The 144,179-nt window shown below is 42.5% G+C and overlaps 3 protein-coding genes across 4 annotated transcripts; 2 read left to right on the forward strand and 1 right to left on the reverse strand.

Annotated features, from left to right (window-relative positions):
* Positions 1–11,845: 11,845 nt before the first annotated feature.
* On the reverse strand, positions 11,846–50,433 carry SLP1 (Calcineurin-like metallo-phosphoesterase superfamily protein). Of its 2 annotated transcripts, none has more exons than XM_087385257.1 (9): positions 50,094–50,433; positions 49,770–49,870; positions 31,339–31,452; positions 23,926–24,138; positions 23,641–23,770; positions 20,471–20,646; positions 12,883–12,971; positions 12,700–12,769; positions 11,846–12,528 (listed from the first exon to the last, which is right to left on the reverse strand). In XM_087385257.1, the coding sequence occupies exons 1-9, from the start codon at positions 50,374–50,376 to the stop codon at positions 12,409–12,411; spliced, it is 1,296 nt and encodes a 431-aa protein (XP_087241383.1). In that variant the 5' UTR covers positions 50,377–50,433; the 3' UTR covers positions 11,846–12,408. The 2 variants fall into 2 exon arrangements, with proteins under 2 accessions (XP_087241383.1, XP_087241382.1); XM_087385256.1 differs by having other exon boundaries at positions 23,641–23,776.
* Positions 50,434–75,216: 24,783 nt separating this feature from the next.
* On the forward strand, positions 75,217–97,073 carry LOC147894644 (uncharacterized). The gene is made up of 2 exons (XM_087384750.1): positions 75,217–75,953; positions 95,616–97,073. Exons 1-2 carry the CDS (start codon positions 75,352–75,354, stop codon positions 96,118–96,120), a joined length of 1,107 nt encoding a protein of 368 aa, XP_087240876.1. The 5' UTR covers positions 75,217–75,351; the 3' UTR covers positions 96,121–97,073.
* A 24,477-nt stretch (positions 97,074–121,550) lies between these two features.
* Positions 121,551–123,290, forward strand: LOC147894645 (type III polyketide synthase C-like). The gene is made up of 3 exons (XM_087385351.1): positions 121,551–121,791; positions 121,893–122,694; positions 123,122–123,290. The coding sequence occupies exons 1-3, from the start codon at positions 121,551–121,553 to the stop codon at positions 123,288–123,290; spliced, it is 1,212 nt and encodes a 403-aa protein (XP_087241477.1).
* Positions 123,291–144,179: the final 20,889 nt, after the last annotated feature.

The following is a 144,179-nucleotide window of genomic DNA, read 5'->3' on the forward strand; positions in this document are numbered from 1 at the left end:
ATTGCTGAATTTGACCTCGGAACTTTGGCATGTGTTAACCTAGGGACTTTCACCAATTCACCCAGTGCATGTTGACCTAATATGGCTTTATGATTTGTGAGTATGCAGCAAGTCGCCTAACCTAGACACTCACCTAAAGCTACATACTTGTTAACCCTATGGTAACAAGGGCCAGAAGTGCAGTCTAGGATAACTATGAGAACATTGTGTGTGTAGAGTAGCGGCAAAGCTCCTCTTGTAATATCTTCAGCTTGAAAGATGGTATGATGAATCTTAAAGGATGAGGATAGCCAAAATCCTCTCTAGACTAGATCCAATCATACTTGCAAAATCAGGATCTAGAGAGAGAAATACTAAAAGCCTACACTTTTGAGGTCCCTCTAGTTTGTGTAGAGACCCAAATGGTCCCCGTACTTTGCATAGAGACCCAAAGGTCCCCCCCAAAAGTGGAGGGACTCCTATCCAAAAGGTCTCCTACAAAAGAGGTCCCACCACAGAGGTACCTACAGATTGTGTAGAGACCAACATGTATAAATGTCTCTGAATGGAATGAAGCTCCCACTCTTTGGGTTCAGTGTTCAAGCTCACTATTGTGTTCATGTGATTGATGTCCATTGCATCCATGTTCTCTTACACTATCATGTTTTGGCATACCCTTACCCTTGCACTCCCTACCCTTGTACTCCCTCCTCCTCCTCCCTTCTTCTCTGTCTCCTCCTCCCTCCTCCTCCCTCTTGCTCCACCCTCCTTCTCCTCCTCCACCCTTCTCCTCCCTCCTCCTCCTCCCTCCTCCTGCCTCCTCCCTCTTCCTCCACCCTCCACTTCCATCCTCCTCCCTCCTCCTCCATCCTCCTCCTCCTCCCTCCTCCTCCTCCTCCCTCCTCCTCCTCCTCCTCCTCCTCCCTCTTCTCCTCCTTCCTCCTCCCTCCTCCCTCCTCCTCCTCCCTCCTCCTCCTCCTCCTCCTCCCTCCTCCTCCTCCTCCTCCACCCTCTTCCTCCTCCTCTTTCCTTGTCCCTCCCCCTCAACCCTCACCCCTCGAAACTACGAAGGAGACTAGCTCTCCACTCCTCAACCTTGGACTCCTCCTAAACACGGCAACCCCCTCTGAACCTTAGAACTCCTAGATAGCTCTCTCAACCCCATCCTCTTTATGAACCCTAAAATCCCCTTCTAAATGCTTGAACTCCCATGGAGGCGAGAGCCTCCATCAATCGTTATGATCGAGCCCTCTTTCTCACCCATGCGTGCATGAGACCTGCTTTCCACGCTTTAGCCTACACCTCTCACTTGAACACGCCCCAAGGACCTATGCTACACTTGTGAACACCTATGCTACAATGAGCAACAACATGACTATAGGTGACCAACACCCTTGGAACCTGCACTTGGGAGAAATAGTGAACATTTTGGCGCCGTTGCTAGGGAGGTTAGCACCTGAAGCGAAAGCAAAGCACGTGTTTGCATGTGTGAAAAGAACCCCTTTTGAAAAATCATTCAAGATACATCCCTCAAGGCAAAGGAGTGAAAAAATGCTTCCAAATGGTGCAAAAGGATAATGTTGACTTACAAAATCACATTAATATACTAAACACCCAAAATTAACCCTTGATCCCCCCACATTCTATAAAAGCAACACCAACCCCCCTCACTTCTTTCCCCACACTTTTGCAAGCCACTTCCTTCTCCAAATTCCGTCAAGCCTTCATATTTTTCATCTATCTCTATTTGCCATCCTCCAACTTCCATCCACCATTTCCAGCACTACCACCACCACTTTTTCCATCAAACCCCCCTCCACCACCACTTTTTCTATCACTCCCCCCTTCCATCTCCATCTCCACCTCCCATCATCTTCCTCACCTCCATCACCACTTTTTCCCAACTATGCATTCCCTAGACACAAGTTGGAATGTAACGGGATGGGTGACTATTGGTAGTGTTGGGGCCGGAGTTGTTCTACCCTCATATTATAAAAATGGGTATTTACATCATGCCCTGCAACATTGCAAATGGGACACTATAACTGTGGGGGCTAAGCCACTTCTGGTGGGTTTAGTCTGTTCCTCAGGATTGAGCATTCATTGGCTGTATGGTTGGCCATACAGTGTGGGCACCAAATATTTTCTCTCCATGGGTACTGTGGTGATTGAGAGACCCGCAGCTTTGGCTTAATGGTCTGCATCATTTCATATTTTACTCTTAGGGACATGGCTTCCACTCTATCCTCGGTGGTGTGATACTTGTTGTTCCCTTCTTCAAATATTTCTTGTCTCACGATTACTCGATTTATAGCCATCTGTCGACATGGGATTGCAAAACTAACATGGACAAAATAAAGATTATCATGGAACTCCCCCCCCCCCCCCAAATGCCAAGGGAGTCCAAGTCTTCATGGGCCATGCCGGATACTATAGAAGGTTCATACTGAGATATGCCATGATTGCAACACCCCTATATAAGCTCCTAGTCAAATTCATCTGGATAGACGAATATGAACAAGCATTCGAAAAACACAAGTGGAGATTGATCACAGCCCTTGTTCTAATGGCACCAAATTGGGACATAGAATTTCTTGTACATCATGATAGTTTCAATTATGCAGCAGGGAGTTTGTTATGTCAACTTGGCAAACACAACAAAGACTACCCAGTATACTTTGAAAATAGACATCTAAATGATGCGGAGGTGAATTACACTACAATAGAAAGAGAAGCCTTAGCAATGATCTACAACGTGAAGAATTTTCGACACTATCTATTGGCTACTGACTTTATCTTCTACACAGATCATTAAGCCTTATTATATCTTGTAAATCCGCCATGTACCACAAGCCAGATCACTCGATCGAAAGGAATAGAAGATGACCTACCAGATGCCATATTATTTCAAATAGACGTGTCTGATTGTGTGTAGACATCATTGGGTACTTAATGATAGGAAGACCACCTCCTGAAATGAAAACAATGGATGCTAGGAAACTAATTCTAAAAGCTGCACTCTATTAACTAATTGTAGGGCAAGTATACAAGATGGGCAAGGACCATGTTTTAAGGAGATGTGTGATGCCACATGAGATCATGCCAATCCTAAGTGAAGCCCGTGAAGGCATTGCAAGTGGAAATTTCCAAGGGGAAGCAACAACAAGAAAAGTCATCGTAGGATACTGGTGGCCAACACTTTGGTGAGATGCCTATGAATATGTCAAAAGCTATGATGTATGCCAACAAACTACTAAATCACAACACAAAGACTTCAATCCCCTAATAGCAGTCATTGCACAAAAACCCTTTGAAAAATGGGGGATTGATTTTGTGGGTCCCATCCATCTAGCAGCAAAGGGAACATAGGCACGCTACATCATTATAGCCACCGATTACTTTATCAAATGGGCTGAAGCTAAAGCAGTTAGAAAGGCAGATGCCAGAAGAATAGCAAGGTTCTTGTACGAGAATGTGATCACCTGATTTGGATGTCCCATTGAAATTGTGTCAAATGGAGGCACACATTTTGTCAATGAGGTCATCCAAGAACTCATCTGGCTTTATGGTGATCCATAGAAAGAGCACACCTTACTATCCCCAAGAGCAACTCAACAATTTAATAGTCTAAAGCTTGCATACACCTCTACACTAGGTAAGTATAAAGACAAGTGCATGGAGTGGCAAAATCAAAAGGCAATAATTTCCAAGTTCGAAATTCAACTACTAGGTCAAGCCGATGAAGATGCGGAGGGGTCAGCACAAGATCTTCTGCTACAGGGCATCACTATAGTATACCAATAGCTTGTTGCAGTTCTCCAACAAGAGGATCACCTTGAAGGAAGAATACACATACTGTGGAACCACTTGCAAATCAAAATGTTACATGCAGTATCTGGTCTTGATTGGACTAGACCAGTAAGCACAAAGACTCTTTGAGATCACATCCACCACTGCAGATAGTTCAGAAGTCTGCCAGGCTTCCTCCCTCCTTCTCCATCTCCTCCTCCCTCTTGCTCCACCCTCCTCCATCCTCTTCCCTCCTTCTCCACCCTCCTTCTCCCTCCTCCCTCATCCTCCCTCTTCCTCCACCATCCTCCTCCACCCTTCTCCCTCTTCCTCCACCCTAATCCTCCCTCCTCCTCCTCCTCCTCCTTCTCCCTCTCCTCCTCCCTCCTCCCTCCTCCTCCTCCCTCCTCCTTCCTCCTCCCTCCTCCTCCCTCCTCCCTCATCCCTCTTCCTCCTCCTCCTTCCTTGTCCCTCCTCCTCAACTCTTACCCCTCGAAACCGCGAAGGAGACTAGCTCTTTACTCCTCAACCTTAGACTCCTCCTAAACCCTACAACCCCCTCTGAACCCTAGAGATCCTAGATAGCTCTCTCAACCTTGTCCCCTTTCCGAACCCTGAGAGCCTCCATCAATCGTTATGATCGAGCCCTCTTTCGCACCCATGCATGCATGAGACGTGCTTTCCACGCTTTAGCCTACACCTCTCACTAGAGCACGACCCTAGGACCCATGCTACACTTGTGAACACTTATGCTACAACAAAGCAATGACATGACTGTAGGTGACCAACATCCTTGAACCTGCACTTGGGAGAAACAGTGACAACAATACTGATGAGTGAAAGTGAGTGCTTTTGGGGCAGCAAGTCCTTAAGAAAATAAAAGAACGGCATACCTTGTCACCAACCAAGATGAAAAGGGTTTGGTCGAGCGATACTGCCCTTAGTGGGGAAAGTCTTGTAGTAGACGCCTCGAGTATGAATGGTTACTTTTGCCACTCCATTTTGCTCTAGAGTTAGAAAGGTTATGTTCCATTGATTGAACTTCTTAACCGTAGTAGGAGCTTGTGATGCTACCCCCATGATGGGGATAGGTTCTTGTGGGACTGTTCAATTTGGGTGGAAGCTTGTCTTCATGCCCCTCACTTGAAGTTCTTTGGCAAAGATTGGGGTGATTAGGGCAGTGAGGGGATGTTGACGTCGTGGCTAGGACCATTCTTGTAGGTTTGCCTCTTTATGAAAGGCAAGTTCCTATGGCACTACTATAAGTGCCTTTGGAATCTAAGTAGTGATGGGGCATTCTTGCTTGGGCCGCCATGCCAATTGTTGCGATAGGGATGGTTGGGTTAGCCCATGCATGAATGGTACTTATTAAGAGGTTATAAGCATGGGGCTTTGGCAGCCATATTCGTTGGCTACCCTCGTAGTAGTACCCTTGGGTCCGCATTAATGTCTTGGGAACCCAACAAGATTTGTGTTGTCAACTTGGTCATATGTGGTGTGCTTTTTGTTTCCCCTTGGGGTGGGTCTTCGACAAGGTACATTGTGATGTGGCGAACATGATGCTGGCCTCTTGCAATGGTTGTTCTTGGTCCTCCCTCCTCCATACTTTCTTTACTTATGGTTGTTTTGGTGGAAGTGGGGCAGCAGTATCCTTAGGTACCAAGGAAGCCGGTGGAGAGGGTGTTGCAACAACCGTTGCAGTAGGCTTCTTGTTCTAAACTTGTGCCATAGAGGCACCATTGACATGCATCCGCCGTCCTTTTGTGCCAGTCGACACGGGAGCACCATTCTCTGCCCAAAATGACTTGTTCATTGATTGTGCATGTTGACATTACATAAAAGCGGCTCCCTATTCTATGGCTATTCACAGATGCTTCAATTAAAGCATGCCTTAACCATTAATGGCTTGTACTTTAGCAGGACTAGGTTTAAGGGTTACCTCAAATAATTGCTTCCATATTTCCTGTGAGATGAAGTTGGGCTTGCTTTGGAATCCACCAAGGTGCCGACAGAGTGTGTTGTTTGTCTGTAACTCTTTAACTTAATTGGCAACTTAGCGAGGTTGATTGTTAGATTATAAATGTTGTCCACCTGTTTTAAGGTTACCTTGAAAATTTTCATTAGGCCCTTAAGTTTAAGCTTAGCATGATGTGCTTGGGCCTCTTTGATTGCTTGTCTTTTTAGGTGAGCAACCTCCTTTTTAAACTCCTTCTCCGTATGGATAGGTTGAATGGTTTGTTGGGTCAAGGGGCCGTAAGCGTTTGAACTTACTACCATTGATGTATCCATCCATCTTGACCCCATCAATTGTTGCAATTTGGCATGTTCCTTGTGGGGTGATTTCCACAACGCGGTATGGACCCATACTATGATACATTAATTTTCGTTTCGTATTCCTTACAGTATATAATAATGCAAGGTCACCTTTGCTAAGATCCTTGTTTTTAAGGTTGCGGTCAAACCAATGTTTCCTCTATAATTTTCCTACCTTCATGTTGTACAAAGCCCTAAGCCTGGTCTCGTCAAGCTTTTCAAGCTCTATTAACCTTTTTAGAATTGCCTCTACAAATAGTCTTTCTTGAAATGCCACCCTTAGGCTGGCTACAATGAACTCCATGGGCATTACCACCTCTACCTTGAAAGAAATACTAAATGGGGTGTAATTAGTTGCAATATTATACCAAGTACAATACGCCCACAATGCCACAATAAGCTTATGTTTCCTGTCACTCTAGATGGCCTCTACTGTGCATGTCATGGTGCTACATAGGGTCTTATTTGAGCTCTCGACTTGGCTATTTGCTCAGCGTATATGCCAATTTCTCCATATACACCATGTTTGATGTATCAAGGATCGCATATGAGATTAAAAGTATATACTTATAGAGGGAGTTAATTTTCTATGAGCAATCAAGAATTCACTCATACGTCAACAAAGTGAGTCCCTCGACCACCACCACTGACTATTTCCAAGGGGAGGCCAAAGCATGATATGACGTTCTTGTACAAGAATTTAGTTGTTGCCCTAGGGTAATTTCTTGGTTGCCTAGTCTTCTGCCCACTTGGTAAAGTAGTCAGTCGCCATGATAATTTATCAAGCTTGTGTCCCTTTGGCTATTGGACTTATTTGTCCAATGAAGTCTATGCCTTATATCTCAAAGGGTTGTTTTGTAAGAATTCCTATCAAGGACATATACTCCTCTTTTCAAGGGATGGAAGCTCCTTGGCAAGGGTCACAACATTTAGCAAATTTGGCCACATAAGCGAAAAATTTAGGCCACCATAGCCCAGCTTGTAACAACTTGCAGGCCATGATTTCTTTGGCAAAATGTCCTCTTGCTTTGCCCAAGTGGGCTCCTTCCAACAGCAATAGGATATCTTAGCACATGCAAGCTATTGGAAAGGATGCATGTTCCCACCTATGTCTCGTGGGCAAAGGAGCCAAGTCCACGAGAGGTTTAAGTGATTTACGAGGCTACAGTACAAAAGTGTTAAACTAGAGAAGTCATTAAGAGTCAATGAATTTGTTGCAATTATAGATTTAAAATCTACTTTCATCAAGTGGGAGCCATGTGAGCCCTTCATCCATGAAGTCTCATAAAAAACAATGTAATTCTTGTAAACTAAAGAATCCTTGCAATAGAAGTTCTAAAAGAAGAGAGCATCAATGGGTAAGAAGCCTACAATGGCACACTCATAGATACTAGATAGAATGTATGAGGTAATTGATGCTGCCATGACCTTAGTATGTCCATATGTGTTAAGTAGTAGAGTGGGTACATCATTACTACACTAATGATAAGAAGCCCACAATGGCATACTTATAGATACTAAATAATGTATGAGGTAATTGTTGCTCTACCCTGACCATAGCATGTCTATGTATGTCAAGTAGTAGAGTGGTTAGATTTTTATTATCCTATCTAAACCATGCATTCAATAGGAACCAGAGTTAGGAAAAAACTCATTATTAAATGAATGGAGAGGGGGTTGGAAAACAAGGCATTCCTATGCATGGAAGCATATGTGAGGACCCTGAACTTTTGTGATTTCAGTGGAGGCATTGATGATGAGCAACTTGTGCCCATGTGATCGTGCGCCAAGGGCATGATTGGTCCTATGCCCACCTTTAGGTCCTAATGCATCAAAAAAGCTCTCTCCATGCCTAGCCGACTAGCACACTAGTTCAATGGCCAATATGCAACCTTCTTGAGCTGCTCCTTAAGACCAATTCCTAAGTGGATCATCACCCCTACAAGACTCATGCCGTGTCTATCACAAGAGAAAGCTAACTAGAAAGTACCTTTCTATCCATGTGTGACCCATAGTTCCTTCCCCTACCATTCTAGCCACTCCTCCATCATCTTGAACATTTGATCCCCATCTTGAACATTTGAACCTTCATCATCAAGTCAAAGAGCAGGGGGTCCATCACTCCTCCCTTGAATAAACAAAGTGGAAGACCCATAAAGGATAGGCAAATCGTACCAATAGAACCCCCTTATTGGGGTTGCAAGTTCAAGATTGGTAGGTCTAGAGAAATAGGGCAGTCATTTGGAACATCAAGATAGCTCCAAGGCCCTAACTGCTGCTCGAACTCATATAGAAGGGGCTATCCTAGAGGAGGATTTGGTCCCAAATTCTGAAAGAAAGGGGAAGGCTCTTGTCCTAACCTTGAGGGACTCTGCCCCTGAGCCCGCACACAAGGATGAAGGTTGGATAAAGGTGAATTTGCCACACCTTGTCCTAGGGGCCTAGGCAGAGGTGGACACCAGCAATAGTTGGAAAGATGGGGGGAGGGAGAAGAGGAGACTATGGGAGGGGGTGGGGATGAAGAAGCTATGGCAAATAGGAGAGGGGAGCATGGGGAGAGGAATAGCAAGTGGTGAGGGTGATCCCGAGCGTTGTTGCAAAGTGGAGGGCGAGGAAAAGGGTGAGTTGCTGGAGGGAAAGATGAAGAGGAGGGAAGGCAGGTGGAAGAAGCTGGGGACAAAGTGGATCCAAAAGTTAGGAAGGGGTTGAATGATGTGAATGGGAGGCTTGGGTAGGGGCACCTCCCCTGACCTTGGACTTGGGGTGGACTCTTGAGCTAATTGGTACTTGTCAAAAGAATAGGGTTCATAATGAGAATGAAGATGTGTTTGGGCTTGTCTTGCAAGGCTTCCCTCTTCTTGATCTTCTTGAGCTAGGAAAGATGGTGAGGGTCCGCACTTGTTGATGTTGTGCAAACCGATTTCCTTTAATCCACCCAAGTCCAAGCCCTTCAAAAGGCTCAACCCATAGGGTCTACATTTTCGTGCTACTATCTATTTGTGCAAGGTAGTCTACAAATTGTGAAAGGTAGTGTACAGACGATTGGGGCTTCTATAGGAGGGGATCCATCGACATTCTGCCTGGAACAACGATGTTACAGCTGGGACAGCCACAACAAGGGCTCCTCCCAAAAACGGGGTGAGAATTTTGACATGTTTTAGGAGGAGGTTCAACAGGCCATAAACACATTTAGCGACAAGACATCCCTCATCAGATGGGTGGGCTAGTTGGACAATTGATGCCATTCACAAAGCAACACAAAGCTCCAGTATCTAACGTTGCAAAACAAAGGCAAACCCTTAAGAGAGAGAGGGCACTCAAGGAGACCTTGACTCTATCGAGAGAGTGGTTAGTAGATAGATACAAGAGCACCGACTTGACGTACACGTGATGGAGATTTGGCATGCGGAGTACTCCTATCCATCCTTCAGTGCAAGGTGGGTACAACACGAGAGGATGACACGAGTTCTTGACCAGGAGCCTTGAGCCTGCAAGATCACAACTTTTGAGAGATGAGGGAAGGCCACATGCATTCAACCCCACGACATCCTAGAGATGACTACCTTCTCCTATTGGCAGCTCTATCAAGAAAGGAGGAGACCACCCCACAAGTGTTTGCAGCTTAGAAGGAGGTCCAGGCCCACATCCCCTCTATGGTCACCCCCGAGTACTATGGCATGGTTCGAGAGCTCTTAGAAGCCGAGGCTTCCCAATTACAGGTACCCACATGAGGATTGATTGTCCCCGTCGATTGCCTGAGGCTAAATTGGCTTGATCCCAAAAGGAGAGGACCGGGCTGACGATGCCAACTCACATTTTTGGACACTGCCTACCACACCTCCCCTCTATCATCCATGACATCCAGACAAGTTTATTCAAAATTGGCATCTTGGACAACATTTGGGAGGCAATAGATGGACCACCAAAGGAGGCCTAGCTGCTTGCTATCCTCCTACTAGATTATATTGTGGATTTGGCTATCTTGGAGGAGACCATGTACGGAGGCTGGGATTTTCGAAACAGTGGGTGAAAGGGATTTTGGCCCTTCATGCAAGTAGTTCTAGCCAAGTTCTCATTGGGGGCACCCAAGGGAGGCCTCCTCACTCCCCCGCTTAGTACGACAAAGCTTTTCGTGGCAAATGCACTAGGGTATTTCCTCCATCCACAAGCAGTTGGCTTGGTGGGTATGCCCCTCTGGATGCAACAAGAAAAGTTGCTCAACCCAGAGTTTGAGGCTCTTTCGAGAGTCTAAACAAGGTTCCACTATCCTTGGAAGTGTACCGTTTGGCTTGGAATGCCAAGGTCAATTGGAATAGGTGAATTTGTTTTACCTTAGGCTCTGAGGAGATCCAAGAGTTGGGTGCTAACCTGAGCTTTTAATGGATTCCTAGGGGGCAAACACTGACATGGTTGGTTCACGGCCCAATTGTTAGAGAGCATTCGGTCCAAGCACCTCTACTAAAGCTCGACTAGACTCTTTTGACAAGGAGAGCATTTGTTGTGAACTAGATCCTTTTGACAATGGCTTGATATATCGCAACTTGTTGATGCTTTCATAGGGGGTGCATGGGATAGCTGAGGCTTGGTGCACAATTTCTTGTGCACACGCTCAGATGGCACACGGAATACATTGCCTGGAAGACAACGATCATATCCCAAGCAGAGGGAGGCATGGTACATCATTCATCCAGAGATGCAAAATAGAGCCATGTTTGAGAAGCTCATTGTCAAGAGTCTAGCTCCAAGCTCTAAGCCTTGGAAGCTCCTACTACTATGGCACAGGCTTCTAAGGAATATGCCCCACACAAGAAGATAGTGGCAAGTCTTACCAATGGATCTTCAGAGGCCCCTCTCACAGTGAAGGGGTCGTCGTTGATGTGGAGCTTGATGAGATTGTAGCACCATCCCTCAAGCAGGCTTATTCAAACTAGCCCTCAAGGCAGGGGAGTGTTTGAGCAACAACCCCTGATCTGGCACCTAAACATTCGAGAACAAGAGGGTCGAATGCTAGGGCAATGCACGCACGATAGATGGCCATAATGGAGCAGTGGTCCGATGAGATTCCTTGAGAGAGGGAGTCAGCCATCTCAGCAGCCTAAGGACAGGCTGACTGCACTTGCCTGCCTAAGAGGAATTTCAGGAAAGAAAGGAGGTCATGCCATGGTGGGAGGGGCTTCATAAGTCCCCAAATGCCGTTCGGACAGTTCTAAGGAGAGGTTGACGGCACTTGCCTGCCTAAGAGGAATTTCAGGAAAGAAAGGAGGTAATGCCATGGTGGGAGGGGCTTGGTAAGTCCCCAAATGCCACAGACACTGCATGCTGGTTTGGACAGTTCTCCATTGCAAGAGTTCCTCCAAGAATCTTTCTAGCTAGAGCTCCATGTCAAACAACTGCATTTCCTAAAAAATAAAATACTCGGTCACTACATCTTCTTGAAAATAGACTTTGTTCTTTCTTTTTGGACAAAGAGCCAAGATGAAACCATACTCAAGGTACAAGCAAAGAATGAAATAAACCCTGCAGTTTATAAAAGCAGTGACCTGTAAGAAGAAGTAGAACGTTTTAACTTCATTAATACCAAACAGAAGACGCTATCTGGGTTCCAACAGGTTCCAAGATTTCTTCGATAGACCTGTATTTCATTCACTTGCTTTTCAAAATGCTACCAGACGAGAAAGACCGTAAGAAAAGTGCACGTTTATAGCTTCCAACTTCATCAATATCAAACATAACACGCTATTTAAATTTTTTAAATAGACCGGTGTTTCATTTAATTGACCTTCAAGACTTAGCTAGCATGTTTCCATTACTATAATTGAAACTTTATGCTTCTTGAATGTGAAGCATTTGTCACAAGTAATATAAATTTTCAGTATTTGGAGAGGTCAAAATCAAGCTTTCATCCCTCAAAAGGAGGATCAGCCATGATGGTGGAAACAAATAAACTGTTACGTGTGGTGAACGTTGCTAAACCAATTTTACTCGCACCTGTCCATCTCCTGAATCGTATTAATCGCAAGTTGCCAACAAATTAGTTTGAATACAGCTTTCCTACATTCAAAAGTGCAAAAACCCCGTTTACACCATGTGAGCTCAGAAAATTCTGATCATTGAGATATTTTTTGGCCTGGCAGTGTTATCTCTTTGCATTTCTCTATGATGCAGAGGCTTGTCTTACTATTGTGGATGCTACTGTGTAGCACCTATTATACACATGAACCAAGAACCTATCTGGGTAGCACTGGCTTTCTGTACATACCAGATCTAATAAAATTTAATGTACAGCAGGTTGAATGGAAAAATAATAACTATTTCCATCTTGATCTTCTAGATAATGGTGAAATGCCCCATATCTTCTGTGACACCTTGTATGTTCCCATCAACAACATAATCACCGTGTGAAGAAGCACTTAGAATCCTTACTTCATTATTAATAATCTCCAATACCTGTAGAAGAAGTCAAGTACAATAATCTAAAATAAAGATATGTAAAAAAAATACAAGATCACTCAGGATCCCTGGCTTTGATAAGCTTAATCAAAAGATATGCTGATTCTTGCTAATTTGCTATGTCCAGGGAGATCCAGGAAACACAGTTTTGAACACATCAAAGCATACCTCTGGTTTAGCATTCATCATTCCACTAGACATGCCAACATCAATACGCCAGATTGTCCCTTGACACTTACTGCCAGCACAAACATGACATATAATAGAAAATTTGTATTTATGCATGCTTTTAATTTACTGCGGCCTTGATTTCCTGATCATACAAGACAGATTTCCTTGAGTGTAACATACCTGTTGGCACCTATAGTTTGTGGTGTATGACCCACCACCAAGCCCTTTGCTCCAGCAGCTTGTAATGCTGTTTTGAGCACTGCACAAACCTGGCAATACAACATGTACAACCATATCATCTAAGAGATATTTATGTACACACACATGCTTTACAAATCACTCATCCCATAAGATACAAGACACCTCTTCTATTGGCCATATGAATTGAGGGGGAAACAGAATTTTATAATATAGAACCAATTAGCAGACTTTCTAAATCTGACTAAGGCCTGCCAAAAAGGTTTTTCAAAATAATATTTACACTGTAACAACATCTGAGATGAATTTAGTGCACCAGCTAGCAATCGGTTCTTCAGATATTTCCTGTCTCCTCTTGTGAAATGCCTTGTGACACTTGGAGGAGTCAAAACCAATTCCAAGGCTCAGCTGGCATTGCTAAAGATGACAATGTGATGAGTGGGATCTTATTTTAGATGCTTTCTTTTCTGCATTACATTTATAATCCAACACTGTGATATTGGAAATGATTTTTTCTGCATATCTGTCTAGTGCTTTTTAAGCTTCCATGTGTAGTGACCAGAGCCATTTTGATGTCCATCAGGCAAACAGGCCAAAGCGAGACAGGTCACTCAATCTCTCCCACAGAAGGCAGTGCAACTGTCCTCTGACTCTCATAGAGGGGCTGCAAATGGTCTGATAACACGACTTAATTCCTATCCTGCCTATATAGGCTCGTGAACACCATATGCACAGGGTATATTGCTTGCAGAGGTGGTGCCCCCAACTTTGCTTGTTCACTCTGGTATGCAATTGTTTGTTTGTTTTGTAACAGAAAAAGGTTCTTTCTATTAATGCTTGGAAAAATCAACCATACAAGTCAGCTATCCCAGGCGCTGACCATGGGAGATACACAGAAAAACTGGCACATTGCGAGTGGATGAGGTGGCTGCCTTGTTCTACTCAACATAGAAAGGACGGCGGCTCCAGATGGAGGCAATAGCGTGGACTCAAGACAGAGAGAGACACTGGGCTGAGCAGCAGGTGCCCCAAGAGGTCAAATCCAAATTCTGGACACAGCTATGGTTCAGCCTCAGGCCACGGAAGATTTCTTGCTTCTTCTGGTTGGTCACCCACAGGGGTTTATACATTGGCCGGTGGCTGGAGCAGATGCGGTTTGATGGTCGATGCCACTTTTGTCCGGGCAGAGTTTTGGAGACGATCCCAAAGGCCTAGAGGATCTGGTTGGATCTATCAGATTGTGGCTCGGATGCAGACTATGCATCGAGATTTCACTTGGGGCATGGCAGCTGGTTGATAGAGGGGGCCACCCCTTCCACATTGATGAGGTCTCCCGAGCCTACATGATTCACGGCCAAAGCATCAACCAGATCGAGTTACATGACGCGACTCCACCTGTGCAGCATCGCTCCCTTTCTCCTCTAGAGGGCGGAGTGTGGGAGATAGTAGCCAGCATCACGGCTTGGAACATCCGGGTTGTGCGTTGCAGCTTAGTGATGGGAGCGAACCAGGTTTCACCAGTGGCCACCCTGGTCGCCATCTGGCAAGATATCATCTACACTCTGTGGGCCACATGGAAGTGCAGGACATTGGACTCTAGAGTGACCGTCGAAAGGCGGGAGTGGTTTTGCAAGGCTTGGCCTGCAGCCACTTTTTACACTTCTATGCCGCAAGGGACTCTAGAAGTCACGAACCATTCCCTTGGGTCCCACTGAACCTCCCACAAAGGCCGTCCCTCTTCAAGCCATGGATCGAATATGCTAGGAGGGTCTATGGACCACTCCTTGCCCAAACGGCCCACTACCAGGGTCATTTGCTAATGAAGCAAGTCCATGTTCCCATCCATCTCTAGGCCCCTCTTTGCCAATGGATGGAGAAGCAACCCCGACCCTGCAAGCTGGCTCAGTCTTTGCCACGCCCGATCATAATCCTCAAGGGTACACATATCCTGGGAAACTGGAATCTAGCCCAGCCACTACCTCCTGTCTACCCAAGTTTGCAGCCTTGCCCACCACGACTTAGGGATGGTTGAATCGATCTCTCATTCGTTGCCCTACCCCTCGAAGAAGGTGAGAATTGGCTCCCAACCTCGCCTCTACCTCCGAGGGGAGCCTACTAGGAGCTGGCTGGGCCACTGTCCCACTGAGCCCACCTGATGTGAGTACGTTGTCCTAGATTGGGACCATTTTGATCCCAAACCTCTGGATGCCAAAGAAGGGACTAACACTAAAACTCCTCTTTGCAATGAGGGTGAGCTCAAATGAGTCCTCCTACAAGCCTCTGCCAAACCCATTTGTAGGCTTCGCATCAATGGGGAGCCCTTCCCCATTGGAGGGACCTCAGAAGAGATCCAACGGTGGGACTGTTACCACTATTCACGAGTGTGTCAGGTAATCTTGAGAATCCCTTATTGCAAGAGGAGCTTCTAGGGCTCTACGCCAAAAGTGAAACCATGCACCACCAGCTTGCCCAAGAGGGCTCTGCTCTGCATCTTCGGATTGATGACGCTTGGCCCAAGCCTCCACGGGCCTATGGCATGATCATGATTCACTGTGTGCCAAGCAACTCTAGCTCTAGTATTCCTCGTGCCATCTGAACCAGCCCATAAGAAGTAACGTGTCAAGCACCTGAGTTGACCCATGCACCCCCCTGTGAAAGCAACAGCAAAAAGCTATCTACTAGGCTGTGTGGCAAGAAGGACCTAGTTGGTGCCACCACAGCTCTATCTTCTAGAGAGAGTTTGGTTGAGCTCTAGTATAGAAGCTTGCGCCTCACACTCTCCAGCACCGGGGCAATCTGTAGCTCTATTGAAATATCAATACTCACCTACATCCAAGGAACCTTGTTGTCTGTCCCCCCGGAATCCATCGAAAACCAAAACAGGTCTCCCATCCCAAGCCTTCTAGACCTTCAATGTCCCTATGAAGAAGGCGATAGATTTGGTCTAATTGATCCGAGAACCTGAGGCCTCCCAATAACTAGCCAAGGCAACCCTGACTATCTCAGGGCTTGTGGTTGAGGCCTCCACGTATAGGGCCGCGAGCGCACAATACAACAGCTCCTTCTGCCTCATTGAAAGTCTCATCCCGCCGATCAAGCCAGCGGCTTCAGAGAGCAAGAAGTAACCTGGCGTCTCAGTGTGACGAAAAGAAAGAGGAAGGAGGCAAGGGGACCACACTGTCGAACCGATCGGAATAGAGAGAAGGCCTTGCCTGTGTGGCCTCCAATAAGTACCTGACTAGTGTTCCCTTCATAAAGAGCTAAGACCCCCCTGATCCACCTATCTGAGAAGCCCAATCAATGCATAGTTCCCTCTAGGAAGGACCACTCCTGAAACCGGCCTTCAGTCAACTAAAGGGCAGTAAACCGTACCTGGCTTAGCATTCATGTAATTTATAGCCACATTGCATCTCTTTCAGCCACTTCCTTAAACACAAAACCACTTAGAAACAACTTTGAAAAAGAAACTGGATGGAGGCTAGAATGCCCCTGCTCAATGAACCACACACGAAACACCACATTGGCCCCAAATACCTTGGCGCCCCTTTTGGTATTTAGTTAATTCTTCAAAAGTGGAATTCTGTTTTACAACAGTGGTGCACTCTTATATTGTTCTGCTTGTGTTTTTCCACTACCAGAGCCAACACTTGGCCTCTGCCTGCATCCAATTCCAGTGCACTCCTAGTACCCCAATGCCGGGGTCAGAACTAAGGCATATCTCAACAACTATGTCATCTGACTGTGATAAGGCATTAAAGCAAATCCCCAGAAGTGCTCAAATAGCCTCAAAGCATTCAAACTGCAACCAATCTGTTCCTCTGGCACCCACCAAGCATACCCTTTGTGACTGGGTTTCTACCTACAGCATGTAATGCCAAGGAAGAACTCCAAACAATGAAATGCAAAACAACAAGCTTCCAACATAACAAAAGTAAACCAGAAGGAAGTCATAATGTCCATAACCGCTGCCCATGGAAGAGGGGCAAGCTCTTTCCTGCACCTATCCTCTGCCCAGGCCCCCAGGGATGCAGAAATGACTCCCAGCCAAGGGAAAAGAGAGAGAATGAGAGAGATACAGATACTGGGAGCTGAGAACAAAAAGAAGAGCAAGGCTCACAGGTGTAGAGGCCAGGGCAAGAGAAGAAGGGCTAATCTTCCACGGCAAAATCCACCTGCAGCTTGGCCATGCAGCTTCAAATAACAGCCCTACTTTCAAATGGTGCTTCAGAATGCGTGCAACAGCAAATCAGTGACCAAAAGCACCTATGGATGTGGGCAGCTGCCTCGGGGTGAGTGCAGATGTCTCGGGAGGCATGCAAACAGCCAATCAGCATCAAACCAGGTCCATACAACAGCCTTTAGTGCTCGTACAACAGGGAATAGATCCGTACAGCAAGCTTTAATGCCCCCGTACAATTCCTATGGGGGCCTTGAATGCAGCGCCTGCAGTCCATACAGCCGTACGGACTGCCTCGAAATGCGTGGACACCCAAGAATACGGGGAGCGTGGAGCTTTGGAAAACATGCCAAGCCAAAGACTTTGAAAAAACGTAAAAAACAGCATCCCATAACGTTGGAAGAGGAGAAAGAAACGGGGAAGTGGTAGGTAGTGCATGAGGGGCTGCCACATGGCCCCCTCATTAAAGCTCTAACCCTCCTCACCAATGGAACATTTGGTTTGCCCCCCACATTAAAGTCCTAACCCTCCTAACTAATGTGAAACTTTGGCTTCCCTTGGGCCCAACCTTTAGACCCCTCACTTTCCTAGCATTTGGGCCTAGTGGATGCAATGAGAATTGGACTAGGGACTTCTACGAAGTGGGTGCTTCCTCTAGGCCAGCCGCCTCGGCCAAAGTAACCACGGTAGTAGCCACGAGGTTAACTTCATACGAAATTCACGTTCCCGTGATAACTCCACCCTATCATAAGCCTTCTCAAAATCTAGGAGGAGGATGGCAAGAGGCTAAGACTCCTCCCTAGCCCAATCCACCGCCTCCCAAAAAGTGAATAAGTTGTCCAGCATACTACGTTCTTGAACAAAACCAGTCTGTGTGTCATGGATGATGTCTGAGAGGTGAGGTCTCAACCATAGACTCAAGACCTTGGCTAAGATCTTATATACGGTATCCAAAAGGGTGATCAATCACCACTAGTGGACATCTAACTTGTCCACCCCTTTCGGGATCATACAAATCCAGCCCGACTCAAGGACTCATAACACAAGCGCGAGTCAAAAATCTCCTAACAAGCCAGCCGAAGAAGGGTGAGAATATGCTCCCAAAAGGTCCGAAAGAAGGCTAGGGTAAGTTGAGGAAGGAGGACCTTGAGGGCCTCCCAGAGCTCCTCATCAGTCAACGGCGCATCTATTTGTCTACTCAAGCTCGTCGAGACTACTGTCGAAACCTAGTCCCACACTGCCTCTTAGGTTACAAGAACCGAGGGAGATGACTCCTCGGACTGAGAAAGGTGTCAATAAAAGTCTTGAGCATAGGACGCTAATTCAGCTTGGATGAGTACACTTTGTGATGCAAAAGAACCTGATAGCTTTGGGGATGCTCAACGCAATAAGCATTGGATGAGAGCCATGAAGGCAGAGTTGAAAAGACTATTGGAACTAAGTAGACAGCTATAAGGCAAGGTTGATAGAGTATGATGAAACTTTTTCCCTACTTCCAAGATGACCACCATCAGGTGTATTCTTTCATTGGTGCTAGCATCGGTTGGACATTAAAACAGCCTTTCTGAATGGGACTTGCATGCAGAAGTCTATGTGAGTTAACCTATTGGTTTCAACATGCCTGGTCAAGAAAATAAATTGTCCAAGTGTGTAAGGCACTTTATGGGCTCAAATAATCTCCACGGGCTTGGTATGCGAAGACTCATTCTTATTTGACCAGCCAGGGACTAACAACAGTCCAATTGAAAATAACCTATATATCAAGAAGGACAAAGGGGATTATTTGATAGTCATCCTATATGTGGACATGCTGCTCACGGGCACCAACGAAGAGATAATTTCAGAATTCAAGAAAGATCTTGAAGATTCATTTGAAATGCCAGATTTGGGACTGCTGCACTATTATGTGGGAATTCAGTTTATGCAATCACAAGAGGGCATTGCCATGAAAGAGTCCAAGCATATAGGACTGTTACACAGATTTCAAGGTGAAGAAACGTAAGCCAATTTCAACTCTTGTTGAACAAGAGCTTAAACTCTCTTAGTATGATGTTGCTGAGCCATTTGATGTCACTCTACATAGTCAGGCTGCTGGCGACCTGATTTAACTATGCAACACACATCTTGATATTTAGTTTGGGGTATCATCGGTGAGCGGATACATGCACAGCCCAAAGACCACTCACTGGTATGCAATAACACCCATTTTCAGATTTTTGCAAGGCACCCAACATCTAGGATTGTTTTATGCTAAGGGGGGCGACGCTCAATTCCAAGTGTTAACCCCACTAACTTGACATACTTTTCTCCATTACACTATCCTCTCAAAGAAAAACAAATGGTGCAATCCCAAACTCATGACTCTCACCTCACAAAGTTGAAAATCATAAACTCACTTATGCATGGTAACGACTAGCTACTATGACATCCCCATCGACATTTTCTGCACCCACCAATGGGTATAGACCATACAAATAACATATGCTCTTGTATCCACACTTCCATACACACTTGAGCATCCATTTATACAAGGTCTTCATACAAAGTTCCTATTAGCACTCAAAGGTGATGGGTCCCAATAATCAGTACCCGAATATTGTGACAACCATTGAGGACTAAAGCCCAGGGGGATGAAGGATAAGGGGACAGACTGCAAGGAGAAGAGATGTCAGGTCTGGAGATGTCAAGTTTGTGGAACCTCTCAAAACATGTTTGATGTGATGTACTTGTGACCAGGACACAAAGTTCTGTTTCCTATTCAGGGGAATTATGATGTGGACTTGCAATTGCATAAGACCAATAAAAAATGGGTATGTTAGCCTATGACTGGCTTCACTGTAGCTGAATACAACAATGACATCACATTGCAGACTTTCCAGCTTTTTCACACGATCTTTCTAGCTCTAACTTCAATTTATGACGCTTGGGCTTCAATGCAAAAATCATGCAAAAACTGGGAAGGCTAGTAAAAATATGCCCAAACATAGTCCTCAAGGACTAACGAGTAATTACTCACCTTTTCCAATTCCTCTATCAAAACAATTTGCACAAATCCAAACCTTGTGTACAGAATTTACAGGATGTGGACATGTTTGTGCAGTCCTGTACAGGGTTCAACTTTATGCACTTATTTATACAGCCTTAAAAAGTGTGTGTGCGCATGGGTGCGCATGCAGAAATACATACATACACATAATGTAATGTATGCATGATTTATATGTGTATTGTTGTATGCATGTAGAGCAGAGAGAGAGAGAGAGAGAGAGAGAGAGAGAGAGAGAGAGAAGGAAAAAGGTGGAGGGGCTCCCAAACTCTCAATAATCCAGGACCTTCATTTACTCGTGTAATTTTCTCAAGACAATGAGCTAATAATTCTTCATGTCAGCCACATACCTGCAGTGCCTCCTCAGGCTTCTCAAAGGTTTCCCATGAGTATAATCGACTCCAAACAACACTGTCGAATCCTCTTGTTGCAACAAATGGCATTTGCACTGGTTGACCACAGCTATTTTTAGCTCCCATCATCCACTGGCTCACCTCTCTATTGATCCGTTCCAGACCATACTCCACTGTAAAAAGCCATACATATACTCCATTAAAACAAAGCAGAAGACGGCCTTCCCAACACATAGCAATGTGTCAGTTAGACAATGTGTCAGTTAGAGATATAGACAATTTGGACTAGATCCTTATTCATTACAACGGACTTTGACTTTGTGATGCATGAAATATAAAGGCATTCTCTTGCAGAATCTCTCTTACAAAATAAGTCACCGCAGTCACATAAACAACAAAAGCTTATGTTATTCATGATCCAACAAATTGTGTGACACCTCCATAGCTCTGTACAATTTGAGGACAAAATTTCCTAACTGTACACATGTTTTTGTTGTCACTCCAGCAAGGTATTGCCACACTGTACCCTAGATGCATTGTTTTTTCCTCTCTTCTTTTGGTAGCATCAGGTTATTTCAAACTTGCAGATTCTAAATAGTTTTTTTTTCCCATGAAAAACACATCTATTAAGTATAAATAAAACCCCGCAAGAGCAAGCTCAAAGCAGAAATACAACATGCATAGCATGAAACAAGATGCCCAAAAAACAACTCCTCAAAATAAGGTAGGAAAAATTCAAGGCTGAGGCTGAAAATGCCACCGCAACCCTGTATAGCAGACTCCGAGAAGAATGGGGAGCTTCTCCATTCCCTAAGGAACACAGCTCTCCTAGTGGAGGTGGGTCACACCTGATATTAAATAATCAACATGCTGTGTGAGACTGATAATGCTTCGCACAAGATTTTCCTCACACCTGATAGGTCTCTAAAATCCATGATTTATTCCTTACAACTTCACACTGGCTTTGGGGGTGAGCTTTGGTGTGTTGGGCAATGATGCTTGGCTTACTAAAGGTAAATCAAGATCATGTAGTGATTAATTGTGAGGCGAATGTGATCTTCAAAACCCATAATCTTTGAGAGTTAGGACTAGCACCTTGATCACTCACATGCACATCAGTTAGGGCAACTCGAGGTCTAAAAGAAGATGGCTTCAGTCTGGGTCAATCCTGAGTTGTCTAGGTCAAGTGGTGAGCCTAGCAAACCTAGGATTGTATTTGTTCTAGGCCTACTTGTTTAATTGATTGCCTACATGGGGAGAGGGGTCATGAGGCAAGAATTATCAAAAGACCTAATTAAATAATTACTAAATACTATTCTTATCTAGAGTAACTAATTAAAAATTACAATTAGAAACTAACACATTAGAAATGGTTTGTTTTAGCTTTGTACTGCTTTCCTAATCTGCTTTATTGATTTTCTCAGCTTTTAGAAGCTTTTGGTTTTCAATGTTCCCTTGCTCTCTCCTGCTTCCCTTGCTGCACCTTGCTTCCTGGATCTTGGATCCACATCTTTAGGATTCAACTAGGAGCAGTTGGAACTGTTTTCCTGCAATGCATTTTCTACAGCAAGGAGGAGGACTGGAAATCAATTTGCAGCAGCAAGACTACCTCTGGTCAATTGCAACTTTTTTCCTTGACTGTGGCTAGCTCAGCCTAGTTCTGACATTGTGGAGTCACCTCTTCATGCGAATTCAGTACTAAATCTGTTCCTACTTCTCCTAATTTGACGATTTGCTGCGATTCTGTGTCCAGCTTGCTATTTTCCTACTTACACACCCGGGGGCAAGCCATAAGATAAGTGCAATTTACAGATTCAGCCTATACTCAGGCTGTTCTTCTCAATCTCAGATTTCAACTTTCATCTTTGGCCACTTTTGAAAGTGACTTTACTTACTTCAAACTTACTTTCTTTGAATTCTGAGGATTCTGCACATGCTTGGTTTAAACCATTGACTTGTAGGGATTTTCTAACCAGAATTTCTAACTCTCAACTGTTTCTACTCTGAATTCTATGTGTTTCACAGCTTGAGAGGTGATTCTATAGCACTCCGCCTTGATGCTTTGCTGAGATTGGGCTCTTCTTGGAGGAGTTTTGGGCCTTGCTTCTGTTGGAAAGCTCACCTCCCATCTGTAAGCCCCCATATGAGGAGAGCATGGAGTTTCACGCACTCAAACTAGGGCCACAAATAGGTCAAGCATGGTACCCTTGTGTTTTAAGTACTCCATGTGATTCCACACCCCACGCCACACTGTGTGAGCTCCTGGGCTATTCTATCAGTCTTCCGCTGTGTGTACCCTCTCTGTTGGGTCATTTCTAACAGCTTCACCCAGATACCTCCAGGGGCTGTCAATGGTTACTTTCTATTATTTTCTACAGTTTTCTATTACTTGGATTCTTATCTCCCATTTTCTTTCATTGAGGAGATTATTATAATACATCGCACTATATGCTCATGTTCTAGGATTTCTAGGTTTCCTTGGGTTTTGTCTGAGGATCTGAACTGCTATTGTAATTAAATCCTGGTATCATTGTAATAAAGACATATACCTGGGCTCAGCCCAGCTCAGGGGTGTACCTCATTGACACCCCATTGGGTGCCTACTCTTTTCTTTTCTCTACCCTAGCCCTTGTATGGAATTCTGAATGATACGTGTGTGATTGTTAATTTCTAAACAATGGCTATTTGAACAACTGAATATATAACATAATTTAACTGGAAATTGTGCTTTCGCATAAGCACGACTCTTACACCTAACACCTAAAATAACAAAAGAAGCAGCAAAACCACTAACCAATCTGCCATGGAAAAGGTCTAGTTGTGAAGGTGATTTATAATGTGCAGCAATAGATTTGCAGGATGAAAGCATACCAAAAGTTGAAATCTTCAAGATGCACTGCCTATGATGCAAAACCAATCAGACTTTCTGACAGACAAAAAGAACTCTTACTAAAGTAGACATCGGATAATCTGTAAAATTAGAAGCAAAAGCATGGAGTTGTGAAGACTTTTACGTAGGATATAACAGTACTTCATAGTTCCCATATGAGATTTTGAAGAAATACTAGTAAAGAGGGAAAAACCATGAAACACTTAAATTGGTACAATCTTGTCTGCTTTTTCAAATGCAGAATATACGACAAAACACATCTTAACAGATGACTTACCATGATGAGGAAGAATGCCACCATGCGCAAAGAGCCAATCATTCACTCTTAGCACCACCCCATGTCGGGAGAGTTCTCGAGCCAGTGGTCCCCCAGGACTGAACAAAAAATTTCGAGCCGTCATACCTTTCTGCATCTGCCTTGGTAACATCAGTAAACCAATTAATGAGAGAATACGGTCACAAAAGAAAAAAAGACCATGGTACAAGTTGATAACGTGAAAGAGAGCGCCACCATGGATACAAGCATCATCTCAGAATATGCATTTGTGGCTCTCACGCCTACCTTCAACAGATTCCAGGGCATCCAGTTATATGAGAGACCCCTAGAGGCTTTCCTGCTTTCAGAAGCAATCCTCCATTGCGCAAAAGCAGCCTCCCAGTCACCTCTATGCTCCTCCTCACAGTATTCAGCAAAACTCTCCATTTCATAAAAACCACTTGGATCCACATATCGGAAATCCCCTTCCACATTCAAAGTTTCATGGTTCCCATTGACCTGAGACAAATGGAGTGAAAATTTGAGGCATTTCAAAAATGCATTATTCTCTTAAATAATAAAACTTAAAAATTATCAGAAATCGTACAAATCCTGCATTAGTTCTGTACTTTTCAAGTTCATTTAGACATCTTCAAATCTCTCTACAATGACATTATAACATCAATGACATTATAACAATTTGCCACTTCTTTGACAAAGCAATCAACAGAACATCATTTCCACACTGTCTCTGGTCATGCCTGAGACAAAAAAAAACAAAATCATTTTTTTCGCCTAAAATGGTGCAGGACAGGTTTGTTTGTATGGGGGTAGCTCAGAAATTTCGAAAAACATCTAAATCAGACCTCAAAAAGTCAAAAAACAATCACTGGACTGCTCTGATACCAAATGTAGGAACAAAGTGGAGACAAGTTGTGAACACAAGTGAGCAAGAGTGCACACACAAGAAAGCTCCAATAGAAATGTTCAAATGGAACAATACAAGTACTTGGTATATATAGTACCCAAGTACTATTGGTCAACCATAGGGTTGACTTTATCCCTGCAACACCATACTCTCTTACACCCTCTTGTTATGATATGACATTTTTCTCTAGTTTCATCCTAATATCTTTCCTTATACCTTACCCTTTACATGCTACTATGGTTCCTTTACATGCTTAACCCCTTACTTGTTAAGGGGATGAACTTCTTGCCATATTATCAAAGAGAAACCCTGTTAGTGTGCAGGTGCTCTAGGTCTCTCCTCCATGGCTCCCTGCCTATTAATCCCTCTGGCCAACTCTCTGCCTCCTTCCCTACCCACAAGCTCCTTCTTGAGCTGTGTCCTATATGTTGGTTTCCTTGCATTGTCACATGTATCACTACCACAAAGGATGCATAGTCAAAATGCTACATATCTTCTTGTACATGTAGTGCCTTAGTCTATGCATGGTTGTATGTCATTGGCTCATTTTGTAATCTCCATTTTTACCAAAGATGGAAGAGGCCATAGACTAGAGCATGCAGGATGCATTTAGGCTCCATTTTTGGACTCTAGGACATGTCAGAAATCCGGCATGGATATCACAATTTTGCTCACATGGCAGCACAGCTCCACTACCACGGTGGTCAAATAATTGCCAGAAGTCAATTCCAACTACCAAGCCAGGACATTTTACATGGGGCAACCGAGCAAAGATGTCTCGTATCTGTCTATTTGGCCGTCTCACGCTGTGGTGGAGCATGGTCTCCGAGCCCTCCGTATCCTATGGGCCATAGCAATAGTAATACCTCTAGTTGCGCGGTCTCCTCCCAATAGAACTGTCAGAGGCTGAACCTCCATCATGCGTGCTCTAGTCCGTCGCCGCATCGTGGGTGGCTGTACTGTCTCTGGTTGTATCTCCCCTCATCGTCGTCTCAAATCAACTGTGCATACTGCTCTCACGTCATCGATCTCCTCATCCAGTATCCAAACATGTCGAAGGGCAGACTCGAATTCGTAGAAATATGTGACGTGTCGCTGAGCTCGATCCACCGCAGTCCCCTGCTGAGTCACCCTCTCTCCCTCTGTAATCTGATGCAGAAGGGTCTCTCTATGACGTCTCATCTCCATCTAGTAGAGACCAACGCAGACTTGGTCCTGGAAGTGAATCAATCTGGAGAGAGGCCCGAATACAAGCCCCTCCTGAAAAAGGCAATGGTAGCGTCCTTAGATCTCATAGTCAACGAGACTGATATATAAGAAGTGCTCCTCTTTCTCTATCTCACCCAATGTGCATGATTTGCAGATCCATTGCTCCCTAGGTGTACATGCGGCTCTCCCTACCTCAATCCTCAACTGATGGGATGAGACTCGCATTTGCCCAATGGCAATCCTAAGGGCATATGATACTTGCTTGTCCTCCAAATATTGGGGTCTGACGATCATCAGTAGTCTCTCAAAGCGTTGCCACTCAGTCTCATTGTCAGATCACATCCCCAAAAGGGTGCTGCGAACATGGCCGTAGGCCTCACTAATGTGTCAAATAGCCATAGCTTCGTTAGGGCGTCTTGAAAATGCACCTGAAAACACTGTCGCTCCAGTCAGGCCAGAGCTCCTTGCCCTCGCGTAAGGCGTGCTCGCGCTGCATGGATCATCGTAAAGACTAGTCCTATTAAGACTACCCTAGATAACTATATCATCTCCATACAATAGTATCTTTATCATCAGGTCAGCCAGCTAGGATCCTTCACCTCCCAAGCAGTCAATGAAGGTCATGATCTCATCAATATATAGCCCAAATAAAGTTGGTGACAGGGGGCATCCCTGCTTCATCCCTAATGTACTCTCGTTCCAATCTAACAGGCCTCCAAAGGCACGTAATTTCCCTCTGACTGACTCATACAAGCTTATCAGCCCCCATATCATAATGGCTGGGATATGCATCTCATGTAGTCGTCTGATCATACGCGCTCGTGGAATGAAAGTCCACAAAACATGTGTAGCCTTTCTAGGATCGTGAGTGTGCCTCCTCACTAACTGCCTGTAAGGTGAATACATGATCCAAAGTGGAGTACTATCTCCTAAAGCCGGCCTGCCCCAATGCTTGCTGCCCATGCATCTCTATATAGGAGCTGAACTCTCTTTCTAGTACTGACCCATAGATCTTGGCCAGTGTGTGACCAATCATGAGAGTGCGATAATTCCTTGTATCCATGGGATCTCTTGCTTTCTGTATCGGCACGATAGTAGTAGTACTCCAAACAGGAGGGAAACCGTGACATACCCCATGAATGAACATATGTGCTAAGATCGAGGCCAAGACCTGCCCGTGTAAAAAGTGCTCAGTTTGTAAGCCCTCATGGTCCTATGATCTCCGGTTATGGAACTGACATAATGCAGCTCTCTGTTCTATGGGTGAAGAGGATGCACATGGTGGGCCAGGGAAGAGCAGACATATCAAGTGGTGTTTGAGCGGGGACATCATAGAGGATGTCGCATAAGTGTGCCATACCCCTGGATCTGTATAGGTGTAGGTGGTTTCCTCTTAGACAAGAGCCCCCATGCAAAAGTGGGATCCCCTCCACGAAACAATCTGATCATCTCATCCATCTATGAGAGAGGAAAGCTCACCTCTTACGCCGCGTTAAGCGTTGTGAGATCCAGTGTGCCTCAGATCTTGTCAAGTGTCCTAATGCATGCTCTCGTATAAGATGAGATCTCATCTCCTTGCACTCATCATCATACCAAGAATTATGGCATCTTCCCTGCTGAGGAGCGAGCTGTAGATCTGGTCGTGGGGAATGATCTAGTGGCAGCATCATGCATAGCAAAAACCAATGCATCTGAGGCCAGGGCGAGGTCTGCATAATCTCTCACGGGAGTCGCTAGCCTACGAGACAAGTGGCTCGTATAAACTGCATCCAGAGCATGATCAAAGTGCACCCGAACATGGGTGCCACGTGGAAGCAGGTAGATCTCGTGCCATAGCAGGCAATGTAGTCAAAATGGTAAAAGACAGGTATGACTGATCGGTGCCAACGGGGGGAGGCGGAACTATGAAGTCATGTACTCGTGTCACAAAGGTCAAGGAACCCATCAAGCAATCCATAGTGCTGCTGCCCCCTCCATGTGGGAAACATGTAAGTCCTCCAGAGCTCGGCCATTGCTAGAGACCATTATATATGATCAAGCGATGTATAGTCCCATATCTAGTAAATGTCTCCTATATCCTGTCACAAGCGTCACATCCTCTGATTGTCTCTCCATCCCCTCCTCTGCTGAATAAACCTCAGGCACTTGGAGGCGATCTAACTCAAAGTCAAGCAACTGTACCTATCTATTCCCCCTACGCGCATTGGAATCACCAAGGAGGAGTACTCTCTCCTTGCCGGGAAAACTTCATCATAGATTGTCTCATAAGGGCTATGACCATCTGTAGTGACCTCATGCGAGGTTTGCACACACACCTAAAAACCACTTGCTTTAAACCATGCCCGAGACAAGAATCCCGAGAACCGTGATGGAAATTTGGTTTATGAGGATGAAAATCCTGGAATGGGTGAGGATATCCTATGTCTGCTCATGTTCCAAAGCTCCCATTCCCCTGTGCACTTCCTAATGAGATCCAGGTTCACTGGTTGATATGCAAGGTTTCCGGGCATGGGGTTCCCTGGCTGGTGGGGCTCTACGGATATGCTATGTAGCACCCTGACCACTGGTGTATCTCTTGTCTGTCCACCCCTTTGGGAAGGAGGCAAATCACCTTGGTTTTTATTCTCATTCAGAGAGTTGGAAGGGGAAAACAAAGCGTGATCAAGCAAAGGACACTAGCCTTCTTGGAAGAAAGAATGAATTTTTTGCAAGCGGTTCCGGGTGGGATGATGTGTGTGGAGGGAAATAGCACACTGCAATAAAGACTGGCGGTGTGTTAGCTGGCTGGAATCATACCCACATCTGCCATGCATGCTCCTCCTTTCGCACCACAGCTATAAATGGCCTCAAATGTGATCCAAACAGGACTACTACCCCACTAGAGCCTCATATCCCATTGTCCCTTCTCGTCTCCTGCCTAAAGGCTGATTCCCAGGTTATATCCCGTGACTCTAGGTAATCCTCTTTCAGGACTTCATGTGTTGCAGTATAGAATATCATCTCCCTACCATTATAAGTCTCTGAGAACCCCTCTAGAGCCTCGTATCCCATTGTCCCTTCTCGTCTCCTGCTGCCTAAGGGCTGATTCCCAGGTTATATCCTGTGACTGTAGGTAATCCTCTTTCAGTACTTCATGTGTTTCAGTATAGAATATCATCTCCCTACCATTATAAGTCTCTGAGAACCCCCCTGGGTCTGACCAAAGGGTGCCGTTAACAATTCCATACTGCTATTTTCAACTCATGATGTCCTCTCACACCATGGCCTGGGCACCGTCATGCATTACCTCCATTTGCATCCTCTCCTTTGTCTTTCCTTTCACGGATTATAACCTTACCATCCCTAAAGACAGCCCATTTGTCCTCCTCTCTTGCTGCCATAACACGTATCATTCCTTCTTTCTGATGTTCCTGCTGCAATAATGTAAGATCATCATCAAGGTATATCCTAGTCCCTTTCAAGGTGGCTCTCATGCTCATAAAAGTGGATCTATCCATGGCAGTCCTGAGCTTTTTATGAGCGGCCTCGTGGGTACATCATCTATTCCTACTCGGCATGCAGCCTCAAAGGTGAGATTGATGTTCATCTTAATCATGAGCGCCTTCGCATCCACCATCGGGGTATCACCCACTATGAAGCCTCTTACCAGCACATTAAGGGCCTTATTGCCTCGTCTTTTTCCTCTTCTAATGCATCAGAAATGAAAGCCTTTTTCCAGGCTGCTGCAATTTTTTGGCCACTTCCTACCATTCCATAATTTTCTCCTTCCCTTCTATTATTTGCTGCATAAATTCTGCATGCTTGCCTTGCACATTAGCTTGAATTACAGCCATTTCTTTCCTGAAAGTTTCATTTGCAGATTTCAGCTCTTCCAATGCTATCTGTGTTTTCTCCTCTTCTTGTGCCTTGAGGGAGTTGACCTGCTTCTTGATGGTATTCAGCTCCTCATTGAGAGGTGGCTGGAATTCACCCTCCTCTCGTTGCATGCATGCTTTTAGTGCTTCATTCTCAGCTTTGAGTGTAGCAACTTGACCTTCTAAATTCTTTATAAGTGAGGCATATTGGCTAGCTTTTTCTTTAATCATTCAAGAAATATTCTCCTGCATTTGTTTCAGCTGCTGTTTGCATTTCTTCCATCCATTTTTCAATAGATTTCTGTTCTGGCTGTCTTGGTTGAATCAGCTTCACTGTTGTGTTTGCAGGTGATAGAGTCGAAACAGGTGGTCGGGGTGATGAAATGATGTGGTGATAGTAAGGGCGTGGCAGCAGGCTGTAGTCGTGGCGCGGCTGCTAAGAGGATTTATGATGCCATATGCTGCAAGGGGCTTCCACGACGGGGTAGTGAAGGCGGGGGCTAGGGAGTCCCCGTGAGTGCAGGAGGCTGCAAGACGCAGCTGTGAAAGGAGAGGTGGGGGCTGCAGGCTCCTGCGCTGCAAGCTGCAGCTATGCGAGGCAGGGGCGAGGGGGGCCGTGACAGGCTGGGCTGAGGGGCTGGGCACGACTCTATCGTCTTGAGTAGATGCTCTATGTGTGGGACGGCCCCATGGATGAAAGCTGCCGGGCATCTCTAATCAGCTCAACTTAGCTTAGATACCCAAGGTAGATCACCCATGCAGCATGACATATCTTGAGACCAAGATGCAATCATTCTCTCTCTGTAGAACAGACCCATGAATGAAGCCACCGTGCATCTCTAATCAGGTCAACTTCGCTTCAATACGCAAGGTAGATCACCCTTTGCAGCATGACATATCTAGAGACCAAGATGCAATCATAACAGAGAGACACATGGTGACAACATTGGCAAGCTTGTCAATGGTATTGCAAACCCCATGCATAGTTTCTATGAGAGAAAAGCCAAGGTTTTTTCCAGCAACAGAGAAGCAGTAAAAGTTCATTTCAAGAACCTCCGGACAGAGTTTCCTATCTTGACCATGAATCTAGCTGCATTCAGCTGTATTCCCAACTGGACCAGCTATTTGGTAGCTGTTTAATCTTTTTTGCCCAAATCTACCAAACTCTAGTGAACAATAGCTTTAGCTAGCTAGAAGCTTCCCTCAAAGTTCAACTGGAAGCTTCCCAATTCATGCACTCTGACTTCACTCTCAAATTCTGCGAGGCTGTTTCAAGATTACAGCCCAATAGCTTCTCCCAGAGAAAGCAATGTAAAAACAGATTTCTGTCTTGCACCTTTGCTAAGCCTCTCCACCATAGATATCTCTAACTACCCACTTTTAACTTAAATTAGTAAGCCATTCACTAACCTAAGGTAAACTCAAATATTTAAGCCCACAAGTACAAGATAAGATTTCCAACTCATTCCATCACAGTTTATCAGAAATTAAATTACAAAGCGTTGATGCTATTGCATTATGACATATTTTGTAAGACTTTGCTGTGCACAATTTGAGTCTTATTGTGATGATAAGCGATTGTCTAATCTTAAGACTCCTGAGCTAAACCTCCAGCCTATTTTTTCCCATGCACCAACCTTTGCGAAAATATGTTTCACATCAGACTGCCAAAAGTGTCATTATTACTAAAGAGTCTTCGCCAAGGCTAACAGAGATTGAAAATAGAACCTGAAATACAGCCCCGCCCTTGGATTGCGCTTGGAAATTCAACCAACTCAGAAGTGACATGATTGCAATCTCATTGCCCCCACGGTCCAAAATGTCTCCAACCTGCACCAACACCTGCAAACAAAACTTATGTGAGCTTGGCCCGCTATTAATATATGCATTAACCAAGTTTCATGATTGATCAGCAAAAACTTCACTCTCTTGCATATGAATAAATTAAAGCTCACACGTAACCATATCTCAACTGATCCATATACACAAATCTAGAGTAATAGACTAATAACTTAAACGAAAGTTTCCCCAATTCTTATAGAATAACAAGCATATTATCCATCAGAATTTCCTTCGGACGTAACTGGAAGATAGGTCCCAATAGTAACATGTCTATAGAGGTTACTGACTTAACATCTTAATTTGTTCTGGCCCTCCAGGGGCGGCCTAGCTGAGACGATAGATGAGGTGCCTTTCTTTTCCTACACCACACGGATTGGCAGGAGACCTTAGATGGACTCCCTCGAGGGAGAGACATTGGGAGACCCAGAGAGTGCCCCGGGATGTTCGCTCCAGGTTTTGGATGCGGTTATGGTCCAGCTTGCGGCCAAGGAAGATTTCTTACTTCTTCTGGCTGGCAGCCCACGGAGGCTTGCCCATCGGCCCATGGTTGGAACAGATGCGAGTGGAGGGGCAGTGCCATTGCTGCTCAGATGGTGTCCTCGAGACCATCCCACACTGCCTATGGTGATGGGAGAGCACCCGGTTCCACCCTTGGCTACCTTGGTTGCCATTTGGCAGGATATCATTTACACTCTACGGTCCACCTGCAGGGCGACTATTGAGAGGCGTGCTCGTTTCTGCAAGGCTTGGCCTGCAAGTGTTTTGTACATCTTAACTCCGCGAGAGATTCGCTAGCTGTATAGTCCCCCCACTTTAGGCAGTGAGCTGGGCTTCTCTAGAACAGGCCGGTTTTTCTTTCAGCCTTTTCCGGTTTTTTCATACTCGGCACCTTCGGGGCTGTTGTGGAATAAAGGAGAGTGGATGCAATAAAGTTTCCTAGAATTATCTTTTCAAAATATATTGGCTTGTGTGATATATATAATTTCTTGAATAGAAGTGAATGTGAATGACAATTTTTTGTACCTTGAATTCTTTTAAAGATCTTGAATGAGTGTCCTGATATAATTTGTAATGTGTTTTATATGCCCCTATTTGGTTGTTTTTTTCAAATAGATGAAAAATGGAAGACCCTCCTCCATGACAGTCTTCTATAAACTCCAACCCGGTTCCCCATGTTGCTCTCATTCAGGGCATCAATACTCAGCTATCACATGTAGCAGAAAAAATTATGCATGATGTAGATTGGATAAAGTTTAACGTCAAAGTACATGCGCATGGGTGGGGTCCAAAACGATTGCACCAGGAGCGGAATTTTATGAGGGTCACACGAAACAACCTACGGGATCTTTTGTATGAAATCTTTCAAGCATTAATAGAAGGTTCTTTTCTTTGGGGGGGGGGGGGGGGGGGGGGGGGGGGGAACATCTTAATTTGTTTATTCTTAACTCTCAATAGTCTTTGCTTCAGTGAAGGAAGCAATTGCATTGTTCATCATAAACCCTCCCCTTGAGGATGACATTGTGTGATTCGCTTGCTTAAAGACTCAGCTTACATAGCATCAACAGACAATAGATATTGTGAGTATGGACACGAAATCTCAATCAAACTTATCATTGCCATCATGCTTTGCAGTTGCAGTTGTGCTCCAATATTTGAAATCCATCCATTTGTTACCAATTCGTGAGTTTGTGGACTCCATATATTCATCATGTTGTTGTCCACTCATAATCGCAAAATTATCAATAATGAATCAAAATTACATGCTAATAAGGAGTCAAATATTCACATGCTTTTTGGAAATCAGAAATAAAAGGAGAGGCGTAGCACATCAACTAAGACAAGGCACAAATCTTAGTAGCAACAAAAGATGATAATACCTTCCATTGAGAAGATCAAAGCCTCCTAGCTATGGATCTGTTTTTAGCCATTACATGCATTGTCTATAGACATGAATCGTATCACATTAGCACACATTACATATGAGCAAGAAATGTGGGATTAAGAGAGACTATACAGCAGCACATATCCTCCAGCAAAAGGGGGAAGATGCAGAGAGCAACCAAAAAGATCTAGAGTATTTTAAGGGTACCATGCACTAAAGGTTGGTGTATAATAGAGGTAATGATATTAATCTCCATGGTTTTTTAAATACAAACTAGGATGGCTTAGTGAATGAAAGGGGATCTATTACTCGGTATGGGTTCTTTCTGGGGTGAGTGGTCCTAGGCAAGGATTCAATCTTGGTGACTGAGAGAAAGGGGAGGCTGTTAGAAATGACCCAACAGAAGGTACGCACAGCGGAAGACTGATAGAATAGCCCAAGAGCTTACACAGTGTGGTGTGGGGTGTGAAATCACAAACTTCTTACACTTATGTGCATACCATAGGTGTGCAGACTCATCAATAGACAATGAACCAGCCAAATAGAGAAACCACCAAAATAATATATTTCCGTCCAAAGCTATGCACACAATACAAAAGAGAGAGACCCAAAATCCCACCAATGGTGTGGTCCTCTGATCTTACCACAAGGTACACCTCCTTTCTGTCGGCTATCTCTAAACTCGAGCCCCTGTGCTCCACCTCAAGCGTCTGTAGACTTTCCGTCTAGAATGATCTTCTCAACCTTGCTGCCCTGCGTGTCAGCCTAGGTAGGCAGCCCCTTGTCAAGCTTTGTCTGCAGCACACAGGTCCTCCTGGTCCTCCTGAATGTAGGCCCCAAGACAGCTGCTCCACTGCTCCAAACTGCTTGTGAAAGGCTGCTCCAAAAGATATGAAATGAGGCCTGAGGCCTCTCCTTTTATAGGCCCTCAAGGGCCCCTTGTAGTAACCGACTGGTAGCCCCTAAGTGGCCGACCAGTCTGCTCAAAAACCGACCCATTGTGGGGTCCACTGGCCGACCCAGCAGCCCTCCCCATGGGCTCACAAAACTAGGCCCCTTCAGGGCCATTTGCAGGGCCAACTTGCGCCACTGGCCAGGGCCCTACTGCCCTAGATCCAGGGCCTTTTGCAGGCCTCACGCCTGCCCATAGCATTCGCCATCTGTCCCGCATCTTTCTGCATGCAGGCGCCTTTCTGCTGCAGCATCCTTGCCTCCTGCCAGGGCTATACCAGCCCCGTTCAGCCACGTATGCATCCCATACCCTTCCGTACTGAAGCGCCATCTGTCCTTGCTGGAAATCCCTGCTCAATCAGGCTGCTGCAGGTCCCTGATGTCCACGTGTCTGCTCCGTACTGCTTTCACCATCAGGAGCTCCACGACTTGCCAGGTACTCTTCTTGTTAGTGTTGAGACTGACATCTCCAGGGCGCACCCCAGCCCCCACGCAGCAGGGCCAGAGGGGGTAGACTGGCCGACCAGCTCCCACACAGCAGGGGGCCAGAGGGGGTAGACTGGCCGACCAGCCTCTGGCCGACCAGGTCCTGGCCGACCAGCCCCTGGCCGACCAGCTGGTCAGCCCAGTTGGCTGACCGACCAGGCTGGTCGGTCTAGGCCAACTAGACCGACCCTCCTGGCCTTCCCTATATAAGGGCCCTCCCCCTTCCTCATTTTACTCACTCACTCCAGCAGCTCCTCAAGGCTCCAGTCATTGCCTGCTCCTGGCTGTCCCTACCTGAGCCCCTCAGCTCCCCTGTTGGCTGCCCACGCTCCCTCTGCAGATCCCTCCTCTTTCCCAGGCTCCTGCCTCCTCGCTCCAGGCTTCTTCAGTCTCCTTGTTCCCAAGTTCCTGCCTCTTCGCTCCAGGCTCCTTCAGCCTCCTCATTCCTAGGCTCCTGCCTCCTCGGTTCAGGCTCCTCTAGCCTCCTCGCTCCCAGGCTCCTGCCTCCTCGCTTCAGGCTCCTCCAGCCTCCGTGCTCTCAGGCTGCAGCCTCCTTGTGCCCCTTTTCTCTGCTTCAGTTCAGCCCCTTCTGCAGCTCCTGTTTCTCATCCTGTTCAAGACACTTTGTATTTCAGTTGCTGCCCTGGTTTATGGGCTGAGTTACAGCAGATCTGTTTGTGGCACATCTTGTTGGCTCTAGTGTTCTCTGTGTGGTTCTGTAGCTTCAGTTTGTTTGCATCTTCCGCTGCCACTTTTAATATGGTATCAGAGCACCAGAGTACTCTCTGATCTTGGAGCTCCTGTATTGATGAAGTTGAAGAAGCTTGTCCTCGTCGGCAACTCTCTTTCCCGCTGACTACAGAGCTCTCATCTTCCCCTATATATAAAGCCCCGTTCTAGATTTCGATCTGCTCACCAGCCCCGTTCTCTTCAGCCCTTGGTTGCTGTCCACTCCCTGGTTTCAGTCATGGCTGATGAAACAAAGGATTCTGCTCCGGATCTTCGCGTTCCCCCTATGTCCAGCTTCTTTCAAGAGTCTGACAAGCCTGTATGCATCCCCACTCTTCCTACATTTCCAGATGCTCGGCAGTTAGATGGGACCAACTATTCCCTTTGGAAAATTCAGATGGCGTCTGTATTGGAATCTTATGATCTTGCCGAGTTTGTTGATCCCGGGATCCCTCGTCCGTCTCCTGAGAAGGATCCACATGCTTCTCTTATCTGGGACAAATTGAATGCTCGTGTACGCTCGTTCATCTTTCTCAATTGTCAACCAGGGGTTCTCAATCATATCAAGCACCTTACTTCTGCACGTGCTATTTGGGAATTCCTTGATGGCATGTACCTTCGCGTCACTCCCATGAAACGTATCTCCTTGGAAGTTCAGCTTCGTCGCCTCGATCCGGCTACTTCCCCTTCCATACGGGACCACATCAATAAAATGCAGAGCATGCATCAGGACATCCTCCATGCAGGCAAGGCTATCTCCTCCGAAGATATGGCTATTACTCTCTTATCTCATGTTATTACTGACAGTCGATACGCAGCATTCTATTCTTCTCTTATTACCTCTGGCCGCCTCAGCACCATCACTTGGGAGGAACTTGTCCCCATGATGATGGATCAGGAGGAACAGTTCATTAAAACCTCTGATGGTTCTTCTGAGGCTCTTGTGGCCCACCGTCCCAAACCTCGATCCAAGAATGCTCCGTCCTCTGCCACTAACTCATCTTCTTCAGATCCCTCCAGTGACCGTCCTGCTCCCAAAGGTAATTGCAATCACTGTGGCACTCCTGGCCATTATTGGCACAATTGTCCCTACCGCAAACACAAACGAGCTGACGCACCCATGGCCGCTGCGGCTGATGCTTCCCTTACCCCCACCCCTGCATTTGTTCACCTTGAGCTCTTGAATTCGGTACCCCTTCCTGCAGTAGAGTCATTGGCTCTCCATAGTTCCGATGCTCGTGAATGGATCGTTGATAGTGGGGCCTCTCGGCATATGACCCCCTCCTCCTCGCTGCTCCAGGATCTCACCCCTCATTCTGGTCGTGTCTGCATTGACGACAAGCACTCTATTCCTGTTCATTCAGAGGGCTCTCTTGATATTATTCCTGATGGCAAAGGGGGTAAACACTCCTCTCGTGTTCTTTATGTTCCGTCTCTCGGCTTTCATCTCCTTTCGGTTCATCAGATTTGTCAAAACAATATGAAGGTTGAGTTTGAAGCGGCCTCTGTTACCATCCGCGATCGTGCTACCGGACAGCCGGTTTGGACCGGCCATTCTACCAATGGTATCTACAAGCTTGTCGCCCTTCCCTCCCTTACAGGCACCTCTCTTGGCGACCTTTGGCACTATCAGTTTGGTCATCTAACATTGATGCTCTCCATCGTGCTTTCCGTGACCAGCTTGTCCTCGGCCTCCCTAACATCGGCACTCGCCAAGGTCTCTGTCCCTCTTGTATATTGGGCAAACAACATCGCGAGCCGTTCGCCCATCATGCCTCTCGCCGTGCCACCGTTCCGCTTGGTCTTGTTCACCTCGACCTATGTGGCCCTATGCAGGTTATGTCACTGGGGGGAGCCTCGTACTACATGCTCCTTGTTGATGACTTCAGTCGCTATTCTTGGATCTATTTTCTTTCCCACAAGGATCTGGCTTTCAGTCGTTTCCTGGCCCTGGTTGAAAAAGAATCCAACCACTCGCTCAAAATTCTTCGTGCTGATAAGGGTGGTGAGTTCACCTCTCTCGAGTTTGATCGGTTCTTGAGTAGTCATGGTGTCAAACGGGAATTTGCCAACACAGGTACCCCTTCTGATAATGGCGTGGTTGAACGTAAACATCATACCGGCGTTGAAATGGCTCGGACAATGCTGACTCACAGTCAACTCCCTCAGTCCCTCTGGGCCGAGGCCATGATGACAGCGATCCATACTCTTAACCGCTCTCCGACATCAGCGGTTCCAGGCATGACCCCTTATCAGGCTTACTATGGATCTAAGCCCGATGTTTCCCATTTTCGGGTATTTGGCTGTGATGCTTATGTTCATATTCCTAAATCTGATCGTGGAAAGCTTGATCCTAAGTCCCACAAGCTCTTGTTCGTAGGCTACAACTCCGTCTCCACTGGATATCGCCTATATGATCCTCGCCGCCGCATTATCTCCATGAGCAGGGATGTCCTTTTCGACGAGCAGGTCCTTCCGCCATCCTCCGACTCTCCTCCTGTTCTTGGAAATCCGTCCGATGCCCCGGAGCCCTCTATCCCTCCACCTGCCTCGTCCCCCGTTACATCACCTCCTATTCTCTCTCCTCCGCCTCCTTCTCCGGCTCCACCCTCGTCTGCTCCTCCCTTGAAACCCCGCTCGGTACGTGTTCCGCGATGGCTCATTGATACTCTCCGCTCCTCCGGTCTTGAGGATCCCTACTCCGAACCACACCCTGATGATGGGCCTCGTCGCTCTCATTGCCACCCCCCACCGTCCTCTTCTGATCCCCTCCATGTCAATTACGCCCTTATGTCTCGCATCCTCGCCACTCGCGAGCCCACTACCGTTCCTCAGGCTCTGGCCCAGCCTCATTGGAAACAGGCTATGGAAGCGGAAATTCATGCTCTTCTTCGGAACCATACCTGGGACCTTGTTCCTCGTCCCTCACACCGTTCCGTAATCGGTGTCCGGTGGATATTCAAAACAAAGTACGCCTCTGATGGTTCTGTCGACAAGTATAAAGCTCGGCTGGTGGCTAAAGGCTATGCCCAACGACCCGGCATCAACTATGGGGAGACCTTTGCACCTACCGCCCGGATGAGCACCATCCGAACGATCCTTGCTCTTGCGGCCCACCATCAGTGGCCCATTTTTCAAATGGACGTCAAATCTGCGTTTTTGAATGGTGATCTTCAAGAAGAGGTATATGTGGATCAGCCACCCGGCTTCATTGATTCTCGTTCTCCTTCCATGGTCTGTCGCCTTCGCAAGGCCCTCTACGGTCTCAAGCAAGCTCCTAGGGCCTGGAATCAGCATATTGATACCTTCTTCTGCCGCCAAGGGCTTCATCGCTCTCTGGCTGATCCCAATCTATATCTCTTTCATGAAGGACAGCTTCATACCTTCATCATTCTTTATGTGGATGATCTAATACTTACTGGGAGTCATACCAATCATATCCTTGCCATTAAAGTTGCTCTTCAAACTGAATTTGAGATGACGGATATGGGCCTCCTCCATTTTTCTTGGGTCTTGAGATTTGGCAGACCAAGAGGGGGTATTTTGTCTCTCAGCAGTGCTATGTTCACGAGCTCCTCGAAACTTTCCACATGGCTGATTGTCGGCCCATCACTTCTCCCATGGATCCCAACTCTAAACTCTCTGCTTCTGGGTCCACTGCTTATCCTGATGCCTCCCTCTACCGCCAGCTTGTTGGTTCTCTTATCTGGCTACTTAACACTCGACTGGATCTCGGCTTCTCTGTCGGCACCCTCAATACCTTCATGCAAACCCCTTCGCTTTCTCATTGGCAGGCTGCTCGACGTCTCCTCCGCTATCTTCAGGGGACCTCTACTTTCGGGCTCCTATATACTGCCGGTGGTTCCTCTCCTTCCCCGCTCACTCTCCGAGGTTGGAGTGACTCTGATTGGGCTGGCGACCCCGATTCTCGCCGCTCTACCACGGGCTATGTTTTCTCCTTTGGCTCTGCGGCTATCTCCTGGTCCAGTAAACGCCAACCCACGGTCGCCCTATCCTCCACCGAGGCTGAGTATCGTGCTATGTGTAGTGCCACCTGTGAGGCTGTGTGGCTTCGGCGCCTTCTTCTCGATTGTGGTTTTCAGCAACCCGCTCCTACCACACTTTTTTGTGACAATCAAAGCTGTATTGCCCTTGCTCGCAATCCGGTTTTCCATGCTCGGACAAAACACATCGAAATTCAGTACCACTACACGCGAGAGAAGGTTCTTGACGGTACCATTTTGCTCCTCTTCAGCACCACTACCGACAACGTCGCCGACATTTTTACCAAACCTGTTTCCTCTTCCCTTCTCCAGCATCATGCCAGCTCTCTGGGTCTTGTGCCACACCCTGGAGCTGAGAGGGGGTGTTGAGACTGACATCTCCAGGGCGCACCCCAGTCCCCACGCAGCAGGGCCAGAGGGGGTAGACTGGCCGACCAGCTCCCACACAGCAGGGGGCCAGAGGGGGTAGACTGGCCGACCAGCCTCTGGCCGACCAGCCCCTGGCCGACCAGCCCCTGGCCGACCAGCTGGTCAGCCCAGTTGGCTGACCGACCAGGCTGGTCGGTCTAGGCCAACTAGACCGACCCTCCTGGCCTTCCCTATATAAGGGCCCTCCCCCTTCCTCATTTTACTCACTCACTCCAGCAGCTCCTCAAGGCTCCAGTCATTGCCTGCTCCTAGCCGTCCCTACCTGAGCCCCTCAGCTCCCCTGTTGGCTGCCCACGCTCCCTCTGCAGATCCCTCCTCTTTCCCAGGCTCCTGCCTCCTCGCTCCAGGCTTCTTCAGTCTCCTTGTTCCCAGGTTCCTGCCTCTTCGCTCCAGGCTCCTTCAGCCTCCTCATTCCCAGGCTCCTGCCTCCTCGGTTCAGGCTCCTCTAGCCTCCTCGCTCCCAGGCTCCTGCCTCCTCGCTTCAGGCTCCTCCAGCCTCCGTGCTCTCAGGCTGCAGCCTCCTTGTGCCCCTTTTCTCTGCTTCAGTTCAGCCCCTTCTGCAGCTCCTGTTTCTCATCCTGTTCAGGACACTTTGTATTTCAGTTGCTGCCCTGGTTTATGGGCTGAGTTACAGCAGATCTGTTTGTGGCACATCTTGTTGGCTCTAGTGTTCTCTGTGTGGTTCTGTAGCTTCAGTTTGTTTGCATCTTCCGGTGCCACTTTTAATAGTTAGCCCATTGGCCCTGTCTAGATAGTTGCCCACATGGCAGCCTGTGTGCTGCCCATGTGGCAGCCTCTACCTTTTGTTGTGTGCTGCCCACATGGCAGCTCATGTGCTGCCCATGTGGCAGCACCAATATCCCCTGGTCTACCTCCCCCATGCTCTCCTCATATGGGGGCTTACAGATGGGGAGGTGACCTTTCCAACAGAGGCCACCTATGTTGGCTTCGTAGAACCTGAGTCCTGCACTGGTGAGGGCCCAGGCTGGGGCTAGAGGATCAAGTTGAACCTGTGCCCATGCCGGTGGCCTAGGCACATAGACGGTGTGAGGGCACTTGAGAGGCTTGACATGCGGAGGGAGCAGGAGAACCTGTTGTAGCGGGGCTCCAAAGGGGGACAAGGTGTTGGGGTAAAGGCACATTGCCACCCCTTTATTAAAGATAGGACACCTATGACTGTCTTAAGACAGTCATAGGGTAAAACCTAATCCTAATAAAACATAAGAGTTTGTGGTGTGGCTCATCACTTCACACCCGCACATTTGAGTCTCTCTCTCTCACTCTCTCTCTCTTGCTCTTCTTCCTCTTTCCGGCCCTTCAACTGGTATCAGAGCCAGCCCCACTCCGTCTACCCACTCCCCCTACCTCTTTGCCCTAGTGGCCAGCAGGGCTGCAGCGAGGCAGCGCAACAGCAGCGCAGGGCAGCGCAGCAGGCAGCGCGGGTCAGCGGGACAGCAGGGCAGCAGCCAGCGTGCATTGCGGGCCAGCGGGACAGCAGGGCGGCAGCGCATCGCGCAGTGCAGCGCGGGCTGCAGCGGGCAGCGCATCGCGCAGGCGCAGGCGCCATTTCGCGCGCCGTACAATAGTACGGACGTACGTCGTCCGTACATCCGTACGAACAGACGTCGGCTGTACAGCCGTACGGACAGCCTTCTACCGTACAGTACGGATCGCCGTACGGACGGTGACAGGGAGCTGTGTCAGGGAATTTCGACAGGAAGGAATTTTTTTTTCTGGATCTGCGTCATAGGAGTACATTTCTCCTTGGATCTGTACCCTGCACAGGTACAGCAGGTACATTTGTACCCTGCACAGGTACACAGGTACGAAAGTACAGCAGGTACATCTTTTTTTTTTTGGGAAGAAAGAGAAGGAGAAAGAGCACTCTGCTCTTCATTCAGGATCATCTTTCAGTTCTCAAAACTGTGTTTTCTTGAAAGTACAGCAAGTACCTTCATCTCCCTCGTGCTTGAGGTGAACAGAACCACAGTGTGTGGTTGATTGCACAGTTATCTGTTTTCGTGAAGGAAATGCCTTGATTTTGCAGAGGACTTTTATGATTTTACTGGGTTTGAATCTCAGTTTACGGGTGAGCAGATCATAGGGCTTTTGCCCAGCAGTTGATGCTTTGTATGCCTTGAGGTACTGTGGTGCCAGAGTGCACACATTTGTCTCGATTTCCGCAGTGTGGCGGTGACATTTTCTTGCAGGTCACATTTCTTGTGCAACACTCAGAGAACCTCAGTTGAGCCACGCTTGGCCAAGGCGCATCAAGTTTACTCGGTCCCTAACTGTCCAACTGTTAAAGCACTTGTGGAACAGCTGTAGCATTCTGGATTTACTGTTTATGCCTATTTGAGCACGGTACAGTGTGTCAGAAGGTACAGTGACTGCAGGGACATTTACTGTTTTGCTGCAGTTTTTTTTTTTTGACAGTAAAAACAGCACTATTCTGAGTGCTTCTGGCTCTTGATAGAGCAGGTTTTTTCTGAGAAATCAGAATTTTATTCAGTCTTTTTTACTTCCAGGGAATCAGGCACTTTCCTTATCTGATATGGCATCAGGGGGAAGTGAATCATCAATTCTGAACATAAAGAAACTGGAAGGAGCACACAATTATGCATTATGGGCAGAACAGTGTTTGAATGTACTTCTGTTAAAGAAGATTTCTAAGCCCATAAGGGTGAAGGGTGTCAAGCCATCTGACATGGCAGATGATGAATGGGAGGAGCTTGATTTGTCTGCAAGGGCAGCTATCATGCTCACTATTTCTGATACTCTTGTGTTCAATGTTCAGGCTGAAAAGACCTCTTATGGCCTATGGCAGAGGCTAGCAGAGTTGTATGCCCAAAAGAGTTCAGCCAGTAAGGTTTATTGGTTGAAGAAGCTGGTTGATCTTCGCATGAAGGAAGGTACAACTATGACCTCACACTTGAGTGAGTTCAATGCCATCTTTACACAGCTGATTGCACAGGGTTTGAATCTTGATGAGGAGTTCAAGGCTACCTTCTTGTTGTGTACCCTCCCTGAGAGTTGGGACACTTTCAAGACCACCCTGTCAAATTCAAATGTCATTCTTATGTATGCTGATGTGGAGAGCTCTCTCCTTATGGAGGAGATGAGCAGGAAAAATAATATAAGCAGCAAGTCTTCAAATGGTACAGGATAGAGGCAGGACTCAGCAGAAGGGGAGATCTGCTAGTAAGTCCAAATCCCGCAGTCAGTCCCGTGGCAAAAAGGATATTGAATGCTTTTACTGTGGCAAGAAGGGACATGTGAAGTCTAAGTGCTTCAAGTTCATACGGGATCAGAAAGCCAAGAAGGCTGAAACAAAGGATGCAGGCAGTGGAAGTAAAGGCAAAGGCAAAGCCAAGGCAGATGACTTGGATGCAGTGAATGTTGCAGCAGAGGACAGTGACAGTGACATACATGATGTTTTATGCTCTTCTGCTGTAATTGCACATACTTTGGTTATTGATGGCCATGACATGCACACCTGGCTTTTGGATTCAGGTGCTTCTTTTCATGTTACTCCTCATAGGGAGTGGTTTACTTCCTACACAGGTACTCATGGAGTTGTTCATCTTGGGAAAAACTATGCATGTCAGATTGCAGGGATTGGCAGTATACAGATAGTATTTCCTGATGGACGCATATTCATGCTTGATGGTGTCCGCCATGTGCTGCAAATCAAGAAAAATCTGATTAGCACTGGCTTGTTGGATGACAGTGGTTACCACACCACATTTGGGGATTCCAAATGGGTGATTAATGATGGCCAGGTTGTAGTGGCTGAGGGTTAAAAGAGTGATACCTTGTACCCTCTTTATGTTTCCAGTGTGGGTAATCATGTTGTTGCCATAACCGAGCTGCCAAAGGTTTCATTGTGGCATAGCCGGTTGGGACACATGTCTGTTAAAGGAATGCAAGAACTGTCACGTTTGGGTTATCTGCCGTCTCTTTCTTTTTCAGATTTGCCTACTTGTGATCATTGCATATTTGGCAAGCATTCTGTGACTCCTCATAAGAGGAGAACTCCCCAGAATAGAGCACCGCTTGATCTAGTGCACACTGATTTGTGTGAGATGCCACAGTTATCACTAGGGGGTGCAAAGTATTTCATTACTTTTATTGATGATGCCACACGCAGAGTGTGAGTCTATTTCTTGAAGCATAAGGGCGATGCCTTAGATGCTTTCAAGAAGTTTGTCGCTCAGGTTGAGAATCGGACAGGTCGTAGGCTGAAATGCCTCAGATCCGATAATGGGGGTGAGTATGTGTCACATGCTTTTGTACAGTTTTGTGAAGCTAAGGGCATTAAACAGGAACTCACAGCCCCTCATAATGCATCTCAAAATGGTGCAAGTGAGCGGATGAATCAAACTATTCAAGAGAAGGTTCGATGTATGTTGTCTTATGCTGCATTACCCCATGGCTTTTGGGCAGAAGCCGTGCAAACAGCAGTTCACATTATTAACAGGTCGCCAAACAAGGCTTTGGAGTTGAAAGTGCCAGAGGAGGTGTAGTCTGGCAAGCCACCTTCATATAAGCACTTACGTGTATTTGGCTGCGAGTGATTTGCTCATATACGCAAAGAACTGCGCACCAAACTGGAGCCAAAGTCTCTCAGATGCATCTTTATGGGTTATGGTGACGAAGGTGAAATGGGGTACAGGTTATGGGATCCCGTTAAACGGAAGATTATACGCAGCAATGATGTCATCTTTAAAGAGGATAGTGTACACAAGGAACCCGTGCAACCTGTGGAATACAGGAGGGTTATTTATGATGATGTTGGACAGCAAAGAATGCCCATTTATATGCAGCAGCAGGCTGCTGCAGATAACCCTGTTCAAGAGGGTATACAGGCTGAAAATCAGCCAGATAATTTTGCCAATGATGCACCACTGGATATGCCAGCAGATGGGGCTGTGGAACAGCCAGATATGGTGGTACAGCCACCCGTCGTGCATGAAGAACAGGCTGGACAGCAGCCTAATCCGGAACATTTTGTTAGAAGGAGCACCCGTGTACAACGGCCTCCTGCCAGGTTTGTTCCAGGAGCCAATAATGTGGCTGACTTTATCATGCTGACAGATTGTGGTGAGCCTTCCAGCTTCAAGGAAGCTATGGGAAGAACAGAGAAAAAGAAGTGGGAGAAAGCCATGCAGTCAGAAATGGACTCCCTACTTCAAAATGATACATGGGACTTGGTGCAGCTACCTGCAGGCAGAAAGGTTTTGCCATGCAAGTGGGTTTACAAAGTCAAAGTGGATTCAAATGCTTTACCGAGGTATAAAGCCAGATTGGTTGCCAAGGGATTTAAGCAGGAGAAAGGTATTGACTTTGATGAGATCTTTTCCCCTGTAGTCAAGATGACTACTTTGAGAGCAGTGTTAGCTCTTGTTGCTCATGAGGACATGGATTTATGTCAGATGGATGTGAAGACTGCTTTTCTTCACGGAGATCTCCATGATGAGATCTATATGAGTCAGCCAGAGCGATATGCTGTTAAAGGGAAAGAGCAGCTTGTGTGTAAGCTCAAAAGGAGCTTGTATGGACTCAAGCAGGCACCAAGGGAATGGTACAAGAAGTTTGATGCCTTCATGCAGTCCCAAGGGTATCATAGGTGTGAAACCGATCATTGCTTGTACACCAAACGGGCAAAGGATGGCAGTTTGATGCTACTCATTCTATATGTGGATGACATGCTTATTGCCAGTAAATCTCAGCATGAGATTAGTGCTTTGAAGAAACAACTGCATAAGTCTTTTGACATGAAAGACTTGGGTGATGCAAATCATATTCTTGGCATGCGGATTACTCGTGACAGGTCCAAGGGACTTTTGTTTCTGTCACAGAAGGAGTACATTGACAAAGTACTGCAGCGGTTTAAAATGGAGGGGGGGAAGTCTATTAGTACCCCGTTGCCTCCACATTTAAAACTCAGCAGTAAGGACAGCCCCAGATCAGATGATGATAAGGCTGAAATGGCCAAAATTCCGTATGCATCTACAGTTGGTTCTTTGATGTATGCCATGGTTGCCACTCGTCCGGATATTGCTTTTGCGGTGGGAGTCATCAGCAGGTATATGGCAAATCCAGGCAAGCGGCACTGGGAAGCAGTGAAAGGTGTCTTGAGGTATCTCAAAGGTACCAAAGACTTGTGCATATGCTATGGTAGGCAGGATGCATTGGTGCATGGTTTTACAGACTCAGACTATGCAGGGAATGCAGATAACCGGAAGTCTACTACCGGTTATATTTTCACATTTGCAGGAGGTGCTATATCATGGGTGTCTCGGTTGCAGAAATGCGTTGCACTGTCAACTACTGAAGCTGAATATGTTGCAGCCACTGAGGCTTGCAAGGAAGCAATATGGCTTACTCGGCTGGTGGGAGATTTGGGCATTACAGGAGATATGCCAGTTTTGCATTGTGATAGTCAGAGTGCTATCATGTTGGCAAAGAATCCGGTCTTTCATCAAAAGACCAAGCACATAGATGTGAAATATCATTTCATCAGGGAGGTACTGGAAGACAAGCGACTTGAGCTTGTGAAAGTGCATACTGATGATAATCCTGCAGATTTGCTCACTAAGAGCTTGCCTACAGAGCGGTTTGCACATTGCCGCCACATCATGGGATTAGGATGAGACCATTCTTATTTTATGGTCTTGTATACAGTAACTGTATATTGCTGTAATTTTTATTCTTTTCTCCCCTTTAGGCACATTGGCCTTTAGGTGGGAGGTTGTTGGGGTAAAGGCACATTGCCACCCCTTTATTAAAGATAGGACACCTATGATTGTCTTAAGACAGTCATAGGGTAAAACCTAATCCTAATAAAACATAAGAGTTTGTGGTGTGGCTCATCACTTCACACCCGCACATTTGAGTCTCTCTCTCTCACACTCTCTCTCTCTTGCTCTTCTTCCTCTTTCCGGCCCTTCACAAGGGGGGAGGGGGGCAAGACTACTGGTGGAGGGGGGGGCAAGTGATGAGGGTGAACACCAGCTGCACTATGACGATTAGGGGGGTGGGGAAGGGCCAGGGTGGAAGTGTGAGAGTGGTGCAGTGCAAAAGCATACATCAGAGAAACAGAGAGAATTGACATATATAGAGGCAATGGCAACTGTACATATAGCAAGGGAAACACCCAAACAAAGAGGAAAGAAATGCTCCAGAAGATGTTGAACAAGAGGTAGGGCCTTATATAAGCCTGCCAAGAGGCCGACCCAGGGTCAGTCAACCGACCAGGTCTAGTCGGTTGACCCAATCTGCCAGTGGTTGACCTGAGAATTTGGCCCTAAACAGGTGGCCCTAAAGGCTTGGCCATGCAGCCCTATGGACAGCTGGAGAAACCTCCTTAGTGATTGTCCTAACCAAAGCTGAATGTGCCTTTGAATCCCGATCCTCCCAATCCTTGAGCTCCTCTGAAACTTGTCCTCCCAGTCAACATCCTAGGTGATAGAGCTCTTAGGATGCTCAGGCTTCCGTTCATAGCCCTCAACAAGCTCCCACAAACCTTTATGGATAAACCATATCTTCATGTTGAGCCTCTAGTGGGCATAATTCGTACCGTCAAGCTTATCCTCCTTACTCGTACATGGAGGTCATTCAAAACCTTGTACTCCTATTGATCCTGGAGCTGACCTGGATCTATATAATCTTGGACAAGACACAGGCAAAGGTTTCGTCCATGCACAATGCAGGTAAGGGTGGGTGGGATATGTGCAAAAACAATATCCCGCAGCACATTGCTGCCAACCCCGTTTCCTATGCACGCCATGAACCTTTGCCTAGACCTGTACCAAGCAGCCAATGAGAGCCGCCTTGAAGCCCTGCTACAGATGCCTTCAAAGGCTGCTCCAATCGCAACTTAGAAGCCCTTGGTTGCTGTCCCAAACAGCCATGAACTGATCAAGTCACATGTAGGAGAGGGTAGCCAACCTTGTATACTCAGCACGGAATGGCAAACTGCACAAAACAGCCACCTACAAGGGCTGACTCATATCGCCTGACAAGCAGGTCTACAATCATCACCTCACATGCCTCTAGATCTACGCTGCAATGCCCTCACAGATTGTGCCTCAATTCTACCCTCCCTTGGTCCCTAGCCAACCTAATCATCTGATACCATATGAGAGTGGTGCAGTGCGGAAGCATATATGAGAGAGAGAGAGAGAGAGAGAGAGTCAACATAAATAGAGGCAATGGCAATTATATATACAGCAGGGGAAACACCCAAACAAAGAGGAGGGAGATGCTCCAGAAGATGTTGAACAAGAGAGGAGGGCTAATCAGGGGGGTCAGTCAACTGAGCAGGTCTAGTCGGTTGACCCGAGTTGCAGGTCGGTTGACCTGACTGGCTTGGCTAGGCGGCCAAAGGCTGAGCCATGCAGCCCTACAAACAGCCTTGGAATAGGCCTCCAAACAAACGAATACCTAGCCTTGATCAAGCGGGCATGCCCACAAAACAGCCCTCACTCACTATGAGATGTACATAACTCGAATGGTAGGGTGGGGGAGGTGGGAGGTGGGAGGAGAAGAAGGAATAAATGTGGGCGGGGGGGACCCCCTCTTGCTACACCACCAAGATTTTATTTTCCTGGAACAGCTTTGTGCTGCTAGCAGGAAGGGGGAGAGGTAGAGGACATGGGGAGTGAAGAGGGGAAAGGGGTACTGTAGAGGCCCAGCCAAGGAGGGACTAGAGTAAGAAAAAGTCATGATTTAGGCTTCCATTGCAGCAGGCTAGCCCAGCTGGTATGCGACCACCTGGGCCTAGACAAGAAGGGGCACCCAGTCCGAGGAGAATCCACCTCAAAGAAGAAAATCTCCTCAGCAGGCAGGGGAACCCAGAACCCCCTTTGACAAGGCAATGCGAAGCTCAGGCCGGGGGGGGAGCGGGCTGCTACCAAAGAGTTGCAGCCAGAAACAGGCGCCACGAGCAGATCGGCCGTCTAATGAACATGCAGGAATTGTACAAGGAGGAGTAGAACCGGGGCTGGGGGGGAGAAGAGTAGGCGGGAGGGGGCGAGGCTGAAGGTGGAGGGGGGGAGACTCAAAAAGACAGAAGCGAGGCCCGGGGGGGCTGAGGGGGCAGGGGCAGGGGTGGCGAACCGAGGTGGAGCAGAAGGGGGGGGAGAGCTATTTAACAGCAAATAGCAAAGTCGGACATGAAATTTGGATGGATCGAAAATATTGCTCTATTTCTTACCCCTATGAGAGCTTTACGGTCAAAGCTTTATAGTTACTTTCAAGGCTCAAAGATCCTGCTATGTACAGCCAATGCTGGTTGGTTTGTGAGAATGCTAGGCATGGATGGATGAAATGTCTCAGTTAGGGCAGTGCTAGGGCCAAGATGATTTCATGATTCTCAATTGTGGAACAAAATTTTAGATCGCAAGATTTTGGACTACAAAGGCTTACAGACTGTTGTAAGCAATGCAGCCTCGCTAGATTACTGTTGTTTAAGATATTTGAAATTTGTTATACGGTATCTAGAAATAAGCTCCTATTGGGTTTCTCATGTACTGCAAACAAACCTTTTGGTATACGCAAAAAGGAGATTGAATATTCATCCCAAAACAGGGTTAAAACACAAACTCTCGTTTCTGCAACTTAGCCATTGCATTTTGGCAAATAGTAGATTGAATTTCCGCTCCCAAAAAGTAGGGTTCTCATCGTACAAAAAGGAGGAAAACCATATGCACTATATGTTTGACGACGGCTTGCCGTCAGTTCGACAAAAATGCTGACGTCTGCCCTCCCGAAGGTAACAATTAAAGCTTGTAAGTCGTGAAGATAGCAATTACAGCTTGAATATAACTTACAGCATTGCCCCCAACCCATCTGTCTTGGCCATCTGAGCTTAGAACTCCAGCCAACCTTAAAGCTCGTCTACTTTGATTGAGATCACCATGCAAATCTCCAACTGCGGAAACGATATCATGCTTAGAAAGATCATAGCAATGAATTACCACTCCAACGTCTCAAGATAACTTAAATGGCGCACACAGCAAAACTATTTAAAGGTGTAATGCTGGTCATCGTAAACATCGCCTTATGATGAAAAAATTAATCAAGCTTGCAGCAAGCTATTATCTCTGTTGGATTGACAAGCGATTCAAGGCAAAAGTTAAGCTCCGATGGCATACTCGCAACAATGCGGCGATGAGGGGCGGAAACAACGGTGGGGGGATGAGCGTTGTCGACGTGGATGGGCTCCAAATGGAGGGGAAAGGAATCGGGGGAGTGAGAGAGCACGGAATCATGGTCTTGGTAGAGGGCATGGGAGGGGGGGGGCGAAAAACCGCAGGCGATGGAGCTAAGGAGGAGGGCACGGCGATGGTGAAGAGAAGAGAGGGGCTTGAGGAGGAGGAGGGGAGGAGGGGAGGGTTGGAGGGAGAAGGAGTGAGGAGGCAGAGGGGTGACCGCCATAGCCAACCCAATGCCAAGCTCTCTCTCTCCTCTTCTCTGTACTAGAATTCATTCCAAAAAAATACTCATGAACAAGAAGAGGATCAACAAAAAGAGGAGCATTTCCTTTCCACTTGTCACCCTCTCAACCCCACCCTCCTCCCTCCACATCAGCCTCTCTCTCTCACTCACTCCTCCTTCCAGGCCCGTCTTGCTCGCCCGCACTCTCAGGGTGTTTGTTGACTCGTTTGCCTGCCCTATTATGCCTTAAATGCATCCCGGCCATGGACTCGATGTGGGCACGCAATCTTGCCCATCTGGGCATTCCCCACCGTGCTGATAGTCTGTAAACACCCTCGATAGATTTCATTCCCACGCTCTCAGACTCTTTGGCTACACGATAGTGCTGATACTTGCCATCCTCTCAACCCCACCCTCTTACCCATCGTCCTCTCTCCCACTTGATTGAGGGTCCTTACAGATCGCCAGAAGCCGCCCCAAGAGAGTGCTCATAGTTGGGGCACTTAAAAAGTTGGACAAGTAGGTTGTCATGGGCAAAGCCTTTACAGATAGACTGCCTGCTCGAACATGCATTAAAAACTTTGAAGAGCCCATTTATTGGATTAATTTAGTGGCAAAGCAAGCCATTGGTTGGAATAATGGCTGCCCATCCATGGGCAACCAACATTGGCTACCCATGGATGGGTAGATTTCAGGCTTCACATGCCAGCCAAGTAGGACACACAAGGAGAAGCATTTGGCGAGCGGTGTGTAAAGCCCAGTGCCCACCATTGGTTTTATTTGTTCCTGTTGACTATGAGTAGTGTGTATGAGTGGAGCCTCGGTGTATAAAGACCCTAATAAGCCCCAAGGGGGCGAGGGGAAGGAGGTAGTGCTCAGTTTTGCTTGATTTGCATGAAAGGCCAACTCAAGGGCTTTCACAAGCGGCTCATGGCAATGGGAAGGGCAATTCTCGATGTGATTTTCAAGTCACCCACAATTAGGCTAACCCATACTCAAGTTGACTCTCGCAACAAAAAACCTCACCCATGGTTAATCTTTTAACCCTCCCCTTAGTCTTCCACGTGGGGGGGAGGGCATGAGTCAGGACTTTCCTAAGAGGAAGGTCCTCCTCCAGCCCCTCCGGTCGCTCGCCATAATCTAACAACTTTCGTAGGAGGAAAGTCCTCCTCTAGCCCCTCCGACCACTTGCCATGTTCTAAGGAATTTCCTGGAAAGAAATGCCTCCTCCAGTCGCTTTCCCCTATACATCCAATAGCACCACCGCCACCATCAACTAACAACGCAACTACCACCACCATCTCTACGCCATGCTACTCTCCTCTTCTACCACCACTGTGCCATTTAATTTTTATTGCTCTACTTCATCTACCACCAGTGCACCATCTGTTCTACTTCTTCTACCATTGATGTGCCATATTCTTTCCACCACTCTTCTTCTACCACCACTACATTTTATTCTTTGTGCTGCTCTCCCCTTCTACCACCTCTGTGTTCTCCTGTTCTACCACCACATACACTCTCTCCTCTTCTACCGCCACTACCACCACTACTCTATATTCTTATGCCACTCTTCTCTTCTACCGCTCCTCGTCCTCCTCTTCAAGTTGTTCTTGTCGCCTCCACCACCTTTGCTATGCTCATGCCTTGTAATTCCTCAGGACTCCCCCCCCAACACCCCCTGTTATCAATTGTATCTTGGCGCAAATCCTACTCTATGTCAATTTGCCGAATAGTCTCAAGGCACAAGGAGATGTCGTTATTGTAATGAAGTTGGACACACAAGGAGCTATCATCCTAAGTTACGTAATGCTAGTTTGTAATGCTTGTCAAGGCCATGGCCATGTTGCCACATGTTGTCCAAGGCCATACCACTTACCTTACTCAAGGGAGTAGATAAGATTCGATCATAAGCCATTGCATCCATAAAAAGGAGGTGATGACCCAATTTGAATAGTAGAAACTATACACCATAGGAAGATGTCCCTCAGCCTTAATAGGCTGAGGTGAATCAAGAGGATAGAAAATTTGGGGGAGGTTTTAAGAGCAATACATTTCTTCTTGATTATGTGTGGGAGTAAAGGTTCTAACTAGGTTAACTCTAAGTGTGTTGAGTATAGCTTAGTTGCCAAATAGTTTAAAACTTTGAAGCATGAAAATGGCACAGACCAAAATGTGTGGTGAAAGTATGAAGGGCCAGATTGCATATTTGTTATCCATGGAGATGGTTTTGATGTCTATTTTCCGAAGACTATATTGGATTTTTAGTAGCCATCATTCATTACTAGGGATGATTAGGATGAGCCTTGTTATTAGGAAGTTTAGGTTCTAGGCTTTGCTTTTATGAAAGATTTCATTGACATGTCTTTGGAGGTGGTTTTTTCATGGGTATAGCATCATATTAGAGGATGTACCTTTAATTTTTGTTCTAATATAGAAGCTATGGGTAATGAGCTTGGTCATTCAACCTAAAAACAGGGGTTTTTAGGGGTCAAGGAGCTCGGGGATGGTTTGTTGCTTCATGGTATAGATGTAAGTGATTTCTTTTCATTAATAAATCATGCTTTATTGTTCTATTAATGCTATGGTATGCCTATGAAACTTGCTATTAATGACATAATTTGTCAAATTTTAATGTTGCCAATTATTTTTTGTGGTAAACCGGAGATGCAGTTTTCATTCGACAAGGGAATAATGTGGATGCTAGGGTTAGCTTAGCCAAAGCATTTTCCCTATTTTTTGACTTTTCCTTTCATGTTATGAGTTTATACTTGAGTTATTATGATGATTGCTCTTATCTAACTAGAATGATTAAGATGTGGTGTGGTAAGAGAATTGGCTATTGCTAACAACTTGAAGTGGTTCAAAGTTAGTACTATGTCCTATGATGTAGTTACAGTATTGTAGTAAAGGTGCTTATCTCATGTGTTCTTTTGTGTGTTCCTATGGAATCCTTATATATGGTCTTGCCAATGTTTGCTAAAGTTGAGAGTGTAAGAAGGCCGCAAATGTCTTGCATGATTGGTGATGATTGCAATTGAGTGGAGTTCTCATTTGTAGATGAGGGTTGAAGACTTGACGAGAGGGTTAGGATGTTTGATTGCATGGTATTTTATTGGTTGCATGCTCACACGTGTCCTAGTTCCACCTAAAAGGAGCTATATAGTTGGTGCACTCATAGTAAGGGTTGTTCATTACAATAAAGCACATGTACTACACTCCTCTTATAACTTTTAGTTGTGGATTTTGTTTCTCCATGAACTATTATATTAGTGCTAGCACATATGGGGTGCACTTGATGTTATTGGGCTGTAAGGCACCTTTTTCATTGGGTGATTATTATGAGTTGCTGGATTAGCATGGGTTTGCAATTGAATGCACGAAGGATGCTAGGATTTACCTAACTCGTAGTTAGTAGACCTAGATGGAAGTTTAATTTACCAATGAGTTAGGGAATGTTTAAGTGGTTTAGGTTATATTGTTATAGGTATAGGTATGTTTGTATGGATACATCTTCATAAGGTCCTTAGTTCCACCTAAAGGGATAGTCCATTTACTCTTGCACATAGGTGCCAGCTGGATAGTGTCCCATACAATCCTTAGTTCCACCTAAAGGGATGATCCACTCACTCTTGCATAGGTGCCAGGACCAATGGTATGGACTTGTTGGATTGGATTTGGGCACTCAGGTGCATGTTTATTAGGGCATTTGTATATGTTTTGCCAATGAGCTGAAAGGGGGTTTTGGACTGTCAAAGTGAAGAATAGGGAGTTGATGTCAGAGTAAATGTAGATGAGTGAGTGCCGGAATGGTTTAGAGAAATGTGAGTATGGTTGATGTGATCTAGTATATTATCATAAGGATTTATTCTACTGGGGGCCCCAATCCACCTTAAAGTGTTACGTATGATATTTAATTCATGTGAGAGGAGATATGCACATTACCTTACACTTCCATGCATGAAATAGAGCCATGCACGGTCACATAATATCACCTTCACTGATGTGAGGGATGCTATGCACACCATTTATGAGGCCAACATATCTAAAGGCAATTTTCATAAAATTCAAAAGGACTTTCATCCCTTGTGGATGATGCATAGAGCTTGTTCATGAGCTTTAGGCTCTCGTATGATGGTTGGGGAGGCTAGTACAACCTTTGGAGTACCTACAACCACCTTTGGAGGATCACTATCCAACCGTAGAAGACCCCCAATACATGTTGTGACATGCAACATGACATTATATTAAAGGTACATGCTATACATTCATTGTACTCATCACATATCAACTTTGAGCAACCACTCAAAATCGCACATGCTCCAATGGAGTAGTGAAAGATGGTAAAGGGTGGTAAGGTCTTCCTTGCAAGCGACTTCAGTCATTTTACAAATTATTTACTCTTCATTTATGTACTTTGAGCAACCAATCAAAATTGAATATGCTCCAATGGAGTAGTGAAAGATGGTATAGTATGGTAAGGTCTTCCTTTTGTAGACAACTTTAGTCCTTTTACAATCTTTGAAGTTTTTGCACTCGAGCAATGAGGAAAATTATGTTCATCTTCGTTGATTGAATGCCAAACTTACATCTCTAGGACAATCTAAGAGTCTTTGGAAGTACTTATACTTAGATGCTGTAATTAATTTATGCATTGATGATTATTTAAGTTATGTAGTAATAGAGTTATGCATTGATAATTAATTACTTTGGGACATGCACTGATGAATATTGGATGCCTTAAATACTTCATTGTTTTGCTCTATTTGGGGGGAGACTTGAGTATGCTCTTCATGCTAACTTAAGAGCAAATTTTTATATGCCTTGTTAACATATGCTTGGTCCACATTGCAAACTAGTCAATGGCGCTTTGAAGTGCTACCTAATTTGAGATTATTTTAGTTTGAGCATTCTTGCATCTTATCTCATGGTGACTTAGTCAAATTATATTTTAGGGACGAAGTCGAAGCACTCATAGCTTTTTGTATTTACCTTGGATTGAGATGATCCACAAAAGAAAAAATTATCAAAATTTTCTGCCTTGAAGTTTGTTTAGTCAGTTTTTTACACTAAAATTGAGAATGAGGGTTAATAAACATATGTTTAAATTGGTGATAATGCATGAGTACTAGTAGGCTAGAAGGAATGTTAATGTTATATATTTGTTTTCTATTCCTAAATCTTTGGAGGAACTTATCTATATGTAGAAAGTACAAGTCATTGTATACTATTTATATTATATTTCCCAGTATGCAAATGGTAGTCCAATGACGCAAGAAGTTTCTTGCATTAGTGGTGTGGCAATATTCATTATTGTTATAACCTTCATGAAGTAGCAATGGAAAAGAAGTGATTTCCTCCAATCCACTCACATCTTGCAAAAAGTCAAGAAATGAGTCAAGCAATGTTGACATTCTATGGACAACAATATGAAAAAGATCAATGTCGAACATAAAAAATAACCAACGTTTTGAACTGTGACAAACATACAAGTGTATAGTATAGACAGATTTAGTACACCGTTGACAAACTTGAAACTATTCAAGACAAATAGAACTTTGGGCCAAACAAAGACAAAAGCACAAGGATTCATGCAGTAAGTTTTGGAAGCACAAGATGCAAAGGTAGAATAGACGCAACTACCCTTGGGTCTGAACACAAAAAATATGAGGTATAAGATTCCAACACATAATTTGATAAGACATTTTCTTTATGTAGCATTTTTCCTTTATATAATATTATTTATGAAGAATCCACTTGTTCGCAATCCATCTCATGTTTAGTTAAGAAATAGCAATGTGGCACCACAACATGCAGATAAGGCCATGTCAAATCAACTGAAACATGATAGATAAGACACCTCAATAATCGACATCATCAACCATGCCAACAAGCCATGTCATTTGGCTAAATAATCTTCCATGTCTCATTGACACGTGGTAATCCTATAAAAAAACAACCACCGCAGCACAGTGCCACGTCATTTTAGTGCACACCCCTCCTATGGCACAAGCTTTGCATGTGCCACCATTTTTTATACACTTTGTTTACGAGTGCATTTCTAAATGGGTATTGTGATCAAGAGGTTTATATGCAACAACCTCAAGGATATGTTGAAATTGGAAAGTGAAATCAAGTATGTAGACTAAAGAAGAGTCTCTACAATTTACATGTGGTAACCTTAAGGAGATGTTGAAATTGGAAAGTCAAACCAAGTATACAAACTTAGAATATTCTCTATGGTTTGAAACAAGCACCAAATGGTATGGCAAAATTGTCAAATAAACTATTAATATTGGATACACAAAGTCATATGCAAACCATACCCTTTACTTCAAAGTTCAAGGGGAGGTATCACCACCATTACACTATTAGTATAGATGTATTTGATAGTCACATAAAGTAATGAAAACTTCATCAACAAGTTGAACCAAGATTTATTTTTAGATTTTGAAATGAAAGATCTTCGACTCATGCATTATTGTATTGGAATAGAAATTTGGAGAGATTCAAAAAGCACCTTGCCAAGAAATTTGGAGAGATTCAAAAAACGAGACAAGTATATGGATACACTACTATAAAAAATTTGATATGCAAGATTGTAAAATTTGAGATGCTACAGCTATGGAACAAAATTTGAGATTAGAAAAAGAAGAAGAAAAGCCTAAGTCAATGACAAGCTTTATAGACAACTAATTGCTAAGTCATGATTAGCAAAAGAGGAAGAAAAGCCTAAGTCAGTGTGACAAGCACTACAATAGACAACTCATTGCTTCATTGGTCTATCGTACAATCATTAGGCTTGATATTTGTTATTTAGTCAATGGTCTAACTCAATTTACATCACATCCAAAGCATACATATTGGAGTGTAGCAACAAGAAGAGTTCCTCCTCCTCCTCCTCCTCCTCTCCTTCTCCCTCCTCTTCTTCCTTCGTGGTTCCACTCCTAGCTGGGCTGAACTCCATGGCCTGGACTAGGGGGTTAGATTCTAGTTTGGAGTGGCATCAAGCTGATCTTACTCAAGAAAAACTTTAAGAGCTCACTCCCTAGCCATTTCTCACCTTTAGATGAAGTTTTGCCAGGCTGCTACTCCAGACTGGGCTTTTCACAGCCAAAGAATTGAGCATAACGTTTTGATGTTTGTTCAGGTCGCTTCAAAGTAAAAAGCAATTTTGTTCCTTATAAGATAAGCTACATTTTTTCCTTCTAGTGGGTTTCAAAAGATAGAAGAGAGAGTGAAAACTGTTGAGCTCAAACTCAAAAATCCAATCCCTAATGTAATTTTAGATGAGCTAGTCTCTTCTCAAATTCAAAATTTGCACAAGAAGCGTAAGGGAGAGATTCAAGAGAAGTTCAAAAGAAGAGATAAAGAGCTCTTTAGGTACATAGGTTCAGAAGCCACAGGACCGAGTCATGAAGCAAGGTGTCATCTAGAAAGGTAAGAACCGACTTACCTGGGCTAGTAGATTCACTCTCTCCTTTAGATTGTTGTGTTCCTCTAGCATTTATTGTGCAAGAGCTTCTAGCTCAGTGTTTCCTTGAGGCACCTGGTCTTTTGCTTTCTCTTGGCTGGATGTGGGAGGCCTCGGCTCAATCAAAGATGACCCAATACCTTTAATATGGGCTCTTCTTCCTCCTACGTGTTCATCTTCGAGTGAAGCTCAACTTGCTTACGATAGTTCCAACTCTGCCTTAATCAGAGGCACTTCCTCCAATTTTGTTTTTACGGTTGCGAAGCACATCATTGGCATCTCTATAGCTTTTGATGTTGTCAGCCCCTCTTTCACCTCATTCAAACAAGGCATCTAAGTTGTTGCTGGAAGCTACAAGACCTCTATTTCCACTGAGGCTTTGAAAATCATTTCTGAACTGGGGAGCAGAAGTGGGCGAGGCTTGGTATAAGCTTCCTGGGGCCAAGGGCCCATTTGCACTAGTAAAGCTAGGAGCAGAACGTGTTCTCGAGGGGAGGCTAAAGAAGCCCCCCCATGGCTTCTAAGCTGCATGGGCATAGGAGGGTCAAACCACTCCTCCTCCTCTGCCTCCTCTAGCAAAGGGTCTAATTTGTAGCAGGGAGGGAATCGAATATCCACGAGAGTTCTGGTCAGTGAAGGGAAGAGACACTCATCCAAAGCCTCAACCTCATCAAAAAGAATATGAGGGAAACTGATCTGTATTTGATCATGTGGCAATAAGACCCCCTATCATAGTCTGGAGATCACTCGAAGCATGCAAATGAAAGGGAATAGTGGAGTCAGGAAGGTGAGATGATGGGAAGTGAGGGTGACTTATGTGACCATTACCCTCATAGGCTCTACCCTCTCCATCCCCATTTCCATCCTCAGTTTCCATCCATACCACCTAGCAGTCTTGTGGATTCTAGGCTCCGGCAAGGACGCTTTCCTTGATGAACAATTTCTTCAAGATTATGTCCATGTGTGTTTGTGCCAAATGTTGATGAAGCTTTTCCCAATGAGAATTAGATTTGCAAAAAAAATCATAAGGGCAAGGGTAAAGATACTTTACATTTAGATAGCCTTGGATATTTTGAATATTTTAGAGAAGATTGATTGATATGACCATTATTGCATAATGTGCTTGTATGAGATGATCTTGGAATGATGACAAAAATGCATATAATAGATTGGAACTTTTTTGAAATCTAGCTTTTATATGTGAAGGTTTGCCTAAATTGACCAAAATATATCTAAAGCTGCAAAAAATAGTGTCCCAAAAACTTTGTTTGCCAAGAAAGAAGCATCTTGACTTTTGGGTGGAAGCAACCTTGTATCCTATGGACCCTGCCACCCAAAAAAACCCTACTTTCATACAATGCGTGACCTTGTTTAGTTTGGTGGTTGGCAATGGACATGCTGGATTGCTTGGTTATTGCAATTAATTGAACCATGATTAGAGAATGGCTATGCAAGCAAGCAAGGTGTATAGATCCCAAGCAGAACAATTAGCACATTTAGGAAATAGTACCATTGTCACAATGCAAAACTCCATACATGATCTTCAAAGGTAGAACAAGGATCTTCATGAAAAGCCAATGCATTAGACTTGGAGTGACATGAATTGCAAGAATCAATCTTATAAGCTAGCTAAAACAAAATGATCGTTGGAAATATTTATCTACTAAGTTTAAGGGGTCATAGAGAAGGAATTGGAGAAGACAACAAAACTAGTGCAAAAGATGATGAAAGCACCTTTGAGATTAAAGGATAGGAAAAGTCAATTACAATATTATATGGATGCATTGGCATAGACTGATGGTTATAGATAAGAGAGAATACGGACTACAAGGTTGGTCGATTGTTCCCCAATGTTTTAATGATATTTCTTACTCTAGTGCTACATTGTTCCGATGTGATGGACATACATTATATTGATTGTTCATACCCTCTAGCTAGTATTGAAGCCAAGTGATGTCATTTGGCTGCTGAAGGACCCAATACACAAATGTCTGCGGGTGCAAGATGTTGAAGAGGTGATGAAGGGATGCTTGGATCGTGTGACACTGCTGGAGTAAGTCATGAATCTTACACATTTTCTTTAAATTTTTCAAGTCTATGCTTCTGGGAAATTATAAGAAATCTACAATGCCACTACCCACAACTTGGTCTATAAAAGCTTGCATGGTAAGAACAAATTGATGTGCTAGAGAAATGCTTAGAGTATCATGGTGTAAGGGTCACAATGACTTGGAAGAAGAAAATCTTGTGTGCAATCATTTGACATGAATGCTTTCAACATTGTTTACTTAGATGTTGAGAAATTGCAACGAGCAATGGTCGAATTCTATAGAATGATATAAGATGAAGCTTACTATTTCAACTAGCACAAGGTAGAGGGTGAGCATATGTCTTATGAACAAAGCCTTAGCCTTTCTTCAAGGGGATGAGGAAGTTGAGTAGAATTTCTTAGTTCAATTTGAGAAATACATATGATGGCTTGTAGCATTTGAGACTCCGAAAGAGTGCCATGAGACATTGAAGTCGGTTCTAGAGAGAACAGGAATCCCATCAATTATTCAAAGACAAGAGGGAGGGCCAACATTGTCCGTGGATGGGCATGGAGCATTTTGAGTTTAATGGCATCTTGCTTGTAATTTGAAGACACTTGGGTGCTTTTATGGTTGTGATATATGTGCAACATTTCTTATCTCAAGAGCATTATGGCTCAACTTGCATCCATCAATTGCAAAGTTTATGATGATGCAATTGTCATCCTCCTCAAGAGTATGTATGCCAAACATGATTCTCTTGTAAGAATTTTCCATCACCAACACTTGAAGGGTGCATTTTAGCCCTCATGGAAAAAGAAACCAAAGTACTAGACCGTGGATGTATATATCAAGATTTACCTCAATCTCCACTTCTCAGGCCTTAGCTATGTCAACCAAGACTGAGATATTTGCATCTTTTGCAAGACGAAGGGTCATATGAACTCAAGATGCTTTAAAAAGGATGCTCAAAATAAAAAATGTGGATCTAGACCCATCTTTCAGACATGTTAGTTTAGCAAAAGGTTGGTGGGGCCCGTGAGCACCTAATTCAATCGGGAAGCCACTTGATGGGCTTCTTTAGTCCTATTTTTATGTAAAACTTAATGGTATAACCCTCCTTGTTAAAATTCCTACTATTATAAAGGCATCTTATTTGGAGTTAATGAAATGTAGGGGGAGGTAGAAAATGGTGATATGGTAATGCAAATCATATGTGGATAGGTAAAGTGCAATTGTGAAACACACTGATGATATGCCAGGTGGCATGATGAGGTGTAAATTCTCATTAGGCGGCATGCTAAGCTAGATAGCTAAGGCCGTAGGATGGAGTGGCATACATGAAGTGGCTATTGATGATGTGACATGGTGAGGATATTGGATGCCACATGCAAGTTGCTAAGGTGGCCTTAGGTAGCCGATGTTAATTACTAATGAACTTGATGATGTGGTAGGAGGGTTTCCTTGCCTCTTTATGAATGCTTGACACAAATCCACATTCGTTGAAACCAAACAAGGATACTTTTTCTTTGGTATTTTGTAAGGAGAAATTTAAGCATAATATATATGGACTAATTGTTTTTCTTTACAGTTAACTAAGCAAGTACTTCACTCTTCCAAAACTTTGGGATGACTAGCAGAGAGGTTGGGAATGCTATTAGAATTTCATTTTTATTTCAAAAAGTTTAAAAGGAGGATGCTTAAATCTAGAAATAAATCAAAAAAATGTGTTGGTTGACTTAGAGGGTCTTGGGATGAACATTATATCCGTCATCATTGTGGAAGATAAATGTTATAGCGAAGTACTCCAATACTTGATCACTTCATCCCATTAGGTTGTACAAGCTGAAAGAAGAAAGGAAATGTAGAACGATAGCCAAGTGATATAAACTATTGAATGGAGCATTGTGCCATCAAGGCATTGATGTCATCGTGAAAGGGGCTATTGATGCAAAAAAAACTTAACAAGTACTGCACATCTATCATCTACCATGTGTAGGCAGAGACAAAGAATAGAACCCTTTCGACTTATAAACTATTGAATGGAGAATTGTGCCATCAAGGCATTGATGTCATCATGAAAGGGGCCATTGATGCAAAAAAAACTTAACAAGTATTGCACATCTATCATCTACCATGTGTAGGTAGAGACAAAGAATAGAACCCTTTGCAAGTCCATAGGGATCCTTGAGGCCAAATATCAAATCCATTGAATAGAGCCTTTCTTTTGTGTGGTTGTGACTTTCTTTTGATGTGTTGTTCTTCTTCAACAAAGTTTGATGTATTCAACATTGCAGCTGGGTAAAGGAAATTTCTTTGCATTTTGTATACTTTGTTTAAAACAACTTGCATTGTATAAGTTGGTTCTTGTGAATTATGATAATGTATATTTGATAAATACAATAGGAGAGTCAAAAAAGTGGCAAGCTCTCGCTTGTGTCAACCTTCCACATAGATTCCCTTACAGATACATAGATGTAATAGGTTGCACAAGTTGGAGAGGATATTACTAAATAATTGGAGAAATAGGATGACATGAAAATCATCTTTATGGTGCTACTCCACTTGTCTACCTAATTCATATTTAAGTCTTATAAAATTGGAAACTAGTCCTAACAAAGGAGATTGGGTTTTGATTAAGGGGATTGATCCCTTATGCTCACATGGAAGATATTCCTAACTTGCAACTAATATTTATATGATGAGACAAGCTTGAACTCCAATTGCTAGTGCACAACAATGTGGCAATGGAAGACAACACCACTGAAGCTCCTCAATGCTAATCATCTCATGCAGATGTCTTGGCTAAAGACATATTGACCTTCCTTTCCCCTGTTAACACTCCATGAATAATTAACTAGAATAGACAATAGATTTTATTAGGTATTTTAAGATCCCAAAATGCTTACAAATGAGACCTCTAACTTAGTACAAAGAAGAATTCACTCCTATTCTATGCTTCTCAATCGATCTACCCTTGAAACTCCTAAATTAGACTTCTCAACCTTTGCCCCCTTCAATCTATGAAGGAGAAAAACTGCTGCACTTCTCAACCTAGCCCTTTTGTAAACCTTGTAACCTTTTCTTGAACCCAGCAACTCCTTCTTACTTTAAAACTCCTGATGGAGTTGAAGACCTCCATCAATTGTGTGAACAATCATTCTTCTTCACTAAGCTAAATGTGAGAAATTGGTTTGCATGCTTAAGCCTACATCTCCAACAAGAATATGACTTGAGGCCCTATGCTACAACAATGGTCACTCTACCGCTACAATGACTAGCTAACCATAATTGTAGGTGTCTAAATCCCTGAAACTAGGAAATGAGAGAAAAAGTGACACATGCTGCATTTGTTGATTCTTTGTGTTCCACTCTCTTAAAGATAATGCCATAGTGGGTTGTTTCTTACATTCCCCAACAAGGCTATTGAATCAATATTGAATTAAAAACCACTTGTGCATCTTCTATCATGTGCATTATGTGCCCAATCTACATCATTGTATCCAAAAAAGTTGAGATTTAACATTATATCTTATTTGATCCCATTATGTACCTTTAAGATGCTTAACAACTATTATTGGTGCTTCAGAGTAAGCCTTCTTAGGATCCTACATGAACTGACTTAAAACACCTATTGAATAAGAAATATCCAATAAGTGATGGTCAAATAAATCAATCTACCAAAATGCTTATACTCAAGAGGATCTATATTAGGAGATTTATCATAAGCCATAAATTTTACATTAAATTCCATGGGATTTGGCAAGGTCTTGCAATGAAGCATATAAATCCGTTTCAAAACTTTTTAGGCATGATTTTTCCCCATCAACATAATGCTATGTTCATTTCTCTATATTTCTATTTTAAGGAGAGAATGGAGATCTCCCAAGGCTGTCTTTCATATCAAATGGTAATGTGAGTTGTCAGTTAGCTTCAAAAATAAGTTAACCATTTGAGACCTATGATGATCAAGTCATCTACATAGAGCACAACAAGAACTACATCATTGCTATTTATTTTATGTAAAGTGATGAAATACTTGTGTATTCTAGCTTGCAAACTTTGTGGTCTTGACCTTTGACAAGATAAGCTTTTGGCAATTACATATAAATTTCATATCCATTTGAGGAATGTGGCCAATCAAATGAGAAACTAAAGCATTAATGTTCTAATAATTGTTCACTATTAGTGCGAAGGTTTGCTCATAATTTATGCTAAGAATAACCCTTAATAACTAATCTACCCTTGTACTAATCAGTGGTTACATCTTGATGAAGCTTAACTCTATAAACCCATTGCCATCCAATAGGTGTCTTTTCTGCTAGAAGATTGGTCAATGGCAATGTCTAGTTTTCATTAAGGCAGGCACTATCTTCTCCATGGCATGCTACCCCTCTCAAACTTTCATTACTTCTGTAAACGATGTTAGCTCCTCAATTTCCTTTGCGTTAGTCATAAATGCAATATTGCATTGGTAAGCCCAGCTCTCTAGTTCTTTTCTTTCACACGAAGATCTTCTAAATGGTACTATGAAACTTTCAAGCATGTTTGTAATGATCGTGATGGTTGCAATATCCAGTCATAGTGAATAGTCAAATTTTGAATCTGCTACTAGCAATGAAATTCTCTGAATAACTAGTATAAAAAAGGAAGTTAGCACCAGAGTGGTAGTTTCTTAATCAAAGTAAGAAGCTATTTCATCAATATGACATTTGTAGAGTAATGTGTCTTCTTTTTGCTAGATCATGAAGGCAATAATTACCTTTGGATTCTTCATGTATCCTTTAAACACTCATCTAATAGACTTAGCATCAAATTTATTCATTAGTTCATATGGAACATGAGCATAGGCAAGAGGGTCAAATACTCTTAAATAATTTGACGAAAGTCAAATGCTCTCGAGTTGTATTTTGTGAAATTGCAGGTGGACTTTTGTCCATCAAATTAAGAGTTGTTGCACAAGTTCAACCTAATAGGGTCTTGGTACTCTTTTTTCATCCAACACACATCTTACTAACTTTAAAATAACTATGTTTCTTCCTCTCTCCAACTCCATTTTTCTTCGATGTATATCTTCACATGAGTTACCTTTTAATCTCATGATGTCTGCAAAATGCATTAAACTCACCTAATTGGTACTCACCTCCAATGTCGCATCAAATGACTTTTTGCGCTTGGTAATTTCCTTTTCAACAATGAAAGTAATAGAATATAAGGCTATGTTCAAAGACCAAGCTGAGGCATAACTCCAAATTTCAAAAGGTATGGCCTGGGGAATATTTGTACTCCTAGGCCATGATGTAGGAAAAGGTTGTCAGTGTTGCTTACCAATGCGACATGATCCCAAATATCTTTCTAGAATTAGACCTAAGGAAAGCATTGTACCATACTTGAACTTTTGAATGAAGCTATACTTCTAAAGTTGAGATGTCCAAATCTCTTATTCCATAATGTCTAAGATTGCTTCCTTGCTTCGATTATTTGCAACCAATACTAGCAATCGATAACAATTTGAACATTTTGTCAATTTTCCACCTTTTGCAATAATGATTTGGGCATTACCATGTTCCCTAACTATGCAACCACAACATTAAATGAAAGAACCAAGTCATTCTCTATCATTCAAGAAAGCATGCCCAATGCTTTATGCAACACATGGTGGAATTGCTTCAATTTTATGATCTTCCATAATGACATTTTCTTTGGCATTTTTTCTTAGACATAGTTCTAAGAACCAATCCTTTGTAGGAGTCATATGATTGCTTGCACTTGGATAAACCCCTAAATATTTTCTTAATGAGTATCATGTTCATTTACACTTTCTACAAGAGCATACTGAGAAATGAGAACTCAAACCTCGTTGCCTTCAAATTGAGCTTGATTCTAATTTTATTCATGAGCATAATTGGCTCGCTGTCTTTGATTATGATGCGGACTTTGATTTTGATGTTGATTATGTCTTTGCTATAGATTACCAAATCTATTGTATTAACCAATCGCAAGATCTCATTACTTCTTCCTACACTCACAACAAACCTCTTTCTCCAAAGCTCTAGGATTCCATGTCTCCCTCTGTAATTGATGAAGATCCTTGCTAATTTTTTGAATGTCTACCATGGCTTGTTGAAAATGGGGAGAGGGTGAGAGACACATGATTGGAGACAAGAGTTGAGGCACGAACTGATGTTGATAGATTGATATAATCACAGCAAATACATAGCCGCTTTCATAGGCTGGGCAAGCCTTATCTTCCCACACAGACACCTCATAGATGAGGTCACACACAAGAGAATCGAGATCCTATAATCTAGGGGAGGAATCACACTTACCACATGAGGTGGCACAAGTGGCCTCAAGACTCTTCACACTCACACAACTGTAGGACACTCCTAGGACTCTAGGACCACACACACTAGGACTCCGATTCTAACAAACCCCCCTTTGGAGCGAGGGTGAAAAACTATGACATCATCTAGACTGTGCATCCCAGGCAATCTCTGAGTCTAACAACTGAGCATAATTCAGAGGTTGAACCAAGCACTCTCATGGCTTAGGTGTTAACGTGATCAGAGACTCAAATCTGAGCATGGATGCATGACCAACTCATAGGTCTAGGGAGTACACCAACATCCTGGAACTCGGCTAGGCCTGATAAAGGAAAGACATAACAACCCCCCTGTCTCCTAACTGGGTACATGGAAATAAGTGGAGCCTTTTATAGGACAAGGCACACAAAAAGACAAATTATTACATCATTTTAGGGGGGACTACCCAAGGCAGAGTACCTAACACACATGACTCTAGAAAGCCCACTCTTCATCTATCACCTCATGGAGGGATAGACTAGAAACAGCAGTAGTGCAGGCTTGTTCCTCAAGTCCAAAAGGTGTAGCTTCATCGTCTTCGTCCTCGCTCTGCTCCGCAACCAGATTGGCATGTTCTTTGGCTTGTACCTTTGCCATTTTCTTGAAGCAACGATCCTGGATGGCCAAGTTTCTGACAGTAATTACATTTAAGAGGTTTTCCTTTCTTCGTGGGCTTATTTTTGAGAAAGAATGCTTTGCCAGATTCGAAGGAAGATTCTACTTTCTCTGTAAGCCTACGGTCCTCATCAATGAGATGAGCTACCATATCCATTAAGCTCATATTGCGGCTGACTCTTAGGACAACAAGGATCTCATTATACTTGGAAATGTCTTCAATATTTGAGAGAAGTACAGCAACTTGATCATCATCTTCAACAATGGCTCGGATGGCATATAATTGTTGGAGAATTGACCCAAGATTGCTCAAGTGTTCATTGAGGGTTTCAGTTTCGTTCATCTTGAGCTTGAAGAGTTTTTGTTTGAGAAATACTTTGGAATTATTGATCTTATTTCCAAACAAATTCTCTTTTTCCCAAACGTCATTTGCAGTCTTATCAAAATCCACATGGTGGATAAGGTTGTTAGCTAAAGCTAGGCCAATGATAGCCATTACTTTATCATTTTGGTTCTCCCACCAACTGATTCTAGCATCATCACTTTGGGGTTTTGGCTCCTTGCCATTGGTGATATTCCATATCCCTTCTCGCATAAGAAGAAGCCGGAGTTTCATCTACCAAGTTGGGAAATTGCTCCCTGAGAATTTCTCGATGAACGAGGAGTTTTTTATGCTATCCATTGGTGGGAAGGTCTTAGCTGTTATTACAACCAGTGTCTAAATCCCTTACAATGTTTACTCAAATTTCAAAAAAGGCCCAAATTTTACATGGTGGAAGCTTCAATTATGCCAAAGGAAGACACAGGACAGAAAAGCCCCAAATTTTTGGGTTAGGGTTGCTGCAAAATTAGGGTTTGTAGAAAATTGGGGCTTCTCTAAATTTTTGATAGAAGAGTTCTCGTTCAACGGTTGGGAACCCTCACATCATGAAAACACCTGAAAAATTTGAGAAGTTGAGCATAAATTGTAAAGGGGCGAAAATTAGTCAAGGAGATCTTCAGCAACACCTGATCCATTCCGACTGAGGGAATTACGAAAGGGGAGCTGCAACGTGGGCAGGAGCTGGAGCAGCAACGTGGGCAACTTCGGGTCAGTAAGAGCTGTGTTGACGTGCGAGTCGATAGCCACGGCCCTCAGGTCGTCAGTCACCGGTACATGTGAGACACCGCCAAATCATCGACGGATTTTGACACCTTCGTAGGAGTTGATACCAACTGTCACCAACTGTTGAAGAGATGGATGAAGACCTTCCTTGGTGCCTTGATAGTTGTCGGTTGTTGGAGCTAATGAAGGAGCTCGATTGCTTCTTAGATCATTCGAAGTGCGGTCTTTTTGCTGCTGTCAGGCATAGAAGCTGCTCGCTTATTAGCGGCTCATTGAAGAGCGTTGCAGATCTGCAGGTTGTAGAAGCGGTTGGTCGAGTCATTGATGGTGGCTCATTAGCTCTGTGGAGTAAGATTCTTTCTAGACAGCCTTGGATATTTTTTGCTCAGCTGTAGGGGCACACATTAACTGGCATAAATCCTTTGGCTTTTGGATTAGTGATGAGGACACTCCAGGCTGGGGAGTTGATATTGGCTTTTCTTGGATTCAGAGGGGTGTTCCTATCAGGTATTTGGGATGGGCATCTCTCCAGCATAGCAGTTTGCCCCAGTACTAGAAAGTATAAGGAAAAAGCTCCTTTTTTGGAGCTCTGCCAAACTCGACCTTGCATCTAGAGTTGTGGTAGTGAACCAGGTTCTCTTGGCCACCGCCTGGTTTGTGTGTTCTTGCTGGTGCCGGTTTAGGGATTGCATCACTCAGCTTATTAGACCAGTTTGGAATTTTTTATGGAGTGGACTTGATGGCACATCAGATGTTGCAACGAGGGTGGCCTGGGAGACCATTATTCTCCCTACATGTGAAGGGGGCCTTAATATCATTGACCCGGACTTGCAGTGCAGGGCATTGCTTTGTAAGGTGGTGGTGAGGGGACTCATGCCTGGGTAGGAACCTTGGAAGGATTTCTTTTTTGGACGCATTCATGCTTGCACACCAACCTTGGGAGATGATTGGGTGGACAGCCCTCGCTGGATTTTTAAATTCATTCATATTGACAAAATATCATGAACTTACAATGTGGGCAGCATCTTGTTCATCCATTCCCAACCGAGTTATATCGATGGAGCTTTTGCTCTCATCAATTGCTGGAGGTGGTGCCGATGATGAGGCCTCTTCAGTATTCTCAAGTCTCTAGGGTTTATGCACCCTCTCTGACTCCAATCTTTCACCGAGCTTCGTCTCTGTAACTATTGCATTAGTAGAGTCATGCATTTCCTCCCACATAGTTAAGATCAGATGCTCCAAAGTGTTTGCAGGTGCTAAATCTATGCACCTATCCAACCCCTCTTCTTGGTAACCTAAGTTACTACTACTCTCCCAAGCGGAGAGTGCCCCCAGTACTTCATCTTCTCTCAATTTTTAATATATTGAATGTCAATCAATAATAAATATTCTTTGTTTTCAATCATACTCCTTAATGACAAATCCTTTCTCAAGACTTCTATCATCCTTTGTTTCCACCATGTTAAAGTCACTCAACACAAAGCCATTTTCATTTATCAATTTTAAAGGCTCTCAAGCAAGCTTTTTGTCCCAAGAGTAGCTAGGGGCATAAATAGAAGTAATAGAGAACCTCTAACCCTTAATATGACATTGAAGGGAGATCCATGTAAGACCCTCCTCCCTCTCCATCGACCACCACCCTAATGCCATCCTCACATGGTGAGTTATTTTGAGCCCTTCTCGCAACAATAACCTAGCCATCCATTCGCCCTCACCAATCCTGTTACATCGAGAAAGACTTGGAGAGCATTGCAGGTGACCATCTCCTCCTCCCTTTGAATTTCCTTGAACGTTTTCCGTCCGTCAAGTTTCCACCACCACCACCCCCCCTCTCACCACTACCCCCCCTCTCCACCTCCTTCCCCCATCACCCCCCTGACCCTCTCTCCACCCCCCCCTCTCTCCACCACCACCACCACCACCCCTCCATCCCCCCCACCCCCCTTCCACCCCTTCTTCCCCCCCCCTCCACCACCCCCCCCTTCTACCGCCCCTCCACCCCCCTCTCCCCCCTTCTCCACCCCCCCCACAGAAGTGCCATGGAAGATCGGACCTATGCTATGAGTTTACCAAGACCTCAAAGCCATACTACTTTTAGTAGATGCTCATGCCGGAACCACACAAGTCAACATCGATGAGCTCACGGTGCCATTTGCTCATAACTCTAGGGTGCAGCACTCCGCCCTCCTTATAGGTGTGCTCAACAAATATGCTGCTTGGAGAGAGGCTAGGTATCCCGAGCACCCGTGAGTTTGATTGTATTTCTCATATAATCAAATCCACGAGCTAGGTGAAAATAGAGAGTTTCCACAATAGTAGGTCTTGGCCCTTAGGCGAAAATAGCACCCCTACTAGTTGTAAGTCAATGCGAGCATTGCAAGTCTATATTAAGGAAGTCAGCCCCTAATGCATCAACTTTGGTGACTATGATTCGAGAGTATGTCCAAGTTCAAGTTCTGGGGTCCCAAGAACACACCGTGACACTCCAACACAAAGTCTTGTCGACAAAATCCTGTTGAAGTGTCAACACACCTTCCCCATGCACTCACAAGTCCATAGGTGAAGTCCAGGAAAATAAGAATCAAGTTAGTTCTTGATGCTTTTTAAAGCTTGAAGGTGTGCAAATCTAGGATAGAGTAGAAGGAATTGTTGTTAAACCTTGTATGCAGTCCCATCCCTTAGAAAAAGATGACATGAGATGATTGGGTGGATGTTTTGAGGTATTGGGAATGACAAGCAATCTCTTTCTGGAAGAAAACACTCTATTTTTCTCTATACTTGCTTGTTTATTTGTTGTTTTTGGTTCTTTCTTGTTGCTTCATGTTTGTTATAGGTAGAGTAGGTAGAAAAGCACTCTCCAAGCACTCCAAACACTACACAAAAGCTCTAGATGCTTTGTTGCTATTTTTCTCTATACTTTCATGAAAATTCATGTGGGCTCACTCTCAAATTCTTTTCCTTTCTCTATGATGATCCAATGGTGAGTTGGGAGCCCTAAGTTGTTTGGATTGCAAGGGCCATAGCTATGTAGAAGCTCACAATATGAATAAGATAATGATCTTTGCACCCGCATTAGAGTGGGTGATCAGATCCATTTATAGATTCCATTCCCACCCCTTGTAATCACCTTGATCATAGTTCATAAAGCAAGACGTAGGAGAGTCTATATTGCCATCCTCTCCCTCGGCCACTGTCCTTTGTGAATTCCCCATTTGCCTTTCTTTTGAATCCTTGTTAACCACCTCTAGCTAGCTCATGTGTTCGTTTGGCTAGAAGGAAAGAGTATTGGAGTACTACTGATCAGAGCAAGGAGATGTTGAGGAGTGGAAGATAGTGGGAGTGAGACCTTCGAAAAACTCATCAAAGCTCTATTAGGAATTGAGTGGAGGGTGCAAAATTTGGCATTGGATAGGAAGGAGCTCACACAATTCTCACTTTCGAAACAAGAGAGGAAAGAACATAGATTTGAGACAGTCCAACAAGTTGAAAGGACTTCCAGTGTGGATTGTAGAGGAACCCACAAAAACTCAACCAAAGAGTAAAGCCTCAAAGCTTGCAAAGGTGAAGGCTGCTAGAAGGGAAGGCAAATGGGCTATCTACCACGATGGCAAGGTATTGATCAAAGACTTCAAAGCAAAATCAATAGACCCTTCAGTCTATAACTGATGTTTGATCTTCATTTGCTTTCCCTTTTTTATTTTGGTTTCTGTTATGTTCTTGTGGAACCAATTGTAATTGGAACTTTATGTGATTGTCTGTCTCTTGAGACATAATATAAAAAAACTTATTATTTGCCCCCATAAAAAAAGAGAGTGTTGAGATACATCAAAGGCACAAAACAAATTGGAATACAATACATAGGAAGGCATACAAACTTGCATGAATATTGTGATATTGTTATGTTGGAGTTCATGAAACAAGAAGATCCTCACAAGAATATGCATTTTCTTAACACATTGTGCTATTTCTTTGTTATCCCAACAAAAACCTTGTTTGTCCTCATTAGAAGAAAAATATAGAGCTCTCACAATCAATGCATGTGAAGCTATATGGCTTAGAAGAATCTTGTCAAAAATAGATTACTTTGATGAAACAAGCCCAACAACAATATACTGTGATGATCAGACAACTCAATTTTTTTTTCCCACAAGGACAAATCATATTGATGTTAGATAAAATTTCATTCATGAAAGAGTACTCAATGGAGATATCACACTACAACCTTATACAATGTTGTAGACATTTTTACCAAACCACTTGGGAAATACTTTTTTAAAAGACCCACAAGTTCTTTCTTTAACTCATAGGAAGAACATTCCCATTAAGGGGACGTGATGAAGCAATAATGACTACTCCTTCTTCAAACCCAGATCACTGTCTTAAGGGAAGCCCTAATTCATGATGTTGAAAAAGGAAAAAGGGTTGAAACCCTAAAACTAAACCTAAACCTAATCCTAAAGGGTTTGTACATATTGATTCTTTACAATTAGTCTAGGTAAAGTTAGTCATTTGAGGTGTGCCCTCTAGCTGTGTCCTCTCTCCTTATCTCCACTCTTCTCCTCCCCTTTTAATATTTTCTGACCACTATGTTGCCGCATCTATTATTTGGGAGATTCACACTTACGGAAAAGCTACTTTCTCTTACATATTCTCTCGCAATAGATTGAAAAAAAATTTGGGAGGCTTTGAGAGCCTACAATACATAATAAGAAGGAGTGAGAAGATTCATACAACAATTTGTTAGGGCTTGAAGATGAATTTTTTGTCCTCTTACTATTTCGTATGGCATAATAGAGGAATTAAAATGTTAGATGGTGTGAATATGATATACAAAGGAGATTGTTTTGAGCCAACATTAGTAAGGTTAAAAAGATTAGCATATTAGAGCTCTTTGGAGAGCCAAATGGAAGACAAAGCATTTTGTCATTGGATATATTACTTTGCATAGATGTTCGAATTATCTATCCACATGTATGCTAGCACATAAGTATTGCTTTTTGCTCAATAAGTGGGGCTTAAGACTGCACATTTGAAACAAGTGGACCTTCTTGAGTAGTATATTATTAGTAGTTGATAGCTTGGTATCATATACTTATTCTTACTAGTCAATAGCTTGGTAGAATTAATAGCTCGGTACCATATAATACGCCTATTACAAGAATGAGGGTCATTGCTTATCCTACCTGGTTTATATCTCAAGGTGCCCTTTTAGCTTCATGTCTTGTGGCTATTTCAAGGATGATAGCCTTTGCCAATCCTAAAATCATGTGCTAAGAATTAAGAGGTTTCAACTCTTTGATACAAATGCTATAATATTGTAGACAATCAATGCAATAAGAACAATTTCCCTCTATTACAAGCCAAATTCTTGCTCCTTTGATAATAAATTCATTTGTGAGCTTGGATGACACCTACACTGAGAGGGTGAGTTAACCTCTCTAGAAAAGGTAATATAAGTTCGAGGGGAGGGATGATAGAGACCTATATAGCATTAGTAAATACTTTAACCATTGCAATCACATACTCCATGCCTCATTTTTGAATTTAGGTATTTCGAAGCTCAGTTGTGGAAAAATACTCACAAACTATTGCAATAAGAAACATGTTATTATGTAAATTAACCAAGATTTTGTCATCATTATTTGAAATCCTCTTTTACTAGACCTCTTATGTACTAATTGCAATTAATAGGTTTGCTAGGTGATGGTGGTGGGAAACATGCAGGCGTGCATGTGCACGTGTGCGCACACACACATGCATGCATGCTTGCACGTGCGCACACACACATGCTCAAGTGTGCGCGTGTATGCACACACACACATGTGCACACCCGCACATGCACACATGCACGGGTGTGTACGCATGTGCACACACACACACACACAAAGGAGCAAGAAGGCACACCCTTCATGCTATACTAATGTACACCTTCTGTACTATTTTATAGCCCATGCATACATCATGTATGAACATATATGTCACCATATGTGCATGGGTCTGGACCATGCCAACGATCCAGACATCAATAGATTGCTATGGTGGTATAAGATAAGTAGTTCTTAGCTTGTTGCTAGAATGATGCAATAAATGACACATGAATGTGTGCACACATGCTACAAAAAGATTTTTTTATGAATTAGTTTCCATGCGATGTGGAGGAGATCAAAATATTGTAGTAACCATACCTCTTTTTAGAACGACGGAGCTGGTTTTGGCTTTTAATATCCTAGGCAGGTAGAGTGAGTAGACATGTCTTGACACCAACATCTCCACCTGCTTGCCTTGCCCTCCTTTATGTCCCTACTAGCTAGTATTATGTAGAGCATAAGAGATGGACGAGGCGCAAAGCAAAATTATGATCTTGGATCGTGCCTAGGAATATGTCGGGATTTTTGAGACCAATAAGGCTACTAGTAGAGAGAGATGGGAAGAGTAGAGGACTTGGTGAGAGATAGAGTTGGAGAAAGGCCACTCTTACTTGGTAAGGACAAGAGATGTGAGACTAGTGGGAGAAGAGAATCTTAAAGAGTATTATGCTAAAGAGACTAGTGGGAGAAGAGGATCTTGGAGAGGATTGTGCTCAAGGAGAGGAGGTTGATATATTCTATAGTGTATGCCATTCCATGCCACAAATGCATATGCGTCTCTTATGTTCCTCACCTCACTTGATATAACAAAAGAAACATAGGGCTTTGTGTAAATTTTATTCTATCTATGGAAAATTTGGATCCATTATTTTCTTCTCACGTTGGGTACTCTTCTTCTCCATCCATCCATTGACCCATTGTGTATTTTGGGTCCTCTTGATATCAATATATGAAATAGGGATCAAGGTGGACCCATGGTGACTCTAGATGGCAAGGACAATTTCTTGAGCGAATGTGGGCATTTGAGTCACCATGGGGATGTTTAAGCTGTGCTCTTAAGCTCACCTGTTTCTTTTCGTGTGTGAGTTTGGGTGAGTGAGGGGCTATGTTAGTTAATGTAACATAACTACTCTAGCTATGTTAAGGGTGAACGGTAGATTTGATGACTTTTTCCAATGTGCGAGCGACGTGCAGGTGGAAGAGGCTTGGACGGCAAAGAAACCGTCCGCAAGGCTGGATAGAGGCGCGGATCCAATGAGCAATCGTGGAGGGTGATGATGAATGGGCATGGGGATGGTGGGGAAGTCTATTGGGGAACTCATGTGGGTGGACCATTGTAATCTATTTGAATAGTTGTCTCGAAACAGATATGGCTAAGGCTAAGGCTAAGGCTAAGGCTATGGAGGAACCGCCTCTTTACTAAAACCCAATTTTCTCTCAAAATCTCTGTTCTTCTCTTCTTCCACATTTGCAAATTCTGTTGTTTGTTTGATTTCTATGGACTCTGAGTAGCATTGCAATGCCTCCCATGGCAGCTATGGAGTTTCTCTCCCCTTCTTCCTCCCGTTCTTCCTCCTCTTTCCTCGCTTCCAGCTCTTCCTCCCTTCCCTTCTCCCCCCTCCCTCACTCTGACCCCCAGCTTCATCGATTCCGCCGCCTCCCCCCCCCCTCCCTCCCTCGCAAATTGCAGTTGCTCGCCCACGATTCGCATCTCTCTCACAGCTTCAGTTGTCGCGCCTTGATCAAAGAACCCAAGCCCCTCCCCCCCCCTGTCCTTGACGGTGACACACTGCAAGAGGACGGTTCCCCTTCTTGGTCTCTCTTGGGGCGCCTTTTATGCTCCCTTGTCCCCGTTGAAGCTGGTGCTTCTCAAGTTGATTCTGCAGGCTTACAACATTGGGTCCCTGCCTGGGTTTGCAATTCGGAGGATTTGGTGGATTCTGGTCTGCTTCCTCACAATTACGCTTTCAGCGCGGCTATACAGTCCACTCCGCCGCCCAGGCAAAAGCAACAAGATCCAGAGAAACAGGATTATTATGTCAACGTAGGATACGCGATACGAACTTTGAGAGAGGAATTGCCCGCCATGTTTTACAAGGAACTCACCTACGATATTTACCGGTGCGTCTCCATATTGCACATCTTCGTTTCCGATTGCATCCACTAGAAGGGGAAGCGCGGGGTTACGATCTGTAAGAATAGCATATCATAGTTCATGGAACTGTTACGGGTTTTTAGTTTCTTCAAAGATCAGCTCAAGGACCGTCTAAACTAATGAGTTGGGATTTTTCACAGTAACATTTGCGTGACATTATGATCTTTGATTAGGAGCAGAATGCGACACTATTGGAAAAAGTATTTCAGAGACTAACTAGTGTTTGTAGATTTCTCATCAATCTAATCGGCAAGGGACAGGTGATTATCCATTTGCCCGTATTGTCATTAGAGACAAGCACTTTTGAAGAACTGTTTAGAATGGCTAATACCTTACTAGGTTCCAATCAGGATATGTAACGATTTCATATCCTTCATTCATGGAAATGTAGGGAGTTATTTGGAAAACTACTTTCAAGTTTCTTAGAAGTGCATTTGTGTATGTGAGTTAAAGTTGTTTAGTGGCTAGGGTAATTCACAGTTTCTTTTGACAGAAATGTTTCATTTGTGACCCAAAACGGGCTGTTATCTATTCAACAGTTAACCTTTGTAACAGTAGTCATAGGAACGTATTTCTGTGTTACCAATATTTACAAGGAATTTTGGGAAAAGTGACCTGTGAGTTTGTGGCCCCTTCTGCTGTGTAATTAATCTAGGTCCTATGTGTACTTTTGAATAGGATTATTTCACTTGTATTCATCTCGGAGAGCCACACAACATATGTGTGTTTTGAGGGGGTTTCCTATTGTTAAGATCCATGTTGTGTACCTCTCTTATGATGCTTTTTTGTTGGAATCGTTGAAGTATCTGGAAAGTTGCACAGCATGAGGTCGACCAAATACGTGTGGATCATTGGGTATTGTCAGTGTTAAGAGTATCTGTGTTCAAAGAATTCCTGAGTGCACTTGTCCGCCAGCACATATGCAAGCTGCTGATGCTCAATGTCCCCAAGCATGATGGGAGTTCAATGCTTGGTATAGGGTGTTTGGTAGCTCAGCTCAATAGAGCTCTGTCCACAAAGAGAAAGGTGTGGTGTATGCTCTTGTATGTGGATATAAAGTATCCATGATGGGCACTGATGACATTAGTGGGGATGTCATAGTAGCCAGTCCCTGCTATGCATGATGGAGTTTATGGTTTTCAACCTTGTGAGTGACTATCATGAGATTGAAACTGCACTATGTTGTGTTTTTAGAGGATGAGTTTGGGAATGTTCTAGGTATATGTCATAGTAGCCAGTCCCTGCTATGCGTGAGAGTTCATGGTTTCCAACTTTATGAGTGATTATCATGAGATTGAAACTCCACACTGTGATTATTCATTCTGTAAATTCTTTCTTTCTTTCCTGCATGAGAGAGAGAGAGAGAGAGAGAGAGAGAGAGAGAGAGAGAGATTTAATTCCTGTTTTTTGGTCGATTTTGTTTCTTGATTTGCTTGTTTATTTTTGCTTAGTCACCTTCTTCCTTTCTTCTCTATTTCTTGTTTTCTTTCTCTTTTGTTTATTTGACGTATTTTAGTAAGCATTGGGTTTGCCCAAGAGACTCCGTGGGTCTTTAGAAACCCAGTATAGCTGCTTATGCTTGGGCACTGATGATGACACAAGTGTTGCTTTGCTTGCTATTTCTGTGTAGATTTTTGGACTCTAGAATAACAACTTTTCTAAATTTGTACGATTGGATATATTCTAGTCGTACAAAGGTATATTATCATGAGATTGAAACTCCACATTGTGTTGTGGGCATGTTCCTGGATTCATCTAGACATATATAGAGATATGGAAACTTGACATGCTAGCTATGTAGCTACTTGGATTGGAGATGTGCCTGGTCTGCTGCCATCAAGCCTCAGTTGGGGGGAGGGCATTGTCCCCTGAGTGGCAGAAGCCTATCCATGCTTAACAAGCAGAACCAAAATTAAGCACTTTAAAGGGCCTGCTTATCTGACCCAAGCTTACCTTACATGTGAATTTGATGTAGAGTAAATATTGTGGTAACAGGGACTAGACGAGTACTGGCGTTTTGCTCTCAATTGTTGGTTGGATAGAAGCTATAATTTTTGGCTTTTTAGTGCCCTCTTTACAAAATGTCATATAAATCGCTTGTAGGACATGGCAAGGACCACAAATTATCTTAATTGAATGGGGTTATCTGGCTGGGCCATTTCTATACAAAATTCACCTTTGTTTGGTTCACTCTGATCCTGTGATCCCATTTTGGCCTACAGTGTGCTTGAGCATTTCAATCTGTTCTACCATAAAAGTGCATTTGCTTTAGCATAAAGCTGATGCAACCTCAATATCTACAGCACTTGGTTGACTTGCTTGATGTGTTCTTGGTTTCTTTTGCTGTAAATGAGAAGCCATCGAAGAAAACCAGCACAAATTGGAATAGAGGTGACTACCATTTCTTGTTCATCTAATGGCTGAAAAGGGTCCAGTGCATAAGGGCATCACCTTGAACTTGTACAAACCTCTTTCCATGCAGAAGGCTGTCTTATGCTCATCATCCTCTTTGACCCTGATTTTGTGGTATCCCAATCTCAGGTCTGTCTTTGTGAAAAACTGAGATCTGCTGAGTTCATCCAACAGGTCATCGATAAGGGGATTGGCAACCGGTTCTTGATGTTGGCCTGATTGATGTCCTTGTAGTCAATGCACATGAGTATGAGCTGTCCTTTTTATCCAGAGGCGCTGACTAAGTGAAAGCAAAAGTGATATAAGACTTCACCTGTTGTCTACTTTCTCCTATTTCACCCCTAAAGAAATGATATATAGTTTTGTTAATGGGCTTGCTACCAAGCGCCATGACTATTATGGCATGGTTCACCTCTCTCTTGGGCAAGCATATCTGCAAATATATCAGCAAAATATGAAAGTATTCCATTTCAATATCCTCCATGAGTGGAATACTGCTTCTGTGTGGCTCAGCCAACTGCAGTGCATATAAGGCACTCCATTTCTTGAGTTTTGGCCAATTTTATTGCTGTAATTAGCTGCATTTTTGGTGTGGTGAGAGCTTGCAACATCACGATCTGTCCTTTGTGCAAAGTGGAGCGTCCTGACATTTGAACCCACAATAAAGTACCCCAGAAATTTTATCCAAATCCGCATTCTAGGACAAAGTCAGTTGGTTCCAAATCTAAGGCAACGAGATCTCATTAGTCAGATCCTGGCAGCACAGCCAGCTTGAATTCATAACTTGACAACCCCTGAATCTCAATCGGAATATGAGGCAGCAGCCATATCTTGAGACTTGCAGGACCCCGGGGCGTGTGTGCCATGATTGTCCTGAATTTAAGTTGCATAATGGCTTTTTGTGGTTTCGTGACATAATTTATTTGGTTCCAGACTCACCGTGCAGAATTTCGGTGTTGAGAGAGATGCATACATCTCTTCTGATGGGATGTATGGGCATGACAAAGACTTATGGACAGATTAAGTAGAGTGTACGTTTTGGGCAAAGACCAAGTTGCGGCCTGCTGGTATTGCGATAATTCTTTCTATCTTAAATGGTGCGTTGCCCTATCAGCTAGATTTAGATTTAGATGCTCGTTTGGGAGAGACTAAAATGAAATTGTTTAGACATCACAAGCAGTTGTAGCTTGAATGAAGAGATTTGGGCTACTTTTTGATTAGCCTTCTCCTTTAGTGCTAGGTCATGGCTGAGTTTGCCCTTCACCTCCGGAGTGCCGACAGAAACTCAGTATGAAGACTTTGTATAAATGGATGCTCAAGTATGTGTGGGTGTGTGGATTTGTATGTGTGAGAGCATACTTTTATACTATGGTCTACACCCACTGTTGGTCGCTGATGACATCGGGGATGTCATAGTAGCTAGTCCCTGCTATGCGTGATGGAGTTTATGGTTTTCAATCTTATGAGTGACTCTCGTGAGATTGAAACTGCACTATGTTGTGTTTTTAGAGGATGAGTTTGGGAATGTTCCTGGATTCATCTAGGTATATGTACGTTTTGGGAAGGTCTTTTGAGAGTTGCAGGGAAAGTTGTCACAAAATGCTTGCAATGCTGTGGACTAAGTTCCTGCTTGCAGCCATTGCTCATTTTAGAAGGGCAATTCGACACATATCTTCATGGATTTGATTACTGGGCTACCTTCTACACCAAGACATGGTATTCAGCATCTCAGGTTGCATGGCAGTCATGTGATGTTTGGATGGGTTATTGGGGATAGATGCATCAGATTTCTGGATAGAGATATTGCAATAAGAGAGCTTGTAACTAAAAGTCTTCTGAGCAAGATGTTGCACTAGCCAATGGAGAAGATCGCCTTTTATAAAGGGAAATGAACCCACTGCTCATGTATGGAAGACAGGAGTACTTTAATGAAAATTAGCTTCTCTGCTAGCATGCATGCTGAACTAGCTCTTTTTATGTTGAGGTAAAGGTGGGTAGGTGGGAGCTAAAACCAGTCTGTAAAATGTGCCAATTAGTGGATATTGAGGCATCATGAGTGTACCAGCCTCTTTGAGCAACCAGCAAAAATGGTGGGATCCTACGTACAGGAAGGCTGGAGGCACTGCAATTAGATCCCTAGCCTGGCGCACAAACTGGCGAGTATGATCATAGGTATATACACAGACCATAAATGCACACATGTCGTTGACAGCTGTCTATGGAGCTGCAACCTGTAATTTGGGTAAGGTCCTGTAGGTTCTATTGGGTCTCCACCATCTGTGTGCTTGCTTGCTTAGTGTTATGTCACTCAGGAGCATGCACAGACTGCTTTTCAGTCCCAGAAGGAACCTGACCTTCAGTTCATGAAAGCTTATGATAAACATGATCAGTCAATACAGGAGGGCAGACTTCTTGTTCCAGCACATGCCTTCCGCCCTGCAGGATATAAGACTACACATTTTGCATTTCAGGATGGCTTGATTATTCCAGCCTACTCTTTTTGAATTGTTAAATATTCCCTTTTCCAAGTTTACACCCCTTGCCTCTCTTTTTATGGGAACAGGGTTGTGGTAACTTCTCTCTTTCTTACTTTCTCAATGTGGGGTTTGTCTTCTTCTGAGGTTTCCCGCCAGTAATATTAGTATTACCCCCCAATCAAAAGTGTATGTGTGTGTGTGTGTGTGTGTGTGTGTGTGTATAGACATTAACGGTAGTTCTGATGGCTGTATCAGTGCTGAACGCCTTAGGTGGCAGTGCCTTGGATATGGTGGTGTTGGGGCTGACATGGCTATGAAGCATCAATAATACCCGACAAGACAGCTGTTGCTGCTTGCTCTCAACTGTGGCCAGACATTGACATTTGGCTCTCATGAGCATCGAGCTGAAGTGCTATGTTTGAGAAACATGGTGCACTCTGACAAGTTGGAGTTCTGTTAGATGAATGCTTTAACAGTGTGCTTGGAGGACCTTGAATTTTATCAGCTCACTACTCACAGAAAAGTCACAGAGAGCATTGATGGTCCCACCCTTGCTGCCCCCGCCCCCCGCCCAAGAGGCTTATATTATATTAATTTAAGTAAACTTTTTACAAGGTAAAACTCTGCCCCTTGACAACCAAAATAGGAGAGATTAGCGTAGCAGACAACAGCATAGGAGACAGCATTATAGGAGACAACAGCGTAACAGGCCACCATGTAACATCAAGGACTCCGTTATTCCTGCTCCTTGGATTGGAGCTTGGGGTGATACACCACACTGATGAGAATGCCAGGCTTGGCACCTTGTGCAGCAACTGATGAGAATGCCAGGCTTGGCACCTTGCGCAGCAACTTGTTGGGATGGGCGTGTAGCTCTGGCGTGTAGCTTCAGGTCCGGTAGCTGGTTGGGTAGGGGGGGATGCACCTCTGATCCTTAGCACCATTCTCTTTCTGTCCACCACTTCTTTTTGCAGCTGCCTGAAATGGGCTTTCCCGGTGGAGCTGTGAACTGTATTATTGTAAGCGAATTCCACCAATGGTAGGTACTTTTCCAAGTCTGAACCTTGGTCACCCACGTAGGATTTAAGCATATCCAATGCTGTAGAATTTGCTACCTCACTTTGACCATCTGTCTGGGGATGGAAGGAGGAAGAAAAATTCAGATTCGTCCCCATATTTTCAAATAAAGCTCTCTAGAATAGACTGGTCATTGTGGGATCTCGATCATGGACAATGGACTTAGGCATACCATGGTGCTTAAAGATCTGTGCCATGAAGAGCTTAGCCATATGATCAGCCTTTATGGTTTTGCAAACCGGAATGAAATGAGCTTGCTTGTTGAATCTATCAATGATAGTCCAAATCCCATCATTCCTTGACTTTGATCTTGGCAAATAAAAAATGAAGTCCATTGCAATACTTTCCCATGGTGCCTGAGGCACGGGAAGAGGCATAAGTAGGCCAAGTTCCTTCCGTTTATCATATTTTACTTTTTGACAGGTAAGGCATTTAGTGGCAAACTGATGTATATCTTTCTGCATCCCTGGCCAAAAGAAATACTTCTCTAGCACTTGAGTTGTTGCTGTAATTCCTCTATGCCCAGCGTAGGGAGGTGCATGGCATTCCTCCAGAATCTTTTTCCTCATCTCCTGGGTGATGCATAGGCAGTCATCTTTCATTAGATACCCATCTTTTAGGGAGTAGTGACTGGTAGACTGCCCCTCTTGCACTTGCTGTAAAATTTCACCAAAATCAATAATGCTCCCTCATCTCTTCCAGGTCTTGTTGATAAGCAATAGTCACACTGTTGACTTGGGGTCTTTGGGGCAAGGCATCTGCCACTCTGTTCGGAAATCCTGAAGTATGGACAATCTGAAAATGATACATTGACAGCATATTTGCCCATTTCATATGCTTCTCGGAAAGCTTTGTCTGAGTCAGAAAGTATCTCAGACTTTGGTGATCTGCTTTAACTGTAAAGTCTGCACCCAAAAGATAATGCTTCCATGTATGGATGGCATGAATTACAGCCAGTAACTCTTTCTCATAGATTCCCAGATATCTCTGTGCATCTCGGAGTCTCCTGCTCTCATAGGCTATTACATTACCATTCTGATGCAATGCAGCCCCAACACATTTCCCACAAGCATCACAATCCACATCGAATGGCTGCTACAAATGTGGAACTATCAAGATTGGCTCTGTGGTCAGCCTCTCTTGAATTGTGGTGAACGCTGTCTTTTGTGGAATTCCCCATTTGAAAGCTGATTTTTCTTAGTAAGATCGTGAAGTGGAGCGGCTAATGCCTGATAAATCTTCTGTAAAAAGAACACAGGCCTAGGAAACTACGGACTTCATGCACAGTTTTCAGCTCTGGCCATTCTTGAGTGGCTTGAATCTTTGCCGGATCCATCCGTATCCCATCTTTGGATATTATATGCCCCAAGTAATGGATCTCTCCGAGGAAGAATTCACTTTTCTTGTTGTTTGCATAGAGTTGGTGATCTCTTAGCTCTTGAAATATTGTAGCAAGATGTTCCTTGTGCTCTTCTTCAGACTTAAAAGAGCCAATAATGTCATTGAAGAAGGTACTAGTGAATTGTCCGTAGGGTCAGAAAATATGATCTATCTTCCTATTGAAAGTAGTTGGGACATTAGGCATTACCAGATACTCGTACAACCAAAAAGTAGTGCGGAACGTTGCTTTATGCACATCCTGAGGCTGTATCCTCACTTGGTGATACTCTTTAAGTCTATCGTGCTGAAAACTGAAGCCCCATTTAACTGATCTAGCACATCATCAAAGCGCGGAATAGGGAATCTATTCTTGATGGTCATTTTATTTAGAGCGCGATAGTCAACGCACAAACGGAATGAACCATCTTTCTTCTGTACCAGCAGTACAAGGGAGCAAAAGGGAGAAGAATTGGGCTGAATCAGCCCCTTGGACAAGAAGTCCTGCACTTGAGCCATAAACTCCTCTCATTGAGTTGCACTAACTCTGTATGGGGGCCTATTGGGTGGCCTGCCATGAATGAGTTCTATGCCATGATCCTTAGGTCTCTCAGGGGATAACTCCCTTGGCAAAGCGTCAGAAAAGAAATCTTTAAAAGTTTCAAGAAACTGAAATATGTTCTGATCTGCCTCACTTATTTCAGCATGCATTTCAACATCTCTCTCTTTTACAAAAACCATGTAAGTTGAAATTGTCGACTTTATTTTTTTTCCAACAGAACTATTAGATACAATGGGAATAGTTTCCTCTCTATTTCCTAGCAACCACGCGATGTACTTTGCCCCTATGTACAAACTCCAACGCTCTCTCAGGAAGAGTCAACTTCACTGCCTAGCGATGGAACCAAGGCATACCCAGGTCTACATTGTGATGTTTCAGTGCTGAAATGAAGAAGTCTTCCTGATCCACATAACTCTGTACATGAAGATGGAGCTACCCTATCAAGGGAGTGACTGGCACAGGGTTCCCACAGAACATCTGGTCAGAATCCAGAGCCCTGCCCAACTCCTCCGTCTTTATTCCCAGCCTCAAGGCTAAATCCTCTGATATAAGGTTATTTGTAGCCCCTGAATCAAATACAGCTCCCAAGAAATGGAAGCATTTCAAGAAAGCCTTTTATAAGCAGTTTATTCCCAAGCAGTTTCGGGACCATGTATTCCTTGGTTGGGAGAGTATGCATATGAAAGCACAAGATACAGTTGAGTCTTATAATCAGAAATTTTGGTACTCATACTTACAGTTTTCACCTTTCAAGAAAATCTCTGACAAGGCTCAACTCATGAAGTATGGGGCACGACTCACTCCAAAGATACAGGCTCAAGTGAATACGAAGTTTCGAGGACTAACTGAAATTTTCCAGGTTGAAGGCAGCATCAAACTGCCTTATGAACTGCATTGCCTTTTCAGTTTGGCCATACTGGCCATTGTAAGTGGCAAATCTCATTGACTTCCCACCATCTTTGAACTCTTTAGTCCCTTCCTTCTTGCCGGACTTCTTCTTCTTCTTCTTCTTCTTATGCTTTGGCTCTGAGGATTCAGAAGAAGAAGATGATGTCGAGGGTAAAGAGGTAGAGCTAGAAGAAGAAGACGAACTAGATGAACTATGATGATGCTTTGCCTTTTTATTCTTGGGAAGAGGACCTTCTCTTTTTCTCTTTTTGCTGTCCTTATGGCGAGACTTCTTACTCTTTCCCAATGTATCATCTACGGAAAGAGGAGTACGACTCAAAGATCTCTTTTTGCCCACCTCTTCCTAATTTGCTCTAGAGGGAGGCTTCTCTGGCTCTTCTTCAAAGAGAGGTTGTACCATCCTGCGAAACAAAGGGTCGCTTCTTGCCTCTCTCAACTGAGTAATCAGCTCTCTGTAGGCATTCTCTTTATTTATCTGCATAGCCTCTGCCTGCTGAACTTGATCAGTCTCTGCCATTTCCTCATGGGATGAATAGGCATGCTGCTATGAAGCCATCTCAGCAACTTGTCTGAGATCTGCAAACTTTCACACACTGTTTATGCAACTGATGCACTCAGCCTTTGCTTTTCAAAGAGAAGATACCTCAACAAGAGGTATATTGCACTCCCAACTTATCCCCGACTCTTGCTAGCAATAGGTTGTCAATTCAAAGCATAAACCCCTTTTCTGGCTGCTTCAAAAAGCACGCAGAATGCATCTGTTTCCCTTTCTCTGCGCACAAAGGCATGCATTTTTTTTTTCTTTTGCAAATCTCTGATTTCTGATGCTTTCTGCTGATTTTCTGACAAGAAAATGACCAGATAGGTGGAAATTGATGGCAAAAACTGTCTCTGCAACTACATATATACATATATATATATATATTTTGGACAATAACTGGATGAATAACCGGCGGGTTACACTAACCAGACTAATCTTGTTCTGGTCTTGTTAGTTTGTGACTAGATGGTAACTGTCTGGTCAGACTGACCAAATTAGTTCTGTCCTGGTCTAGTTGGAAGAACAGTCTAGTTAGGCTGTCCCAACTGGACCTCTAACCAGGTCAACTAGCTGTGATGAGGTTAGCTTAACCTCATGTCTGCCACCTCAGCATCTAGCTGGCCATGCCACATCAATTGGCTAGCTGGCAGATCACATCAGATGACACACCATGTCAGCAGCCTGTTGCAAGTGCCACATCAGCTGACACGTGTCAGCTTGACACGTCAGCACTGCCACATGTATGTGCCACGTGGACTTTCAGACTGTCATGTCACTTAGGCACGTGTAAATACCACGTCATCATTGTGTACCTTGCAAGAGCTGTGAATACATCAGCACCGTGACGCCCTCGGAGCATCCCTTTAGTTGCCTAACGTCGATCTTTTCTGCCAACATCTGGGCCGGTTTTGAGAAAGGAGATAGCTCCCCGTCACTTATGAAAACCTCAGGACCTGGCGCTTAATTATCTGCCATGTATCATGTCTTCTCCATACGCGGCCCCTACCTCTGGATCTCGAAATCCTTCCAGGCGCTTCACCATTTATGCTTACGTCCTTCTAGGCGCTTCACCGTGTGTACTTACGTAAGCGTAGGCTGCGTGGGTAATCTGTCAATGGAGAATTTGTTTTGTGCTGCCTAAGGCCACGCTTGCTTTCTCCATACCTTGCTTCATCTTACCGCGGGATCCCAATGTTGGAATTCATCATGCGTGCGTTTTGGACTAGCGCCAATCTGAATTGCATTGGCCCTTCTCTATTGTGATCTCTCAACACAGCAGAAACCTCCGTCAAAAGCGTCTTGCACTAGTCGCTGCAATGAGACACTGGGCCTACTAGCCAACACTTCTTGTGCCCGCACCATCGCCGTCGTTCACGAGGGATGGACTCGTGGTTCGAGAAAGGAAAAATCATGAACAATTGAAATACCAATTGATGCTCACGTTGCCACTAGTATTTGATCATCACTGCTTGAGAAAACTGCGAAGCCTATGTGGAAGCCCAAAGGCGAATCTTTGGTGTTTCTTGTAAAGGAATGCAATCTTCTACTTCTAAAAACGTCAATTTACTGTAAGAAATTCTCTCTTGCTCTCTCTCCCTCCCCCTCTCTCTCTCTGCAAACACGCTAGGGCCCAGGACAACATGTCGGGCTGGACCCCCCCCCCCCCCCAAGGAATTTATTTCTTGAAAGAGTTTCTGAATACAGAGTTAAGCGTGGAGCTTAGTTACAAGAATTCCAAAACATGAGCTCAGTTACAAGAATTTCAAAACATGAACCCCTTGCATCTCCCCCAAATGAGCAAAATGTTTTTGAGTATATAAAATGGACTTATTCTAGTCAAAAGGTATATAAAATGTTTTTGAGTATGTCCTTGATATTGAGAAGATTTTGGAGAGGATTCCCAAAAAGAAGACTTCCCGAAAGAGTACCATCATCCTTGTCCCTATTCTACATCCCATCATGGACATAGTTCCTATGCCTATGCCACCACCTGAGAAGCCTAGGGTCGGGACAAAGCAAGATGCTGTAAGCTTAAGTCAAACACGAGAGGAGGATAAGCATAGAGAAGAGCAGTGCAAGAAGTTCAAAGCAGATAGGAGGACATGGAGCCATGTCCAGGGTACCTGTATAGCCTCCACCAAGAGTCAAGGAGCCATACAGAGCAAAACCAAGAGTGGGGGCCCTACGAGAGATCAGACAACTACTATAGAAGAGCACCAACCACCTAATCTTGCATGCTCCTTACAACATGTTGTATGTGAGATAGCATAGGGTACAAGGATGACGTGCGCTTCAGCACGAGCTATGGGGGTGCTCCAGGAGGTTTCAGAGAAAATTACCACCGTATTATTTGAGAAATTTACAAGAGCTTCAAGCTCATTCATCTTTGACCGGAGTCAAGGCTTTGACCAAATGAAAATAACTCTTTGAACATAATTAAAATAAATGATGAACTTATTAATTATGATCAATAAATGGTCAACTTATGCTTTGACTTTGGAATATTTACAGCTTGGTGACAAGTTCTCCCTTGATCTAGTCGTTTTATCCCCCAGTAGGAGATAAGCATGATTAAAAGGGACATCATACACCTGATTTCGAACCAGGTTCGAGACAGACATGGAGGGAGGACATTTCATAAACAAGTGGGGAATATCCTCCATTGCTTGTTTGCACCTGCTCCACCTGCCATCCCCGATACCAATTGATCTGGCTCTATTGGCAGTCCAAGCTGCCTTATGCAGAATTAACCACAATAAGCACCCCTGCTTTTCAGGAATGGTTCTGCTCCAAATCCTCTCAAATCTGATAAGCCGCTGTTTGGGCGCATCCCTCCTGTGCCATTTTCTGTTGAGAGTGACCACCAGCTCATCCTGTCTCTCTACAAGAACCGATCTTCTTAGTGCTTGCCCACCTAAACTCTCTGGGAGAAGGATCGAGCTGCCCCCTATCGATGCTGCCCGGGATTCTTTATCCCAAAGATTCTGTCTCTTGGATGAGCATTAAGTCAAACCTGTTAATCCTGCATTCACCTATCAGGGATTGATTATCTTTCCATGCTGCCGTCGATCTATCCCACAGGTCCTGCCAAAGTCTGATTTCATTCTTGTTAAGTCAAAGTGCTCCTTTAATGACATCTTCTCTAATTGCTGCATCTCTCCAAATGGCTGAGAACCAGATGGAGATCTTACTGCAGAAGGTGCTGGTCCTTCTTAAGAAACCTTTCCAAACCAGTGCATACCGTATGTCTTCCAAGGCTTTCCACATACCCTTCCAAAGTTCCAACCTCTAAAAATAGCGGCAGGGACTTCGAGTGTTGGCAGCGGGTCAGTTTGACCTTGGTTATATTCCACCTACGTCGTTTCTGGGCTGAGGAGGCCCTTTAAAATCCTTGTTCCATGAATCTGATTGACGGCGATTTCTCAATGTCTACTATTCCCAGACCACCAACCTTTTGGGCATAGAGCGAAATCTCCATTGGACCTTAGCCACTTTTCTCTGACCCAAATCACGTCCCCACAGAAAAGTTCTAAAGAGAGCATTGATTTGCTCAAAGGCATTCCTTGAGGGAAACCACCAGGATATAAAATAAATAACCATTGGGTAGATGTAGTGATTTAATGTTGGGTAGATGTAGTGATTTAATACAAATTTTCTTCTGGCCAGTGTGGGTTGTAGTCTCTGCCATTTCTCCAGCTTCCCTTTTATTATTTGGAATACCCAGTCCCACCTATCTTTGTTTGAACATGTAGATCCCATGGGTATGCCAATAGTCGGAAAATTTCATCCTCTTTAGGCATTTACAGCCCATCTCTAGAAGTAAATCCGGTGGAGGATGCTTGGCACTAAAAACCCCTATCTTGCTATGATTGATCTTTGACCCAGAAGCCTCACAGAAGGTTGAATAATTGCCTCTACTGACTCTACATCATTCTGGGGAGTAAGGTTCGTATCATCTACAAATTGCTGACTCACGATCTGGCCTGCACTTGGTAGCTGAATGCCCTTGAGTCTACCCTTATCTACAGCTCCCTAGATAAGCCATCCCAGAGCATGTGCTCCTATTGCAAACAGGAGGGTGACAGAGGGCAGCCCTGCCTAATCAACCTTTTCAAAGAGAAGGCTTCAGAGGTCTGGCTGTTGATTTCAATCTTGGCTCTGGCTTGTGTTAGGAGGATATTCACATACTTTCGGAACATTGGTCCTATCCCCATATCCGTGAGCAATCTCTGAATGAACCCCCATTCCATTCTGTCATAAGCCTTATCAAAATCTACCTTCAAGAAGCAATTGTCTTGTCCCTGCTCCTCTGGAAATTCCAGGCCTTCCCAAAGTGTCAAGATGGCCTCTAGAATGTGTCGTCCTTTAATGAAGGCTTTCTGTTCCTCCCTGATCCTACTACCCCTCCGCCTACTTTGGCAGCTTTGAAAGCAGAGTTCACTGTTTACCTTCGGCTCCTTTCTGACTGTAGCCATTTCCAAGGCCTTCTGTTGCTTTTCGAGCTGTTTCTGTAGGACCGTTGAGCTCAGCTAAAAAGTTTCTGACAGCTTCAGCCTCTTTTGTTCCCTTTCGTAAGTCTTTTTCTTCGAAGTGCAAGGTGAATCCAAGGAGACAAAGTGTCCTGGCACATCCTTGTCCTCCTCTTCCCAACCGGGCATCTCAATGTCAATCCCTTCCGTCTCTTTTGCCTCTGCATGAGTGTCTATGTGAGCGGATCTGTTCACTTGCTGCATGTTGACATCAGTCTTGTCATAGGAGATCTGTCAAGAATAGCAGTAGAGGTGGCAGCAACCCTAGCCTACCCCCCATCGCTAGGTGAGGCCATCCTCTCAAGCCCTCCCAAAAAACCGGTGGGCTGTTGAGTTTTCTAATGCACAGTTCAGTTCTCAATTGGTTGCTTCCTTTTCCTTGCTCTTTGAAGAGTCCCTTGCCTCTTTTGAAGAGGCACCATGTTGGAAGTATAGGTCAATTCCCCACATGTAAGCCCCCAAATGAGGAGAGCTAAGTGAGCATGTTGGAAGTATAGGTCAATTCCCCACATGTAAGCCCCCAAATGAGGAGAGCTAAGGGCCTTGATACCTAAGCATGTATGAGGTAGATGCATCAGTAGGGGGTAGGACTGAAGCTGCCATGTGGGCAGGGTGATTGTCACATAGGCAGCAGATGGGGATCCTTCTTGATGTGCAGTTGGGGTAGCCACATGGGCCACCCGCCCCAACACGATGGACTGGCATATGGGCAGAAAGGTGCAGCAGTATGTAGCAAGAAGTGGGACAGCAAGAGAGAAGGTATTTGTTCAGCAGCAGCAGCAGTTACTGGTCGGGTACAGCAGCGGGTACTGGTCCGGTACTGCAGCAGGTACAAGGGCTGCCAGGTAAGCAGGAGGGTCAGTCACAGGAGCCAACAAAGGCTGCCAGAGGTGGGTTTTAAGCCCCACACCCGCGCAGACTGGTTAGCACGACCACAGTCGGCCAGTCTGGAGGTCACCTGACCCTATGAATAGAGCCCCATTGTGGGGGTCCAGGCATTCCAGGGAGTCCCAGCTGCAGGTCACACGTTAGGGTGAGGAGCAGAGGGAGATCAGGGGATCCACACCATCAGGGCAGAAGCCCCAAACATCTACAGCACACGTTGGCTCAGACCTACACACTGTAGGAGAGCATAAGGTGGTGCATCGGAGGGAGCTTTGTCTGCAGAGAACATCAGAGAAGAACTTTTCCAGGAGTGCTCTACTTTGAGTAACTACCGAAACCTACATGGAGGCACGTGGCCTCAGGGTAAAGCAAACTGAGCCATTGTTTGGTACCGTACCTGGGCGTTTGTTTGCTGAAGGTGTTAGTATAGTTTATTGTTAGTTTTTTGTACTTAGTAACTACCTTGATATATATTGTGTTTTGGCTGTACATCTGAGTTATCTTTTCAGATCTGAGTTGTCCTCTTCACAGTTAAGTAAGCACATACTTTGAGTTGTGTTCCATTCATATGTCTTGTGACTTTGGGGTATGTCTTCCGCTGTGTCAGAGTTGGCCTTTAGCAAGCAACTTCCTCTGTTTTTCTACAGAATATTGGGTCCAAGTTGAAACAACTGCTAACCAGGTCCAGTAAGCAACCCTAGTAGGGTACAACTTTGAACCAAAGTCCAAAAAAACCATGGGACGTACCTGCAAATAACCCATAAGGGAGCTAGCCGAGCCGTAGGCTATGCTGAGCCACCCTCGAGCCTGAGGTCTAGACACACTGCAGAGAGCTAGCCAGCCTCGAAGTCTAGACATGTGTCCCATATGACATGCCCTTTCCTCTAGCTTCTGCTCTCAGCCTAGCAGGTCTATGACCTAAGGATTTCACTCCTTGGACCTTTGATAATGAGCCCCTAGCCTATACTTATAGGCCAGTCCCCGACTATCTTTAATAGTGAGCCTTAACTTCAGCATGCATGCCCTAAGTAGTTTTATCTTACTTGTGGGCCATGCTTTGCCCTATTTAGCTCAGCCATGCCCAGATTAGTAGGCCAGCTCAATCTATAGAATCTAGACCTCATCCATGCTAGCGCTGGTCACATCCCTAGGCTGTTCATAACTTGGGTAGAGCATATGGTAACCTAAATATAATCCTAGATCCCAATTTAGTCTGGTGTTGGCTTTGGTTAAGCCTAGGCCCTCGTTGGTCCAGTCATGGACGTAACATTCTCCCACCCTTATAATAGATTTATGCAGGCATAAATTAAGGTAGGAAAGTTGATACTTCTCAGTCCAACGTCCGATTCGAAATGGTAGTACCTGTGAGGTATCTATTCAAAGGAATTTGGAATCTGGACTTTTACCACGCATAAATATCTGCTTTATGTTTTCTTGAACGCACTCATAAAATGATCCGAGGCTTGAGTAAGTTACATTTAATATCTCGTTGAATGTTCAGATTTTGATTTGTTCACAAAATCAAGTTTAGTGCTGTAATCATTCAATGTCATGCCAAAGATATTAAGTCCTCTGTCAAAAGTGGAATTTGTATATTATTTGTAGGGTAGTATCTATACTATCTTTCCTCAGAATCCTTCTGAATTTCCTCATGTACAAGAGAAGAATTAATGCACTTGGAAGATAAAGGGACCAGATACAACACTAATATGACTTTTTTAAAGTTTAAATGTGACTCACTCACCTGAACTCACCAGATATAGCCCTAATATGACTTTTTTAACAGAAAGTTTAAATGCGACTCACTCACCTAAAATTCTTTGATAAGGTATTAGTCACCGTACCCAATGTACTATGGATAAGTACAACCCATTGGATATGTCTTTTTAGACACACCTGCCAATAGATAACGCAAGATACCATAAGGTATCAAGTAGTTGAAGTTTTGAACCAGAACTTCATTAGTTCTTAGTAAAGTCATCAGCATCACCAATGGTGACACTTTTGGCCTCAATTCTTGTGTCGCATACCGTGGGAATCCACCCATCATGTGATTGGCCAAGATTTGGATACCTGGGGATATTCAAACAGTTGCGAGACAAGACTTGACAAAATAAAGAAACAAACATATACTTCTTAAATTCATCATAGAACACAAAGTACTTTTAAAGCCTTTCCAAACATATGCTTTAAATATAAGAAATTTGAAACATTTGTTTAGAAAGAAATTCAGATATTGAACATGAATTCAAAAGAAAACATTACATGGTAGCTAATAACATAATGGACAGCCAAGGTAATCATCAGTAAGAGTGGCAAAAGTTGATAATTCCTTGCAAATCATGTCACCCAAAAAGATGTATTACAGTAAGACCTCAGTAGTTAATCTAAGGCTTGGGTCTATCTTGTTTCTCCTCCATTTTTAACCACTTATCAAACTCATTTTCAGTATCATCATCATTACTGCTGATCCAACCAGCAGTAGGAACACTGGGCCCGATGTGCTAAGGAGGTCTTCAGCTCTTCGTGTAGGCGCTTTAGCTCCCGAATGAACGTTTGGGGAGATTGGCCTTCTCTCGCCATAAAGGAGGTGTGAATCTAGGAGGAATAACAAGGTTGAGATGCCAATCACTGGCTGTACTACTAGAGGAATCCTTACAAAAGATAGCCTTAATACACAAGCAGGGGAAATACATGTGATAAATGATGTGTATGTTAGACCATGCTGATTGATTGTAGTGCAGTATACACAGAGTTTGCAGCTTGGCAATCACTCCTGGGTTTGTAGCAGCCCATATACTCCTGGATCAGGCAGAACTTTAGCACTCTGCGTAGAAATCAACGCCAATCCGGACAGATTTTGCTTCCCTTCAATGATTGAACTTGGAGAAGGTCCTGCCCTTGTATCGCGGCAGTCCAAGGGCAGGGCACAGTTATTGTCGTTGCATGCAGACAACCTTTGCCTCTCCTGCTGTTCGTTCTCTCAGGGAACAGTTCGAATTTAGGATCAAGCGGCAGATTACCAGGTAGTTAGCGGCAAATTACGAGGACAATTCGATTACTAATCTCAAGAAATCAACGAGCCCCCCCTTGACTAAATTGGCTGGGGCATTGGTTCGGGTAAAAGATAATTTGAGCTTGGCTGGGCAGGATTGAACTCTTTTGGAAAAGCTAACTAAACTTAGTGAAAGGTTGTGTAAATTTAGTCTTTTATCGACGGCTTGGTTGCAACCAAGCCTTTTGGGACTGGAATCACGTACCTTTGGTGCTAAAACTTTGGCTGTCTAAGGTTTGCTTCATGCAGTCCATGTAATCATGAATTATAGTCGCATGCCTTACGAATTCTCCAGCACACAGCAAGAAACATCATGCAAGCACAAAATCCATGCAGGCTTTGCATGCAATCACTCAATCTCCTTTGCATGTCCCTCTTTTGGGCACTCTTTTTGACACGCAAGGAACCAAATGGAGGCCTAAGTGCAGTTCACAAGTGAATGCATGTCTGAAAGTGGACGCTACCTGTATTCAAATACTCCACCCAAATTTGCCAAGCAAGGTAGAAAATTGAAATAATAGTAGCAGAAAAAAAAAGACGGCGAAAATAGTCCTGGCAAATTCTGCTCAGCTCTCGGTGAAATTCTTACCTCTATAGCTAACAGGTTGCTGCAGCGATGCTGCAGCTTGAGCCAGCTTCTAGGGACAGCAACGAATGACGCTTCGACTCTGACACATTTGTATCTTTTGCCCTAGTGGCTTAGCAGTTGTACCATTCAGTTCTTTTGGTTCATGCCCAAGATCAATGAAGTAATTACGTCATACACCCCATGTGACTCTCTAATGTTTTATCCTATCTCTTTTGGTGGGGTTAGTAGCATTCAAGTCTTCTGCTGCCAGCAGATGTAGGAGCCAGCCATGACTAGATGTGTCAGCAGTGGCCGAAGAATGAGAGAGAGAGAGAGAGAGAGAGAGAGAGAGAGATTTTATCCCTGTTTTTTGGAAGATTTTATTTCTTGATTTGCTTGTTTATTTTTGCTTAGTCACCTTCTTCCTTTCTTGTTTTCTCTCTCTTTTGTTAATTTGACGTATTTTAGTAAGCACTGGGTTTGCCCAAGAGACTCCGCGGGTCTTTAGAAACCCAGTATAGCTGCTTATGCTTGGGCACTGACGATGACATAAGTGTTGCTTTGCTTGCTAAGTATGTCTTCCTTTGTTTTTGTTACCTCTCTTTTCTTCTCTTTCGTTTTCTCTTTTATTTTCTGTGTAGTTTTTTGGACTTTAGAATAACAAAAAATCTAAATTTGTATGATTGGATATATTCCAGTCATACAAAGGTATATTACTTCACCCTCCAACATGCTATGTCACTAACCCTACTCACAAGGGTAAGGCCGAATCAACAAGAGTGTCTTGTTGTCGAAAAGAAATGCTGCAAGACATGCCTGCTATGTCATGGTCTCTCATCCTTATCATAGTTCAAGGAGATAGGCTGTGCTAGGGGTGTGACAAGGAAATTCTTTTAAAACTGCCCATAAATCTGGCACTCACCAATAATCTCTTTTGTTACACCATGGAGCTTAACATCAGTTTGTATGAACTGTGAAATTCATGGTTTGGCTCTGTTTCATAAGCTGATCCAGTAAACAATGTGCTGTAAGCCAGGAGGTTTAGAATTCCCCATTGTGCTCTGCTAACATCTGTCTTTTCATTGCGAATGGCAATTTACCTGTCTCCGTACTGGTGGCTCTTTCGTGCACCCCCCCCCAACACAAAAAAAAAGAAAAACACTGACACACAGACACACGTGTGTGCGTACTCACAAGAAAAACGATCTAATTGGGTCCACTTTCATACTTTTGCAGGGAGGACATAGTATTTCGTGATCCTATGAATATGGTTGGTGGGCTTGATAATTACAAGTTAATATTCAGAGCTCTGCGTTTTTATGGACGGCTATTTTTCAAGGCTTTATGGGTGGATATTCTACGGGTTTGGCAGCCATCTGATAATGTCATCATTGTCCGTTGGCAAGTCCGTGGAGTTCCTAGAGTCCCTTGGGAGGCTCAAGGCATATTCGATGGAACTTCAGAATACAAGCTGGATAAGCAAGGAAAAATCTATGAACACAAGGTTGACAATGTGGCTCTCAATACTAGGCCCAAATTCAAGATTCTGACTGTCACAGAATTGTTGAGGGTGGCAACTTGTCCTTCGACTCCAAAGCCTACATATTTCAATAAAACACAGGTGGTATTCTGGGTGATATTGCCATATCTGCTGCAATTTACTTGGGTACGCTACTACCTGGCATTGACAGGAACAGTGGGGTTGTGTGGGAAACCTAGTTTTGATGAGGTGTCTCCCTGATTCCGGGTCAATGCTTTGACATCTGTGTAATGAGGGCCTTTCCATAAGCAAAGGAGATCAATAAGGTTGGACTGGTGGAATCCAAGTACAAGTGTTGTAGTACGGGTGTTGCTCTTCCATTTTGAAACGGATGATTTATGTTTGAGACAAAATGGCCTAGGACCTTGTAGAGCGTGGCATTATTTTTTCAGTATCCAGCTCCTTGTAGAATGAATGTAGGTTAGAAGGGAACAGATGGCTGATCCTTCAAGATTTTGTAAAATACTGGTATGGTTGTCCTGGTGACGAGGGAATTGTACAAAAGTAGAAACATGAATGCTTTTGGGCCTGCATGTATTGAATTGATACATGAATATCCTTTGGGAAGGTCTCTCTAAGATCTTAAAGAAGAAACACAGGAGTGGGAATGATTATATGTTCTGATGCTGTTTTATTGTAGAGTTGATACATTTTACAAACTCTGGAACTCTGGACAGACACCAAAGTAGGAAGCCCTTATATATGCTTGTGTGCACGGGGGTGGATGGACCTGCTGGTTGGGATATCATAGCAGCTAGTTCCTCGTAATATGGGTGGATGCTTTGTAAGCTTTTGCCTAAGCATAACCTCGTGTTCAAATTAATTGAAAAGCTGCACTGTTGGTTTTCCTTTCACGTGATGAGTTTGGGCATGTTCGTGGATTTTATATATGACTTCGATCAACTGACAAAAACCCAGTATGAAGCCCTATGCTTGTATCCATTGGGGTCAAATGGTCTGCACCCAGGCTTTGGTATATGGATGAAGTTGATGGGAATATTATATTGTACTTCGTCCCTTCTAGTATGGGTTGATACTTTCATTGGATGGAGTTTGATGGGATTTAACCTGGTGGTTGCCAATCCTTGGAAAAACAGATGGTTGGTTTTGTTGTTGGATTTTACAAGATGTATAGGACATTGGTTTCTTCACGATATGCTGAATGTATGATCTTAGTAGTGTTTCCGTAATAAGCATGCAGAATCAAAGTATAAGTAATGTAACTGTATGGCCAGCATGATATAAATGTGTAGTAGATTTTTGAAAAGGAATTTTCCTGGTCATTTTGGCTCAAGATGTGGCTTGGGAGTTGTTGCAATCTGTGCTGAAGACTAACTATGCCAAGTCAGATGGAGCTCTTGCACGAGCCTAGATTGCCATTTACCGCTTTTTGATTCTTAATCCCAAGCCATAGCCTGGTAATCAAGGCTATCTAGAAGTCTTGTAGGCTTTGAGCAGGTACGGGAAAGGGCAACATACCTTTGGGCCATGATGGTGATGGTAAATCGTAGCAGCGTAGCCGGGGAGACTATTGCACACAAATGGCGAGTAAATAAGTAATCTTGCACAATGGTTTTGGTGACAAAAGTTCACCTGACATCAATCGCATCAGCAGGCTGAGAGAGATGAGGTGATCTGTTGTCAATTATTAAGGATGTGGGGAATTTTCGTCTCTTTTTGTTTTCAATACAATGTCATGCAATGTCTTCATTTGAAAGATGTTGAACAGTTTGGATTTCTAATTTTTATAATTATTATCCAACTTGCTGTTTTGGTCTTCATTGTGACAATGGTAATCGGCTCATTTCGTGCGCAAGAAATGGAAGATTGTATTGAAGATTGACCATTGGATGTTGAAATATCCTTTTTAGTAAAAAATGGTTCCATAGAGATGTATTGGGAAATTGTACCTCGGATACGGTTTGGAAGACGATGTTTGCTTGATGAACATCAAATAAAAAGATACTTGGAAACCTTGAAACCTTGATGAGAAAATTCTTGAAAAGCTGAGGGCTATCCGAACATGGCTTGAGTAGAGACACCTTGCATCTTGATGACCTTGAGCATGGTCCTAGTTGGAGCACTTTGTACTTGTAGAATACCCTTGGAAACTCTTCTGAAGACGTCTTAAAATGTCAATGAAGATCCCAAAATAATGTGATATGCCTCCTTGAAAAAAAAAACATATTTTGGAGGTTTAAAAGTTTGCTAAAAAATGATACTTTTAGACTTTGAAGAGGCTAGCAATTTATCTCAAGTGCTTGAAGAGTCATTGAATGAGTGGCTGAAAATGCTGTTGAAGAGGGCCATAGTTGGAACATGGTTCGAGTAAAATTTAGGAGGCCTTGGAAATACTTTCCTTTAGAGTGAAAAAGATCTCGCTTGGGAGCTTGAACATGGTTAAAGATGTTTGAATCAAGTTGAGCTTGAGCACCATAGGACAAAGGGGAATAAAATGTTTTAAATTTTGCCTTGGCGTAAAAATGACCCCATGAAGGATAAGGTTTGTGGGGAGGCGACACGTGCGAGAATAAGCTAAACAATGTGACATTTGCAAAAAGAGACTCGTCCTTATGATATTGCAAATAAATTGATATTTATTGGACAAGAAGTCGACATAGAAAGATTGGTCTAGATAGCACTCAATGGTCTCAGCAAAGAATATGATTAGTTTGTGATAGCAATAGTCATCGGGATGCTCCACCTACCTTCATATAACGTTAGAAATATTGATACAAGACCATTTAAGAAGAGGCACAAATATAGGTTCAAGCAATGTTGAACACTATTTGTTTGTTTTAGAGGAAGAAATTATCAAAGAGGAACATGCAAAAAACAAATAATTCAGGTAAGCATCATGATTAAGCCAAAGGGAACGCTTCTCATAGCCATGGTAGACATACAAAAAATTAGCAAGCATCTTCATCAATTACAGAGGGAGACGTGGAATCCTAGAGCTTTGGAGAAAGAGGTATCAACAAAATAAAGCATGTAATTGCAATTGTTGTGAGTGTAGGAAGAAGCAATGAGATCTTGCGATTGGTCAACACAATAGATTTGGTAATCGAAGACATGTTAGTTTAGCAAAAGGTTGGTGGGGCCCGTGAGCACCTAATTCATTCGGGAAGCTACTTGATGGGCTTCTTTAGTCCTATTTTTCTGTAAAACTTAACGGTATAACCCTCCTTGTTAAAATTCCTACCATTATAAAGGCATCCTATTTGGAGTTAATGAAACGTAGGGGGAGGTAGAAAACGGTGATATGGTAATGCAAATCATATGTGGATAGGTAAAGTGCAATTGTGAAACACACTGATGATATGCCAGGTGGCATGATGAGGTGTAAATTCTCATTAGGTGGCATGCTAAGCTAGATAGCTAAGGCCGTAGGATGGAGTGGTATACATGAAGTGGCTATTGATGACGTGACATGGTGAGGATATTGGATGCCACATGCAAGTTGCTAAGGTGGCCTTAGGTAGCCGATGTTAATTACTAATGAACCTGATGATGTGGTAGGAGGGTTTCCTTGCCTCTTTATGAATGCTTGACACAAATCCACATTCGTTGAAACCAAACAAGGATACTTTTTCTTTGGTATTTTGTAGGGAGAAATTTAAGCATAATATATACGGACTAATTGTTTTTCTTTACAGTTAACTAAGCAAGTACTTCACTCTTCCAAAACTTTGGGATGACTAGCAGAGACATTGGGAACGCTGTAAGAATTTCATTTTTATTTCAAAAAGTTTAAAAGGAGGATGCTTAAATCTAGAAATAAATCAAAATAATGTGTTGGTTGACTTAGAGGGCCTTGGGATGAATATTATATCTGTCATCATTGTGGAAGATAAATGTTATAGCAAAGTACTCCAATACTTGATCACTTCATCCCATTAGGTTGTACAAGCTGAAAGAAGAAAGGAAATGTAGAACGATAGCCAAGTGATATAAACTATTGAATGGAGCATTGTGCCATCAAGGCATTGATGTCATCATGAAAGGGGCTATTGATGCAAAAAAAACTTAACAAGTACTGCACATCTATCATCTACCATGTGTAGGTAGAGACAAAGAATAGAACCCTTTGGACTTATAAACTATTGAATGGAGCATTGTGCCATCAAGGAATTGATGTCATCATGAAAGGGGCCATTGATGCAAAAAAAACTTAACAGGTACTGCACATCTATCATCTACCATGTGTAGGTAGAGACAAAGAATAGAACCCTTTGCAAGTCCATAGGGATCCTTGAGGCCAAATATCAAATCCATTGGGACCTAAAGGTAGATAAAGTTGTTTGGGCATACAAAATCACACACAAAAACACCATCACAACTATTTGGAATTTTCAATGGCACTAAGGTGCTCCTACCTCTATGGAGATTGAGATACCTACATTGCAACTTGCTATGTAGCAACAATTAATGAAGAAGGATAAAAAAAAGAAATAGGCCTAGTGCTTGATAAAATGACACAACATCTTGCAAGAAACAATGGCAAAAATCTAGACTCAACTCTAAAATCTAGAAGGGATGGAAGCAACATTTCATGAAAGGTGATTTATCCTATGTCTTGATGGGCACATAGACCATAAGTTTTATAAAAAGTTCGTGTCAACATTCAACTAGTCCTTATCAAGTCACGAAAGAACAAATAATGGATTTTTTTTAGTTTGATAGCTATAAGAGCCGCATGGAAAGAGAATTCTTAACAAGAGACACCCAAAACCCTTTTATATCTAAGCTGACCAATGTAGGGAATGTGTTGTCACAAACGATGATGGAGAAACACCAATATTGTTGTGGCCAAATTATGATAATGTATATTTGATAAATACAATAGCAGAGTCAAAAGTCCATGGTCAAAATGGCAAGCTCTTGCTTGTGTCAACCTTCCACATAGATTCCCTTACAGATACATAGATGTAATAGGTTGCACAAGTTGGAGAGGATATTACTAAATAATTGGAAAAATAGGATGACATGAAAATCATCTTTATGGTGCTACTCCACTTGTCCACCTAATTCATATTTAAGTCTTATAAAATTGGAAACTAGTCCTAACAAAGGAGATTGGGTTTTGATCAAAGGGATTGGTCCCTTATGCTCACATGGAAGATATTCCTACCTTGCAACTAATATTTAGATGATGAGACTTCTAGCAATCCTTCCATTATCTAAACTTAATGGTCACTAATCAGCACAAGTAAACATAATCAAAAGGGAAGTCCTTCACTGTATTTACTAACGAAATCCCCAACTTTTTTGGATGAAGTGAAATTCAAAAAAAGATGAGCAATATGCTCCTCAATGCTAATCATCTCATGCAGATGTCTTGACTAAAGACATATTGAACTTTCCTTTCCCCTATTAACACTCCATGAATAATTAACTAGAATAGACAATAGATTTTATTAGGTATTTTAAGATCCCAAAATGCTTACAAATGAGACCTCTAACTTAGTACAAAGAAGAATTCACTCCTATTCTATGCTTCTCAATTGATCTACCCTTGCAACCCTTGAAACTCCTAAATTAGACTTCTCCACACTTGCCCCCTTCAATCCATGAAGGAGGAAACCACTGCACTTCTCAACCTAGCCCCTTCGTAAACCTTGTAACCTTTTCTTGAACCCGAGAACTCCTTCTTACTTTAAAACTCCTGATGGAGTTGAAAACCTCCATCAATTGTGTGAACAATCATTCTTCTTCACTAAGCTAAATGTGAGAAATTGGTTTGCATGCTTAAGCCTACATCTCCAACAAGAATATGACTTGAGGACCTATGCTACAACAATGGTCACTCTACCACTACAATGACTAGCTAACCATAATTGTAGGTGTCTAAATCCCTGAAACTAGGAAATGAGAGAAAAAGTGACACATGCTGCATTTGTTGATTCTTTGTGCTCCACTCTCTTAAAGATAATGCCATAGTGGGTTATTTCTTACATTCCCCAACAAGGCTATTGAATCAATATTGAATTAAAAACCACTTGTGCATCTTCTATCATGTGCATTATGTGCCCAATCTACATCATTGTATCCAAAAAAGTTGAGATTTAACATTATATCTTATTTGATCCCATTATGTACCCTTAACATGCTTAAGAACTATTATTGGTGCTTCAAAGTAAGCCTTCTTAGGATCCTACATGAATTGACTAAAAACACCTATTGAATAAAAAATATCCAGTAAGTGATAGTCAAATAAATCAATCTACCAAAAGTGCTTATACTCAAGAGGATCTATATTAGGAGATTTATCATAGGCCATAAATTTTACATTAAATTCCATGGGATTTGGCAAGGTCTTGCAATCAAGCATATAAATCCATTTCAAAACTTTTTAGGCATGATTTTTGCCCATCAACATAATGCCATGTTCATTTCTCTATATTTCTATTTCAAGGAAAGAATGGAGATCTTACAAGGCTGTCTTTCATATCAAACGGTAATGTGAGTTGTCAGTGAGCTTCAAAAATAAGTTAACCATTTGAGACCTATGATGATCAAGTCATCTACATAGAGCACAACAAGAACTATATCATTGCTATTTATCTTATGTAAAGTGATGAAATACATGTGTATTCTAGCTTGCAAACATTGTGGTCTGGACCTTTGACAAGATAAGCTTTTGGCAATTACATATAAATTTCATCATCTAAATTTCATATCCATTTGAGGAATGTGGCCAATCAAATGAGAAACTAAAGCATTAATGTTCTAATAATTGTTCACTATTAGTGCAAAGGTTTGCTCATAATTTATGCTAAGAATAACCCTTAATAACTAATCTACCCTTGTACTAATCAGTGGTTACATCTTGATGAAGCTTAAGTCTATAAACCCATTTCCATCCAATAGGTGTCTTTTCTGCTAGAAGATTGGTCAATGGCAATGTCTAGTTTTCATTAAGGCACTATATTCTCCATGGCATGCTACCCCTCTCAAACTTTCATTACTTCTGTAAACGATGTTAGCTCCTCAATTTCCTTTGCGTTAGTCATAAATGCAATATTGCATTGGTAAGCCCAGCTCTCTAGTTCTTTTCTTTCACACGAAGATCTTCTAAATGGTACTATGAAACTTTCAAGCATGTTTGTAATGATCATGATGGTTGCAATATCCAATCACAGTGAATAGCCAATTTCTGAATTTGCTACTAGCAATGAAATTCTCTAAATAACTAGTATAAAAAAGGAAGTTAGCACTAGAGTGGTAGTTTCTTAATCAAAGTAAGAAGCTATTTCATCAATATGACATTTGTAGAGAAATGTGTCTTCTTTTTGCTAGATCATGAAGGCAATAATTACCTTTGGATTCTTCATGTATCCTTTAAACACTCATCTAATAGACTTAGCATCAAATTTATTCATTAGTTCATATGGAACATGAGCATAGGCAAGAGGGTAAAATACTCTTAAATGATTTGACGAAAGTCGAATGCTCTCTTGAGTTGTATTTTGTGAAATTGTAGGTGGACTTTTGTCCATCAAATTAAGAGTTGTTGCACAAGTTCAACCTAATAGGGTCTTGGTACTCTTTTTTCATCCAACACACATCTTACTAACTTTAAAATAACTATGTTTCTTCCTCTCTCCAACTCCATTTTTCTTCGATGTATATCTCCACATGAATTACCTTTTAATCTCATGATGTCTGCAAAATGCATTAAACTCACCTAATTTGTACTCACCTCCAATGTCGCATCAAATGACTTTTTTGTGCTTGGCAATTTGCTTTTCAACAATGAAAGTAATAGAATATAAGGCTATGTTCAAAGACCAAGTTGAGGCATAACTCCAAATTTCAGAAGGTATGACCTGGGGAATGTTTATACTCCTAGCCCATGATGTAGGAAAAGAAGGTTGGTGTTGCTTACCAATGCGACATGATCCCAAATATCTTTCTAGAATTAGACCTAAGGAAAGCATTGTACCATACTTGATCTTTTGAATGAAACTATGCTTCTAAAGCTGAGATGTCCAAATCTCTTATTCCATAATGTCTAAGATTGCTTCCTTGCTTCGATTATTTGAAACCAATACTGGCAATCAATGACAATTTGAACATTTCGTCAAATTTCCAGGGCACTTTCAAAGCTAGTCTCCCTTGTGCCTTTACCCCCTTCTGCGCGCAAGTGTATTTTGGTGAGGCGGCGGGACTTAGCACTGTCTACTTTTTGAGAGAAACTAGCAGGAAGAATCATGGCGGTTGCTGCTATGGGTGCTTCAGCAGGTGTTTATGATGCTGGGTAGCTTGTAGAATCTTTCAGTGAACCCACTATTTTGTCAACTCAGAGGAGAGCAGCAATAGTAGCTAAAGCTAAGAAAGCAAATATTTTGTAAAAAGTGCATCTATTGGATGCCATATACAAGAAATATTGTATAGACACCAAATTTTAATATATATTTCTCTTGTTTTCTAGATGGGTGGTGCTTTGCATTACAATTTTCATTTCATTTCTTGGATTTTAGTGTATCCTTAATTTAAATATACGGTTGATTTTGAAGAAGAGTGCATTCCCTTATCAAAGGTTTCAAGAATTCTTCAAGTTACTAGGTGTATGAATAGACAAGATCAAGATTGCTGATGAACTCAATCAAGATAGTAACAAAAGGTTAAATTGGATGCACAATCTCAAACCCTTCCATATTTAGATTCATCTTGGGACTAGAAATGTTTTGCATCCCAAACCTAGGAGGAAAATAGAACAATAATATGGTGGCTAATTTAGTTATGTGCATGGTTAGTTTGAAGGATTGATGTAAAATAAGAGGATATATGCTCCATGATTGATATGGCAAGCTCTCACTTATGCCAATGGTTCCACATGGAGATGGCAATAATCCACATGTATACTTGGTTGGTGTTTGTGTATTATCAAATTTGGATAGGGAACAAGCATATGACTGACTCAATCCTAGCATAGGAGATTGGGTTTTGACTTTTATGGAAATTGTGGCTAAGGGGTGCTACACAGAGTTGAAGATGTAGGCCCTTATGGTGTAAAATGTTGTAAAGTATGCTAGGAATGGCCAAAATTGCTTTAGAAGTGTGCCTTGATATTTTGAAGGCATTAGTGATTACTGTAATGAAGGTTGATACAAAATGGTAAGGTATGCTCATATATGTTGACAAATGCACTGATAGCTATGAGCAACAATGGAATAAAATGGTTGCAATGGATTAAAATGATGTGAATAACATGACATGTGAAACCATGATTCAAAGTGGGTCCCAACTTTGAATGCTAATGATCAAGATATGGGTATATAAATTGGGACACATTTCAAGCATGAAGAAGCAAATTGATTTGGGAAAAAAATTTGCCTCTTTGATTGGAAGGTGGCCATGACATAGGTCTCCTTGTTAATATGTTTGAAGAGAGTTTGAATTCCAAATTCATGTATGGGTATGCTTAATTAACATATGAGAAAAATTTTAACTTTTAATCAAGCTTTACAAGAAAGCGTAATAAAAAATATGGCATGGGATGTGCTGATGTGCAACATGCATGTATGTGCTTGGTATGAATTGACAATTGCGTGCGGAGGTGGCACTATGGTGGGTGGATGCGGTTGACCAATGACTATGCACTAATGATTGAGATGGATATTCTAGAGACAGAATGCGAAAGAAAAGAATGCTAAAGAGAAGCCTTGAATGGTGCGGTCGGCACCTTGAAATGTGCAATCAGCACCTTGAATTGAGCGGTCCACATCGTGATGTGTGTGTGTGTGATGGGGGATGCATCCCCCAATAAAAAAAAAAAAAAGCCCTCGAGAGGCCCTGGTGTGCGCAGGCGTGACTTTGGGCCAAATAGGGACCCTGTCTAGCCCAAAGTCGCACCTGCACGCACCAAGGCTTTTTTTTTTTGGGTATGTCTTTCTTTTGGGGCATATCTTACCCCCATCACACACACACACACACCCCCCGATCACACACACAAGAAGAAAATAAAACATAAAAAAGCCCTTGAGAGGTCCTAGTGTGCGCAGGTACGACTTTGGGCTAGAGGGGGTCCCCATTTGGCCCAAAGTCGCAATTGTGTGCACCAAGGCCTCTTGGGGGATTTTTTATGTTTTTTTTTTTGGGGATGCATCCCCCATCACACACACACACATACATCACACACACAAGAAACAAATACAAAAAAAAAGCCCTCGAGGGGCCCTGGTGGGCACAGGCGTCTGGCCCAAAGTCACGCCTGCGTGCACCAGAGTCCCTCAGGGGCTTTTTTTTGTTTTTGTTTTTTGGGGGATGCATCCCCATCACATACTAGTGTCTAATCACATTCTACCATGATTATTGACTAATTACATACTAGTGTGACTAATTACATTCTACCATGATTATTTGCCATCAACAATCAATTACATTATGTACATATATCAGATATGGAAGTAAATAATACACTGCAAGATTCGACTTGAGAATGAAATCTCAAAGTTGAAAATCTACAAGAAACGTAGATTCTAAAGAATTCTATTACAAAGAATATTTACAACCATCTTTGCACAAAATTGCTTTTGACAACCAAAATTGGTGTATGTAGTGAATACAACAAAAAATATGATCTATGGCCTAAGTTGTGGGTCTTCGCCTTGCCAGTTGCATGTCTTTTACCATGATTGTAACCCTCTTGGCATGGATTGCACACAAGTTTGTGTCCTCAAGAAGGGTTACGATCGCCACTTCTACTGCTTCTTGTATGGAGGTTAGTGTGATTGATTGAATACGATAGTCGTCCTTGTAGGACTGCATAATCTCTTTCACCAATCGAGCAAACAGAGCTCTTGGGATTAGAAGGTTCACGCTACTTTGTACTTTCGTCTCTTGAAGCGCCTTCCTTCCAGGCTTTTTGTGGTGTCTTTTAAGGACTCCACCTCCACCTCCACCTCCACCTCCACCTCCACCTCCACCTCCACCTGCACCTCCACCACCTCCACCTCCACCTCCACCTCCTCCTCCACCTCGCCTACTACGAGCTTTGCCTTTTCCTTTTGCTGTGCAATGCAATTCTGGCAAAGATTTTCCACCCTGTCTAGAATGTGGAAAGTCCTAAGTAGCATTGTGCCATGTGGGTCATCGTCATTGGCTCTCCATTTGTGCCCTTTATTGTTGAGCCAATTGAATCTGCATTTGCCTGGCATCTTCTTGTCCTTTGGCCCATTCTTCCAATATGCGTCTTTTTGCTCCTGTTCTTCTGGTTTGCTTTCGAGCTCTTGAGGTGCCTCGGGCTGATGACTCTAAGGATTTGATTGCTCCCCATAATCTTCTTTATCGTCATCTATTTGCTCATTGATTTCTATCCTCTCCTCCTCCTCCTCCTCCTCCTGCCTCCTCTTTCTTCTCTGTTCGATCATTGCATTGTATACATCGGGAGGGATTGGGAGCTTTGTTCTAAAATCAACTGATCTTCCAGTTTGCTTTGTTCTTGCCATGTTGGTGATGGTGGGGCTATGAGAAATGTGACGATAGGAAGGAATGTACTAGTATGAGAGAGTACTGGTGGTACTGAGAAAATGAAGGTATTTGCATATATATAGGGGTATATTTATTTTGTGCATCATTATTGGTTAGCCCCCCCCCCGCTCCCTTCCCCCTTTACCCCCCCTCAACCCCTCCTCCCCCCCCCTATTTGTCATCGTCCCCTCGGAGGTTAACTTTACAAAATTTGAGTGTACCACGTGCATTGTAAAGAAGGGATATTTGTCAAAAAAATTACTTATTCATTAAAACATTGGGTTTTTTCATTCAACTTTAGGAAAAAATTACGTAAAGAGGAGGGGTGTTTGTTTTGAAGAAAAAAACTTATTTAAGGGGTTTTTGAAATTCCCCTTGAACTCTCATGAGGTCACTCCCCCAACCCTTTCTCATTGCCCGCACTTGTTGGGTCCACAAGTGCAAAATTCTCATCGCCCGCCCTTGTTAGGTCCACAAGTGCAAAATTTAACGCTTGTTTTTTTAAAAAAAGAGCCAATTAATCAAATGTCCATAAGAAATATTGAAGTGAGATTTTAATTAACATCAAAGTACATTTGGTTTAGCAATCCAACATTTTCCAACATGACTTCTGGTTGCTATCCAACTTCTATGTTTTTGGGAAGCTTGCGAAGATATCCATGAATGCCTTCTTTTACACATTTGAGTTCGATGAACTACTTGGGCTAACTCCGTTTGCAAAGCTTTATTCCTTACATAGGAGGACCCGATTATACCACGATAGAACCACTCGAACATCTCATGAAGAGCATTACTTCCATTAATCCCCCTCCATGTTGCGTACTCTTGAAAGAAGCACCTCGAGCTCTATAATGAGACTTTTCCATCTCTTGGGCACTCCAAGCATTCAAGGAACCATATTGGTGAAGAAACCATGGACCATGAGCGTAAAGAATGTGCTGCATACATAGAAAAAACACATGAGGTAAACAAGAATAAATTGATTGCAATTATAATTTTGAAAATAGCAAAGATCAAACACACCATGTAGTGAGTAATGTGTGATTCACCCCATCCATCTACCATGGCTTCAATGAACTCTTTCACGATGACTTTATATAGTTGCACATCAACATCATCTATGGAAGGCTTCCTCAATATCTTTACCATATTATCCAATTCTTTCCAAACATGTATTCTCAAGGTTCTGACATGAGGATCAGCTTCCAAATTAGTGGTGCAATCACATAACTTTTTCCAATAATTCCAATGCAGATTTAATGGATGTTTTCCATGATTAGACAAAAACCTTCGTGGAAGATTTTATGATTTTCCTGACAATTGTGCGTCTTTGATTAGCTTTACATTCCCCCCATGTAGACCCATGCTCGAGAGTAAAGCTTCAACCCTTGCTATACATGATGCTGCTCTCTCCTCTGGTTTCATGTTCCATGCATATAAAATGTGCAAGTTTAAAAGCAATTTATCAATGAGCCGCATCTCCGCATGTAACACATAGTTTGCAGATCTAACTCTTCATCCTTGGAAATCCTTCTAAAACTTTTTGGACTAAGGGATTTGCAAATTCTTTGCAACCTAAACTTGAAAGTGCTATCAACCGGGCGACAGTCAGTGAGGAGATTCACAGGAACCCATTGTACTCTATCTATGTCTAGCCAGATCAGGTAAGGCTTGATTTTCTCTCATGTAATCTACCACATCTCTAAAGAGATTTAGATGCTTGTGGACTGTGCTGATGACATCTATTTGACGATCAAAAATGTCATACAACTCTGCCTCTTTACTCGAATGACGAGAAGAAGTGATGAAGTCATGGTATGCCTCGCGGGGTGTGGCCATTGGAGGTTTGTGGAAGATGGCAAGAGCAGGTTGTCTAGGAGGTGAGGACAATAAAGGCTATGTCATACATAATGGCCCTTTATATAGTCGACTTCAGTCTCTTTAGATACCTTAAAGGTCCGACTACAATTTAGGTAATTTAGCCCTATATTAGTATAAATGACATCACACTTAACAAAAACTATTACATTTAGTAAAAAAACTATTACAAAGCAGTTTCCAAACTTTTATATTTATTCAAGTGCTATTACAACACACTTAAAAAACTATATCATATTTTCAAAACTATTATAACACACATAAAAAACTACTAATTTTATTAAGTATACTCATTGCCAGTACAAATGACATCACTCTTTAAAAACTATTACATTTATTCAATATGAATGGACAAGTTACAAGGAGGCTTCCATTTCTCAAGCACTGATGTTCCTTTGAGTCGCCTTCTCACTATCTTCCCATTTAGTGTAAAGAAAAAATCACTATCGTCAAAGGTGACAGCAATTTATTCTTGAATGTGCTTCAAGCTCCAACTATTTGTGACCTCAAGATATTGGATATCCCCATTAGGCATATGTACCTATATCTCTGTGGTGTCCACTACATCACAATCCATAGGTATCCATGTGCCATGATTATTTTTCCAACGTCTGTAAGAATATCTCATGTAGCAAATACTCCACACTACTTGATATCTTATTACTATACTTTCTTTAGTAAGTTTACATCGAAAATGGTCTCCCTTCAGCAAACCCTCCCTAACATCCCACATTGGGTATAGAAGATTATTAAGAAATTCATTTTCTAAGCCTTTGCATACCCACATGCACTTTGTCTTGTGAATGAAGACTGATTTGAATAAATAAATAAATGTAATGGAGGGCATGAATCGACTAAGACCCATAGATTTTGAACCGAAAGTAAATTTCATTGATGATTGAATATCTAATCTCATCTTCGTTCTAAATGCATCTATAGAGAATGGATCAGGAAGAGGACTATCAAAGTTAGGGAGAGGAATGGGACGTAGGCTTCCATATGCACCTTCTCTTCGAGGAACTTGGTAACATGAATTATAGAAAAAAATACTAGACTTTTTCAAGGAGGCAGCACTTCGTCTTGAGAACATTAATTCCCCAATATTTGAATGGAAAGCTTGAAATATTCTCGTGAGACTATCCTGGGTTTCAACTTTGGTAGAGGGAAAGATATCTACAGAGAAAGCAAAGAAATATGTTAATGGGCCAATCAATCTGTCTCTCTCACTCTCTGTACCTATCTCTCTCTCTCTCTCTCACACACACACACTTCTCTCTCTCTCTCTCTCTCTCTTTTTCTCCCTCACTCACAAATCTCTCCCCTCTACTATCTCCCCCTAGCACCCCTCAACCCCCCCATCTCTCTCTCTCTCTCCCTCCCCCCATCCCCCTCTACTATCACCATAGCACACCCTCTCTCAAAATGCAAGCTCACATACAATCATTAGAATACACAATTGAACTAAAAATGAAAAAAAGTTAATGTAAAAGAGAGATACAATTTGAAGGAAAGCAAGTTTGACTGGCAGGATCCAAGCTCATGTCTCGAGCCATGTACACGTGCTAAACCTTCACCTTAAGTCGTTTTTTTGTATTACAAAACCCAACAATGCGACCCTTCCAATGCTTCTCTTTCTTTGCTCTATCCTTTCTAGAAACCTTGAATGGACCTATTGCAGATGGTTGCATTGTGACCCATGACATTAACCTAAACTCTTGAGGGATCCAAATATCATTGTTGTGCTTCAAAATGTGACCCACACAAGACTGAATTGATAGCTTTGGCCTAGGGGAAAGGGAGTGCTTCACCATTGTAGAAAGAATGGGAGCAAGCAAAGATAAAGAGGTTGGGAGGAGGAAGAGGTTGAGAGGAGGTTGAGAGGAGGAAGAGGTTGGGAGGAGGCTTAGAGGAGGTTGAGAGGAGGAAGGGTTGGGAGGAGGCTGAGAGGAGAAAGAGGCTCAAATAAAGGTCGGGAGTCTCCCCTGGGAGGAGTTTGGGGTGCTAGGGACACCTTTGGAAATTTTTGCTTTTTTGGAGGGAAAAAAAAGTCGCAGATTCAGGGGCCTACCAAGAGAGCCTAGGAGGGTATGGGGACCATCCAAAAGTAAAAGGGCGGAGTAAATACCTCAAGAGGAGGGGGGGGCAAGAGAGAGGCAAGTGGAAGCCTAGTGGGGGCCAAGGAGGACTCTCCACTAATGAGAGGCCAATATGGAATCCTCCATTCTTTTAATGCCGAAGCCTTCCCATTGGCTGGTTTGCTAATCACAAATCGTAAGGGACTAATCCAAGAGGCCCTTTTTGAGTCCAAAATTTCCCTAATGTATAGAACCACACTCTCGAGTTCTCAGAGCATGCTATTGGGGCCATAAGTGAGGCATCCTATCCATCTCGTGCAAGTCTTCTCACACTCCCCTTGTGTCTTTGTCACCTTGAACCAAGTGTGCCCAAATTGAGCCCCACATTCTTGAAGATATGCATGGGATCCAAGAGATGATTGACTTGTAACTCACCCTAATGTGGAAGCTTATGAAAGATCGATAGCCTATCCATACCAAGAGGAGGCACCTCTCCATTCTCTCTCCAAGCCTTAATCCAGTCACTTGCCTTCCTACGGGCTGGTGGTAGATCAAGTTGACTTTCATGTACAAGGTGGTCAAGCAGAGGGTATTGAGCATGACCTTCATAAACCATTTTTCTCATATCTTTGGAGTGTCATGCATTCAAACTAGGACCACAAATAGGATAAGCATGGAACCCTTGTATTTTAAGTCCTACATGCATGCACAAAAAGGTCATTAATGAGACGCATAGATCACACCACAAAGCATAAAAGTATAAATAGGCATGCACAAGCACATATTTGCACACTCCCCACATCCTAGGTAGTCATGCATGGTCCACATCAAAATTCCATTGATAGAAATGTCTGCTCAATGTCTGCGGCCCACCTCGAAGCTTTGGAAACAACAAATATGCATACGTCCCTCCATAATGTATGGAGCTCCTTGATTAAGGGTTCCATGTACACGTCCATATTCTTGGCCTTTTACTTCCCTGGCAAAAGTAGGGCAAGCATGAGGTGTCCCTTCTTTATTGTTAGCCATGGCGAGATATTATAGTTCACCAAGGCTATGGGCCATGTCGAGCGTAACTCGAAAAGGTAGATGTAAATTGCATGGTTCCCTTGCAAAGGCTGGCCACATGCTTCCAAGCAATACAACCTGCAGGGATTTTCAAAGTGTCATCTGTAGACCGGTGTGTAGCATTATGTGTCATCAGTTGTGCAATGGACTTGCATCTGAACATGTGCACTCTGACACATAGACTACAAGGCCACAAGAATTGGCATGTGCTAGGCAGAGGGAGAGCTAGGAGATGTGCCATGTGGCACTTAGTGGGTAGTGCCACATGGTACCCATATTTGCTCACTTGAGTAGCTGTCTCCGCCATTAGCAGGCTACCAAGCTACCTCCCTAGCCATGAATTTTTCAGGTCTACCCTTTCCCTCTCCATTAATTCACATTTACCACCTTGATTTCCCACCATGGAAATCACTCACCACCTCTACTTTCCCTCCTCACTTTCATGCAAGAACTTGCCTTGGCCTTCTTGAGCTTTGTTGAGCTCTGTTTCTTACCTTTGCCTTCCCTGGCAATCTTGAGCTCTTAGAAATGTACAATGTGGCATGATGGAGCCACTTGCAGTTGAGAATATATTACTACTTCCCAAAAGGATTTAGAAAATTGCTAAGCTAAAGGCAATTATAATTGTAAATGTGTTAGTAATGTAGGAGATGGAAATACAAGTCTTTCGAATAATACCCTCTCTGACTGTGACATGCTTGATGGATCTAGATGTACTCATGATGTGGGCATAATTTCCCCCCTTAACTCTAGGCATAATTTCACCCCTTAACTCTAGGCATAATAAACCCTTCTCTCTCTCTCTCTCTCTCTCTCTCTCTCTCTCTCTCTCGGAATATTATTTTAGGCTTTAAAATGGATCTCAATTTTTCATTTTTTTAAAAGAATTTTTGAATTAGGTTTCAAATAATTCTAAGCATTGCTTTTAATTGGAAAAAAGGTTTTTGGGCATGTTTAAAACTATATGCCCCCCTTCTTCTAGGAATAGATAACTGTTGTGACTTAGCAAGTTTTCTTTTCTATTTTTGCAACACTGCAAAATTAGCTCTGTTTGAAGGCCCGCATCTCCCAAATGGTGTGGACGCTGGAAATAATCAATATAATGGCTTTGAACCATTGTTTTAAAGCAAAAAAAATTTGATTTATATTATTCACATATCATTTGTACATCGTTATATTCTGCAAGATAGACAAACCAAAAGCTTTCCAAATGAAAGAAGCATCAGTAGAGATCCTAGAATCTAGCAAAGATCTGTAAGTGTAGCAAAATAGGAGCACACCATTGTTAGTCCTCTTCATCCTTGATATTTGTAGGAACAGGGTTCTTGTGTTGCTTGAGTGACATATCCTCTTTAACTATGGAAGGACTACTTGGGACAAGTGCCTTAAGAGTATGAGCATGAAGGGGAAGCCTTCAGATTAGGAGCAACAAAAACATTGCATACATCTTTAGGTAAAGGTATCTCTCCGGTCACAAGGGAAGTTGAGGATCAATAGGGTACTTGACAACAACTGTATGTGGGCCATCCTAGCATCTAGTAGCATGGGTTTGCAACTCCAAATTCAACTACTGTAACCCTCACTAGAGATTGTAATGTCCTTCTTGAACCTTCTTAAGCCTTGCTCATGTTGATTGTTATGGACTTCTTGAGCCTTCTTTATTCATGTCTCAAGAACATAGCATGAGCATGTAAAACCACATTATTAAATTGATAGCTATTTTTGGCTAGCCACATATACTAAACAACATGAGCTCTAATCTACATCCATTTATCTTTTTTAGTTCTAGAGACATCATCCAAAAAAATTTCTTTCCAATTAAAATCTTCTCCTATGAGCACGTGCACCAATTTCCAAACTTTCCTTCCATGAGGGCAGGCACAACATATAGGTGGAAAACATCCTCCTTGGCATCTAGGCATCTCTTGCACTAGCCATCACCTTTTCCTATCTTCAGGCTTTGGATAGTGGCCCCATAATCATGTGTAGAATAATCCATAGAAGGATAGACATTGTTTAAGAGATGTCCTTTGCCTAAATGTTTAAAAACCTGTCTCTATATTTATTCACACTATCTAGGAGTTTCCATCTCCTATTTAGCACTATGAATAAATCTTCAATGGCAAAGGTTGGTGTGGATATTAAAATAATAAAGAGTTGCCTATCTGTTTAATTCCCTCCTATAAACCAACTGGGTGACACCTTTCCACTGATTCTCTCCTTGCCAAGACCATTTTGTTCATGATCAACTCTTTATGGACTCTTTGCTAGGGCAAATTCTCATCTAATTTCCTACCATGGCTTCCATCTCCTTATCCCACAACTGACTCTAGCATTGTAGGCTCTTCTTGTGCATCCCTATCCCTTTGTATGGCATGATTCTTGACTTGTGATATGTACCTTTATCTGATCCATCCTCTGAGCTCTAATTTTGGCTCTATTCTTCCTTGCTTGTTTGAGAATTCTATAAATATTTTTTGATTCCATTTGCGAGGAGATTGGTGTAGGCATGTACTTATACAAACTAGCAACCGGGGAAACTTTAACTCTTTCTTGTATACTATTAAGAAGAAAAGATTAGGATCTACCTTGAACTAGGAAGGAATTTCTTTTTCCCATTCCAAAAATACATGAAAGTGAGACAAGCTTGTGATCAGACAACCTGAGAGTGGAATGCCCTTGTAAAGAAAATGAGTATACCTTAACAAGTCTAGAGCAATATAAAATTTATCTAGTTTGTCCTCCCTCCTATTAGTTCAAATTTGAACGTTACACTACGTGAATTTACCTTCTTTGCTAATATCCACCAAGTGCAAAAAAACTTTGGCTCCTCTTCCTCTTTTGGCTGTCCTATGGGGGATGATGTCCCACGTGCTTCGAGAACCACAACCAACTCTATCATCTGCTCTATTTCTGCTGTGTGCTTTCCCTTGTCCAAAGTTGCACTAGACCAATCTAGAGCAACGGTGGCTTCCACAACCACATCAGGATTCTCCTCAATGTCCACATCTTGCCCTGCTACTAGAAGAAGAGGTGGCTCTACATTGATGAATGGAGGTGCATCTGTGTCCTCCATTTCCAAAAGAATTACATAATAGGCTATTTCCAGGGATACAAAACGAGTTCCTATAGGACCCGACTCTTTGTAATGGAATGTTTAAAATTGGATCCCAATTTTTATCGTTCTGATCTCTGTTGGGCGCAACATCCTAGTTGTGGATCATTACTCCATTGCTCCAATACATCCGTTTGTTAGCATCATCATCTTTGATGTCATTCATTACATCTTCAGCATTCCCAGAGTCTTTTCCTCTTTTTATTTGCTCTTTCCCATTGTGTATTCCTATGTTACTGCCTCGAGGTTGGTGTGAGTGCATACAATAAAGACACGGATATGTCGCATTTGCACTCAATTCTGTTTCAAACATACACTTCAATGTCTTAAGATCTCCTGCCATGTGCCATGCAACTTGAAATGATCCAAACCCTTCAACTTGAAGTAACTCTCCTTTCGTTTGCGCATCTATGACACTTGGAATTGGAGATCTATCAAATACCCATTTCAAGAATGAGTGTCTCTTTAGGAAGTTTAAACATGGCAAGCCACCAAATATGCTTTTTTGATTGCACACTAAAATCTTCCCTAATTTCCTTATCTTTGGCATGTATGAGGGCTTTATTCATCAAAGTAATACTAACCCTCTATTTACACGATTAGAAAAGATTTCAATAAAAATTGCAGCTCTCTAAACAATATAATTTTAACCTACCCATGCTTTCATGTTGTAAAATCCACCATTGTTGCTGGACCCTATGTACATCCAAAAAAACATTATTATGCTCTGTGTACTCAAAGGTTCTTGGTCCTTGCTTTGCCCCTTTGGTAGTTGGTCCTCCTTTCTTTTCGCTATGTTGGACATTTGTCTTGTTTGTGCCTTCCAATGTCATGCTTTCTGAGATGTGTATAAATACACCCAACAAATCCTGAACAACAGAATTTGTTTCTTTCCTTGCATTTCTAACATATACTAGTCTCAAAAATAGAGGATTCTTAATGCCTTGACCTTGAAGTGCATTTACAAAGACATTATCCACAGCTAAGTACCCTTGCGACTAATGCTAGCAGCATCACATGCATGGACAACTTCCGATGGATCTACAAGATTCTCTAAATTAGTTGCAACCTCTTGTAATATTGCGTGTCGCAATGCACACCAACGAGGGTCCTTAAGAATAGAAATGAATTCTTTCTTCTTAACTACACTCTTTACGGCACAAAGTTTGTCAGAGGAATTTCTTCCAATAACCTCCTCCATAAAATTTCTATAGAAATCATGATAACATTAGAAAAATAAATGACTCATTTGTAAGTAATGCTTCATAATTATAAAATAGTCCAAATCTACATACCTTGTAGCTTTCACCCTGTGCTTCCTTGCTCCACCACTATATGCCAAGCTCTCCATTGGTTATAAGGGCTTGATCCTATGCTTGTAACATAGAAGGGTTATTTTTATCCTTTCTAATCTCCTAGTCAATGTAGCAAGCTCTTGTTGGATACACCAAGCCTTTTTCAACAGTTTGTTCTTCTCATCTATTAATCTTGTGATTGTCTCTTGTGACCTCTCTTTTGCAATTTTTGAGTCAGCAAGTTTTTTTTGTTCTTGGGTTAGTTGTTCTTGGAGGTTATGCATGGTATCTCTAAGTATCTTTGTCTCTCCTTTCATTCTCAACAAGTGAACCTTCGCAAAGCGTGCTTCAGCATTAGAATGGCCGATGCGTTTACAATATCCTAGTAAGCCTTGAAGACCATCACCTACGTATTGAATCAAACTCGTCACATTTTCAAACAAAGGTGGAGCACCTGTCAAAGGATCCACTGGATAGAGTCCACCAACACTCCATAAGTCGACATGCTTTGTTCCTTGTTGTCGTAATTGATCGTGTATCTTTGCCAGCAACCTTGTGGCCATAACATTGACGCGAGTTGTGGCATACTCTGGTGTAACTTCGATGTGCAAGGTGCTTTTTATTGGCTTGTTGGTGTGATCTTCCATTGGAGCCATGAGAGGGATTTAGAAATAAGGCCTTGGATCAGTTCAAAGAATAGAATAGCATCAATGGAAACACGTTTGGGATAATGGAAAGATATAATAGAATCAATGGAAGCAAGTTTGGGACAAAATGATGAGAAGAAATTGGATTTGGGTGTTGCAAAGTGCTTACGATAGAAGGAGTATGAATGTGGAATGGGAAGATGGTTACGGTGAGGAGTAGGACTTGGATGTTGAAAAGTGATTTGGGTGCATAGGCATGGTTTGGGGGAAAGTTTTGAAGAGTTTTGGGCCATTTTGGACACTTTTGAAAAATTTCAAATTTTTGGGCTAGGGTGTACTCGCAAGATACTTTTTGGGAAGGTGGCCCACCTAAAGGTTGTAAAGAGAGTTAACTTTTTGAGAGTGGGGGGGCCCTCCAACTGGGAGAGGGAGGTGCACTTTTGGGGACCACCAATGACCTAGTGAGATGTACTTTTTTGTCCCCATATGGGGTGATGGGACCCTTTATAGGCCTTATTAGTTCTTAATCCATTTTTCTAATCCACTCCTTATGAGGCCCTTTTTGAGTCCAAAATTCCCCTAATGAACCCAAGAGGATGGCTCAGGAACCCAAGAGTGCACTCACTTGGAATTGTTCTCCCAAAGGCACCATTGATCCTTTCCAACAGAGAGGAGGCAAGCATCAAGGTGGACATTGCATCTTTGCAAACACCCACAATATACATGCACTGCTTGAGGGGAGCATTTACAAAGGACAATAAGCTTAGTGGCATCAAGTCCCATGATTGGGACAAGGTCTTATAGGTATTCTACATGTTAGCTTGAATACTTAGTAGAACTAAGATTGTGATGCCTTCGTGTAGCTATGATTGTGATCCATTGTTATAACTCATTTGTTGCCTAGGTACTTTATTCTCCCAATTACAGTGAGAGGATGCTTATCAGAAGATGTTAGAAAAACTATCTACAAGATTAGTGGCATTGTTAGGTATGCTTACCATCATATCAACTTGATTATATTTCATAAAATTTTAAAGGATGGGTGGAAAATATTGAACCTTACTTGTGTATGTGTAATAGTTGGATCTCGCAAAAAGATATCTCTATATTGAGCATCAAGAGGGATAAGGTAGACTATATCGAAGCTGTGTGCTTGCTTGAGAAGTACTTTCCCTTAAACATTATGATGACTTAGGTGCACTTGCTTGTACACGTAGTTGATGAGGTCGCCATTATAGGAACCGTTCATACTCATTGGATGTTTTTCCTTGAATGATTTATGAAAACTTTGAAGGGATTTGTAAGGCAAAGATATAGACCCAAAGTAAGCATGGCAGAGGGATGGTTTGTGCAGGAGTCATTAGTATACATTGCGGAGTTTCTTGTATCCATGGATACCGATATGCCACATGCTTGGAATATCAAGGATGAGGATCGTGTCAATGTCGAGGTTCCCCAAGGTAAAAGGATTGAAAGAAATATGAGTGAAGAGCAAAGGGACAAATTCAACAAGTTGTGTATCCTTAATACTCCTGAGATGCAAAAATGGATGGAGAGATATGAAGAGGCCAATGCAGAAAGCATAAATGAGAGGGTGAGATTTAGATCATGCACAGGCAAAGGAAACCATATCCATTGAACCTTGCTCTTCTCCCCAGACACATGTCATGTGATTGGCTACAAGAAGCTCTTTGTAAAGACGAAGATGATGGAGAGGATGTAATTGATCGAGAGTGGATGTAACCTATCGAGAGCGAGAGATTGTAGTTGGATGTATACCACATGTAATTTTCTTACCTTTCTACTTAATTTGGGCATTTATGGTCACAATTGCTTCATAATTGCTACAAAATTCATCCTCATTGCTTTAATCATGTTCTTTTATAGTATAAAAAGTAAGCAAAAGCATTAAATTTTCTCGCATCCTTGCACCTTCTGGGATCTCAAAGCAGCATTTGCCAAGAAGAACCGAAGAATGTCCTTCACTGCTATCTTTGAGACAATCGCCTACAACGGGAGCACGCTCTGCATCATGAGGACAGGTTGAATCACCTTGCCACGCTGTGAACCTTTAATTGTTTCTAAGCACCTATCAACATTAACACAGTGCTGTGTTGCACACTTTGCTTTACGCTGCTCCATACTTGATGAGGACTGAGACTTGTGGCCTGTGGGGGAGAAGGGAGTGTGTTGTACATAGAAGGGGTGGAAAAAGGTGGGATCAAGCCAGGAGTCCGATCAAGGTGTGGAGTGCGAAGCATTTGATCAAAGGATCTAACAGGAGACAGGACGGTTAAGGAACTAGCACCAGAAATTGAAGATTTCAAGGATCTCAGGACCGTTAAGGAACTAGCACCAGAAATTGAAGATCGCAAGCTTGAACAAAAAAAGGATAATGATGGTTACAGATTTCTTGGTCACAGGTGATGAAACATCCAAGACGAGTGACAACCCGGGCAAAAGAAAAGCTTTCCCAAATCGCACACCAACAGCTCTCCTGTAACGAAAAGTAGTTGAAGCTAAAAAGACCAATTGAACGAAGGTACACACCTAGAGCACGGTGGCACGTTGGAGCTGAAGACTGTTGCCAAGCAAAACGGTTAGATGATTGCCAAGTAGCATGGAGCATAGTTGAAGCTGGACATGATGGGAAAGCAACTCGTATCGCAAAGTTAGTATCCATGCAAAAAGCAAACCGACTTTATTAGGAGACCCCAGCAGTGGAGGTGACCACAGCTTGAATTAAAGTGGAGGTGAACACGGCTTGAATTAGGGTGACATGTGGCTCAACCACTCCTTGGATTTTGTATTGATCTCGCTATGCTGCCTGCCTAAAAATGGTATCATTAATTTTTTGTAACATCCCTACATGACAGGTGATGTTTGATGAAGGTTAGATATCCACCATTTTGTCCACAAACTTGTAGAATATGAAAATGTGTCTCTATCTTGTCTTTATTGACAAAGTAGAAGTAAGTTTCTCGGGTTTCTACATGCTTGAGTCCTGCTCCATCACTTCTTGCAATCAACAAGTGACCTATATAGTTCATTCACATCCTACCATTTCACTTTCATGTTGTGTGTTCAAACTAGTTTAAATACCATTTTTTCATAAGGAGGATGTACTCCCTAACAACCACTTGGTGATGGGCCACGTAGTGCCATATGGGGAATCTCTAGGCCTCTAGAACCCCTCAGGATCAAGTGATAATAAAGGTGTTTATGCTGGTCAATGGCTGCAGAAGTCACCCAATCTGGTTTGTTGATGGCAAAGTCCATTAGGGGGGACTTTAAAACTTCTAAGAAATGTTCACAAAAAACAACAAATCACGCAACTTGGGGTTTCAAAATATTGAAGGTTCTCTTAAAATTCTGCATAGTTTTTATTTAGCTAAAACATAACTAAATTGCCTAAAATTTTACAGATTTTACAAAATTGAGAAAATATGTTTTACAGGTAAAAATAAAAATGTTATAGGTTCATTGTTTTTAGCGTTTATGGCCTGCCTCTCGGAGGCCTAACTGAAGGCTCGTCTTGGAGATGGGAAAAATTCTAAAATTTTAAAGTTTTTATTAGTGAATTGTTTATTGGTCCACTTGTTTGTTTTTTGTTTTTTATGATTGATTGAGGGCATGGGATCTCCATGTGTTCCAAGGCACACTGAGGCATGCCTTTTGAAAGCTTTATGAACATTCATGTTGTTAAAGTGGCTCCCATGATGGAATTCTTGCAATCCGTGCCACTTGTTCGATATGACGAGAGCCTACATGTAAGACGGATTGTGATGACTTGGAAAGCACCCATTTCAAATTTCCCGTGATGTGACGTTAGGTGAGTTCTAGTTGATCCGATTTATGAAAGAGTCAGCGTTCATCTGGATCCTCTGTCGGTTGTTATTCAAGTCGTGTACCGTGCCCAAAACCGTTTCATCGTATCTTCTTCCTATCGATTGTGCAGTCGAATATCAGAGCAAACATCGCGACTATCTGTTACTGAACGGAATTTCGCCTGGCAAATCAGTCTGCTTAGCACGTACACGCGCATGCAAACAGGACTCGCGCGCTCACTCGGACAAGGATGGCGGATACGCCTGTAAAGAATTTTAGCACGTCCAATAATCTTAAGATCACGGATTATCTGGCCCCTGTCAAGCCTGGGTCGCCTGATGAGGCTGCCTCAATATTACTTTCAAACGCTTGTATTCTTGGGATGGGAACGGCTACTCCAGAACGTGTAGTCAGCATGAAGACCTACGCACGTAACTTTGGAGAGAACCTCGGATTATCGGAGGCTAACATTCAGTTTACAGAACGCATATGTAGGTTCAAGGCTTCCTTGAACTAATGTATAGAAGTTGCTCGGCTGTCACTTTTCTATAGTTATTCTTAACCATTACGTGACTTTCCGTGATGTACACAGGCAAGAGTGCACAAATTACGACCAAGTACCTGGCAATACCTTTCGAGAGATATGCCAAAGAACCAAACCTGCATAAGTTCGGAGCTCCCTCACTTGACATACGTTTAGGTTGGTATGAAGAAGAGGCTGTGAATTTAGCTGAGCGCGCATCTTGCGCAGCTTTGAAGAATTGGGCGGGCGACAGGTCTCTAATAACCCATGTTATTGTGTATTCGACAAGTGGTGCATTAAGCCCAGGCTTGGACCTTCGACTCATCAAAATCCTTCGTCTCCCGCGCTCGACCAAGCACTTCTGGATCTCGTTCAACGGTTGTCATGCAGGCGTGATGGGCATACGCACTGCGGCAGAGATTGCGCAATCGAACTCCAGTAACCGTGTGCTGATGGTGTGGGTGGAGGTGAACTCGTGCCAGGCGCAACCTCCCGACCCCAAAGATACCGCCAACAACATAGTGGTCGCGTCTATCTTCGGCGATGGAGCTGCGGCGGTGGTGGTAGGTGCGCAACCGCAGGAGTGGGAGTCGCCGATATACGAGATAGTTCAGTGCAGGTCGTCCTACATCGATAGTTCAGAGGAGGGTATCGTTGCGCGGTTGAAGCAGGCAGGCCTGCACGCAGGGCTGGCGAAGAGCGTACCCCAGCTAGTGGGAGAGAACGTCGGGGAATTTGCAACGCAGATGTTGGAGGGGACGGGCTTGACATCCGCTATGGTGAATTGGGCTATCCATCCAGGAGGCCGAGCCATTCTGGACGCAGTCGAGGCTAACTGCTATCTTCTTCCTCACCAGCTCCAACTCTCCAGGTGGCTAGATTTCCAAATTAATAGCATTCGGAATTTGTAATCGATCGATTAGCATGCTATGATCGTTCCATGCGCATTAGCAGCATTGATTCAATTGTCATTACCGGCTCCCGAGCATCGGTCGTGAGCATCGGATGTATCACTAGGATACAATCAGTCGTCCGGTTGCCAGAGTTTTTGCATCAAATTATGTGGTTGCCAAATCTTTTGCTGTTGATTCGATTGCTTTTGTTTTCTGAGAAGAATGAAACATTTATAATTAATTGCTGGCGATTTAATCTATCAGTGTATATACGTTGGGGCAGGTGACCGAATCCTCAACCTCGTCTGTGTTCCTGAGATAGTGTCATAATCTAAGATGCACATGAATCGATCCACAATTATGCATAATCCAATGACGATGGTGTGTATTTGTGATAAACTGTAGGAGGATCCTGGATCAGTACTCGAACATGGGTGCCCCAACGATCATCTTCGTGCTCCAAACATTTTCGAAGGAGTTCGCAGGCAACAGCAACAAGATGCGATGGACACTCTCACTCGCCTTTGGACCTGGCATCTCCATGGAAGGAGCCCTCTTGAGATTGGCGCTTTGACTCTCCCAGTGCCCATATTGTTCGAAAGCTTGACTATCGTAATCGAAATGTAGCAAGATTCCAATTGATGGCCAGACTGTAAAGATAATGTAGAGGTCGACAGCTTTATTCCTTCAATTGCTAGTCTAATATAGTTAAGTATTTAGATGGAACCTCCATCACATGCTCTTCCAAACAATCCACTCCAAAAAAAATGAACATAAAAATAACTAAATACTTGATTTTTTTCTTTGGAGGCCAAACAATTACTAAGGGGGGCAGGCCAAAAAGGTAAGGAGGCAAGAGGAGACTTCCTCTATTCATGAGACAAGTAGCATGACCCGTCTACGATGGGTTAGAGACCCGCTCCGCTCGGGATCATAGGCCGCATAATAGAATTCAAGATTTTATTTATAAATCAAACTTTGAGAGATTTTTAAAAAATTCAAATTGAATCTCTTTCTTATGAGACTGTTTCTGGCTCATCAAAGCAAAAAACAGGCCTTCCTCTCCCCAAAACTCATGCCTCGATGACATATTGGTCATTTGGCTATCTAGATGGAGATTATAGTTATTTTTTAGTTGTCACTTCGATTGCTCCTGTTCCAATGCCAATTGCAAGGCTTATATTTCACTTCGCCGACAATTGACTTCTACCCTAGCTTCCCAAATCTTTAAAGCTACATTGCATTTAAGAGCACTTAATTGGGATTACATCTCTTTCTCTCAAATCCCAAGGAAACCCTAGTAGTGCCTTCATTCATTATGTGATCTATATTAATTGAATTAACGTCATCAACTATTACCAATCATCACATTATTTAAAATTAAATTGATTTTACTTTTGAAGGTATAAATAGCATTGTGTTGTGCGTGCGTATAAATATAAATAAATAAATTCTCTCTCTCTCTCTCTCTCTCTCTCTCTCTCTCTCTCTCTCTATGTACGTATGTATGTGTGTGTGTATCTATGTGCAAGTGAATACGATTATGGACTTGTGTACATGTATGCATATGTCCTTGCAAGTGTGTGTGTCTAGGTGCATGTGGTGAATATGCATCATATGCATGTGCATCTTTGACTGCACATGGATGGAATATGTGCACCCATACACATGAGTGTGTCAATTCCATCTATCTTTCACCATGTATTTTCTATGTAAACATACATACATGTAAGTGTGTATGTGTGCACGCATGCATGCGTTTGCGCATGTGTATGTGTGTGTGTGTACATATACATATAGACATACATAAATACGTATATACGTATGCAAGTACATAGAATTTCGTACAATGCCCACTAGGCCACTCTCTCTAGGTCATCTTTAGGAGTTGCTCTCTATACGTAAGTGCCATGGGGTAGTGGTTACTCTCCTGCAGGTCTTCTAAAATGACAATTGTGCACACACCACCAAGCTACATGTTGGTCAGAGTCTGGCACCAGAGCATGGGCACCTCAATTAAGGCTTCATTTTCTCTTTTTGGCATTTGTGGGAGGTTTCTCAAAAAATGCATTCCTTCAACATCTCCTTCTCTCCATTGGAAATCTTGGCATTGCTAAGCAATTGTGCTGCCCTCTCCATACTTCAAGTTCTATATGCACCTACCTCAAAACCCTAGAAAGAAGAAGAGTCACAATCCAAATTTGAAATTTGCACAGTCCTACTTGTTTCGTCCTCTATGGCCTAATCAAATGCTAGATTTGGTAAATCCTATGTGACCCTATTTTGTAGAGATGCTAGTTGAAGAGCCTCTATATGTATTACTTCTTGATTTTGTTGGTAGCGTGCTTATCATGTTCTCTATGGGAAGAAGCCTATCTTGTTCTCCACCGTCTCATTGTTTGACTGGTGGCTACTATCAAGGCTATTAGCACTAATGCAATGGGCACCTCAATTTGTCTACCTTCTCCCATTCAAAGTCTTTCCTTCCTCTTGTGGAATTTTGTGGAGTAATGCTCCTTTTCACTTAGGATGCAACATTCATGAGACCTTATTGCCACAATTCTTGTGAGAGGAATTCTCGGGTGGTGCACTACTAAAAAACCCTATGTATCACATGTGTTCAAAGGGTATTAAAGAAACCCCTCAACTAAAATTTCTTCTACAATAAAAACACCCCTCTTTACTTATAAAAAAAGTGAAATTTTCCAAAACTTTAATTAAGAAACCCCTCTTGTTATTGTAATTTTGTTAAATTTTTTCAAAAAGTTGGATTAAAATACCCCTCCTTTTGAATGCACATGGTATAGTAAATTTTTTAAAGGTGAAATCCCTGAGGAGGAATTTGGAGATGAATCTCCATGACTATATGTGCTTTTGGGTTCATTTCTGCCATTGATGAGCCTGTTGCATCCATTCTCTATAACCGCTAGTACTTCCTTCCCTCCCTTGCTTCTCCTTTCGACAAATGTGCCAAAAACATGGATGCTTGATCCAAAATCAGGTGTAAGACCAAATCAAAAAGTTAGAACGACAAAGCCAACTGATCCATCCTAACAAAATGAAGAGCTGTAGAATTCTCAATCACTAAGTGTTTTATAAAGTTGATCTCTTCTATAAAGCCACCAGGGATTTGGGAGGGATTTAAAACAAGCATTTTAAACAGGTGAATTAAAACGTTTAAAATATTTTTTCGCCCCTTCTTAGAGCGATTTAACCGGCCTAGTCAGGTTTTTTTATCGGCACCGGTTGTAGCTAGCTACCATACTGAGGTAAAAGGACATAGTACTATACGGTAAGAAACTGGCATTACTGCTCATTATTTATCTATACCAAGCAGTGATAGATATACTGCATGATAAAGAATAAATAGCGCGCTAGGTTAGCATAAGTACAATGTGGTATTGTTGATATACCGTGCGGTGTAGTATCTTATATATATATTGTGCGCATACCTCATACTATTTGCATTCTCGAGAATCTAGCTTTGCTTGGAGTCTTAAAAAAAACAAAGAAGAACAAGCAAAAAAGGATAAAGAAAGCTTCCAAACTAATTTGTAAGTTTTTGTATCCTTTTAAAAGTGTCCGGAGTCGGTGGTGGGCTCACTAGGCTAGCTAATATCTACCCACCACATGTTTAGTAGTCATTAGCTATATAGTTTACAAAAAACTATAAAAAAGATAGATAGTTTTGAAAGCAAGTATCTATGGGTGTAGCCAATCGCAAAACTATTTTCAAGGCCATTTTGAGGTCGTGACGTGATGCATTGGTGGGTGAGATTTTGAATTAAATTGTGTAGACCCAGGCTCTCGTTGGAAGTTTTTTCGACATCCTGATTGCTGCACTGGTGTAATAATGAGACACGGCCATTGCAAGTACCGTTCATAGTTAGTGGATGTTTTTTTGGGGGGGGGTGATGAAAACTTTGAAGGGATTTGTAAGGTAGAGAGCAAGACGAAAGCAAGCATGGTAGAGGGATGGCTTGTGCAAGAGTGAGGCAAGAGTCATTAGTATATATCACAGAGTTTCTTGCATCCATGGATCCCGATATGCTGTAGGCTTGGCATAACAAGGATGATGATCGCATCATTGGCAAGGTTCCCCAAGGAAAAGGGATTGAAAGAAAGATGAGCTAAGAGCAAATGGAGAAATTCAATAAGTTTGGTATCCTCAATAGCAAGGAGATGCAAAAGTGGATTGAGAGATATGAAGCGGCCAAAGCAGAAAGAATAAATGCAAGGATGAGATTCAGAGTCATGCACAGGCAAGCGCAACCATATCCACAGGATCTCGCCCTTCTCCCACTCACATGTCACTTGATTGGCTACAACTGGCTCTATGTAAATCCAAACACGGGGTGGTAGCAAGCTAAGGGTGTCCACTTTTTGGCCACTTTCCATGGCTTGGGAGGGGTGAGAACATCCTTTTTTACACTCAAATTGGGAAATCTGACCTACTTCCGTAAGTATTTAGTTCTCGAAGTCTTAAGACAAAACACCACACATGCCTTTGTGCACACAATGGCATGATCCGATTGAAAATTGGAGTTACTCATAAAAACTTTGTTTGCGGTGGACTTCAGGGTCATAGCGCCTGTCATACTTTTTCACAGACAGACACTATGACAAGTGCTAAATTCACAATTTCTCCCTTGTTATACATCAAATGAAGGTGAAACTTGATAGGAAGTGTGTTCACATATGGTGGAACTTAACTTGATTTTTTGGAAGGGTTTATATAAATAATAATAGTTTTTGTAAATTTATGAAGGACAAAAAAAGGTACATTTTTTTAGTATTACGATCAATTGAAAAAATCCGATTTGATAGAGGGTTAGTGGACACACAAGGGTATATGATGGAAGTGAAAAAAATCAAATTTAACAGTTGGATTTTGAGAGATCTAAGATTAATTTTTACTTTCACTTGTAAGAGGAGTGGTAAAGGAAAAACAAAATAAATATAATAATTTGTGCACATAACCAATTATGTCAAAATCACATATATTAACCTCCTCCACGTGATGAATCTAAGGAAAAAAATCTGGTAAAAATTGACTTAGGGAAGGGTCAATTTTGGCCTTCCCATGTTAAAATCCCCTTTTTTAGGGAAAAGGGGCCAGCCAAGCCAAATACCAAGCCTAATTAGGCTTGGAAAGGTAGGCTTGGTGGATCACTAATCCTAGTGGCTGCCATTTGGGGGTGGCATGGTGCACATGTGAAAGGCTGACTCATTAGATAGCTCATCTAAATTGCATCATCAGCCTGCCACATAAGCAAGTTTGACTATGGTTACCCATGCCACCTCCCCACCTCTTGCCACCTCACACATCATCAATGTCCACCTCATCAGCTGATCACCCTCTTCCACATCATCACACAAGCAGCCACATTACCTTACCACATCACAATGATTTGCCACCTCACCATTCGACATTTATGCCACCTCATCAAGCCACATCATAGGCATGGTTGGATTATGCAAACATGAAATCCGATTAGCATTGAATTCCTTTAAAATTAGTGTAAAAAAATAAAATTATGTCAGATAAGAAGAGCCATTTATTTTGGCAAATCACCACAACCACTAGTCTATTTAGCCAAACTAAATCGAATCAAATCTAATCAAGATTCAAATTAGAAAAGCCACCAAATCACCACAACCACTAGATTTAGCCAAACTACATCTAATTAAAGCCAGTCAAATCCAATCAAGATCTAGGGGAGGATTGTCCAACCTCTCTATAAGAGACTACTTTTTTAGAGCTCATTTCATGCATCCTTTGTTTGGAGCCTCTCCATTCTTGCCTTCCCATCACTTGTCACTTTCTCCTACCTTCATTGAGATGGGTTCTCAAAGCCATATATCTAATAGATGTGATGGACGTAGGAAGCCCCCTACTCATACTCTCATGGATGAGGAAGGCGCATGAGCGAAAGAGAGCCTCGAGAGCTCGAGCTCTCGAGCTCATGCTACTGATGATGTGGGCCCTTACCCCCACCTTCACCTCCACCCCCACCCCTCCTCCCCTTCTAGCCCCCCCCCCCACACATTAGCAGTGAGATATTTCGGATAGATATGCACTACCGTCATGGGGGCGTACACCGTAATATGTGAAAAGGTTGTCCTGAACGAGGTCGCTGGGCCGCTATCTAACCATGCCAAAAAAGTAGATATATTGCCGCCCTATGAGGCAAATCACACTCAAATAGGGCATGTACAACTCTCCAATCAATGCCCTAATCTCCTACCTCATCTCTTCCTATGCCTGAAACGTCTATTGAAGGTCCTCGTAACCACTTAGTCGACACAGACCATCAATGACTGCATCCACACTCGTGACCAAGTGAGGGGGGGGCCCCAGCTTCCTGTAGAGTCCTCATCTCAAATCTCAAAGTCTCAATCTGCTGCTGTACAATGGAGGCAGGAGCTACATCAGGTCTGCACAAATAAACACATACGTTTAAAGTCACTAATTCAAGTTGCATATGTACGTTTGCATGTGTCTACCCACATACACATTAATGCCCAAGTGTAAAACCCAAAGATGATCTACATGGATTTAACTTTGGCTCCATAATTCAAGCACTAACACAAATTAGTGCTCCATAATAAGAACATTGGCATCCCTAGAGGACCAAGTCTTCGCTATATGTTTTGGGGTATTCTACATGTTTCTATCCATGACTACCGTGAAGTGTAACTATTCTTCTATCTGTCCATAATGTCTGTTGACAATTCTTTCGTTTTTACCTTTTTTTACTTGAAATAAAAGTTTGCAAATCCTTTTATGCATAATAGTGGAAGTGATAATACAATTGAATAAAAGCAAAATCCTGATGAAGAGTATAATGATTTCTTTCTTGACTTTGAAAGTTTATTGTTCTTGGATGCATAGCTCGATAGCTATTGCCTCTATGAAAATTATCTCCTAAACTTGTAAAATGTATTGGCCGCTATTCAACGAGGTGAATTGGGCTCCAGGCTCTCCATTGCTAGAGCTTATGATCTCTTGTAGATCGTTGTGTAGTCATTCCAGCTTGTAGATAGTCTTTAAGTACTTTCAGCTTCGCATGCTACTATTAGGAGTCATAAATTTGAACCCAAATTCATGTGCCTTGCTCCTTCTTTCACTACTCTACGGTCACGCCACAAGGTCAATGGGTTCCCGGTCTCTAGAAACTCAAGAGTCGGGGACATAGGAGAGAACAAATCAAAAGGATCCCGGTGGACTCCAAAGTGTTCTCAACAGTCTCACAAAACAACTCTGATACCAAATGTTAAGACCTCTAAAACATAGAGGGCTTTCTCCTCATTTTCGACCCAACTATGAACTCTGTGAGCTCTGTCTTGCCTTCGTAAACTCTCCTTCTCACACTTTATGTGGAGCTCTCTTTCTAGAATCCTCCCCCTTGCTCAACACTTTCCACTTGGCCTATGGCTTTGGTGCCACATGTCCCACAAGGGACTCCTTTCTTTTTAGCCCTCTCTTGGACTTCCCTATGCATGTCCTCATAAATGCCTAGGCCTAAGCCTAGGCATGACCCTAGACCCAAGCCCTCTAGGCCCTATGAATGCAAGTGCTGCCAAGCCCTCTAGATTCCTGCCTGATGCAGTGGTCATAATATTATGGTTGACGTAACACAATACCAACAATTATCAATGTTTTAAGACCACCATGTAGTAGTCCCACTAGTTTGGATTCCAAATTTTCAATTTGTTTTGGTTTTCAACAAATTAAAAAAAAAGTTATGGAGTGTGCCCTCAAATGGGTGTGCATCACTTTAGCACAACATTGGAGGCTTGTTAATCCATGCCTAATGTTCTCATTTAGGTATGTCCTTACATTAAGGACAAGCTCCCGTAGTGTACTTTTAAATGATTACTTGGTTGCATGTATGTACATAACAAAATTTTGATGTTTTTGAATAAATTACCATATCCTATAGTCTTCAAGATGCATGCTTCACATGCAACATAGTACTTGTAATGCTTTAATGGTCTCATTCCAAATTCTTATTCCATAGTCTTTTGGTCTCATGTTCAAGTTTGGAATGTGCACTACAACTTGAAGACAAAGTTTGTCGAATTCCATTGAGCAATGCATAAGTTATGGGTCATGCAAAATTCCTATATACGTAAAATTCCGTGAACATCACCAAAAATGGATACACCCAAGCAAACAATGACCCAATCGTCTTGCCCCATCCCGACATAATTTTATGGCTATAGATGTGGTAATGTGCCTATGGACATAGGCTTGGGGTGGCAACTTGTGTTTTCCCATGGACCGCGCCGCTCTCTCCCGAGTAAGCATTTATCTGCACTATGATCATTTGCGACATCATGCTCTCATGTAAAAGTTGGTATTTCACACATGCTAGTGCAAAAGCTAGTAATTCTTACATCTATGTGATAGTTAGTTCACTCACACCAACTGCTTTCCAACTATATGACTCAACTTTTTGGAAGATTTAAAAGCATTTGATCCCGTTACAAATAGTCTTAAATATCCAGACTCCAACTTACATATCATCAAGTAGAATACATATGAAACTTGTAATTGATTGATTTACAATTCCCATGGTCCAAATCAATGTCATATTACATTGGAATAGTTGTATATATTAAAGATTCACTCATTTACATCTTCAGCTTATGCACGAGGTACTCTCCTTTCTGCATGGTTAATGCCTTGTAGGATGGCAGCAATAGATTCAACACTTGGTTCCTCACATCTCTTTATTTGTTTTTCTTCATCACCTATCAAATGTTCTCTTATCCTCAAGGCATATCTTGTGCATGTCCACTTCTAATGACCTAACATTGTAACAAAATCCTGTGGTTCTGTGATATTTTGCCCTCGTCTATGAGCCTCATTCTACGGTTGATGTTGTCCTGGGCCTTTCTTCTTTTTCCGCCATGATTTTTGTTCATGTAAAAGAGATAATCCATCTCAGATCATTAATATGTTTTCAGCAAATTGTGATAATGTCACTAATATGTCATCGAAAAACAATGTAAGTGTGCTAGACCTCGAGACAAAGCAACCATGTCTTACCCCCTCTCGACATAATTGGATGGTTATAGACATGGTAATCTGCCTATGGAAATAGGCATGGGATGGAAAGTTTCCTTTTGCCACATCTTGCTCTCTCTCGAGTAAGCATCTATCTGCACTATGATCATTCATGACATCATGCTCTGTACACAAATGTCGGTATTTCACACACACTAATGTAGTAGCTAGCAATACCTACATGTGCATTTATCATGATTCTTTATTCGTATCTACAGGGTAAAGGACACCTACCTAGGTTAGACATACTTAACATGAGTGTAGATGTACATAACATACCTACATAAGTTCAACTAATTATTATGAAAAGAAAGTATTACAAAGTATACATAAATGCATGGTATCGTATTGCACAAATTTCATCTTACTAGCTCCTTACTAGTAACTAAACAAGTGTGGTTCGTACTGTTCTCGAGCGTGTAATTTGCACATTGGTACAAGATGGCAATTGCAAACTACATAGTCGAATAGACTTTCAATGGGTCATTATCAATTGGGGGAAAATGCAAGCCACAATTGGCTAATGCCAAGTATTCCTCTTTTCCTAATAAGTACCTATAAACTATAATATATCATTTAATATTTCACATCCTTGTGCAAGTAGTTACCGGTCAGCATATGTGGACTACCCACTGGCACATTTTATAAATATATTATGTATCCATATGTGAGTAGTTATGAGTCACCATACATGGACTCCCCACTGGCATGTAGGGGTCATTGTTTGCTTGGATGTAGCCATTTTTTGTGAGGTTCAAGGAATTTTCTATATATAGGTATCTTGCATGAACCATAGCTTGTGCATTGCTCAACGGAATTCGGAAAACTTTGTCTTCAAGTTGTAGTACACATTCCAAACTTGAAAATGAGACCAAAAAATATGGAATATGAATTTGTAACGAGACCATTAAAGCATTACAAGTGCTATGTTGCATGTGAAGCATGCATCTTGAAGACTATAGGATGTAGCAATTTATTCAAAAACATCAAAATTTTGTTCTGTACATACATGCAACCAAGCAATAGTTCAAAAGTATAATATGTGAGCTTCTCCTCAACCCAAGGAAACACCTAAATGAGAACATTAGGCATGAATTACCGAGCCTCCAATGTCATGCTAAAGTGATGCACACCCATTTGAGGGCACGCTCCATAACTTTTTTTAAATTTGAAGACCAAAACGGATTGAAAATTTGGAATCCAAACTCGTGGGACTACAAAATGGTGATCTTAAAACATTGATAGTTGTTGGTATTGGTATCTAGATTCACCCTAAAATGGAAGAAGTTGAAAATGTGCAATTTGTACATGTGCAAAGATCTCTTAATAAATCCAACACTATTAATGATTTTGAATTGTTTCTTTTTCCATGCACTTGCTTGCTATATGGCTCATACACATGCCAAAGGCCATTGCATTTAATAATATATAGCATCAAAGCCAATAGCGTGCCCTTTGGCATATTTGCATTTTGAAACATTTAAGGCCACATTGCACTTGTTTGGGGATATCCAATGTTGCTGACTTGTATTGTCGAAGGGGGGGAAATCGGTGACTAAAAATCTTGGTACTCCCACGAATTTTGAATTTTCACACCTCCCACCTGTCAAATCTTCAAAAAAAAGTACCTGCAACCTACCCCCACCCTGGAACTTGCACACACCTCAACATGACCTTGTGCCATTTGGCATTGTCATCTTTCAGGTAAGTTGTCTTCTATTCTTTGCTCGCCTCACAAGCTAGCTTCTCTCTATTTTGGTTTGGCATTGTCATCTTTCACTGATCGTTGCCATGGCAACATGCAACTTGCCATGGCTTGCAAGAGAAGCAAATAGAGGTTGCAAGATAGGAAAGCTGAAAAGCTTGGTCAAGGCACAAAAAACAGAAGACTCCTTGAAGAGCAGCAGTAGGAGGCAGTTGCAGATGCACGCATTCAATCATTGCCATCAGAGCGAAGAACACAAGCTACAATGTCACGATTCATGGTAGGATCAAGGAAGCAATATCAGACCATTCAGGTGAATACCAGGTCTCGAGCCTTCACAAGCTTTAGCCTGCACCCTAAAGTTCATAGAGTGACAACCCTATCAACACCTTGGGAGATGCACGCAGAGTTGAAGCAATGCCCGGTCATCCCGATCCGCCGAGTAGTCTATGGCTTCAACAAAACGTAAGGAAAGGAGAGACAACCTAAGTGTGAAAGGCATTGTAATAGTGGTGATGTTGTGGCAAAAAAATATGAGAGTTTCTAGGACATTTGTAGAAAGTAGATGGGACGCAAGATGTTTAACGAGCATATCATACAGACGCTTGATACAACGCAGGTTAGTGGTTGCCTAAACCATATCGATGGTTGTTTGTGATTGAGATTTGGGATAGTTTACTTACACTACTACACACGGGCCTTGTTTCAACGATTAAGCGTTGATGTTTAGCATACGTACAGTGCACTACTCTTTGGTACGTATGGTGGGATTAAAAAGGTCGGTATATACTGACCTTTACTAGACTTGTTAATGGTCAATATATACAGTCTTATAAGGTCAGTATATACCTACCTTTTATAGAAGTGTAAAAGGTTGGTATATACTGACTCTGAGACGCTTTCCTATACCGACCTTTAAAGAGAGTGTTTCCCAATGGAAAATTTTTTTCTTTTCATACATGTTTGATCCTTTGAAAGAATAAAAATACAAGAGCATGCACATCAAGTTTGAAGCTCATATATTCATGTCCAAGCTTGAGATGAAAAAAATCAATTGAGAGCATTTACATCAACGGCTTCAAGTCGTGTGTGCCAAACAAGTCTATCTTCAACTCTATACCGAGTTGATCTCCTATATCATCATCGTACTCTAGCATTGTACGTTCACCTAAGACTTGATCTTGTAGTTCCCCTTCTTCAATAAAGTCGAGTGATTCTTGATCGTCATCTTCTTCCTCAATATCATGATCTCCATCTTCCTCCTGTATGATGTCATTATGTGCATCTTCCTCGGCTCATATTGTGATCTTCATCTTCTTCGCTAGATCCATCTGGATCAATTGGATCCGGCATTGGTAGTGGCATCTCCATATCCACATCTCTATCTTCCAAAATCTGTTTACTTTGTGGTGCAACTTGGATCATGTACCACCATCTTGGATCATAATGATCCGGATGAAAAACCACCTTTATTGAAGATGGGTGTCAAATGCCATCAATTATATGAATTTATTTCTTAAGTACATGTACCAATTGATCTTTAAAAATGAAAGCATTCAATTAATTAAATCATTAGTATGCACTTGCTCACAATGCTTGGGAAGAACAAAAGTATCATTTTCATCAGTCCAGAGTTTGGTGGAGTCTATCACAAAGAACCCACTACTATCTTTCCTCACTGTAGCATAGGGACCGTTGTAAATAGTTCTAAACTATTTTACATCAAGAATGAAAATACTAAATCATATGAAATCAATTTCATAAATTTTGCATATGGTCCCACGATAATCCAACTGCGAGGAGTGCAACGCAATCACCTTATATGAGAAGGCAAATAACATTGGGATCATGTTGCATCGAGGGGTGGTAGTAAGGATGGTGAAGATGAGTACATAAGGAGTGGAGCAAATGAGCAGCGGAGCAGATGAATGATGAGAGTTGGAGAAGGGAGTGTGGAGCAAAGTAGAGCAGGGGCAAAAAAGAGTTGGAGGAGGGTGTGTGGAGCAAAGTAGTAGAGCGTGTGGAGCAAAGTAGTAGAGCAAGGAGAGCAATGTAGTAAAATGCCAAATGCCATGAATCTTATATATTATAAAGTTCGAGCCACTGTGATGGTTGTAGGCATGGAGGCCCGTGGTTCCATCCATATTAATTATAGACCACCGCGGTGGAAGAATCTTAGGTGCCACGATGGTGGTAATTGGTAGGTGAGCAGGCCACTACCGTGGTTGGTAATTAACTGCCAGCCTGGTGCCATCTTAGCCACCACACATGTGGCTAATGAGAGCCACCACCATCGGGCAATAATTACCACAAAAGTAAATCATGAAGCCTAATCACCTCTAATCACTCATTACCATGCACTCTAGTACTCTACTGAGCATGCAAGCCTAATGACCAGTAATTTACTACACTCATAGTAATCATGCATGCAAGCCTGGTGGTGGTAACTGGTAGTTGAGTAATTGCGGGCCACTATGGTGGCTGGTAATTAACTGCCAACCCGATGGCATCTTAGCCACCACAAACGTGGCTGATGAGAGCCACCACTACCAGGCAGTAATTACCACAAAAGTAAATCATGAAGCCTAATCACCTCTAATCACTCATTACCATGCACTCTAGTACTCTACTGAGCATGCAAGTCCAGTGATGACTAGTAATTTACTACTCGTAGTAATCATGCATGCAAGCCCAATGGTGGTAACTAGCAGGTGAGTAATTGCGGGCTACGATGGTGGCTGGTAATTAACTATCAGCCTGGTGGAGTCTTAGCTGCCACCACAAACATGGCTGGTAATATTAGATGCCACCACCTCTAACCACTCATTACCATGCAAGGTAGTACTGCCGCCTTGAATTGATCAAAATTCATGCCAATTACCGCAATTGGCTCTCACCTTAATAGTTCCTTGTAGTCGGGCTACAAACTTAAGCCTCCCTTATTCCATTCCCTTCACTATTTTGTCTTCTATCCCTCTCGATTGTTTCTTTCTCCCTTGCACTCAAACTACAAACTTAAGCCTCCACTATTCCATTTCCTTCATTGTTTCATCTTCTATCCTCTCAACTGTTTCTATCTCCCTTGCACTCTTTTTGTAACTTCTATCCCCTCTCATAATGGACCCTACATAGTGAGAGAGCTCCTCACACAATCTTTCCTCCCCCTCTATAGCACAGTGCGAGAGCCTCTCCTCCCCTGATCTTGAAATCGTGACATCTGGGAGTTCCTTATTCGCTCTTAAAAAGCCCAATTCGGATGCTCTGAGCAACTTCACCAGGTTGTTACAGGAGGTGTACGTGAAGGAAGGACAAATAGTTTGTCAAGGTCAAAAGATAACCATCACTGAATGCGTGATTGAAAATGTTCTAGGAATTCTCGGAGGCAATTTGCAAGCACACTTCTTTGAGAAGCAGTGGAAGAGATAGGATATTCTAGATGTATACCCCAATGCTCAGATTAGTAAAGATGGTGGAGTCAATATTTCTAGCTTGCCAACAAACCTCAAAGATGTGCTGAAGAAGACAATGCACTTCTTTCCTGATACAAGAGGAATTATGAAATTTTGGCAAGTTCAAGCAGCAGTAGAGCAATTGAAAGGACATGGATGGCAAATCCCAATTGTCATCTTAGTCTACTAGAGTTGCAATGCACCTGATGACATCTACCCTCAAAGGGAGTTATGAGCAATACGATAAGAAGATGTCTCAGAAGGTGAATTTTCTACAAGCAAAAGCCACCGATGTAGTAAAGGTAGTGCAACTTGAGAAAATTCTCAGGGAGGGTGTAAAAGCGAAGGTAGAGGAGGAAAAAGCGAGGGTACTTTTCAACAAGACACAACTAAGAGCCCATTATGAAATCTAGCCCCAAAAATCTATACACCAATCCACCTGCTACAAATCTATGGGATACGCAAAAGACTTTGGAATGCTCATGTTCTATCCAAGAAAAATGTTGGATGACCTCCTCATAGAAACAAACCGAAGAAGAGGGAGGAAAATAGCTACAAGGAGGACATGCTTCACAATTGGCTGTATAACTTGGGGTCGGCAAAGATGGTGACCCCATCTTTGCCGACCCCAAGTTATACAGCCAATTGCGAAACATGTCCTCCTTTTTCCTTGGCTATCATTTTTCTTGCTTCTTTAAGGTACTTGTTAAGCTTATGATGTAGGTTTTTTTTGGTAGGACATGATGGTGGCATGAAGTTGTATAGAGCGCCAATACCAAGATGAAGAGGATGCCGAGCAAAAGGTGGAGTTACTATGGGCGTACACATCGACAGAGGCAAGCAAGCAGTTGGTGGTCCAAGTGTGTAATGAGGTCTATGATAGTTTATCACACTGGCCTAAAGAGCTGGGAGATGCTTGCTATAGAGAGGTTGATAAGATAGTTGGGAGTTTGGAATTTCCTTGAGTTGCAAAATGTTGTTGTACTTTTTTAAAAAGTAAAAATCTTGTAGGCATTTCTTGGACTTGTGGACTTTCTTGGATTGCCATCATCCATGATCTATGGTGCTTGTAAGACCTAATTTTGTGTTGACCTACTTTTGAGTTAATACTTAAATGTTTTAAGTACCCCGGTGGTTGAAATGTGACAATTAAAGATAACCAGTCTAAAGGGGACTGTTTTAGTATAGCACTGTGCAATGAATTTTAGGATAGCACAATGGTGGTGCAGGATACGTGGTCACCAGCACGGTGTGTTTGGTTGCACACTAGGATATTAACAACCTCTCTAGCACAGTGGTTTTCTTCTATTATTACAAGGTGAATGGATTTGTAGATATGTGGATTCGTTATGGGATTTAATAAAACCAACATGATGGTTGTTTGGGATATACTAAAAACAAGCATAGGATTTATCATTTGGGATTACAAAAACAAGTACGGTGGTTAGTTTCGGATTTACTAAAAGAAGCATAATCTCAAATACATTTTCCATTTTCCAAGATAAATGGAATATTGTTTCCTTGCAATGAGACTATATTTTCTTAGTATTATCTTAGTCGTCCTCGTCCACCGCTCCAAGACACCCCAAGATGTGCTCATGAGTATTCAAATCCAACTTGAAGACACTCTTGCTCTTCTTTCATTGTGGCACAGGTTGCATCTGGAACTTAATAGCTCTTACTAGATGAGAGTACACAAATGTTTGTGTACTCTTATGTAGCAGTTCATAATTATGGCCTCTCTTGGATGTTTTTTTGTACCAAAAAGCTATGACTACTACATCCCACTTCTCATAGGTTGTTCCCCAATTATCCTTAAATGCTTCTGGTTTAAGAAATATAACAAGTAAACTATCCCAAAGATCAATCACAAACAACCATTGGCTGGTTTAGGGACCATTGACCTGCATTGTATCAAGCATGTGTATGATGTGCTCTTCAAACATCTTGCGACCCATCCACTTTTTACATATGTCCTATCTATTTGGAGAAACTCTTGTATTTTCATGCCAAGATGTCATCACTGTAGCAATGAATTCAGCACTTAGATTATCTCTCCTTTTCTTGCATTCTGTTGAAGCCCACAGACTTCTCGAATCAAGATGATCGTGCATTGCTTCTACTCTACATTCAACCATTGGAGTCACGTTGGTGCTTATGATTGACATCTTACAACATTGTGCGCCCAAGCCATTTCTCCTTTGTTTTAGGGGATACTAACAAAGCTAATGTCACCCTCTTTGTAGCTAGTTGATCTAAGCTGTGCACCCCTTTTACTTTCTGTAGGCCATTTCTCATGTTAGAGCATCGCCTCTTGGGTGTGCATCTCCCAAAGGTCTTGGTAGAGCTGTTGCTCTATGAACTTTAGGGTGGAGGCTAAAGCTTGTGAAGACTTATAGAAGACTGGTATTCACTTGAATGGCCTGATGTTGCTACCTCAAATGGTCCCACCAATCGTGACACCAAATCTCATGTTCTTTGCTCTGATGGCAATTATCAAATGTGTGCATCTGCAATCGCTTCCTGTTGCTGCTCTGCAAGGAGTTTTCTTTCTTCTCATTGTTTCTCCCTTCGAAAATGTTGCAAAAGTGTCTTCTGTTGCCATGTCGATACCATTCTATTTCTTTCCTTGACTCGCAAATTGTTCCTTGTGCCTTGACTAGGCTTTTTAGCTTTCCTATCTTGCAGCTACTGTCTTTTTCTCTTGCAAGCCATGGCGAGCTACATGTTGCCATTGACATGGCCATGATCAATCCAGAATAGACCCAGAGAAGATAGCTAGTGAGGTAAGCAAAGAATAGAAGACAACTTACCCAAAAGAAGACAATGCCAAACCAAAGTTTGTGCAAGGTCACATCGATGTGTGTGTAGGTTGTAGGGCATTTGCAAGGTGAGGGCAAGTTGCAGGTACATAATCTTCCAAGACTTGATGGGCGGGAGGTGTGAAATTTTGAAATTCATGGGGAGCAGCAAAAATTTTAGTTGTAGATTTACCCCCCTCTAGCAATACACCTCAGCAAAATTGGATATCCCAAACAAGTGCAATGTGGCCTCAAATGCTTCAAAACACAAATAGGCCAAAGGGCATGCTATGGGGTTTGATCCTATGTATTATGAAATGCAATGAATTTTGGCATGCTTATGAGCCATATAGCAAGCAACTGCATGGAAAAAGAAACAATTCAAAATTGTAAATAGTGTTGGATTTAATAAAAGGTCATTGCACATGCACAAATTGCACATTTTCAACTTCTTCCATTTTAGGGTGAATCTAGATATCAATACCAACAACTATCAATGTTTTAAGATGACCATGTAGTAGTCCCACTAGTTTGATTCCAAATTTTCAATCCGTTTTGGTTTTCAACAAATCAAAAAAAAGTTATGGAGCGTGCCCTCAAATGGGTGTACATCACTTTAGCACAACATTGAAGGCTCATTAATCCATGCCTATTGTTCTCCTTTAGGTGTGTCCTGGGTTGAGGAGAAGCTCAAGCAATGTACTTTTGAATGATTACTTGGTTGCATGTATGTATAGAATAAAATTTTGATGTTTTTGAATAAATTTTATATCCTATAGTCTTCAAGATGCATGCTTCACATGCAACATAGCACTTGTAATGCTTTGACGGTCTTGTTTCAAATCCTTATTCCATAATTTTTTGGTCTCATGTTCAATTTTGGAATGTCTACTACAACTTGAAGACATTTTTCCAAATTCCATTGAGCAATGCATAAGTTATGGGTCATGCAAGACACCTATATACAGAAAATTCCTTGAACCTCACCAAAAATGGCTACACCCAAGCAAACAATGACCCATATAAGGTAATGTTGCTTTGAATTGTAGAGTATTGAATACACCACCTCCAAGTGTAGAGAGGTGAACCTTTATATGCAAACTTATGACTCTTCCTTCATTTGTATCCAAAGTAATTACAAATGTATGACCCCCTCAACTTGTGACTTATTTTTAAAGGTCTTTTACATAGAATTTTAACATTCAGGTAAAAAATGGCTAAAACAAATATTTCTTCATCCAAATATCATAGAGCTACTAATGCTCTCGATTTTGAACTAAATTGCAATCCGATCTATAGTGCAAAAGTTATAGCTATTTTACTATTCTCTTCATATTCCATGCAATTAAGTTCTATTAATTATATATATATACATACATACATACATACATACATACATACATACATACATATATATATATATATATATATATACATACATACATACATATATACATACATACATACATACATACATACATACATACATACATACATACATACATATATATATATATATAGTAAATTAAATTTAGGAAAATATTATGAATATTCAAAGTCAAGAAAATACTCTGGACCAAGTTTGGTAATTTTCATGACCATGTTTGGCAAATCCAGAAGAAATTTAACTGCGACGCAAAAGGTAAATTTTACTAAGATGTCATGCAGTGTCCAAAAATGCCAAACCCTGCGGGCCATGGCATGAATTCGGCCATTTGGAGGCTCTTTGGAGGGTTTCCAAATGGCCAAATTCATGCCATATTGGGTTTTGGAATTTTTAGACACCCCATGATATCCCAACCAACTTTACCTTCTATACCACGGTCAAATTCCTTATACATTTGCGAGAAATGGACATTGAAATGGCCAAAGTTGTCAAATTCCTTCATCCACCCCTTCAAAATCTCTATTTCTTCATATAAAATCATGAAATGCATCAATCCTTTTCAAGGTGATATAGCCAACCTAAAAATTAAAATAAAAGACACATGGACATAACCAACCTCCATGACTAAGAAAACATAAAAAATGACATTTTTAGAAGGTGATGTACTAGAAAACCAAATTTGTCAGATTCTTCTTTTAAATATGTGTTTTCTCATGTAAAACATGAAATGCATCAAATTATTTCAAGGTGATTTAGTGATATTAAATCAAAAATTCATTGACATAACCAACCTAAAAGATGGCTCAAAGGCAAGATAAACAAAGAAAATGAAACTTGATAAGGTGATGTGTAGAAGCTCAAAGTCTTTTGGATTAAATAAAAAATTACATTGACATAGCCAACCTACAAGGTTCCTCCAAGGGCAAGAAATTATATGGAGAATATATTGCCTAAAGGTCTTAGCAGAGCTCCTCTACAAGGCACACAAGTTGTCATATTGACCAACCGTCATTTGCTAAGTTACTTTGTAAATATTTTCCTTTCTATGTTGGAGTTGATGCACCCCATGACTTTCTATTTTTAACATGTAGAGGAAGGAATTTGACAATTTTGGCCAATCCAATGTCCATTTTTGGAAAATCTAGAAGGAATTTGACTTTAACACAGAAGACAAAGTTGGTCGAGATGTCATGGGGTGTCGATAAATGCAAAAACCACCACATCACAAATTTGGCCATTTGGACCCCCTCCACATGGCCAAATTCACGTTGTGGTGGGTTTTTGCATTTATGGACACCCCGTGACATCTGAACCAACTTTGCCTTCTGTGCCATGGTGAAATTCCTTCTAGATTTGCTAGGAATGGTCATTGGAATGGCCAACATTGTCAAATTCCTTCGTCTACCCCTTAAAATTTGGTTTTTTAACACTCCATCTAATCAATTTGGTGCCATGGTCAAATCCCTTCAACATATGTCAAAAATGGTTATTGGAATGGCCAAACTTAGTGAACAACATTTTATTGATTGTAATTTACATCAAAATGTGATATAGATTTTGTGTGCAAGATGATATAAAAAAAGATGCAATATCAAAAACAATAAATAATTAAAATAGCGATGATAACAAAAGATTCACCATTTGGCCATAGATACATGAAATTTTTTAGCTTTAGATAGAAGAACATTAGTAGAAATAGGTGCTTATATTTCAAATTGTATTACAAAGAGGCTTCATAGCCTATTTCTCTTCGTCTTCAGCTTTAATACATCAATAATAGGGTCTTTGAATCCTCGACTTAGTCCTTAGAAACACTGCTATGCTATTTGAAATCTCACATTCAACTCGTAATTTTTTATAATCTCATGTACAACACATTGGAATGGATCACATAGGTTGCCTTCGGTCAATAGTGTGAGTTCTTCATGCCTTTTTGTTCCAAATGGATAGATTCCCCATTCCTTTTTGCTGCTGCACACATGAAGAAACATCATTTTAGAAATTTAAACTTATATAAATGCAATGCATCATGTGAATTCTTCTTCTTGAATCAACTTCCGAGTTGCTTATAGAGAGGAAGGTGTTGAGCTTCAAGACTTACATCAGCAGCATCACGAGCTCCAAGCATCTTCTTTGCATTACCATTCCCTTGAATTCTTACATCACCTCTCCAACAACTTGCTCATGCATGACTTTGTGTCTTTGGGTATGAAGAGTCAATATCATCCATGCCCACTCTTCTCATCTCATCATGCCCTAAAAAACACTGCACGATATGGGTGTGGCACCATGCGGGGTCCCTCTTACCACTCGGTATGGTACTATACCGCAGGATATGCGAATGCACATATTGCATAGTATTATGACAAACTGTGTGGTATGTTCCTGGTCGACAATCGGTGGGAAATTTTGCATTGTAAAAAAAATTTAGGACGTTATGTGGTTTTTAATCGAAAAGTACGTATTTTATTTTTAAAAATGTACTTTTTAAATCCCAGGATGCCACCCTAGAAGAGATCAAACACCACACAGTAGCAGCGAAACTAGCAAATCAGGGATGATTTTTTCGCATTAGTTTCGTTAATAAGCGAAGTTTTATATGGCTTGTGAAAGTTTATATGCTTTTATAAAAATAAAAGCTTAGTATATTCGCCACAATTTGAAACTAAAATTAAGAAAGAGCTAGGTTTAGCCTTTAAGATTATAAAATTATAAATAAAGTCCATGAAAATTCACCAAAGTTTTATATAATAAATAAATATATTTGGAAACTTTCGCCAACATATTATATATACAATTTAAAAATTTGGCTAGATCTATAGAATTAAGCACCAAAAGAAGACTTGTGCCCTTATATCCAGTGTACATTTGGCTAACTTAAGCCTATGGTAGGCCCATCATTAGAAATATGTGTACCCCTCATCAAGTCATATGGTAGGGATATATCTCTTCATGCTTCTATCTTCAACAAGAACATGGAAGGACACTACATACATAGGTAAACAAGTAGATTCTTAGCAAGAATAATCAAATGATTAAAATGAC

Source organism: Dipteris shenzhenensis, chromosome 14 (genome assembly GCF_047967505.1).
Source record: "Dipteris shenzhenensis isolate YYH24624 ecotype China chromosome 14, Dip_SZ_1.0, whole genome shotgun sequence".
Taxonomy (NCBI): domain Eukaryota; kingdom Viridiplantae; phylum Streptophyta; class Polypodiopsida; order Gleicheniales; family Dipteridaceae; genus Dipteris; species Dipteris shenzhenensis.

Coding starts and splice junctions, on each gene's coding strand:
- LOC147894644 (XM_087384750.1), top strand. CDS start 75,352: ATGCCTCCCATGGCAGCTATGGAGTTTCTCTCCCCTTCTTCCTCCCGT. Junction 75,954..95,615: donor CTCACCTACGATATTTACCG/GTGCGTCTCCAT, acceptor ATACTTTTGCAG/GGAGGACATAGTATTTCGTG.
- SLP1 (XM_087385256.1), bottom strand. CDS start 50,376: ATGGCGGTCACCCCTCTGCCTCCTCACTCCTTCTCCCTCCAACCCTCC. Junction 49,871..50,093: donor TCATCGCCGCATTGTTGCGA/GTATGCCATCGG, acceptor TCGTTTCCGCAG/TTGGAGATTTGCATGGTGAT. Junction 23,777..23,925: donor TGCCCTGGAATCTGTTGAAG/GTAGGCGTGAGA, acceptor TTACCAAGGCAG/ATGCAGAAAGGTATGACGGC.
- LOC147894645 (XM_087385351.1), top strand. CDS start 121,551: ATGGCGGATACGCCTGTAAAGAATTTTAGCACGTCCAATAATCTTAAG. Junction 121,792..121,892: donor TCAGTTTACAGAACGCATAT/GTAGGTTCAAGG, acceptor TGATGTACACAG/GCAAGAGTGCACAAATTACG. Junction 122,695..123,121: donor CACCAGCTCCAACTCTCCAG/GTGGCTAGATTT, acceptor GATAAACTGTAG/GAGGATCCTGGATCAGTACT.